Source organism: Aythya marila, assembly GCF_965140915.1.
Source record: "Aythya marila genome assembly, chromosome: 14".
NCBI classification, from domain to species: Eukaryota; Metazoa; Chordata; class Aves; order Anseriformes; family Anatidae; genus Aythya; species Aythya marila.
Genome location: NC_139055.1, coordinates 10776433 through 10908664, shown reverse-complemented (window position 1 = coordinate 10908664; position 132232 = coordinate 10776433). Strand labels below are relative to the sequence as shown.

Sequence of the window (132232 nt, the reverse complement as noted above, 5' to 3'; positions counted from 1 at the left end):
TCCCCCCTGCCAGGCAGAGGCAGGTCACAGCAACCTTGGATCCTCCAAAAGGAGGCAGCGAGCCTGTGGCTGCCTCCTCTGCACGCACAAAACTCACAGCGGGGCAAGCTGTGCAAGAGGGAGGGAGCAGAGGCTGCTTCTGCTTGCCCTGCCCAGGGCAAGGCCCAGGGTGGGACCAGAAGGGACTTTCTGGCTCCGGGTGCTGTCCTTAATGCAGCACCACACAACTGGTGAGAGCACTCAGCTTGTTCTCCCTCCTGCCCAGTGTCAGTTCTGTGGAGTTAAGCACCCCAGAGCTTAACCCAAGTGCCCTGAGGCACTCAGAATTCAGAGTCCTGCTCTGGGTGATCCTTTACCAGCACAAGGAAGCAAAACTGAATCTTCCTGCATCTCCCGTGAGATCAGCTTTCTGTTCCTGATCCCCTCTCACCCAGCTCTGTGCTGTTTTCAATCCTGAGCTTCTTTTCTTGAGCAGACAGTCCCGGCTGCCTGTGAGAGCAGCAGAAACCTTGCTGCTGCAGCCAGTACGCGGTCTCACAGCACGCACCTGTACACTATCCTCTCCTGGTGCAAGTCCTCGAGGCCACAGCAGATCTCAGCAGCATAGAAAGCTGCCCGGGGCTCCTCGAAGCCAGCCTCGCCCATGTGGTAGATATGGAACTTGAGGTCCCCTCCATTCATGAGGGTCAGCACTAGGCAGAGAGCATCTTTAGTTTCATATGCATAGGCTAAGCTCACCTGCAATTCAGGGCAGAAAGGCTGTTAGAAGACACAGCTGGAAGAGGGAGGCCCCCCACTGACGGCCACTTTGTCACCCAAGAAGCCAGGCATGGGCAGCAGGACGGGGCCTTTACAGAGGGGAGGAGGCAGCGGGTGAATTGTTTGAGCCCAGGGAGCATCTCTAAGTGCCCAGCAGCCCCTGCACGCCCTCAGCTTGCCTCAGACAGGGAGGATATTATCTCCCCGAGCCAGAACTGCTCCCTTCTGGGGGCAAACAGCACCCAGCAGCACCCCTGGGGCACCATCTCATCAATTCCCTGTAACGGGAGGTTTCAGGCTGCCCACGCCTCTGTACAGCCAGGCAGAGCTCCCCGCCATGCAGCTCAGGGATAGGCTTCTGCCCCTTTGGCTGCCTGGAGAGACAGTTTTCACTGCTTCCTTTTGCCCTAAAGGTAACAGGGTGCCCGTGAGACCGAATGGGACTTTGGGCCTGCCTTTGGAGGCATTCAGGTCATCCCATGGAGGCGGCAGGAGGTCCTGCCAAACCCCAGCCTTATGAGAGGTGTGCAGCCACCAGGACCCTGCCCTGTAGGCAGGGCCTGCTCCTGGGGAAAAGCTGAAGAGCACAGAAGTGCCCGGCCGGCTGGTTGTGGAAGGAATCAGCCACCACAGCAAAGTGAGAGCAATTCCCATGTACTTACTACAAACCTACTGTTCACTTTTTCCAGGATCTGTTTCTCATTCAGGGCCATGGCCTCTCCCTTCCGCTTTTTGATCCGTTTCTTCTCCAGCTTCTTGCAGGCGTACATCTTCCCCGTGGCACGCACTTGGCAGGCACAAACCTGGAGGGGGGGACAAGGCTCAGCGCTCTCCCGCTGCTGTCTCTGTCGTGGGGTTTAGGTTCTGCTCTTGAGAGGCACAGGAAGGCAAAGAAGGTCCTCGTTCCAGCCTCACCCCGAGGTCAGCACGGAGCGAGCTGCCACGGCGAGGACACGGGGAACAGAGACATCTCGGGATGTCACAGATGAGCAGCAGAGGGGTGCAGTGCCCCCGCCACCTGTAGCAGACACCACGGCTGGTGCCTGGGAGGACAGAAGGCCACTCCAGAAACAGAAGGAAAGCCTGACAGTGCCAGTTTTGGGGAGTGCAGTTTGCTGTGCCAAGACACTGGGAGAAGACCTGGTTCCCTAGCCAGCAGCGTGCACATGCTGCCTCTTCTGTGCAACCACCTCCTGCACCTCCCATGGCTGGCAAGAGGGGAGCTCCTGTCCATCAGAGAGGAGCTGACGGATAACGCGGTGCCCAGAGCACAGCGGTACCTGGCACGGAGCCCAAGGGAACAGCCCTGCAAAATCCCACAGCCCATGGAGCCAGCAGCTCCTTGCCCCAGGTGCTGGAGCAGCTTGCAGCAGGCTGCCTGCCCGCCCCGAATGCGGAGGCAACGCCGGTCACTCACCTCTCCAAAACCGCCCTTGCCTAGCACACGGTATTGGCGGAAAGTGTTTTTGGTCACCGGCTGCCTGCGAGGCAAAGGAAACCGGAGTGAGACGGGAGCAGGACGAGAGCAGGAGCTGAAGCCCAAACCACCCCCGTGCCCTGAGTCTGGGGGTCACCCCGAAGCCCCTGCTCCAGCAGACCTTGCTTCCCTGCGAGGCTGGGGCAGCCCGTGGAGGCTGTTTGTGCCAATACGGGCCCTGAAGGAGAGGGCCCAGCAGGGGAAGGAGCTCTAGGGACCCCTCGGGCAGCCCGTGTGCTGCAGGCGCAGGTCTCCCAGCGAGGCAACGTTACCGTTCCAGCCATTTCCACTGCAGGAAGCGGTTGAAGTACAAGCTGTCGAGGTAGTCAGCAAAGGGAGCCACACTCAGATAGTCGTGGATAAGCCTAGGAGAGAGCAGAGCCAGCGAGGTGAGAGCTGCTCAGGGCTGTGACAGACGGTGGCGCAAGGAGAGGATGCGAGGAGCCCCGAGAACCCGGTCACTTTGCCATCCCCTCACCCAGCCCAGGGCTGAATCGCCCTGCACAGCCCAGCCCAAAAGCCCACCGAGGTTTGGTGCAAAAAGAAGGTGTGTTGGAGACACCACTGTGACAGAGGTAGTGCCCTGGGCCTGGGCTGGCACTGGTAACTGTGGCCTCTCAGCACCAGCTCTGGCCGTGGGACTAAGGGGGACATCAGGGCTCTACAATCCCCCTGCTCACAGGGCGCACGCAGGGCTGTGATCAGCTGCCAAAACCTGCTAGCAACACCCAGCACTGGGCGCCGAGCCGTTCAGTTTCAGCTGAATTTCCAGCACAAAAGGCCACAGGGGATCCCTCTCCGGAGAGCTAACTGCCTGCCGGGCCGCTGCCAGGGCTGCCCGGCAGAGCAAAAAAGCCTTATAGACACAGTGTCTAGACTGGAGCCGTGCATCAAGGCGAAGCGGATGGGCTCTTCCCCTTTCAGAGCTTGCCAAGAGAAGGCAGGGCCCAGCCCGGAGGCTCTGCATTCAGACAGCGACAGCAGTTACCACACACGGAGCTCCCGCTCCCCGGCAGCCCGCGGCAGAGCCATTGCCACAGCCCTGGGTTAGGCAACGCGCTCCTGCCGCTGCTCGGGGAGGGGTTGGGGGCCCACAGCCCCGTTTCCCCAGCAGCTTCCTCTTCGCACCCGGAGCCAGGACCTCGGTCACCGCCTCTGCAATGAGTCGAGGGAGCAGAAGTGACCTTAGGTCCCCGGAGCGACGATGGCAGCTCAGCCCCACGGTGAACCGAGAGCAGTGCCAGAGGTTCCCGCAGCAGTTTGTGGCTCTCCGAGCCCACAAGAGCTCCTCGTGTTTGTTTTCCTGGAGCTGTGCTGCAAACCACTAGCCCTGAGCTCTGCCCACGCAGTCCCAGCCCTAACACCAGCCCTCGGGGGCCTGGAGGAAGGGAACGGGGTGGACGAGGTGGTCGGAGGTGCGAGCCCGGCCCCACAACGTACTTGGTGGATTCCTTGAAGAGCTCCTTGGAGGGTTCCTGCTCCAGCCGCTCACAGCAGGCATCCACCAGCTGGGGGGGGACTTCAGGCACGTGGTCCTCGCTCTGGGGACGAAGGGAGCGGGTCAGACCCAGTGAGCAGAGCCCAGGGGTCCTGCCGGGGAAGGAGAAACCCACAGAAACGGCCCCCAAGTGCCCACCTGCTTTGGGAGCAGTGGGAAAAGCAGCGCAGTCGCTCGTGGGGCGGACTTTGCCCTCTCCCTCCTGCCTGGCTGACGAGAGCTGCCAGCCTCGCAGCTGTTCCATCCACCCCGGCAGGCAGCAAACCCGCTCCTCTCACTCACCTTTGGCTTCAGGTACTTCTCGATCAGGTGCTGCCCGCATTCCTTCCGCTTCTCGTCCGGAGCCACCTCGTACCCGGCCTGCACAGAGCAAACACCGTCGGGGGCAGGCCCAGCAGGAACCCAGCCCCGCTGCCAGGAGACATCGAGGCCCAGCCCCAGCTGGGAGCCCCGGGAAAACCCTCCCGGCCCCATAGCCCCAGGGGGGGGACAGGGACGTCCCGGTGCTTACCACGGCGTCCAGGAAGCTGACGCAGCGTGCCAGCTCGGGGCGCGTCTCGCAGAACTGCCGGAACAGCGCGCGCCCGATGGGCTGCCTCTCGCACAGGCTGTGGTAGTCCCGCTCTGCAAACAGGGACAGACAGGGTCAGGGCGGGCTCGAGGGCCTCGTCAGCCCCAGAACCCCAAGAGAGGGGACCCAAGGACACAGGGCTGCCACGATTGAGCTTTCGCAGCCCCCTGCGGAAAGTGAGCCCTCAGAGAGGCTCCGGCTGCTCCTCTGTGCGGTCTCCCCGGCTTATTTTGAGGAAGGGATCTCAGCATCTCCCCTCCATCCCCTCCCCACAGAGAACTGGTAGAAACACAGCTTTTTGGGGCCCTGAGGGACGCCCTGAGCTTGTTTGGAGGCAGACCCACGCCTGGGCTCGCTCTGACGACTCCCGAACCTGCTCCGCTTCCCCAAGGCCCTGCTGAGAGCGGCGGGGCCAAAATGGGGGAACCACGTCCAGCGGTGTCCTGGTAGTGCTGCACCACGGCCCCACTGCTTGTACCCCAGGTCCCACCGCCCTCTGCAGCTGGGTTTCCCCTCCTGACTCCTCCGAGCCCTCTCCCTGGGGTATTTTGAGCCAGGCACCAACACCTTTGCCTATCCGCAGTGCTTCCAGTTCTGTTTTTTTTCCCCTTTCAGTTTAAATCCTGTTTAATCACGGACCACAACCGCTGCCCCAGAGGGCTGCCTGGGACTGGAGCTGCAGCCCCCCAGCACCCCAGGGTGCCCTGCACCCTCGCAGCTCCCCAAACACACCTCGGAGCTTCCACCCTCTTCCTCCCTCCCCCTGCCGAATTACCGCAGCGCTGCGGTCACCGAGCTTCCCTCCGGACCTGCCCCACGCTGCAGCACCCGGCCAGGGCTCAGCACCTTCCTCAGCACCCTGCAGCACCTCACCCTGCCCTGCTCGGCCCCGGGGGCCCCCTTCACGTCACCCGGTGCCGCCACCTTCCCCTGTCGGCGCTGCAGTTTGTCCCGAGGAAGCCGCGGCTTCCTGGCGGTGCTCGGCGTGCGGGGAGGCTGCCGTGGGGGCGGGGGCCGCTTCGCCAGCTCGGCCGCCCCGGCTGGTTCCCTTGTCTGCAGGGGAAGGAGTTCCCCTTGGGAGTTCGGGGCTGCCGGGATGGGTTTGGGGCTGCCCAGGCGCGCTGGCGGTGCAGCCGGCAGCCAGCCCCGCTGTGACCCCGCTGAGGGAAGCCAGCGTGTTTCTGGTGGGCTGAGGGGGGAAACAAAGGGAAAATGAAGGCACTGCAGCTGCTCAGAGAGCTGTGAGTAGGGATCCGGGTGTCTCTCAATGAGGAAACCGAAAGAGGCAAGGCAGAGAGCTTCTCTCGTGCCTCCGCAGGGGGAAGTGGGGGCACGGGTGGCGACGGCTGCAGGCTGGGAGGGATGGATGTGCCTGTGGAGCATCGGGAGGATCCCCGAGCTGGACAGTGGGATGGCAGAAACGGGCAGGGCACCGGCGCGCACCGCCAGCAGATGGGTGGCATGATGAAGGTGAACTTCTGCTGGAACAGATACAGCACCCACGGGATGCGTGCAGAGGAGGAAAGCTCTGCCGAGGGCACGGAGCGGCCAGAAATGCACAAAGAGCTCGGGGCGGCCAAGGAGAGAGCTGCAAGGACAGCAGGAGCTCAGGACCTGCTCCGAGAGGCAGCTGGCAGCAAACCAAGGCTGGAATCTCCGTCTGAGTGCAGTGGCTGCGGGCTGGGAGGTGCCAGCGTGCATGACGGAAGCCCTTCAGCCAGGTGCTGCAGTCCCACGTGCCTTCAAACGGAGCCACCCTCAGGGCTACCAGCTCCTGGGACACCCGGGCAGTGTGGAACCAGGGCCAGGAGCTGCGGGCGCGTCCCAAACCCAGGCAGCCCCGTGACACCCACCTTGAACCCACGCCAGCGCCGTGCCGCTCCGCAGCTGGCAGCCGAGGCTGGAGCGACAACTTAAACAAGCTCGCCCCTTCCCAGAAGGGAGAGCACTCCCACCCTCCAGCTCCCCAAACAATTCCACCTGATGCCGGGACCAAACCTGCTGCACAAACAACGTTAAACCCATGAGGAGTACAAAGTGCAAAATCAAACGGACAGGCCAGGCCCTGCCCAGCTGCACAATTCTTATCCCTACGGCGCAGCAAGAACCCGGTTCTGCCCGCGTGAAGCTGCTCTGCCAGAAGCTGAGGGCTCAGTCCCAGCCGGGCAGCACAGAGGATGCCAGCAGGACCTTTGTAACTCGTGGAAAGGCACCCGTGAGCCTTTGCACCAGAGCTCCAAAGCTCTGCAGCACCAAGTGTGTTTGCACCGAGAAGGGGGCAGACCTCTGCTGAAGGTTGTCACGGTCTGGAAGGTTTGTAGGCTCATAAACAGCAGCCAGGACTTACCTACTCGTTGTTTCTCCCCTGCACTCCAAACGATGTGGGAATCTGGCCGGGATTTGGCCCCCACACACCTCCCTGACCCATGAGCTGAGTGTGTTCAGGTGTGCCCAGCTCCGGCAGCGCGGTGCCCAAAGAGCCCCCCTGGCCACGGGTGCTCGCCCCCCATCCCGACCCCGCAGCCGCTGCTCACCGAGGGCTTGCCGGAGCTCCTCGCAGAGGCTGATGTGGGGGAACTGCAGCATCTGGCGCCATTTCTTGCTCTTGCCCTTCCTGTTTCCGCCGCCACCTGCAGGGGACACAAATTTGGGGCGATGAGGGACGAAGGAGGGGCGTCCTGCTGCAGGAGCAGCCACCCTGTGTCCATCCCGGGAATGAGCCCGGGTAGGGCCTGGTGGTTTTACCACCTCCTGGGGTCAGAACAGAGCTGGAGGGGCCGGGCAGACCGCCCGTTCTGGCTGCTCCGAAGGCAGAACCAAGTCTCAGGCGGTGCCACCGAGGCCTTTCCCTCGGATGCTTCAGCTACGTGTCTTTAAGATGGGAAAACGAAGGCGGAGGGAGGGGTGCCTCCAGCCCCAGGTCACCCCGTGCCTCGGGACCTGCGCATAACCGAGCACCTCTGGAGGCCAAGCCCTGCTCGGTGTGAAGCTCCCCGCCGCCGGTTTCCTGCCGTGGTTACGATGCTCCTGCCACCTACTCACTCCAGACTGATTGCTTACTCCAGGGAGGGGCTCGCGGAGAAAGGACCCGAAGAAGCTGGGAGACAGGAATTCCTGCTCTCATCCCGGCTCCGCAGACAGCTCGCTGCGTTGCCCCGGGGGCTCATCGCTTCGGTTTCCCATCTGTGAAGTGGGGACACTCCCTGCGCTCTCCCGAGATAAGCCAGCGAGATCCACCAGGCAGATATTCCCCCGGCTGCGGGTGCTGGGGTGAGTGCCCAGCGCTGTAGGACAGGGTGGGAAAGCTTCTGGAGAGACCGAAAGATTTACATCCCAGCCAGCACCAAGGAGTGAAACACGTCGGATCGCTCGCACCGGCCAACCTCTGGGGATCCCAAGTCCCCTCTTTGGAAAGGCACCAAACGGCCCCGCTGAGTGTGGCCAGAGGCAGGGCTTCCCGAAATCAGCGTTGACCATCGTTGACCGGCTCTTGAGAAACACTTTCACAAGACGTGCCTCTGCAATTCGGCCCTGGCCCCAAGGTCCGGGCTCGTGGCACCCGGTGAGGCCCGGGGGGCCATGGGGACGCCCCGTGGAGCTCGCTGCATCTGCCCCCAGCAGCAGCCGGGCTGCACGAGCGTACGCGCTCAGGAAGGAAGTGACTCAAGGGTATGCAGGGGTGGAAGAAACCAGCAGCGCAGACACCTTCTCGGCAGCCACAGCGGGTGGCCACAAAAAGGACAGGGATGGCTAGTGCGCGAGGGCACCCGCGGCCCCGTAAGCAGGGGAGGGAGGGCAGAGCTGTGCCCCGTAACGCCCCGGGGGATGCGGGTCTGCACCTCGCAGCCCGTTCTGGAGGGAAGGAGGCTCCGGTGCCCCCCGTGCACGGCTCCCCATGGCCCCACGGGCGATGCTGAGCGGGGAACTCACCCCCCTGAGCGCCTCCGTGCTGCTCAGCGCCCTCCTTTTGGGGACGGGGCCAGCCCGCGGCTCACCACAGAGGCGTTTCAGGGCTCGGTGACACCTCGCCGCCGGGCTGCCGAAACCAGCAGAGGGGGAGGACAACGGGGGAGGGCTCCTCCGCCTCCCCGGGGCCGAACTCTCCCGGGGCTCCTCTCCTGAGCCCCCCCACCTCACGGCAGCGCCTCTCGGGGTCGTGGCACCGCCGGGATGTCCCGGCACACCCATGGCACCACCGGAGACGGGTGCCGGCTGCCCGGTGTGAGGCTGTGTCTCACGTCCCGAGGTCCCGAGGCCGCCGTCGGGCTCCGTCTGCGTTCGGCGTCGCCTGCACCGGCGCTCAGGTCCCCGTGCTGGAACCGTCGCCCCGCAGTCCGGTGTTGGGGCAGCTCGGGGTCGTCTCCACCCCGGTGCCGGTGCCGTTAATCCCGGTGCTCAGGGCTCACCCCCAGCCCCTCTCACCACATTTTCGGGGGTCTCCCGGTACCGAGCACGGCTCCGCACCCCGGTGGGCTCAGCACCGTTCCCCCCGGTGCCCTCCGGGCCCTGCCCAGCTCCCCGGTGCCCGGCTGAACCGCGGCTCTGCCGACAGCCACGGAGCTCCCGGTGCCCCCGGTGCCCCCGGTAAGCCACGGGGGGTGCTCGGAGGCTGGGGACGGCCTCGGCCCCGGTACCGACGGCGGATCGGTGAGGCCCTCCCGTGCACCGGAGGGGCTGGGGACCCCCCGGAGGGCTGCACGCCCGGCACCGCTGAGCAGCGGGGCTTCGTGCAGGGCTGGGCCCGGTACCTCCCCGGTAACCCAACCCCCCCCGGTAACCGGGAGCGGCCCGGTACCGGCTCCGCTCACCTTCCCGGGCCTTCAGCAGCACGGTGTTGGCGACGATGTTCTCCAGCTCCATGGGCCCGGGCACCGCCGCCGCCTCCCGCCCGGCTCCGCGCCGACACCGATCGCGTCCCGGCCGCCGCCGCCTTCCCCCCCCCCCCCCGTCCCCTCCCGCCCGCCCCGGCCGCCGCCGCCGCCGCCGCCGGGCCCCGCCCCCCCGCGGCCCAACCCGCCAATCGCTGCCCACGCTCCTCCCGCGCCGCGTTCCGATTGGTCCGCCTCGTTCCTCCTCCCAGGAAGCCACGCCCCCCCTCCCGCCGCCGCGCCGCTGCCCTCCCGGCGGAGGTGTGAGGGGGCGGGGCGGAGAGGGGGAAGAGCGCGTCGCGCGGCGGCCATTGGTGGAGGCCGGCGAGGGGGCGGGGCCGGGTGATGATTGGAGGGGGAGCTGTCAGTCAGAGAGCGCAGCCGCAGCGCCGCGCGGGGATTGGGCAAGCGGCAAGGGAGCCCACCGCAGTGAGGTCCCGCCTACCGCGGGATTTGATTGGGCCGCGAGCTGCCACTCTGCGGAGAGAGGGGTCGTGATAGGGGCGTCGTGTAAGGGGCGGGGCTAAAAGGTGTTTATAAGGGGGTGTGGGCGCAGGGGGCTTGGCAGGCGGCGGTGGGTGGGCTGCCGTTGTGTTGGGCGCTGCTTTCGCTGTCGCTCTGCCCATGCAGGGCGGTGCCAGCTCCGGCTCTGTGCTCAGCCCCCCGACCATTGCTGTAGGAAGAGCCTTGGGTTTCTCTGCCGGTTGGCCTGGGTGCTGCTGTGCTGGTTTCTGCCCTGCTGGGGCTTGGTTCCGTGCCCTTTTCATGCCCGAGCTCCTTTAGGGCTGGGGGTGAATGCCATTTCTGGAGGCATGAACCTTCTCCTTACGCTGCCTCCAGTAGCAGGAGCTCTTCCCACCCAAGGAAAGGGGCAGCCTGGGATCCTTCCTGCCCACCACCATCAGTGCCCCCACAAGCACCCCCTGAGCTCCATCCCCATGTGCTCCCCATTCTCCTTCCCCCCAGGGCTGCCATGTCCAGTGCTAGCTCTCTCCTGCACTGCCTCTGCATCTAGGAGCCAGCCCAGGGCACCCCTGCTCTGCGCAGGAAGGAGAAGGTTCCTCTTCTTGTTATCTCTCCCGATAACGACACAAACTGCATGGGCAGCGAGTCCTTGCAAGGACCATGCCCGGGCGCTGCAGCTTGGCTGCGATCCCCAGCTGTGAGAGGAGCCCTGAGGTCACGCCGAGCGCGTCCTGCTTTCGGAGCCCTTTTCCTTTTAGAGGTGGCACACGCTTATTTTGAGCCGCGGATGCAGGGACTTTGTTTTCGTGCCTCTGCGCGCTCACCCCTGAAGCGCAGCTCTCAGTTTCCTCCCGGCTGCCGTTTTGCGGCACCGCGGGCGGGCGTCGCTGCCCCCAGCACGGTGTCAGAGCACACACGAGGCTCCCGGTTCCCCCCCACCCCTCCAAAACCCGGTAGCAGCCCGGCTGGAGGGGGAGGGAGGGCTGCAAACCCCCGCCTAGCACAGCGCAGGGTGATTGTTCGAAAATAATCTCGACAAATCGGAGAAACAGCACGAAAACACAGGATGCGGTTCAGCGCCGACAGGCGCAGGTACTGCACGGGGGCAGGAATAATCGGTGCTGGCGGGGGAATTGTTCTCCCGGCAGCGCCTGGAGCAGGGATAAGGGGTCGTGCTGTGTGGGATAAAGCAGCCCTCGAACACGCTCTGAATGGAAAGGGACACGGAGGGGATGGGGCAGCCTCCTTGGCCTGCCTCCTGCTGCATCTCTCCCTGGCTGTGCACCCTCACGTGCCCTCCCCTGGGTATTTTTAGCCGCAAAGTGCTGGTTAATTGTGAAAAGGCGAAAGGCCGGCCGCAGGAGGGGAAGCAGGCGGTGGCGATAGGGGCAGCTCCTTCCGTCCAAACCGTGCCAGCGCCATGCCCCGTCCCACAGCATCGCTGTGGGGAGCGGGGCCGTGCCGTGCCTGGCGCTGGTGCCACACGCCGACCCGACCGGGGCCACCTGCCCCTCACCGCTCGAGTGCCTGCGTCCCTTGCCGGTCCCCGGGGCTGGCCTGGGGCCGGCGTTCCTCGGGATCCGGCTCCCAGGCGCCGGTGGCTGTTTTTAGCCGAGTGAAAGTTTGATGTTTTGAGATTTTCTATTTTGAGCTGCAAAGCTGGAGAAGTCGAGGCGCCTCTGACCCCTGCGTGTCTGCGTGGAGCAGCGAGGCCGGGCTGGCCTGCCCGGCACGGGCACTGCCCCTGGGGGCTGTGGTTGCCCCTGGCCTTCACCCCACAATTCTCCCTCGTGCCCCGGGCCATGACACAGTGTGTTTCTGCCTGCAAGATCCCACTGAAGCCCTCGAGCAGGCAATAGGATGCTCATGGGTGCCCAGGCCAGCACCCATGGTATGGAGAGGACAGCCTGGGGAGCTCTGCTGGAGGCACTGGGCCGGTACTGGGATGCTGTGTGGCACGGCCAGCTCAGCCCAGCACCCGTGGTGCTGCTACGTGGGGTCTCGTGTCCCCCACGGCAGCCACAGGGTCTGTCCCCGTGCTTTGTGTGAGGATGCTCAGGGACAAATGCGAGCAGAGGAGCCGGTGTTTGCTTGGTCCATGAGGCTGTCCCTGTCCCGTGGGGGTGACAGGGAGCGCTGGCACTCACTGGAGGTGCCACACGAGTTGTCACCTCTGACAGGTCACGCACGCTGGAAGAAGTGCTGGGGTGGAATGGGACAACCTGGGAGAGGAACAGGGCTGGGTGCCCGCAGGGGCAGCTCACCAGGCTCCTGGGAGGCAGACACCAGCCCCAGCTGTGCAATTTGTCCCTTTTTATTCACCCTCCTGCAACATCCTGCGTTTCTGAAAGTACCTCGGGACCAGGACCAGCAGCACAGCCCTCCATGCCCCAGCTGTCCGTCCTGGGGGGCTCTAGGAGCCGTGCCGCCTGGGCGCCGCCAGGAGCCTGCGGAAAGCAGCACGGAAATCCCTGTTGAAGACGGTGTAGATGACGGGGTTGAGGCTGCTGTTGCAGTAGCCGATCCAGAAGAAGAAGCTGAAGAGGGGCTTGGAGACGCGGCAGCCCTCCCCGCACACGGCCTCCAGGCTGTAGGTGAAGAAGAAGGGGAACCAGCAGAGCACGAAGGCCCCGATGACCACGGCCAGCACGATGGTGAAGCGCCGCTCCCGCACCCTCACCAGCCGCCGGCGGCACAGCGACACGCTGTGGTGCTGGCTCCGGCGCCGCCGGCCCGGTGCCGCGGCCCAGGACGCCCTCCTGCTCGCCTCCCCGGGGCACGGCGCCGAGCCGCGGCGGGCGGCCAGGACCGCGGCGTTCCTGCGCGTGGTGAGGCGGTAGATGCGGCAGTAGACGGTGACCATGACGAGGCAGGGGGCGAAGAAGGAGGCGACGCAGGAGGCCAGCACGTACCACGTCTCGTCGCTCAGCTCGCACACCCGCGCCCGCGGCCGGGCCTTGAAGAGGGGCGGCAGGGCCACCAGGGCGGCCGTGGCCCACACGGCCCCGATCATCCCCTTGACGCGGCCGGGGCTGCGCCGCAGGTTGAGCCGTGCCGCCCGGGTGACGGCCCAGTAGCGGTCGAGGCTGATGGCGCAGAGGTGGCCGATGGAGGCCGTGCAGAGCAGCACGTCCAGCGCCAGGTAGAGGCTGCACCACAGGCTGCCGAAGTACCAGTAGCCCATCACCTCGTTGGCCAGCGAGAAGGGCAGGATGAGGACGGCCACCAGGATGTCCGCCGAAGCCAGGGACACCAGGAAGAGGTTCTGTGGGGCGCGCAGCGCCCGGCTGGTGGAGACGGCCGCCACCACCAGCGCGTTGCCCACCAGCGTGGCCAGCAGGACGGCGAGGACGGCCAGCAGGATGAGCCCCGTGGCCGCCGGGCCGTGCGGGGGGCTGCCGGCCTGGCTGCCGTTACCGGAGGCATTGGGGAGGGTGCCGGCGGCCTCCATGCTGGCCCGGCCCCGGCCCCTCCGGTGGCTGAATCCCCATGGGGCTGCCCCCCGCTGCGTGCACCCCGCTCACCGCAGCCTCTCGCCGCTCGGCCCCTCCATCGCTGACCGCCCCGGGCGTCCCGGCCACCGCGGCTCCCGAGCTGACCCAGTCCGGCGGGGCAGAAGCGGTGTCCCCCAGCCTGCTGCCTTCGTGCTGTCCCCACAACAGCCAGCAGCGGCTCGGCGGCAGCCCCGCTGGCTCGGGCGGCCCGTTTCGTCCCAGCCCTGGGGAGGAGGGAGGGCGGGAAGCGGGGAGGGAGGGCCGGCCGGCCGGCTGCTATCTCTGGCAGGAGCCCAAGCATCTGTGGGCAGTGGGAGAAGCAGTTCTTGCCCGTGCTTAAAGAGCTCCTGCCAGGGTCACCGGGAGGGTGGTGGGCTCGTGCTGTGGGGCTGGGGCACTGCGCTGCGGTGCTGAGCCAGCGTCCTGCTGAGCCCCAACCCGCAGCACCTCTCTGGCTGCCCCGTGCCGTGTCCAGCTCACCAACACGCTGCCGTGACACCAGGCGGTGTGGCACTGACCCTATCCCTCCAGCTCAGCCCTTTGGGGACGAGGGAGGTGGAGGAAGATGCTTGGTACTTCCCCAGTGCTAGGCACCCGTGTGGCCCCGGACAGGCTTCAGGGCTGTGGGTGGGTGATGTACGGACACGGGTGGGGACAGTGGGCGCCCAGCAGGACTTGTAGGGGCAGGAGCTGAAATCTCACACCCCTGGGTGCTTAGCCTTTATTAGTCACCAGCAGAATGGGGACGCTGGAAACCAGCACAGGGGCTGCGCACCCGGTACCAGCTAGAGCCGGGTGGCGCCGTGCGGGGTCAGGCGTGGGGAGCCCACCCGGACCGCGGCACCCGGCATCTCCTCGGGGTAGGAGAGCGCGGGGTTGTCCAGCCCCAGCCTGGCCTTGTCGCGGGCAGCGCCCTCGCGCTCGTCCCAGCCCTCGGGGCTGCGGCAGCGGTCGGTGCAGCACAGCGCGGCGCGCGTGATGAGGTTGTCGAGGGGCTGCAGCGAGTGCATCCAGGCCGGGAGGAAATCCCAGGTCTGCAGCCACTTGGGCAGGCGGCCGGGGCTGCGCGCCTGCAGCGCGTTCACCAGGCCCACGAAGAAGAGGAGGCCGAGGAAAGGGGCGCCCACCCCCACCAGCACCCGCCAGCCCGCCATGGAGATGCCGAAGATGAGGGAGGGCAGCAGGAGGAAGCAGACGATGAGGTACAGCACGGCGAACCAGCGGTACTTGGCCGTGCGCTCGCCCAGCGCCTTGGCCATGCGGATGGGCAGGCGGGTGAAGGGCAGCGGGTACCACAGCAGGATGCCGGAGATGTTAAAGAAGAAGTGGCAGAGGGCGATCTGCGGGGACGGCTGCCTCGTTAGCCTGGGCACACGGGGGTGTGCGGGCTTCCCCCCGTGGCACCCGGCTGCCCGTACCTGGAAGGAGCTGGCCAGCTTGTCCCCCGGGCTGGCCAGGGCGGCCAGGATGGCGGTGGTGGTGGTGCCGATGTTGGAGCCGAGGGTCAGCGGGTAGGCACGCTCAATGCTGATCACCCCCAAGCCTGTGGGACAGGCGCCCCGTGCCGTTGCATCGCCTGCCAGCACCCCGTGCTCTCCCTTGGGGGCACAAATCCGAGGACCCCAGCATCCGTGGGGACCGTCGGGTGGTGGGGAACCAGGCTCGGCTGGGACTCACCGATTAGAGGCGTGATGGCCGAGGTGAAGACAGAGCTGCTCTGCACGACAAAGGTCATCCCAGCGCCCACCACCATGGCAAAGTAGCCGGTGAGCCAGCTGAACGGGTGCGGGAGGTCTGCCGCGGCACAGGGACGGACACAGAGAGGGGAACATCAGCTGGGAGCAGCCCGGAGCTCCTACAGGGTGCTGGGGAGGGAGCTGGGGGGCCAGGTGCTGCATGTAGGGCCAGCTGCTGCATATAGGGCCAGGCTTGGGGCGGGCAGGAGGCTGGTGGCTAGGGTGGATGGGGAAGGGGGACGTGGACACCAGGAGGATGTGACAGCCATAAGCAGAGCAGGGAGCAGGTAGGGATGGGGCTAGGGGACACGGGGGCCAGGCAGGGCTGGGGGTTAGGGGCAGCCTAGGATGGGTCTTGGGGTGGCCGGGGGCAGGCAGGGAAGGCTGGAGCAGCCAGGGCCCCATCCCACTCATCCCACGGTGGTCCCCGTCCCACTCACCGGTGTTGATGACCTTCTGGATGGCTTTGGCCACCTGCCCCTTGAGCAGGGAGTTGAGCAGTTTGACCAGGAGGATGAGGCAGGTGCAGAGCACGACGAGGGACCCGGCCAGCAGCACCAGCCCCACGGCCAGGTCCGGCAGCGGCGTGTCCGTGAAGAGGTGCTCGCCTGCCCCACAGCACGGCTGGGCGAGGGCCTGGGGCCAGCCTGGCCCCGCTCACGGACCTCTCCCCACCGCGCACACATCTCCCCCAGCCCCAAAACCCCCAGCCCAGCATCTCCCAGCCCTGCCACGCGTCCTGACCCCAGCCCCACTCACACTTCTGCCTGGTGACGTTGTGGATGCTCTCCGTGCCGCTACCGCTGCAGTGGCCGGGGGACGTGCAGTTTGGGGGGACCCCAAGCGCCCCGGCAGCTGTCTGCAGGGTGAGATCAGGCTGCGGATGGCTCCACAGGGCCCACCCCACTCCTTGGGGTGGTTTTAGGGGGGCCATCCTGCACCCTCCCAGCTCTCCAACCCTTCCTAGCCCCGTGGCAAGGCCAGGGGCCCCTCACCTGGGGGGGCGCGGGGTCACACCACACGCGGATGAGGCTGCGGTTGCGCAGGCTCTCGTCCCCCGTGGCGATGCCCGTGATCACCGACTTGTCCAGCTGCAACAACACGGCGGAGAGGGCGGTTGGGGGCTGGCAGCACGCCCAGCCTGGGGGGACATCTTCGCCGTGACGGGGACACCGCTCCCAGGCTTTGAGGCCACCACCGCCAAAGGGGACAGCAGCTTTAAGGACACCACCCCTGGGGACAGCGCGGGCGGCCCGAGGAGACCTGGATGATGAGCTTGGTGAAGGGCTCCGTGATGATCTTCAGCAGGTCGGGGGCGTCCTTCCCGCTGCGGATGTTGAAGGTGGCCACCACCAGGCGGGTGACGTGGTGCAGGTACCCGCTCACCACCTCCAGCGGCAGCAGCACCAGCACGGACAGCCAGTTGAAGCAGTCGTGCACCGTGGCGCCGGCGAAAGCCCTGCGTGGAGGAGCCCACGTGTGGGCGGGGGGCAGCCCCCAGCCCCCCCAATACCCCCCCTGCCCTGAGCAGCGCTCACCGTTTGAACTCGCTGCGGTCACCGGCCTGCATGAGGGCCACGATGGTGTTGGTGACGGAGGTGCCGATGTTGGAGCCCATGATGATGGGGATGGCAGAGCGCACTTCCAGCACTGGGGACAGAGACACCCGCTGGCCCCACGCGTCCCAGCTCGGGGTGGCCCCCCTCCAGCCACCCCGTCCCTCAGCCTTAGCTCCCGGGGAGCGCACTCACGCCCCGAGGAGACCATGCTGACGATGATGGAGGTGGAGGTGGAGGAGCTCTGCACCAGCACGGTCACCAGGATGCCCACCACGAGCCCGGCCACGGGGTTGGAGAGGATGGCGTTGTCCTTGAAGATGTCCCCGGCCACCTTGCCTGTGAGAGAGCGCGAGCGGCAGGGTGCCGGAGCAGCGGTGCCGCCGGCCGCCCGCTGCCCCCGTGGCCGTACCTCCGGCCAGCTGGAAGGCAGAGCTGAGCACGTCCAGCGAGCAGACGAAGAGGTACAGGAAGCCGAACATCAGGGGCACCTTGAGAAGGGAGACACAGATGGACTGGACCCTCGCCCAGCACCCCAGCTCTGCGCAAGACAAGAGAGAGTGTTAAACACCGGCCACGCGTCCCCATGCCCGGCCGTGCCACCGGTCCCCAGGTCCCCTCCGCCTCCCTCTGCTCTGCCCGCGGCACCCCGGGGTGCCGAGCATCTTCCACGCTGGGTGCTCTGGTTGGGGTGCTCCGTGCCGGGACGCTGCGGGGACCTCACCTGGCTTCTGCAGCTCCTCCAAGCCCAGCCGGGGGCCCTGCCAGGGCAGCGCGTCCAGCTCGTAGCGCTCCATGCCCTCCACCAGCCGCCCCGGGGAGCTGGGGCAGAGGAAGCCATGGTCAGGGCAAGTCACCGTGCTCACGGCGAAGGGACAGGCGTGGGCACCCGGCAGCCTGTGCAGAGCTGGGGAGAGGTGGCACCCATGTTATGGCCCCGTCCCTGCAGGGTGCCAGGCAGGGACCCTGCCCGGCACGTGGAAGCGGAGCTGAGCTCTGCAGGGTGAGGAGGAGGAGGAGGAGGAAGGCTGGGGGACCTACCTGGGGGGCTGGGGCAGTAGGCGAACTGGGGCCCGTGCACCACCCTTCCTCCCCGCACCGGGCAGCGGGGCATGGCCGGGCTCTCCCTCCGGTAGGGCAGCATCGCTCTGGCTGGGTCTGAGCACAAGCAGCCACGCGTCACCACAGTCACCGCAGTCACCGCAGGCAGCCGTGGGTGGTGGCACCGCCAAGGAGCACCTTCCCCGTGGTGCCCTCGGCCACCAGCTGCCACCGTGTCACCCCCGGGGCTCCCGCAGGGAAGCAAAACACGGGATGGGGTCAGCTGGTGGGCACGGGGCAGGGAGCTGGGAACAGCTGGGTCGTGCCCTACTGGGGCCACCAGCAGCCGATCCTGTCCCACTGGGGCCACCAGCAGCCAGTTTTGCCCCGGGGCCCTGCTCACCTGGGGCTGGCCGAGCGGTCAGGGCAGTGCCATGTCCTCATGCCACATCCACGCGTCCCTCTGGCAGAGTGGCCCGCGGGGCACCAAGCCCTTTATATGCACGCCAAGAGCAAAGTCTAAGGAGCCCAGCGTTGCCCCTCGCCTCTGCTCGCCACTCACCTCCTCCCCAGAAATTCCTGCAGTTAATGGGTAACCCCGTGACAGCCCACGTCAGCCGCGGCCTGGGGCAGGATGGGGCACGCGCCCCCGGGGTCCGGTGCCCCCAGGACACCCCACGCATCCCACCTCGCCTGCTTGGGGCCGTGCCGGAGCCCTGATCCTGTGGGGTGGCCATCGATGTGGCCTCAGCACTGTGTGGAGAGGAGGAGAAGGAGGAGGAGGAGAAGGAGAAGGATGAGGAGGAGGTGTCGCTGCTGGAGGTGAGGCCATGCGCGCATCCTTGCAGCCACCCAAGCATCACCCACCAGGGGCCCGGCCCTGCTGTCCTGGCTGTGAGCGGTGGCAGCGGTCGCACCAGCATCGTGGCAGGGTCCTGCTGGTGGGCCAGGCACCCTGGTGGTCCCCATGTCACCAACGATGGTGGCACAGAGCTGCAGGGACCGCTGCTGCTCGGTGTGTGCGGTGCGGGGCAGGGAGCGGTGCCAGCGTTATCGTCACCGCAGCCCCGCTGCCGTTTATCATTACCCCGTGTGCGCACCTCCGGCCAAGTTTCCATCCACCCACGAGGTGCCCGGCCAGCTCATGCCCACGGCAGCCGAGGGGAGAGCTGGGGCCAAAGGTCCCTGGGGTGGCTGCGGGTGTCAGGAGGGGTGCGGAGAGGCCACGCGGCCGTGCCACCGCCGTTCTGCCGTGGCTGGGAGGTGGACGCCAGGAGCCGGCACCGCTGGGCCCTGCTGGTGCCCACGAGCGCGTCGTTGTGCCTCAAGCCGTGCCCACCGGGGCGTGGAGCACTGCGTGACCCTGGCCTGGGTCAGCCTGGCAGCACACGCTGCTCCCTGGGCGCTGCGGGGACCGAGGGACAAGTGTGATGCAGGACGAGGGTACCCCGGTCCTGCCGGGGTGTGTGGGCGCAGCAGGGCACCCAGCTGGGGGCAGCGCTTCGTCCCCAGCGCCTTGTGCCATGCAAGATCCGGAGGGGACAGTGCCATCCGTGTGCTGGGATTAGTGGGATGAGGACGTGCCCCTCGGCCGTGGCTCACAGAGTAATTTGTCAGCTCCGTACCCCAAAAAAGCCAGGCATGAAGGTTTTACAGACACAAGGGGAGACCCCGCAGGTACCCAGGGTGCTGGCGGTGCCTGGGGACAGTCCATGGCTAAGCCAGCCTGCTACCCCCTGCCCCATGCCGGGTTACACCCCCAGGAGCAGCCACTGCCTGGCCTCTGGGATAAAAGGGCCGTGGGGGTCCCTCCAGCTATGGGGTGCAGCCTGGGACCACCCCACAGCCCCCAAACCGGCCGGTGGCCGCGTGTGCCCTGTCCCTGGGGGCTGCGGTGGCCGCTGCCTGGTTGCCCCCGCAATCATTAACCCGCGAGGCCCTGGCAGCCCGGGCTGTCACTCATTGACAGGCTCGGGGCTGAAGTCCTACCAGTCCTGTGGTGTGCCCTACACCACCGGCGGGGCTGAGAAATGGGGCTGCTGGTGCTGCCCAGGGCAGAGCGGCACGGCTGGGGGCTGTACAGCCACCGGCAGGGCTGTGGGGGCTGGCCCCAAGGGGCTTTGTGGGGTATTTGGGGCGCAGGGAGGTGATGACACCAGAAGCATCCCTTGGCCACCCCCGGAGCCACCCCGGGCGCAGCCTGGCTCCCCAGCAGGGCAGGAAGGAAGGCGAGAGAAGTGCTTCCAGGCAATGCTCTTTATTTCCCCCGGTTTCACACCATGGACAGGACCGAGCAGCACCACGGAGACACACGAGGGCTCTGTGCCAGCCCTGGGGGCCGGCCTGGGGGCTGTGCTCCCCCCCAGGAGGCTGCCCTGGGCCACCCCTCTGCCTCTGGCCGGGCAGTGGGGACCGAGCGGTGGCCCAGGGCGCAGCCGGGTCTGGCCACGCGGGCAGGCTGGGAACGCCGGGCACCCAGCAGCACCCGGCAGCACCCAGGGCAGGCTGAGATGCTCAGCACAGGGCAAGCCTGGCCCCGAAGGCTGAGAGCCCACTGCCCCAGCAGAGACAGGGCAGGGGGCTGTTTCTGCAGCCCCCATCATGTAGGGTCTTGCCATGGGAACCCACTGCTGGGATGGGGCTAGGTCCATCCCCACCCGCTCTCCCGTCCCTGCCTGCCCATGGCACGGGGAATTAGGGCTGCCCTGCCCTGCCACCCCATCCACCCACATCCTCTCCATCCCGCACGCCCTTCGGCTGGCAGGCTGCTTCCCGTGGGGCCGTGCCAGCCTGGCGCAAGCAGGATTCACCCCGAGGCAGCCCTGCCCCAGGCAGGGGAGGCAGAAGCACCGGGCAGGGCAGCGCCAGGCGCACGCGGGACGCTGCCGAGTGCTTTGCAGCAGGGGGGGGCTCAAACTATGTACAGGACTCCCTGGACGTGCACCGGGATGTGGCCCCACCGAGGGGCACGGCAGCTGCTCGACCACTCACAGCAACACGACACGAGTTTGGGACGGGACGTGGACGAATCTGCGGTCCGGGCAGTGTCGGCGGCGCCAGGCGCTGGGTGCGGGCGTGGGGCAGGGCTCACCGGGGCTCCTGCTCGACCGCGGGCTGAGCCGGCGCGGGCTCCTTGGTGGGGCCGGGGTGGTTGCTCCCCTGGGATCCCGGGTGAGAGGCGTTGGGCTGATCGGAGCCCCCGCAGGCGCTGCCGTCCTGCCCCGGCAGCTGGAGGAAGTCAGGCAGCACCAGGTCCTCCTTGGAGAGCAGCCCCCGCTGGTCGTTGGCCCGGCAGCTCTGGGCACGGTTCAGCAGCTCCACCAGCCCTGGGGGAAAAGCAGGACACGCACCTCAGCCCGGCACCGCCACCCGCTCCTAAAAGCCTTGGCCTGATGTGACCCCAAAAGCAGCACCCGTAGCCTCTCCACGGGACCCCGCGCCCACGGGACCTCACGCAGCAGGGACCCTGCTCCCCTCACCGCCCCGTGTTTTGCCCCAATCCCGTGGGTTTGGGGTGCGCCGGCTCTCACCTTCCAAGTCGTAGGTGCGGCGGTTCAGGTTGGTGGCAGCCGAGGACCGGGGCCTGCAGGAGGAGGAGGGCAGCCCCCACGGCGCGTCGGCCTCTGCTCCCGTCGGGCTTCCCTCCTGCGGTGAGCGGCCCAGCTCAGCACGGGGCAGGGAGGCAGCGTTCCTCCACCCCACAGCAGCCTGCTCCTGCCCCTGCAGCGGGCACCCCTTCCCCACGGCACCCCCACAGCCCGGGGCATCTCCCCTCCTGACCAGGGCAGAGCCGGGACTCACCTCGCTGCGCAGCGGGGAGGGGGCGGCCGCAGCCTCGGCGCTCTCTGTCACTCTCATGTCTGCAAGGTGTAGGGTGGGGATCAAAATTTTGGGCCTGGCTGGTGATGCGACAGAGCCCACGCAGGGAGCAGGAGCCGTGGCCAGCAGAAAGCAGCCCGGCCCCGTGAGCAGGATGGGCCAGGGACACAGCTCAGGGTGCTGGCACAGCTCTGGGGAGTGACATGGCTCGGGAGGGGACACGGCTGTCCCCAGGCGTTACCTGACGGCGTTTCCAGGACGAGTTTCTGCGCAGCCACCGTGCTGACCAGCTTCTCTAGGTCCAGCGCTGCCGACTCACCTTGCTGCAACGGGGAACCCCAACATCACACCGCTGTGACATGGCGCGTGGCAAGGGTGCCCATGGCACCAATGTCACAGCTCGCCGGCCACAGCCCCTCCAGTTTGGGGGCTGCCCGGCACCCAGCGCACCCACCCGGTGCTGCCCAGCTCAGCACGGATCGCTGAGACCCCCCCGGACCCCCCAGCCCAGCGCTGTGGCTGCCCTCACCCGGCGCAGCAGCGCCAGCTCCACGTTGACGCCGTATTTGCCCAGCACGGGCTGCAGCGCTTCCCGGATGCGCTTGGTGGACTTGGCCGTGATGCGGATGGTCTTGCTGAGGGAGGAGATCTCCAGGCTGCGGGGAAGGAAGAAGACGTGAGAGGTGTCAGCGGCTCTGCAGGGAGGTTGGGGCGGGCAACGTGGCCTGGAAGGCATTCATCCCGAAAAGGACACTCACTCAAAGCTGATCCTGTTCTCCAGCTTCACCTCCTGGTCTGCCAGCACGCAGCACTCCTGGTCCAGCACCAACGCTTTCTGCAAGAGCCAACGCATCAGCAGCCTCCTGGCAACATCCCCGCTTTGCCATCCCCGCTGCCCGGAGCCCCCCCCTTGCCCCGTACCTGCTCGTTGCCCACCAGGTACACCTTGATGTCGGGGAGGTTGAAGCCTCGCTTCTCGCATATCCCGGCCAGCATGTCGCGGATGGAGAGGCCGGGCCGCACGGCGGCCAGCGAGGCCGTGCCGTCGGGCAGGTAAACGCAGCAGTACTTGGTGGGCTTGGCCTCGGCCTCGCTGCCCCCCAGGCTCTTGCGATGGCCCTGCGGGATGGGAGAGGCTCTGTCAGCAGGGCCAGTGATGGCACAGGGCTGGTGCGGCGAGGACTCACCTCCGTCCAGGGGCTGGCGGCCGTGCCGGCCGAGGAGAGAAAACCCAGGTCCAGGCTGGCGGAGGAGTTGAGGGAGCCCTGAGACTCTCGCCACAGCACGGCGCTTCCACCGCCTTCTCCCCCGTCTAGGACAAGCGGACACCCGTGGATGGGGACGGTGTGGGGATGGGGACGGCGTGGGGACGGGGCTGTCCCCCACTGCCCCGCGCGGCGCCTACCTGCCCAGGAGGGCTCCCGTCGCTCGCCCTTGCGGAAGGAGCGGCGGGGGCTGCGGGTGGCCCCGCTGCCGGCCGTCTCCACGCCGAGAGGCAGGGACTTCCCCAGCTTCAACTTCGACTTCTAGGGTGCGGAGAGGAAGCTCAGCCTCCGTTCCCCGCCACATCTCTGTCCTCAGCCCGTGGCCAGGCTTGTGACATGGTGGGGACAGTGCCCGGCCCCAGGATGGGATCGTGTCCCCCCCTTTGCATCCCGCTCACCTTGCTGAGGTCTGGGGGGGGGCTGCTGCTGCGGGAGTGGGGCCGCAGGTCCGGCAGGGGCTGCCCCTGGCTCTCGGCCCTCAGGCAGGCTTGGTAGAGGGGGGACTTCACGAAGCGCGTGTAGCTGTCGAACTTCATCAGGTTAAAGATCTGCGAGGGGAGGAGGTGCCCGCTCAGCGCCCCAGCCCATGGCTCCCTGGGGGGCTGCTGGAGTGGGGCTTGGGGGGAGAGATTGTCTCACCTGGAGCTGCTGGAGGCGGAACATGTCTGGGGAGGGGGTGGCCAGCATGTCCTCCCCGATCCAAGCCTGCCTGTCGATGTTGACGGGACTCACCGAGTGGCTGGAGAGGAACTCGTCGTAGATCCGCCGTGCCTCCTGCGCCAGCTGGGAGAGGGAGGTCAGGATGAGGCCAGGAGCCCCCTCCCCTCTCCTCCGAGCCCCTGAGCACTGGGCCAAGTCCCCACCAGGGCCACCTCACAGCTGGGGGACCGGCATCGGCCCCACATCCAGCACCGAGCTCTGGGCACAACGCGCTGCTCCATCCCCTTGTCCTGACCAGAAGAGACCCAACCTCCCGTGCCAGGGATTTGCAGCCTCAGCTGCGGGGCCGCTACCTGCTGCGTGTCGCTGGCCGGGATCTGCTGGAAGCGCTCGCATGCCTGCCAGAAGTAGACGTTCTCGGCGCTGAACTCCTTCTTGAGGAACTCCTGGGGGGGCAGAGAGCTGCGTGAGGGATGCTGGAGGCCAGGACGGCTGCAGGGCTGGCGTGGGGAGCGGGGTCTGGGCTGCAGCACTCACGGTGAAGTAGGTGACAGCCACGCGGTCCTGCAGCAGCGTCTCGAAGGACTCTGCCCAGCTGCTCACGGAGCCGTGCGCGGAGCTGCAGGTGCTCTGCGGGGCGGGCAGGCTGTTCACGCTGTGGTTGCTGCCCCGGGCCCTGGAGGCGTTTAATTCTGGGAGAGAGAAACGCTCAGGTCCGGTGGCTGAGCATCGTGGCCACCCTGTTTGGGGGCACGCGTGGCCAGGGCTAATTCAGCCCCGAGGTGCCCACAGCCCCCGGTGCCTGCCCCAGGTTCATCTGCCCCGTATGGGCTGCCCCGAGCCTGCGAGGTGTCGGGGTGGGAGCACGAGGAGCTGAGCTGCTGCTCTGTGCATCGTGGCATCGCCAGCAGACGAGTGCCGTGATGGCACAGCACCGTGATGGCACAGCGCCGTGGTGGCACAGCTGACACCTTCCGGCGTGACAGCAATCCCTCCCAGTGACAGCGCTCCCTCCCGGGGCTGTCACCGTCACTCCAAGTGTGACTCATCTCCCAGGGGAACAAAGCAGCGCGTGGGGAAGGCGCCCAGCGGGGAGGGGAAGCAGAAGGGCAGGGAGACGAGGGGCAGGCTGGCGGGGAGGGTGGGTGGGGGGCTCCTCTGGCACCGCGACCGCGCTGTGCCTCGATTTCCCTTCTCCGCTCCTCTGGCCCTGGCCGCTGTGGGCACAGAAATGGTCAGCCCAGGCCTTAGAGGACGCCGAGGGGAACAGAGATGAGTGCATTCAAACGCAGCCCTCCTCCTAAAAGAGGGAAGTCCCCACGGCCAGCCAGCTCCTGCTCGGGTCTGACTGGTGGCAACGGGGAGCAGGGGGTCGCTTGCCAGAGGAGCTCGGGGCGCACAGGAGGGGTCTCCTGGTAGAGCCAGCGGGAGGGGGGCAGCATCCCAGCGCCCCCCCAGCAGAGGAGGCAGCTCGCTGCTTTGCCAAGCTCTCTGCCCTTCTTGTTCTGCCCGAGGCCAGGCATGACTTGGCAAACAGACAGCCTCCCCCACAGCTACCGGGCTCTGCGTGCCCCAAGCCAACACCCAGAGCCCCATCCGAGCAGGGGGGAGACGGGCCCAGCGGGGCTCCCCCCTCCCCGGGTGAGGATGCGAGGAGCAGCCTTACCTCCATCCGACACGGCCGGGCCCTGTGGGGTGGAGAGGAGAGGTGTGAGGGAGGGCGAGGAGCTGGGGCCAGGGGCCGAGCCGCCGGCAAACACCGCCCCGTGCAATTTGGGGCTGCTGACCCGTGGTGTGGGAACAGGCCGTGGGGCTCCCCCCCAGCACGGCGAGCAGCCGCGGGGGGCTCCCGAGGAGCACGCAGCCTTTCTCCCCACCGGTGTGCGCCTGGGCTCAGCGATGGGGAAAGGGCAGATGCTATCGGCCACAACCCCGCAGCTACCCGGGGAGGAGAGAAGCAGCCTCCCCGGCACAGGAAGAGGAGGGGAGGAGGGGAGGGAAGGAAGGAGAACCACAGCCCCAGGCAGGCAAACTGCTCGCTGCTTCGGGGCCTGGGGCTACTGGAGAGCCAGCACCCAGGAGAGGGCACCTCCGGGTCCCGCAGCATCCCTTGGGCTGCCCCGGGCGCCTCCCTTGGGGACGTGGCACCCCGGGGAGATGAGTAGAGCCCGCATGGGGCGTGCCGGCTGCCCACCGCCCCCCTGAGCCACCCTGGAGCCGTGCCCTGGGCCTGGCCAGCCGGTGTCCCCCCAGCCCCATGCACCCCAGCCTGCCCTGCAGCCCCCAACCCAGCCCCACGCACCCCGGCCCCGCTACCTCCTACCCCAGCCCCATAACACGCCCCTTGCCCGCTGGTAGCCCACCCCCAGGCCCCTGCCGTGCCCCCTGTGGCAGCCCCGCACCTCCCAGACCCGTTCATCCATCTCCGGCCCCACAACCCCACCTCGCCCTATCCTTGCTCTTCCCCATCCCCATCCATCCCTGGTACACACCCCAAACTCCCTGGCCCTAAACCGCCCAGCCCTACACCGCCCAGCCCCAAACTCCCCAGCACCACAGTCACCAACCTCAAACTCCCCAGCCCCAAGCCCCCCAGCCCCAAACTCCCCCAGCCCCAAACCCCCCAGCCCCACACTCCCCATCCCCAAACCCCCCATCCCCAAACTCCCCATCCCCAAACTCCCCAGCACCAATTTCCCCATCCCCAAATTCCCCATCCCCAAACTCCCCAGCACCAAACTCTCCAACCCTAACTCCCCATCCCCAAACCCCCCATCCCCAAACCCCCAGCCCCACACTCCCCAGCCCCACACACCCATCCCCGCTCACCCAACCCCACACATCTCCACCCACCCACCCCAGCAGCGCCTCCTCACCCCATCCCCACACCCCCCATCCCCACAGCCCCCTCCTGCCCCATCCCCATCCCCATCCCCGCGCCCACCCCCGGTACCCCGTGAACTCCTCCCGGTGCGCTCCCGGTTCCCGGTGGCGCTCACCATGCGCCCGTTGTGGACCAGCAGCAGCTTGCCCTTGCCCTGCATCCCTGGCACGGCCCGGTGCCGGTGCCGGTCCCGGTAGCGGTCCCGGTGCCGGTGCCGGTGCCGGTCCCGGCGGGTTACCGGCTCGGCCCGGCGCCCCGCAGCATCCCCGCCCGGTGGCGCGGCGCGACCGGCCCGGCCCTCCCGGCACCCCCGGCACCGCCGGCACTGCCGCTTTCGGCTGCCACAGGAAATGTCGCTATGGGAACCCAGACCGCAGCCGAGGGGGGAGCGGAGCCGCCCTCCCGACGCCGCCACCGGGAACGGGACCGCCACCGGCACCGGCTCCGGGGACGGCTCCGGGAACGGCACCGGCGCCGCCGCCCTCTCGCTCCCCGCCCCGGGTTCCCCCGCAGGGCACCGGGCACCGGCTCCTGGTTCTGGGGGTGCCCCCGTGCCCCGTGGGGAGCCGCTGGTACCGGGGGTGCTGGGGGTGAGCCACGCTCAGCACGGAGCTGTGGCCGCGGTTCGGTGCCCGGCGGCAAGCGGGAGGGGATTTTGGGCAGGTTTTGTAGGGTTTTGTAGGGTTTGGTGGGAGATATGAGGAACCGGGTGAAGCGCGAGCACCGCGCTCACAGGGATGTGGGCGTTTGGGGTGCAAGGTGTGGGGTGAGCCCCCAGGCAGCTGGTGCCGGTGTGGGGACAGCCGAAGCGTTAACGCCAGCAGTACGCGCACGGTGGCGAGGCCGAGGCCGCTCGCGCCTCTCGCCGTCCCGTTGTTTGCCTTGGCTCCGTGACGGGAGTTATAAATAAAAATGTCTCACCCCGGGTGCGTGACTCACGGCCCTCCCCGCAAAGGGTAACCTCTGCTAGGAAACCTGAGCCGGGGACCGAGCCGCAGCAAGAGCGAATGCACCGCTGGATTCATGTATTTTCATGTTTTTATCCCAAATGGCGACTGGGTGAGACCCCTGCCCCATCGGGGTTAGGGTGGGCTGCTGGGGACAGCGGTGCCTGTGCCCCTCCACACCCCGTCCCCTGCTGGCTGCCAGCAGCCCGGTGGTTTCCCTCGGATGGGAGAAGCTGACGTGGCCCAGGGTGGCTTTGGCCAGCCGTGCCCCGGCATCGCCTCCTGTCACGCTCCGGGATGCAGGGAGTGGGATGCAGAGAGCGGGATTCTGGCCCCACAGGATGTGCCTGGGGTGAGGGGTGCAGTCCTGCTGCCCTCCTTCCATCCCCGTCCCCTGCCCGTGGCATCCCTGTGCCGGTGACTCCAGCAGGGCTTTGGGCTCTGGGCTGGCGCTCGTCCCTGCTGAGCTCTGCTCGGCGCCGTCTGGCGCCGCGGGGCCGAGGGGATGGGTTGTGGCTGCTGGTGTCACCTCATCCTGCTGATGCGAGTGGAATGTGGGGACCGGGATGTGCTGGAGGAGGCGTCGGCCCTTTCTGGGCCAGCTCCACACGCCGAGAGGCTCTGCCTGCCTCCTCCATCCCGGCTGGGGCCGCAGGGCCTCTCCTGGGGACAGCCGTGTCCTGGCTGTGCCACTCCGTGTCCATGGGCCATGCTCTGCCAGAGCATCGTGCCCACGATGCCCAGGTACCGCGTCCTCCTGCTGCACTCGTGCCGTGGGGAGAGGGGACGCTCGGTGCCCCCCCGGTTTATCCTCGGTGCCCCCCGGTTTATCCTGGGGGTAGGGAGCAGGGGGAGGTGACGGCTGGGTGACAGCTGGCTGGGGGATTTGCCGAGGGCATTATTCAATGCTGTGGGTAAATGGAGAAACAGCAGCTAATTCTGGAGCCCGTAATCCTCTTCCTCCCCCAGGGATGGGGAGCGTGCCAGTCACGCAGATGCCCCCGGCATCCCCTGAGGCGTGCCACGGGCTGTAGCCGCTCCCAGACCATGGGCGAGGTGCAGAAGGTGAGGGGGGGTCTGGCTACACCCCGCCTGCCCCAGGGCGGCTGCGCTGGCACCAGCTCCTGGCTGGCAGAGCAGGGCCAGGACTCGGCCCCCAGCCTGCCAGGAGCTGGCCAGGCTCCCAAGGGACAGGGACAGCCCACCCAGGGGAGGGGGACAGGCTGGGTTTATCTGAGGTGGGGTAACCTCAAGCTTGGGCACCTCGGGACTAAGTCCTGGAGCTCACTCGGGCTGTAGACACGGGGAAAATGACCAACAGAGCACCCAGATCCCCCCACCGAAACGAGGGTGCTCTGCAGCGACCCGGCACCCCGCAGGGCTCCCCCAGCCCCCCGCGCCCCCAGGGGCTGCTCTCCGTCATCCAGAGGCTGCGGGGCTCCCCGGGGCAGGAGCTCCGCATCGTCCTGCTGGGGCTGGACAATGCGGGCAAGACCACGCTGCTGAAACGCCTGGCGTCCGAGGAGGTCACCACCATCACCCCCACCCAGGTAGGGGCTGCTGCGGACCACGCGAGGCAGGGCCACGCGAGGCAGGTCCTTGGGTGACGCCGGGGTTTGGTTCCCCACGCAGGGGTTCAACATCAAGAGCATCCACTCGCACGGCTTCAAGCTGAACGTCTGGGACATCGGGGGGCAGCGCTCCGTCCGCCCCTACTGGAGGAAGTACCTGGGCAGCACCGACCTGCTGGTGAGTGCTGGAGCTGTGCTGCAGCGAAGCCCCTGCAGCAGGCAGAGGCAAGGAGGGGCTGCCCACTGTCCCTTTTGTCCCCCCCGGCAGATTTATGTCATTGACAGCGCAGACCAGAAGCGCTTTGAGGAGACAGGGCAGGTATGAGGGGAGCTGGTGGTGGTGGGGTCGGGGGCTCGGACGTGGCACTGCCAGCTGCTGGAGGCTGAAGCGGGGAGCGAGGATGTTCCCTGGGCCAAGCTGTCCCCAAAGGTGCACAGGAAGGGCACGCAGCTCTGCCCCAGCCAGCTCTCCCCATTTTACTGGAGCTGGGGGTGATGCCTCAGGAGTGCCCAACATGGGGGTGGGTGACTGCCTCTCGTGGGAATCCTCCCAGCGCCAGGGGAGCCATACGACAAAGCAAAGCTTTCCTCCTTGAAGCTCAAGTAGTGAACTCAGAATTACAAAACCTGGAAAGTAAAACCGAAGGTGAGACTCCCAGTGCCAGTCAAGGCTGTGCTGACACCAAACGCCGCCTGGAACAGAGGCGTGGGTGCGCCAGACAGCCGGGGCTGACAGCAGCCTCCTGCCGCTGCCCTTTGCCCAAGGCGCACTCGGTGCCGGGTGTGTTTATCCCCCAGGTGATGCTGAGAGCGGCTCCAGATTCTCTGTGGGGCAGATGTAGCTTCAGGGGTGCACATCTGCCCCTTGGGATATGGAGATCTCACGGCATCTTTGGATTTGGGTTGTGGGGAGCGAGCTGCCCCAGCCTGCTGGGGGGCAGCGCTCCTGGGACAGGGTTATCTCTTGGCAGGAGCTGGCCGAGCTCACCGAGGACGAGTCTCTCACGGGGGTCCCGCTGCTGGTGTTTGCCAACAAGCAGGACCTGGTGACGGCAGCACCTGCGGCCGAAATCGCCGAAGGGCTGAGCCTCCACACCTACCGGGACCGGGAATGGCAGATCCAGGCCTGCTCAGCCCTGTCCGGGGAAGGAGTGCAGGTAGAGAGGCGAGGGCACGGCGGGGTGGGAGAGGACCTAAGGGCCTGCCGTGCTCTGGGGCTGTGCTCACGTCTCTCTTCCTTCCAGGATGGGATGAACTGGATTTCCAGCCAGATCATGAGCAGGAAGAAGTGAGAGCTGGGAAGTGCCAGACTGGACTGAGCTGCGGGTCCCTAAGCCATGGCCAACCGCCCTGGTCCCCATATTCCACCCAAAGGCTTGACGGGGCCCTGAGCCTCAAACTCTTGCTCAGATGGGTTTTTCACCTTTTTTTTTCATGGGTTTTTCACATGGGTTTCTCACATGGGTTTTTTCACCTAGTCTTTCACTGCTCGTCTGCCCACGTCACTCTGCACACCCCAGATAAAGATGCAGCCAAACCCCTCCATTCCTGCAGGAGGTGGCTGCTGCCTCCCCAAAAGAGCAGTCAGACATTGGGACGGGTTGCCCAGGGAGGTGGTGGTGTCACCAACCCTGGGGGTGTTCACAGAGAGACTGGACGTGGTGCTTGGGGACACGGTTTGGTGACAGTGGTGGCAGGGGGTGGTTGGACTACACGGTCTTGGAGGGCTTTTCCAACCCTAATGGTTCGATGAGAAGGATTTTGTGATTCTACGAGACAAGCTGTGGAGCTTAACGGCCGTGGGTGGCTCTCAATAAAGCCCGTGACCCCACACCGCCTCAGCCATCCCTTCCTATGGCGAAGGCTGCAGGCCCCGAGGCCCGCCGCCATCTTGTGAGGCGTTGCCATGGCAACAGCGCTGCCGGCAGGGGAGGAGGCGGCACCAACACGAGGCGCAGTCCGAGCGGACTACATCTCCCGGCATCCCTCGCTCTCACCGCAGCGCACTGCACGCCGGGAGGCGCCCCTCCCTCCGCCCATAGGCGGCACCCCCCGAGGGGGGCGGGCTCTCGGCGGTGTAGCGCTCGCTGATTGGCCGCGCGGCCCGCCGCTCAGCGGGAGGGCGGGGCGGGGCGGAAGGCGGAAGCGGAGCATGGCGGCGGCGGCAGGAGCGGGTGCAGGTGCGCGGCTGTGGGCGGCCGCGGTGCTGCTGCTGGCGGGGGCCGGGCCCGCGCCCGCCGAGCTGACGGACGGCAACAGCGAGCACCTGAAGCGCGAGCACTCGCTGATGAAGCCGTACCAGGGTGAGCGGGGACCGGGGGGAGGACGGGGGACGACACCGGGGGTGGAACCGGGCCCGGTGCTGAGGCGCGCTCCCTGTGCCCGCTGCAGGCGCGGGCTCGGCCGCCATGCCGCTGTGGGACTTCCAGGGCAGCACCATGGTCACCAGCCAGTACGTGCGCCTCACGCCCGACGAGCGCAGCCGGGAGGGCTCCATCTGGAACCGAGTGGTGAGCACCGGGATGGGGGTGGAGGGGTAGGAGGCACGGGGTGCTCCCCGTTAGCGCTGTCCTGACCCTGTCCTGCTGTCTGTCCGCACAGCCCTGCTTCCTCAAGGACTGGGAGCTCCACGTCCACTTCAAGATCCACGGGGCCGGCAAGAAGAACCTGCATGGGGACGGGCTCGCCCTGTGGTACACGCAGGAGCGCCTGGTGCCAGGTGGGTGTCTGGTGAGTGGCTGCCCTGCAGCTGATCTAGGCTTTGCAATGGCCGTGGGGCTGCTCCTGTGCTGGAGGGGCTCCAGAGCAAGGGGTTGAGCTCTCCTTGGCTGTGCTTCATCTCCCTGCTGTTGAGTGCCCGCAGCCATGCACCTGCTAACCAGTGCTTCTGCAGCTCTTCCCAGTGGGCATCTCACCCCTGTCTCTGTGATGGCTCCTGGGAAGAGCAGCTGTCTGCATGCAGCAGTGCAGGTGTTGTATCTGCTGGTCTCATGCAGTTAAGCTTTGCTGAGCCACTCATGCTGGCTTCAAGGCACCTCAAAGCCCTCCTAACTTGGGATTTCAGGACGTGGGCACAGAATTGCACAGCTCTTCTGCTCACACAGGAAGGCTTAACTTCCTCTGGGCTCCTTGAGAAGTGACAGAAGGCTTCTTTGTTTCTGGGCACAAATTTCTTCTGTTGGTTCACTTTGTTCTGCCCTGTTCTAGGTCCTGTCTTTGGCAGCAAGGATAACTTTCACGGGCTGGCTATTTTCCTTGATACCTATCCCAACGATGAAGCAACAGAGGTGAGTAGTTCAGGGAGCTCGCTCAGTGCCATTTCCTCGTGGTTTCATGTTCCGAGTGCTTCATGACTGGGGCAAGGAAAACTCCCTGTGTGAGAACAGGTGGTTCTTCCTGCTCTGGGAGCTAGCAGAGGGCAGAGGATTTATGTGCGTTAACGGAGACAAGAAGGTGCTTGCTCCATCTCCTGATGTTGACTGCTCAGATGGTTCCAAGGCCTTTTCCCTGCTGGCTGTGAGGACAACAGGGATCAAGCATGAACTCTGCACCAATAAGTCGGGTTAGAGGAATCCATCTGAAAGGGTACTCATCCTGAGCGTCACTTCTTGAACCTCTCTGATCATCCCACGCTGTTTCCGTTTCCAACGCAGGTGTCTCTAAATGAGAAGCTCCTGTGCTGGCTTTCTGCTCCAGAAATACTTGTGGTTGAAATACAGCTCGGTCCCAGGGGGGCAGTGGTCCTTTTCTTCTGCCCTGTTTTGCATTTGTGGATCTGGTTACAGCACAGTCAGACAATGTGAGGGTGTTAGGGAGATTTATCATACCAAAACCCCAATACTTATGTCACAAACACCTGGAAGCAGCCCTGTCCCCTTGTCTTTGTGCTCAGTGAGTCGTTGACTTGCCTCCAGTCAGTCCTTTCCAGTGTATGCCACTCACTGACTGAAAAAGCGTGGCTGTGGTTTTGCTGGTAATGAGCAATTGCTGCCTGTTATAGTTCTGTGCTCTGTTTGTAGGCTTTTTACCCGGTTTTGTCTTTTCTCTGCAAGTCACTCGCCTTGTCATGAGCCCGTGAGGGGCCTCGACGCAGGAGATGAGAAAAAGCCACTGCTTTAGAGCAGAACAAGCTCTCACTCATTTTAGAAACAGCTTTACGTAGAACGGGAGCCTTGATCCAATTGTTCTGCTCTCCGTGCCGGCTCCGCAGCCGTGCAGCTCCCTTGCTGGGCTAACTTCTTGCCGAGGTTTCAGAGCAGGCAGGGGGAGGCTCCCGCGGGCTCTGTGCAGCGACGTTCTGCTCCCCGCAGCGCGTCTTCCCCTACATCTCCGCCATGGTGAACAACGGCTCCCTGACCTACGACCACAGCAAGGACGGGCGCTGGACGGAGCTGGCGGGCTGCACCGCCGACCTCCGCAACCAGAACCACGACACCTTCCTGGCCATCCGCTACTCCCGGGGCCGCCTGACGGTGAGCTGCGGGGGGAGCCTCCTGCCCGTTCGGCGGGGCAGTGCTGGGTGTTGCTGGTGGGGGCGGTTTTCCAGGCTCAGCCTCCTGCTCTCCAGCACCTCTGGCTCTAAGATTGCTGTCGGTTGGGCGGGAGGACAGCTGGTCCTCTTGGTGAGCCCCCTTGTCTCGCAGGTGATGACAGACGTGGAGGATAAGAACGAGTGGAAGAACTGCATTGACATCGCGGGGGTCCAGCTGCCCACTGGCTACTTCTTTGGTGCTTCTGCGGGCACTGGAGACCTGTCTGGTGAGTGGGCTTGGCTCGCTGCTTGCTGCCACATCACACTGTGGATGCCTTCCTTTCCTTGTTGTGGTTCTTGAAACCATGCTGGGTAGGGACCAACCTGGGAAAGGAGGCATCTGAAAGCTGAGGAACATCCGAAATGACAGCCCGATAGCTGGGCTGTGAGGGTGGCTGCGGAGGGAAGGAGACCTGCGCCTGGCAGAGCACAGATCCGGGCGTGCTCCGGAGGCGTGGGCGCTTCTCCAGGCTTCTGGCAGTCCCCAGTGCTGATGGTTGTTCCCTAGACAATCACGACATCATCTCCATGAAGCTGTTCCAGCTCATGGTGGAGCACCCTCTAGAAGACGAGACCGTTGACTGGACGAAAATTGAGCCGAGCGTCAGCCTCCTCAAATCACCCAAAGGTGAGGCTCTGTTGCTTCCCAGACCTCCGCTGGAGGATTGGGGCGTCCCTGTAACTTTTCTCTCCTTGCAGACAACGTGGATGACCCGACGGGGAATTTCCGAAGCGGGCCCTTGACCGGGTGGAAGGTGTTCCTGCTCCTGCTCTGCGCCCTGCTGGGCATCATCGTCTGCGCTGTGGTGGGAGCTGTGGTCTTCCAGAAGCGCCAGGAGCGGAACAAGCGTTTCTACTAGAGGAAGAACGGGGCTGTGGTTGTGCCCAAACCCTTCTTTTCTATGGGGAGCTGTAGAAAAAACAAACAAACAAACAAACTGTGGTTTCTAAAAGCTGTTTCTGAGAAATACAAGAAGTATTTTCTTACCTGTCCGTGTGACCGTAACTCCTGCCGGACACCTGGCCTCCAGCGGGCCGGACCCAGGGGGGGCGATTCTTGTGGGGCCCCCATCTCCTGCAGCCCGGGCCGGGTGCCTCCCGCTGCCTTTCCGGGCCCCCCCTTTTGCCCCCCAGGACCTGCTGAGCTGCCCGGGGTGGGGTTTGGGGGGTGGGCTGGTGGCGGCGGGCGTGAATGTAGGGGGTGTGTGGGGTCGGGGCTGTGAGGGCATTAAAGGACTGACACCACCTGCGGCTCTGCCTGTGTCTGGGGGGGGTGGGAAATGAATTTTGGGGGGGAAATGAATGGGGACCAGATGATCTTGGAGGTGTTTTCTGACCTTAATGATTCTGTGATTGTAAGTAAGCACCTCGAAGCAGAAGGAACTCTTAGTTCCCGGGGGGGAAGGAATTTGGGGGAGGGAAGTGAATTGGGGGGAGTGAATGGGGAAGGAGTAGGGGTGAATTTGGGGGAAGGGGTGTAGGGGATGAACTGGGGAAAGGGGGGAGGAATTTGGTGGAAGGGGGAGATGAATAAGGGGGAATGGGTTGGGGAGGGGTGAATTTGGGGGGAAGGGAGGATGGATTTGGGGGAAGAGGGAGTGAACTGGGGGAAAGGGAGAGGAAAGAATTGGGGGGGGATGAATTGAGGAGGGGGTGAATTGGGGATGGATTTTGGGGAAGGGGTGGGGGTGAATGGGGAGTACGGGGGGGAGGGGATGAATTGGGGGAAGGGAGGAAGAGAATTGGGGGAATGGGGAAAATAAACGGGGAGGAATTGTGGAAGGGGGGTCCCCAACGATGCTGGGGGGGTGTGGGGTGGGGATGTCCCCGCCGTGCCCCCGGGCCCGCCCCCGTCCCCGTCCCGCCCCCGGCGGGCGGAAGGCAGCGGGGTGGCGGGGCCGGGCCTTGTTTCCGGGGGAGCGGCGGGGCTCAGCCAGCGTGGCCCGGCACCGGGACCGGCACCGGGACCCGCACCGGGACCGGGACCTCCGGGTACCGCTATGGGGCCGGGCCGCCGCAGGGCTGCGCTCCGCCTGCGCGGCGGCGGGTGAGAGGGGACGGGGACGGGGGGGACACCGGGAATATGGGGGGGACACCGGGAGGATGGGGGGTGACACCGGGATGGGGGGGACACCGGGGGGTCCCCTCTGACCGCCTGCCGTGCCCCCAGGTCCCTGGGGCTCCTGCCCGGCAAGGTGTCCGTCTTCCAGCTCTTCTTCGCCGCGCTGCTGCTGGGTTTCGCCTCCCTGCTCTGGCTGCAGCTCAGCTGCTCGGGCGAGGGGGCACCCCCCGGGAGAGGGGTCCCCCGCCGCCCCTGCCCTCCCGAGCCCCGAGCCCCCCCGGTTACCGACGACGACCCGTCGTGGGGTCCCCACCGCCTGGCCCTGCTCGTCCCTTTCCGCGAGCGCTTCGAGGAGCTGCTGGCCTTCGTGCCCTACATGCACCGCTTCCTGAGCGAGAAGAGGATCCGCCACCACATCCTGGTGCTCAACCAGGTGGATCACTTCAGGTACCCCCCAGCACGAAGCTCGGGAGTGGGGGAGCCCCCTCTCCAAACCATTCCCGAGCACCGAGGGGTTCCCACTGGCCTCTCGGGGCATGCACAGCGAGGAGTTGGGGCCGTGGCACGGTGCTCTGCCCGCTGCTGCTCGCTCTGAAGCTTACAGAAGGACAAAGCAGCGCCTCGTTTCCTTCCCTGCCGCCCTTCCTAAGCGAGAAGGGAATTCAGTCCCCAATTCAGTACCCCCAGATGTTGCAGCTTTCTTCCTGGTGCCACTCAGCCCCCAACCTCTGGGGACGCTGAGTTCTTTGAGGTGTCTGGAAGTGCTGTAGCTTGCCCCGTGCTGCTCCCAGCCTTTGACCCCTTCGTGCTGGAAGGGGCTGAACCTCCGTATGTTGCTCTTAGGCTGAGCGTGCACAGCCCTGCACAAGGGCACAGCCTCAGGACAGGCAGCTGGGGCACCCGGGGCTGTGCAGCCAGGGGACACCGTGTTTGTGTGTGCACACAGAGGGGCTTTGTGGTGACAGCCCCTGTTTTTGGGGACCAGGTTGGGGCCGTGGGGCACAGGAGGTGGGTGTGCGTGGTGCTGAGAACCCCTGGTCCCTTGGCAGGTTTAACAGAGCGTCCCTGATCAACGTGGGCTTCCTGGAGAGCGGCAACGACACCGACTACATCGCGATGCACGACGTCGACCTCCTGCCCCTCAACGAGCAGCTGGATTACGGCTACCCTGAGGCAGGGCCTTTCCACGTGGCGTCCCCGGAGCTGCACCCGCTGTACCACTATAAAACCTACGTGGGTGGCATCCTGCTGCTCACCAAGCAGCACTACGAGATGGTGAGCGCGTGGGTGGGATGCCATGGCCGGTTTGGGGTACAACGTGGTCTTGGCACGCAGTCAGGTTGTGCTCTGTGCTCGGGAAGGGGAAAAAGGAGTCAAAATGCTACGGGGACAGGAGGGGGAAAGCTGAAGGTGTCCCTGGTGCTGGTGTCTGCTCCCTGCGCCACGAGGAGTTGTGCTGTGGCTGCAGGAGGAGAGCAGGACCCCGGCCTGTACAATGCCCCTCTCGTTTCAGTGCAATGGCATGTCCAACCGCTTCTGGGGCTGGGGCCGGGAGGACGATGAGTTTTACCGACGTATCAAAGGAGCTGGTCTCCAGGTAAGCTGTGCTCCGTGGCCTCCTCAGTTGGAATTCTTCTCCTCGTCTCCCCACCAGACCCCTGCTGCAGCTATCGAGGCTGGGACAGGGGCAGGGCCCCTCCACGTGCCCTGCCGCGGCAGCAGGCACGGGCAGGCTTGCAGTGGCTTTACAAAAGCTTTCCTCTGCTCCCAGGTTCGCCGCCCCACTGGAATCACGACTGGGTACGAGACCTTCCAGCACCTGCATGACCCAGCCTGGAGAAAGAGAGACCAGAAGCGCATCGCTGCACAGAAGCAGGTGAGGCCTGATTGAGGAGCACCAGGGGAGACACGGGTTGTTACCACCACGTGCTCGGAGCCCTCCCTGCCAGCTCCCTGCTCCTCGCCCAGGCACCGGGTGCTTTCTCCTGAGCGGTTTCATGTTTTTCTCTCCCTCAGGAACAGTTTAAGGTGGACCGGGAGGGAGGCCTGAACAACGTGCGGTACCGAATCGAGTCACGGACGGCTCTGAGCGTGGCAGGAGCCCCCTGCACCGTCCTTAATATCTTGCTGGACTGTGACACAAACGAGACCCCCTGGTGCACGTTTGGCTGAGCCCGTCCCCATCACTGTGCTCGTGCCGAGGCGCCGGGGCTGCCGCCGAGCTGCTTGGAGCAGGCAGGATTTGCGCAGCAGACGAGCGTGGCGGTGCTGGCAAGACGCAGAGGAACAGAAAGGGCTGAGGACTTGTCTTTGCTGGGACCAGCAGAAGAGGCCAAGAGCAGGACTCCGTGGCATTGCTGCAAACGCCGGTGCTGCCTCCCAGGGCAGGTGCAGGAGGCGTTTTATTCTGTGCTGGACGTGGCGGAGCTGCCACCCGGTTCAGAGGACAATAAAGAACTGTCAGGGCATCTGTCAGTAAATGCCCTGCAACACGCAGCACTGCTAGTTTTTTCCTGTTGCCTTCCCCTGAGTGGTTTCAGTGCAGCCATTTCTAGCTCAGCCTCTGGACAGGCAATCTGCTCTGCTTCAGAGGGGTGTGAGGGCCGTGGTGCGGGCTCAGGACTTGTCTGGATCAGTGGGAGGCTTGGGGAAGGTGCCTGGGCCAAGTAGCCACGCCAGCCCCAGGGTGCTGGACACGAGATAAGGAGGAGGAGGGAAATATCCCTGTCTGGCTGCCGGGAAGGTGCCTGGGGGCACTGCAGCAGGGATCCAGGGCTGGAGAAGCAGGGAAGGTCCCTCTGGCCTGGCTGGTGATCCTCACCTGATCCCGGTGATCCTGGCTGAGGCTCTGGGAGCTGCCAGTGGTTTGGGTTTGGTGGAAATCAGCCCCACCTGCACCGTTTGCTGGGAAGTGTGATCCTGCAGAGCAGCACAGGAGGGGCAGGGCAAGGGCCTGAGCCCCACGATGGTCCTGGTCACCATCCCCGGAGCCAATGGCCGTGCTGCCAATGCTTGTGCCAGGAGTGAGCAGGCTCTGTGACCTCTAGGATGTTTCTGCTCACCCTGACCCACCAGCTCTGGGCTCCTTTCTTCCTGCAGCCTTGCCTGGCCACTTGCTGGAGCTGCTGGCTGAATCCATGCCATGCTGCTCCAAAGCACAGGGGGCTCGGGCTGGCTCACAGACACTGCCATGTGTAGGGTGCATGATGCTGCCTCCGGGACCCTGGCACCCGTTCCTGGTGCTGCTGCCTCCTCAAGCTGGGCAGCGCCTCCCAGCCAAGCGTTTGGCCCCGTCACCAGCGCCGCGCTGGGCTGGCACCCGGCCTGCCGCCTTGCCTGGTCCCCTTCTGTCCTTGTCCCTTCTGCCTGGCACTTCCTGAAGCAGTTGCCTTGCCGGGTGCCGACAGAAGCTGTCACCATCCCGAGAAGCCAAGGAGCTTCCTGTCCCGCAGGGACACGGCACCTCCGGGGAGGAGCCCTGAGATGAGGGAGCCAAAAGCGTCAGAGCCGTGTGAGGGTCTCAAACCACATGGGGGGAGCGGGTCCTGGTGGATCTGCTGCCACCTGCCTTCTGTGCTGCTCCGGAGCTGGGTGAGGAGTGCAGGGCCCTGAGTACCGGGGTGCTGCCTTCAAGGAGGGGTCAAGGTGTCGGCGAGGCTCAGCCCGAGCTCCTTGCATCATCCAACACGCAGCCTGTGCTCCTCCCCAGCTCGGGGCCTGTCCTTGCCCCGGGGCAGGGGGGAACGCGCTGCCCAGGAGCTCCCCAGGGCCTCTCCACCCTGCTGGCCCTACCGCAGGGTGTGGGCTCACCCGGCCAGCGCCGCCTTGGCTCTTCATGTCCTTGTCCCCAGCCTGGCGCTGATATCCTGCATGAAGATTGCAGGCTGCTTTGGTCCCGTGCATGGAGGCATCTCCTAGACCCATTTTGTCCTTGGCTGTGGGGTGATGTCGGCCCAGCATCACCACTGCAAAGGCCCACGGTGTGCCACGGGGCGTGCGAGCACCGACCCCAGTCCCTTTTCCATCCCTTAGGTTTTGGGATTGGCCATCTGTACGTCAGCCACCTATCTGTGCCCGAGCCGCAGCCTGGGCTGGTGGAGGCAGATCAAAGGATCCAAAATAGATGACACAGTTTCGTCAGGTTTCACGAAGCCGGAGCTGTGCAGAAGCAGAGAGCATATGTGCACCTCGCACTTCGCTCAGCGCTAAAGGCTCCTCTCCCGCTGCCTGGCAGCTATTTCTCAGCTCCGCTCGCAGCCCCCTCATCCTCCGGGTGCTTTTGTGGAAGAGGCGCCTTGCTGGAGACCCGGCTTCCTTTTATAGCCCTCAATGTGCCTCGGAGGTCGCTCAGCTCCGCTCCCCCCCCACGCACTTTGTTATTAGCAATGGCCCAGCGGGAGGGGCTGAGGCTTTTCCCCACCGCGTTTTTGCAGATGGTAACACCCTGCCTCCCAGCCGCCCGTGTCCCGGGAGCCCCGCGGAGCCGAGCCGGAGGCCTCCTGCCATTTCTATGCTTGGCTGGGTTCTCAGCAGCCCTTAGGAGGGGTCACGGCTCCATCTCACCCCAGGACACTCGGAGGCAGCGAGGGCTCCTGCAGTCCCAGCCCTGCCCCTCTGCCTCTCCCCCCTTCTGGGGCCCGAATTGCTGCAGCGAGCTGTGCGGGGGCTGCTGCAGGCACACGGGTGCCTTCTATTGCCAGGCTGCTTCAGACCAGGCACTTCCCAGAGTGCTGGTGGCCGACCGAGCTGCGGCAGCATCGTGACGGTGCGGGGAGAGGCAGGGAGCTGCCATCATCCCGTGGGGACGTGCTGGAGGGAGCACAGCCCGTGATGGGGCTGGGATGTGGTGGCAGGAAGCGGGGCAGACGGGAAGGGATGCGATGAGTGCCCGTCACGAGTCAGCCCAGCATCTCCACAACCTGCCCTGACCGAGGCCCAGACAGGACGCTGTCATCTATCACCGCCTGCCCCTGCAGCAAGGAAATGGGGACAAACGTGTGCGTGGCCATGGGCTGCTAGGTTTGGGGCAGAAGGCTGGGGTTTGTGTGGGAGGTGATGGATGAAGGGGCTGCGAAGGAGGGCAGGGCATGGCACTGCTGCCCCTTAGGGCCAACACCTTTCAAATCTTCCTCTCATCGCCTCCTTGCCCCAAGCCCAGGCTCGGGGGGCACCACCACAGACACGCGGTGCTCCGAGGCCGCCTGTGCCGTAGCGAGGAGCGCCGGGGAACACGGGGCTGGCGGGCGCGGTGGCGGCGTGCCTTGGCAGCAGGCCGAGGATAAGGCGAGTGTGCGAGCCCGGGGACGGGGACGGGGACAGCGTGTGCGTGTGGGTGAGCACTGGCAGCACAGCTTGAGGACTGCGGCGGGGGGGAGCTGGCAGCCACCGGGACCCAGGCCGGAGGAGGACGGGAGCTGCGTGCGGGCGGGCGAGCTGCCACCGGTGTCCCGCTCCCCGGGGTGACCTCAAGCAGCGGGTGCCCATGCGGATGGCCGGACGAAGCCCACCGCCCGCCACCGAGGGACACCCGGTGCTGCTCCCCCCGGAGCCCACCGTGGGGCTTACAGCGGGCACACGGAGCCTCTCCCCCGCTGCTCCACCACCCTCCACTGGAAGGCCCGAACCGTGCGGCCTCCCCCGGTGCTCAGGGGGGGAAAACAGGGACCGGGATCCCGGTACCCCCGCCCCTCCCCGGGGCCGCCCCGCCCGGGCGCCGCCCGCCTCCGCTCCGCGATTTGCCGCTGCCGGCTCCGCCCGCTCCCCGCGCGGCCGCGGCCGAGGGGCGCGTTCAAACGCGGCGAGGGAAGGAGCTGGAGCGGAGCGGAGCGGAGCCGAGCTGGGCAGCGCCGGGACCCGCAGCGCCGCCGGCATGGTGAGTGCAGCCCCGGTAACGCCGGGCTCCGGTAACGCCGCCGGTTCGGCCCCCCGCCAACCTTCCCTAATTTCCCTCCTCGCCCTCCAGCCTCGGTGCTTTGTCCTCCGCCCTCCGGGGCCTCGCTTCGTGCCCCCCCATCCCCGGTTCGCCGCGAGCATCCCCCCCGGTTGTGCCTCTCCCCCCTCTCCCCCGCAACCGGGGAGCAGCCCCCGCCGTGCCCACGGGGGACGGGGAGAGGCCGCAGCGAGCGGGGCCCCACCGGGGAGCAGCCCCCGAGCCGGGCACGGGGCCGGTGCTGCGGAGCCAGCCCCCCCCCTCCCGGTGCCTCCCGTCCCACCGGAGCTCTCCCGAGGCCTGACCTACTTCCCCGGCCGCTCCCCGGGGAGCAGCAGCAGCCTCGCCCGGTGGGGAGCTGCTCCGTGCCCCACCGGAGCTACCGACCCCCGAGCCCCCCAGGGCACCCCTCGAGGGTCTCTCCCTCGCCCCGGGTCCTCACCGCGGGGGTGCCGGTGCCCGGAGCAGGTGCCGTGCTCCCGGAGGGAGGTGACAGCGCAGGCCGGGAGCTGTCAGACAGGTTTGTGCGTGGCACCAATTATCCCGGCTGTTTGTTTACCCGCCGTGGGGAGCCCAGAACCAGGGCAGCTTCCTGGGTGTAGCCCTCCACCGGCCTCAATGGGGGGGCTCCGCGGCCTCACGCCAAGCCCCGGCGTCACCGCGAGCCTCTACGGGAGGCTGCGGGTCCCCGAGGGTCCCCAGCATTGGGGCTGTGTGTGCCTGGTTTGGCCGGGGGCCGCGTTGGCCTCTCCCGGTCTGTGGGGAGCAGGCGGCGAGGCCGAAGACGTGCCGGCGGCCTTCCGGCCCCGCGGGGCGCAGGGAGGCCCGGCCACCTGCGCAGGAAGCTGCATTGTCCTGGCGGCCTCCTTCCCCTTCCTCCCGCCTCCGTCCCACGGCCGCGTCCGGCCTCCGCTGGGCTCGGGGCCGCAGGGTGGGAGCCCCAGACCCAAGGGCGGAGGAGCCGGGGCCGAGCAGGAGCCTCGCCGTGGAGCGGGAGACGCGTTTGCTTGGCGAGGAGGCCGAGCCGAGAGGCCAAACGGGGCTGCGGCATTTTGGGGGGTGTCTGGGGGCTGTCCCCAGCCACGTCGCCGTAGCCCTGGCGGGATGGGACGGGCTCGTGGGGTCGTGCAGCTCCGAGCTCGGTGCCAGCCGCCGGTAATAACCGTGGCCCCACGGAGGGGGCAGGGAAAAGGGGAGGCCGGCGTGGGGAGGCCGCGCGGAGGTTCCTGGGGAGGGGGCGGCTGGGTGCTGGGTGCCGCCGGGCCGGGGCTGGCGCCAGGCCCAGGCAGGTGCTGCCGGCTCCCGAACTCGCCCGCCTGGCTGGGCGGCAGGTGCCTGTTCTGGTGGCGGCCCCGGCCGCGGGCGGGAGGTGGGGCTGGGTGTGGGAGGGAGGCGCTGCGCCACCGGGGGGGGGGTGGCGAAGGGGGAGCCCCCACCGCCGTGCTCAAGGATCCCGGGGGAACTGCCGGGGGTCCCCCCCAAACCCGGTGCTGGAAGCTTTTAGGGTCACTGGGACAGGGGATGCAGGAGGTGGGGGGGGGATGAAGGGACAGCAGTGGGCATCGCCGCACCCCTCATGCAAGCAGGGGGTCCCCGAGGGTGGGATGGGTTTTGGGAGCGGGGCAGTCCCGGCCTTGCTGACTCTGTCTCTCCTTTGACAGTGCTGGTCCCGGGTTTTTCTCTAATTCTCCATGGCAGCAGCACAGGGCCCTGTGACCTGTGAGCCCGACACCCGCGTCCTCGGCACCTACCTCTCCTCTGTGCCCGTCGGCAGCATGGGCAGCGTGGGCAGCCTGGTGGAGAAGCAGGACCTGTCCCCCCTGGAGCTGCGGGCCCCGCTGGGGGGCTCGCGGGGGCTCCGGCAGCCCGACGGCTTGCTCCGCAAGGGGCCGAGCCAGCGGGAGCTCTTCGGCTACCTGCACGGGGCCAAAAAAGAGACGCGGTCCGAGCGGAAGCACCAGACTTCAGGCGCCTGCTACAAGCGGGACTACGAGAGCGACCGCGAGAACCGGTCCCCCGAGCGCTGCTCCCGGGAGCATCACCGCGGGTCCGACTTCTCCAAGAGCTCGCTGCCTGAGCGGGGCCGCTTCGACAAGGTGAAATAGGAAATTTGTCCCCGAAAACGTGCCCTGCTCTGGGGTGGCTGGGGCTGGAGCAGAATGTGCTGGGAGTGGGAGGTGGGGTGGAGGGGGTTTGGGTATGTCCAGGTGCGGTGGTGGGGCTGGGAGCGAATGGATTTTCTCTGGCTGGAGCTCAGGGGAGGCTCAGCCTGACCCCACTCATGTTTTGCAGTGCCGTATCAGGCCCTCGGCCTTCAAGGCGGTGGCCGGGAAGGGGCTGGTCTCCATGCAGGGCCTCTCCTCGTCCAAGGGGCAGAAGCTGTCCAAGAGCAATGGCAGCCTGCACACGCTGCTGTCGCAGAGCAGCACGGCGCCCTCGCAGCACGGCCCGCTCCGCACCCACCTGCTCCACGCCATCAGCTTGGATGAGGCCTCTGACTCCAGCCACAACTCCATCCAGAGCTTCCCCTCCTACGGCTCCCGCCTCAAGCCCGCCCAGAGCCAGTTCAGCGCCTCCATGGGCCACATCAACCACATCGGGGGGTCCCTGGACAGGGTGTCCCGGAACCCCAGGGATCCCCTGGCTCCCGAAAAGGCCCCCCTGTCCTGCAAAAGCATGGCCACGCTGAGCCGGCTGCAGAGCCCCGGGGAGCCCCCGCCGCCCTACGAGTTCACCTACTCCCTGGAAGACGCGGTGAAGCAGCTGGAGGATCGGCTGCAGGAGAGTGGGGGAGAGCTGAGGCAGCTCAAGAGGAGCCTCAGTGAGACTGAGGACCCCTTCACGCAGGTGAGACATGGGGCTGGGGTGGTACTGGGTGTCCCTGGGCAGTGGTGATGGGGTGGAAGGAGCTGTGAAGGTGCTGGTGTCCTGCCACGGTGGCTGGGAGTGCCCAAACATGGGGGGACCCATGTCATGTTGTGGGGCAGGAGCGGCTGGGGAGCTGCTGTTAAAGCTCTGCTCCTCAGCTAGAGCTGGGCGGGCATGGCCTGGCTGAGCTGCTGGGTTTCTGAGAGGTCTCTGGGACCTCTGGGGATCCTTCCTGGGCGCTGACCTGCACGGGGACAGGATGCAGTGTCCCCAATGCCTCTCTCTGCTGGCAGGTGTTTGAGGACAAGCAGCGGCTGTGGCTGGATGAGCTGGAGGACCTGAAGCAGATGTACATGGCCAGGCTGCAGCAGGTGACGCAGCAGGCACAGCGCGGGCAGCGGGCGCTGCAGCTGCAGCTCTACAAGGCGCAGCAGGAGAAGAAGCGGCTGCAGGAGGAGCTGAACATGCAGCAGTGCCAGTGCGAGGAGGCCAAGCTGCGGCAGTCCCAGGGCGAGCGTGTCAGCCCCAAGCTGGAGGAGACCAAGTGGGAGGTGAGTCCCCTTCCTTCCTTCCCTCCTGGCTATGCAGCCACGACGGGGGCCGTGGTTCTGTGCTCTGGTGTCACTCATGGCCACGGGATGGGAGAAAAAAGCCAGGCACGGTGCTTGTGCTCTCCCAGGGATGCCGTGGCGATTAAAATGGGGTGCTGGCTCCTTGCTCACTGTGTGCCTGTGCCCTGCAGGTGTGTCAGAAGGCAGCCGAAATCTCCCTGCTGAAGCAGCAGCTCCGGGACACCCAGGAGGAGATGGCTCAGAAGCTGGGCGAGATCTTCAGCCTGAAGACGCAGCTGCGAGAGGCCAAGGCTGAGGTCCAAGCCCGGGACTCGCAGCTGGCGCAGCTGGCGGACTCCTTCCAGAGCCCCCCGGAGCCTGGCGCCTCGCTGCCGCTGGGCGACGACCCCATGCCAGCGTGCCAGGACTTCCCTGGCTGTGAGACGGATGACTCCAAGTGCCGGGGCCTCCACAGCGACTCCGCGGAGCCCCTGGAGCGCCAGGTGGAGTGGCTGTGGGCCGAGCTGCTGCGGGAGCGGCGCCAGGGCCAGCTGCAGGCCGTGAACTTTGAGCTGGAGAGGAAAACCTGGCAGGAGGAGAAGGAGAAGGTGCTGCGGTACCAGCGGGAGCTCCAGGCCAGCTACATGGAGATGTATCACCGCAGCCAGGCGCTGGAGCGCGAGCTGCGCCAGCTGCGCTCGGAGCCCAGGGACGTCGGGGCCGACTCGCCCTGGATCGAGCGAGTGGAGTCCTCCAAGATCTGAGTGGCAGGGCGCCCGCGGGACCGCCGAGGGGGAAGGGCTCTCGCTGCTGCAGTGGGACGAGCGCGGGGCCACGAGGCTCAGCCGCTCGGCCCTGCCCTGGGGAGAAGGACCCGTGGCCACGAGGGAACTTGTCCTTCTTGCAGCGCTTCAGGCCCGTGGGGGGTGGTCTCCGGAGAGGGGATCGCCCGTGCCAGGGCAGGGGTCTTGCATGTGCCCCGTGCTCTGCCGCCAGGAGCGCTTGCCCTGCGATCCCCTCAGTCGTGGGGGCAGAGACCAGAAGCCCTGTGAGACATTCCCCGTCCCTCCTGCTCTGCCTCCCCTTTTCCCTTCACCCCAGTAACTTAATATCTTGCTAAGGAGAGGCTCAAGCCCTGTCCTCCTGTTCCAGCTCCTGTGGCCCAGCTGCTGCTGCCACAGCTGGGAAGGTGAAGGAGGAAAATCTGGGCAAGAGGGAGCTGCCCCCTTTGCGTCCCCAATGCTGTGGCTGTTCTGCAGCAGAGGGGGGTTACCGCAGCTTCCCCGCACCGAGGCTGGGCAAGGAGAGGAGGGGAGGGCCTCGTGCAACGACGACGGGTGGGAGCCCCCCGGGCCGCGCCCTGAGAAGCTGAAGCATCCCCGCATCTCTCCCTGCAGGGGGAGAGGTGCTGGAAGGAGCCGGCGCTGTGCTTGTAACGTGGAGCCTCCGGAAGGCCAGGTGGGGCCCCCTCTCCTTGGCCTTTCCTGCAATAAACCCGGATTTTGTTCTTCTGCCCTCAGCCTCTGCTTTCTCTCTCCTGGGGGTTGCCTGGCGGGGGGGGATGAGCTGCCAGCCGGGCGAGCCGCCGCGTCGGGGAGGGGAAGGAGGCGGCGCGGGGCTGGCGGCACAACCGGCTGGGGCTGAGTCACGGCAGGGCAGGGCCGGGCGGGTTGGGGCAGCCCCGGGGCGCTGCCACGGGGATGGGGCCTCCCTCACCACCCCAAATAGAATGGTCTGACACCTCCCCCCAAGCGGGGTGACTCTGCCCCCCCCAAAAAAAGCAGTCAGACAGCTGGTACAAACCCCCCACACCTTTATTCACCCCGTGTCCCATCCCGTTCCCCCACCCCCCAGCTGCTGTGGGTCACAGCGGCAGGGGCAGCGCCTCCACGTCCTCCAGGCACTCATCGTAGGCCTCCTGGTACTCCTCGTGGGGCTTGATCAGGATGACACAGGTGGGGCGCTTCGAGCCGGCCGCAGCTCCCAGGTCCTGTAGGGGCAGAGTGGGGCAGTGGGGAGGAGGGCAGCCTGCTGGGGGGGAGCCCCAACACCCCCCATGCCCAGTGAGGCACAGGGAAGGCGTCCCTGCCACCCCCCAAACATCCAAGCACTCTTTGCGTGGGCTGGGCATGGGAACCCTTCTCCCAGCTCATCTCTTCTAGCCCAAATGCTGCAGGGATGCGTGCTGTGAATGCCTGGCAGCTCTCACATACACTGCTCCTTGCCCACAGCAGGGAAACCCCAAAGCCCCTGCCCACCCCTAAGTTCTAGTCTGAGCAGGGACGGACATCTCTTCGCTGCCACATCTTGGCCACCAACTCATTTCCAGGAGCATCCAGTTCCCAGCTCAGAACTAAAAGGAAGAAATCTGTCCCAGCCCTGTTCTGGAGAGCTCTGGTGCTGCTGCAAGAGCTCTACCAGGACAAACGCTCCTGCAGCGAGCCCCTCCTACACCTGAGCTGTCACCGTCTGTTCCTCTTGTGTCCCAGCACGGCACAAGCACTGGGTGCTTCACTCAGACACCACCGTGGAGCCTCCCCAGGATGGCTCCTGCTGGCTGCAGCCCACCAGGCTTGGTGTCACAGCGGTTGGCGCCTCCGGGCTGCGCAGCCACCTGTCCTTACCGATTTGGAGGGGACGTACGCATACGGGAGGTTCCTGTCCTCGCACATGATGGGGATGTGGCAGTACACATCGATGGGCTGCGTGTCGCCGGCCAGCACCGCGATCCTGAAGGGGAAAACACGCGTCAGGGGCCGGGGCCGCGCCTGGGCAGCGGGGCCGGGGCTCCTCCACTTACCCCTTCTCGCCCTTGTTGATGAATTTCTGCACCTCCTTCACGCCGCGGCGGATCTGCTTCTGCTTGGCCGCTGCAAGAGAGGCAACGCCTCAGGGGGCTGCGCCAACCGGCCCGGCCCCAGGCCCTAGGCCACAGCCCGAGGCCCCCCCGGTTCCCCCGGTGCCTGCCCCCCAGCCCCAGCCCGACCTTTCCTAATGCACTTGTAGAGCTTCCGCGTCAGCTTGCGGGAGGCGAGCGGCTGCGCGATGGGGTTGAGGTGCCCGAGCTGCTCCCGGTACGACAGCTCCGGGGCCGCCTCCGCCGCCTCCACCTCCTTCTCCCGCGCCATGGCCGCGCGCTGCCGCCGGCCGCTTCCGCTTCCGGGGCACGCGCGGCCCGGCCGCCGCGGGCTGAGCGGCAGCCAATGGGAGCCCGCCCTGCCTGAGCCCGCCCACCGTCCCGGCCAATGGCGAGCCACGCTCGGTCCCCCGTCAGACCAGTGCTCCCCCAGTGCTCCCAGTGCCCCCAGTACTGCTACAGCTCCCAGTGCCTCCAGTGCTCCCAGTGCTCCTCGGGGCAGGGCCCCCAAGGAGTCCCAGTGCTCCCCCAGTGCTCACAGTACCCACAAAGTTCCCCCAGTGCCCCCAGTGCTGCCCCAGTGCCCCCAGTACTCCAGAACTCTCAGTGCTCCCAGCACTCTTCGGGGCAGGGCCCTCAGTGCTCCCAGTGCCCCCCAGTCCCCACAGTGCTCCCCCAGTGCTCCCAGTACCCCCCAAGTTCTCCCAGTGCTGCCCCAGTGCTCCTAATACCCCCCAAGTTCCCTCAGTGCTCCCAGTGTCCCCACTACTAGTAGAGCTCCCAGTGCTCCCAGTGCCTCCAGTACTCTTTGGGGCAGGGCCCCCAGTGCTCCCAGTGCCCCCCAGTGCTCCCAGTACCCCCCCCCAGAACTCCCAGTGCTCCTCAGGGCATGGCCCCCAGTGCCTCCAGTACTCCCAGTGTCCCCAGTGCTCCCAGCACTCTCACAGTGCCCCCAGTGCTCCCAGCACCTCCAGTGTTCCTAGTGCTCCCTGAGTGCTCCCAACACCCTCAGTGCGCCCAGCAACCCCAGTGCTCCCAGTGTCCCCAGTGCTCCCAGTGCCCCCAGTGCCCCGTCACCTCCGGCCCAGCCGCAGCCTGTCCTCCGAGCACAGGAGGGCTTCACCCAGCATCTGCATCTGCTCCAGCACCTCCCGCTGCATCTCCAGGGCCATGCGGTGCACGTGGTGGTTGCAGCTGTTGTACATCACCGCGTTCTGGAACATGAGCATCAGGCTGCACTGGAACTGGGCCATGGACTGGATGTGCCCCTTGGACAGGTTTCGCTTTATGCTGGTTAAATCCATGGGCCTGTAGAGGACACACAGCAGGGAAATTAAACGGAAGCCAGAGCCAGGCTCTGCACGAACGTGCTTGTCCTCATTTCGGCGTGGCCCTGAAAGCACGGCTATTTTCAATCAATATTATTGCTCGGGACAAAGAGGGGGAGCGAGAAATGTTCTTCTAAGGCAGACAAAAGTAAGTTCAGCCAATCTGACGCTTGCCACCCAACCAAATTGGCAGGCCATTAGCAGTCGCTTCTAAAAAAAATATGAAGTTGAGCTCCAGAGAAGGCAAGCAGAGCGGTTCTAGTAATTAGTCTTGGTGGAGTCAGCCCAGGTCTGAGTGGAGAAAGAAAAGTTACTAAAATAGGTATCTATTAAAGCCCCTTAAAATCAAATGGTGCCACTAGCAAAAATAGCAGTGCTGATAAGGGGAACATGAAGGAGAATAAATATTACTTCCCTTATTTTGACAGAATGAGAAAATGAATGGCTGCAGAGAGGACAACTGTGACCAGAATAGAATATGATTCAGCTCTGAAAAATGCCCTTAATCTATCTGGGAAATATTCTTATGACCCACTTCTCCACTGAGAGTAAAACATCTGGGGAATGAACACTGGAAGAAGGGAGAACATTGACAGAGGCACACGTCTCCAGCGTGGGGATAACAGACTGCTGGGCTGCAGAGGCTGAATCCCCCAAGCTCAGGCAGGGGTTACAGCTGCAGACTGTCTGTGCAAGGCCAGCAAAGGGCAGGCACAACGCGTGTCAGCCCCACGGGCGCTGCCACCTCCAGGTCCTGATCACCCGGAGGGAGTTTTAATAAAATAAGTCAGTGGGAGAAGGCGATGACAGCTGAACTCTGTGGAACAGGAGGAAGGAGACGGTCCCAGTGGTGCTTTGGAAACCAGAGGCTGACCTTAACCTGTCTTTCCTGTTCCGAGTGCTGGGTGCCAGAGAAGACAGAAACAGAGAGAAATGAAGCAGTGAATGGCTCTTCCGCAAACTCACCTCTTCACCACATCCCTGTATCCCGGGGCTTGTTTCTCTGACACTGCTTTCAGGAATGGGCCGCTGTACCTACAAGGACAAGCACAAAGATCTCTGTCTGCTTCTGAGCAGAGGGCCAAAGACAACACCGCAGCACGGGCTAGTGCTGGCCTCTCCCTGCTTGCCACAAGGGGCACAGCCTGTTGGCAACTCCCCGTGCCGGGTGGCTGGCACAGCCAGGCAGGGGAGGAGGCTGAGCCCTTGCTGAAGCTGGCCCTGCCAGCTGTGTAGGAAGCACCATTTGGGCTTTGGCACGTTCTGCAGAGGAAATAAATATGCAGTGTTCTCTCTGATTTTACAGCACCCAGCTGTTCCTCCTGAGAGGACAGCCAGAAGCAAAGCCACGGAGAGCCATGCCTGCCTGGGGTGGGCGTCGTGGAGGGAAGCACAAGGCCTGGTGACACGGGAGGTGGCACTCAGGACAATGCTAATCCAACCCCGTGCCCCACGTACCTGTGACTGGCTATCATCTTCCAGATGGACAGGACGGTCCTTTTGAAGTGTGAATGCTGCACGGGGTTATCCCAGCTCAGCTGCATCCTGCAGAAGGAATGTAGTGCCACATCGTCATGCTCGAGCCAAAGGAGGAGGGAGCACTTCTGTAGGCACCTACCACATCCAGGTGGGTACAGCCCTGAGATCCTTTTCGGGATCCCAAAATGCTGGCAGACCCACCGAGATAGCACAAGTTACCTCCCTCCCTCCTGTTCTCTTTGGACATATCACCTTCCTGGAGCTGACCTGTGCTATAAACTTGTGAGACACGGAAAACAACAGTTCTGCGCTTGACAGAGAGCAGACTGAACCACTTACAGCTGCATGTTGGCAGGACTTGTGGTGCCCGGCACAGGGTCTGCAGAGGTGCCATCACTATCATCTGGGTCCTGGGCCTGATGACCCTCCTGTGCACGTGGCTCACCTAAAGCTTGATCTCCAGGTGCCTCTTGAGTCTTGGCCTGAAGAACAGAGAGGAAAATGGAGATATGGCTAAAATGGCAGCCTGTCACCTCAGTCCTACACACAGAAACCAGCCTGCTGCACGTCCCCTGACTGCATCCAGTCCCAAATGGGAGCTAGTTCTTTCTATTACTCTGGAGGATGATGCTTGACCTTATTCAGATCTTTCTTGTGCTGGCCAGGGCTCCAGTACCAGCTGGGTTTGATCTCCTGGCTCACAACCACCTCTGGCAAACACAAACATTGCGGAGCTGACTGGTGCCCAGAGGTGTGTCTGGTTTCTTTTCTGGGAAGAGTCATGGATGTACAGAGGGCAATCAGGATCTGAGGTAAGACTGCCTCAGGCTTGTTAAACCTCAAGACACAGAAAACAGGATCCCCAAGAGTACAACAGGACTGTTTCCTCAAAAACTCCCACATGAATATGACAGAGAATAGACTCAACCAGGAAGGAGAGTGGTGCTGTTGGTGCAGTGATTTACTAACAAAACGGAGGGGGAGGTGCAGGGAGAGAAGCATTCTGGAGGTCAGAAGTGGGATTATGTACAGGGACATCTGAGAATTCCTCAGCAGATCTGAAGCATGGAGCAGACTCTCCAGCAGGATCACAGACACTGCGCTGGGTATGGCTTTGACCACTTGGCAGACCACGAGGGAACTGCTGGGAATAACCCTGCTGCGAGAACCCTGAAAGTCATTTCTGTCTCCAGTGTCTAAGTTTGCAAAGCAACAAATGTGAGTGCAGGACTGAAAAACTGGGCGCTGTCCTTCCACTGCTGTGGTGTTACAGCCCCTCCCAGCACCACCTCGCAGGCTGGTGGGAGCCCAGCACCCCCCAGACACAGGACTAGCACAATCCCAGGCTAAACAGCGCCTGCTTCCAAGACATGACGGTCTCCAGGGGCAGATGGTTACTGCTATTGCATCCACGTGGGCCTGAAACCAGCCAAGCTGCGTGCTGCATAACACAGCAATTAGAACAAACCAAGTATTCCAGTCTTGCCTTAAACCTGAGAGCAGGCTGCCAGCTCTCATGAGTCACCTTTGTGCTGCCAAGGAGCAATGCCTCCAACTCACATCTGAGGGTTTGATCTGTAACGAGCTTCCTGTTCATAAAGATTCATATCCATACATAACAAACATCCATCCTTCCCCTCATGTACTTCTTTTGCATTCCCCTCCCTGATGTCTCCTCCCCTGTGTCCCCATCTCCCCAGCTGCAACGTGGGACTTCCCCATCTCGTCTAGAGCTGATTTCCTTTACTGCCTCTCATCTCTCACCGGAGGCTCTCCTAGGACCACCTCTCCCCTACCTCTTTTCCCAGGAGGTGTTCTTCCTCGTCTTCTGCCAGGCCATGCAGATGACTTTCCTCTGCTCTTGAGACTACTGCCCCTGCGGTCTTTTCCTGGCATCTTACATCTTCCCCATCACCCTGCTTTCCAGAGCCAGAATAATCCCATGGAGTCTGAGCTGAATCTGTGCAGCTAATGCGGAGAGGTTCCATCAACTGGGTTACCTGCGACACAGAGATACACTGCTTCGAATTGTGAAGGCAAAAGAAAGAATAAATAAGCAGCACAAGTGCTATTTTTGCTTTCACTCACGAACGCCTTTCCATTTTTAGGAATCCTTGCAAAATCTTCTGATGAAGCCCTGTGTTGTTATTACAAGTGTCAGTTCGCTGACATCTCTGTGCTTTAGGGTGAGCCGTGTTTTGGCAAAGCAGCTGCCTGGCTGCAGTGCCAGCTTTAAATGGGAGCAAGGGCTAGGCTTGGAACAGAGAGCAAGTTAACTCAGGGCATCTACACCTCCCCCAGAATATTTCTGTGTGTCAGGATGGTGGAGGCACTGAAACTAGTATTTCAGGAAGGCCTAAGCTATGCAGCCCACTTTCCTGTCATCCACGCAGCCCTACCTCTGAGAAGAACTGGAGAAGACTTTCATCTTCGCATTGCCTCTCTCCTTTTGGGTAGTCTTCGCTATCATCCTCCCAGAGAGGATCACTGAACTTCAGCCTGTAGTCTGCCTCTTGGCTGCTCTCCTCCAGCTTCCCCAAGGCGGCCTCTTCGGTGTTCCTCCAGCTCCCCAGTTCCAGATCCAAGCTGGAATCCCAGCTGAGAACTGACTGGAAGTCGCTGTTCTTCTCTGAGTCGCTGGGAGACTCCGTCTCAGACCCGCACCACAGCCAGGAACGGCCCATCTGCAAACAAACACAGAGACACAGCAATTTCTTCGTACCCTGCTCCAGAACCGCAAAGCCCAGTTCATCTCCTGACCTGCTCAGAGAGCCAAAACACAGCAAGAGCTCTGTGAGGCGAGCAGCCTGCTCCTGAGCCCAAAATTCACAGCACAGGGCAGAGCTGTAGCTGTGCAGCCACACCAACTCCCATTTCAGGGCAACCAAATTTCCATTTTCCAGTGCTTTCCCCTTGCTCACCCCTTGCCTGGCAGCACAGTGGGTTCCCCGCTCAGGGGATACTGTGCTGGTTTGGAGCCTGTGTCTGTGTCTGATGGCACCGTTAGGTGCTGAAGGCAGCGAGCAGCAAGCTCGAAACCACATCATGCTGGGGCCAGGAGCTGCTGACAGCTGTGGATAACCTGTGACACCAAGGGCAGCTCACTGAGATTCCCTTTGCTGTCCCTATTGCTGGTACATTGGAAACAACTTCTTACAGACACTACAGAAACCTGGTTTGGAAGCGACAGAGGTAATTTAACTGGGTGGTGGTGCCTTGTGTGCCTGAGCCAGGAGCACTGCAGTGATGCCCAGACACAGGCTCACAGGGGACAGCTCTGCACACACCTCAGAAAATAAGAGTTGGCGTTCTCTTAAGATGGAAGAAGCCACTCCTTTCACCTCTGCTTGTCAGCCTAAGTCTCTTCGGCTGCACGAGTCCCCTACAATTCCTCTAAAGTCTGGGGAATTGCTTGCAGGATCACCATAACAACAGCAAAAGGCTGTTAGAAAAATCTGCATCTTGCTACTGAGCTGCCTGCTGCACCTACAGAGAGTTCTGTGCATTCATTAAAAATGACTTTCGAGTTTTCAGTTAATTACGTACAACCTCATTTTTCCAGGGCTTTGAACAAACGCATTTCTCACTGACTTCCCTTTGCCTTCTCAGGACTGCCACCACGGCAGCAAACACAGCCTGCGGTGCCTACCTGGGAGTAATAAAGAATCGGCCGGCGTTGGGATGGGAAAACTCGTTTGCTTCTTTTATAAACATCCAAGGAGAGCCAGGACCTCGCAGGCCTCCCTTCTACAGCCTCTTCCAAAGTTAACTTTAGCGGAAGCGAGTGAAATTTGATGAGGCAGGAGATAAAGCTGCCTGCTCTGGGCTTCCAGCTAAAGGAGTCGGGCAGACTGATCCCATCGGAGGAGTAACCGTGCCTAGAGCACTCGCTGCACAATCAGCAGAGCTGGTTGCACACGCACAACCGGTCACCGCAGCTCAGCGGAGGAGCAAAAGCCTTAGGCTAGGGTAATCCCATCGCCTGTGATCATCTTTCTGTACTCCAGCGCAGAGGGATCAGCATTTTCAAGTCAGGAGGCCTACTAACGTGGGCATAAGCACCGATTAAAAGGGGCTTTGACCTCACGTTCGGTTTTACTAAGTCCTGGAAGGCTCGAGATGTCAGAGAGCAGAGCAGCAGAAATACTGTAAGACAAGTGGGCTGGGTGAAGTAATTACAGCCTGCTTCGTTCCACATTGATTCTGTACGAAAAATAAGGGATGAGAAGGGACTCAATTTAACTTTTAATTAAGATCTTCCTTGCAGACTTTACGTAAGTTGCCAACAGGGAATCATTATCAAATGGGAAAGTTTTAGTTCACTTTGCAGAGATCAGATACCGCACCACTCCTGCTGATACAAGAAAAAGCTGTTAGAAAGAAAGGCGACAGCCTTTAAAAGGAATTTACATGTCAAAACAAGGAAAATGATAAAAGCCCGAACTTCGGCAAATGAAATGTAGAATCCACAATGAAGTAGGCAAAAAAAAAAAAAGAAAAAAAAAAGATCAATTTGCTAAAGACATAAAAGCAAGTAACAACAACAAACCTCGTCAAAAACATCAGAAGCAGCGAGCTGCCAGCTGATCAGTGGGGATGACGCACCACCAGTGCCAAACATCTCAGGGGAAAACAGGGCCAGTTGGAAAAACCAAATTAATCATCATTACCAGCAGCTGCCACAGAGGAGGACAGCAAAGTCGGAGAGACTTTCTCTTGGGACGGGTCCGAGGGACTGTCTGCAATTAAAGTGTCAACAGGGGAGGTTTTAGAGCAGTTTAAGGGAGGCAGTAAGCCTTGGAACTACTTGGCATTCACTCATGAGTCCCTAAGAGGCTTAAACATAACATGACCAAACCTCTGCTGTGTAACCTGTCATTTACATCAGCCACAGCACAAGAAGCACAGAGGGGCAATTGTTATTTCTGTCTGTGAAAAGGTGTACGGTGGGAGATGCAGCACAGTAAGCCCGAGCTCTGAACTAGACAGATTAGTACAAAATATCACAAAGAATGGAATTAGGAGCTGGAGAAGTGAGATGGTGAGTTTGGAAAGAGGCAACAGGGCTCTGAAGAGGAAAGCAGTACCTTATATTTTTGAAGATCTTAAATAACATTATTACAGGCTAGTGACATGTCACGGGGCAAGAGAAAAGGCTCTTTGAGGGAAAAAATACCTTGTTCAGAGAAGAAACCAAGGGCAGGAACGAACAGCAATACTTTCCATAAGAAAACAATCTACTAGGGGAGCACGATAGAGGTCCTCCCACATGATGCAACTTCAATTGTTCAACACAAACACACAGAGGTGTTACACCAAGGCTCTTAGTGGCCAGCAGTGAAAGGAGGTGGTGGTGACAAGTTGCACCGAAGGAAATTCAGACTGGCTATAACGTAAATGTTTACCCTGTGAGGGTGGTAAGCACTGAAAGAAGTTGTCCAGAAAGGTTATGAAATCTCCATCCCTGCAGATTTTCAAAACTTGACTAGACAAGACCCTAAGCAAGCTGATCTGCCTTCCAAGCTGGCCACGCGTAGGGCAGCAGGTTGGACGAGCTGATTCTCAGAGATCCTTTCCAACTTCAACGAGTCCACAAAATACCAGAAAGCAAAGAACCCTGGAAATTTTTGTGCCATGAGCTTAACAACCTGTAATTTCTGTAGACTGAGGCCCATAAAAATTCAAATCAGAAATTTGTTTCCAAGTTCAGCAGCGAAAGACATTTGAACAGTAAGCAAACCCAAAGACTCCACATTTCTAGCATTAAATACAAAGTGATTCTTGGTGGAAATACACCTTACCTTTACCAAACATAGAATGCAACGCAGTGGGCACCACAACCTTCAACACTAAACTTATGAAAACCAACAGCTCTTACTAGATAAGGTAACAATCCCTCTGTAGTAATTGCAATGACTGTTTCTTGCAACTGGTGTGACAGAACACTGAGCCCTGTGCATGCTGCACAAGAAAAGGTGTAGACAACTCCCAGCTGCTTCAGGTATCATGAAAGACTGTGCTTTTTTGTTCTTTTCTCATGGAAGGGTACACAGGCAGAAAATGCACAAGTTCACAGGTCATATTAGCAGGAAAAAAAATAGGTAACTTGGAAGTTTTCAGAGGAATTTAGTCATCCAGGTTGCTGAGGAAATGAACTGTTAACATCCATCCAAGAGAGCCGGTTCAAAACTTCTGCTGTAAAACCAGATATGATCATTCCTACAGCAGCTGGAATCAGATTTTCACCCTAATTCACTTACCCCTTTCAAATCTCTGGGGAATGTGGTACATTCAGTACAATGGTCTCTTAAGGAAAGCTCCAGCGAGACTGTAGGACTTTCCGTGGTTAGGATGTCCTGTTTCATAACAGCACTGCCGTATCCTTACACACACACTCAGAGAGGGAGCCTTCCCCTCCATCCAAGCACTGTGCAGCACCCTAATGATTCATGCACTGTCTCTGATGTCAAAGACCTGCAGTGCTTGTGTGCTCCAGCGGGTAACTGGAAGCGAGTTGAATTTGTGGGTGTTCAAGGCGTGTATGCACACTTGTACACGAGTAGGGTTCCTCCCCGCAGAGAGCTGTGGTGCTCAGTACACTGCACACCGTACACCGGGTTCGTTTTTCCCCAGACTTTAATATACATACACATTTACACATCACTAGTAAAAATCTGTACACTTCACATTACAGTACATACGAGCCACCAGTTGCTAGCTAACACCAGAACACTGATGAAGCCCAAGACGACTGCCCTAGAACAGGCAGGGGGGCTAGTCTTCCCCTCCGAGGAAGTTTCTTTGGGTTACACATTCTGATGAGAAATTGCTTCCCAGAGTGTCAAGCCAAGAAGGTGGAACAGGTCCCAGAAATAGACCTGCAGCTTTTCTTCCTCCTCCAACAGCTTTAACAGCATCTTGCTTGCACTCCAGCTCCGGATGCCAGGTGCTGGGTTTTCTTATCTGTCTGCAGCGTCATTTCTTCATCTTCATGTCTGCCTCGATGGCACAGCGACGCCCTCTGGTGCCTCCATCCTAGTCACAAGGCAAACAAAAGGACTGGCATTAACAGAAATGAGTTATGCAACCCTAAACACAAAACACTTCCTCCAGCACAGTGGTAAGGAATTGTGCATCTAATGATAATACTTTTCATGCCTTCTGAACAGAAGAAAGGGAAGCTCTGACAGGAAGGCCTGGGGAGGCCTGTCTGCAGACCTACCTAAAGTTCACTCTGGACACAGCACAGGTGCTGGGATTTGCAGCATCTCTGTGCATTGCTGGCAGTCAGGAGAGACAGGCAACAAGGCTCTCACCCAGACAGGTGCTTTTGGAGCCTGCACACGGCAGGCTTTCTCCTAAGTGACAATTTCTAGCTTGGCTCTTAAGATGGAAAGAGGAAACTGCTGACTAACCTACCTTATTAGCTGCTGATCCCTACGGGAAGTGCTCCTCCAGTTGAGTGACCCTGGCACTAGCTCCCTAGCTTCTCCGCACAGCTCCTTTCCATGAGTAGAAGGCGAGCTGAGAGCTTCCTTTGATCCGCTGCCCTCTCCCTCTGGCTGACATGCTGACTCTCCCGGAGTACTCCTCTGTCTTTAGATATATGCGAGAGAAAAAAAAAAACTCTCCATCTTCCTCCCCTCTCTCCTCCCCGCAACTCAACGACTTGGGGTTTCCCAGAGGGAATACTTTCCAAACACTTCCAGATTACCAGAGGCACAGAGCAAGGTATTTCTGCGGAGTATCTTATTTGCTTTCTGGACCATGAATGATAAAGGAGTACACAGCTGATTCCTCACTTTCCCCAGACCCTTTGCACTGTCTTGAATGTGAAGAAGGGGCAGCTGTGTAAGCATGAGAGATGTCAGAACTACAGCACTGCACCACTCGGCGTGTCTTCCCACTTACATGGAAAGAAAGCAGGAGAGCAGTTGTGGAAAAAAGCACAGGCAGATGACAAAACAAGAACGCTTGGAACCAGAAGAAAGACTGAAGCCCCACCCACTCACCCACGCTGAGAGGAAGGGACTAAGATGTTTCTTCTCTAGTGATCATGGTTGTACAGCCCCTATGTTAAACACACACTGCTGCGACGCTAAGGATGCTGTGACAGTGCAGTGATCACCCAGACAAGGAGCAGAGCACGCTGCCAGCAGTACTTGCTAGCGCCTTTCAATACTTACAAAGAGAGAGAGAAGGAAGGCAGGAGAGCCCATTGGGACACTGTCCTGTTAAAAGGCCAAAACAGAAGCACTCATCAGATAGGGAAATGCACACACCACATAGAAGCAATAAGCCCACACACGAGCATAGCGAAACATCTGCCCCATTCCCCTTCCTGCACGGCTTCAGTTTTATGCAGCAGGAACATATAAATGCACAAAAGAGGGATATGGCGAGAGTAAGAATGCTAGGAAAGGGATATTCCCTCCTCAACCATAGCAATGCCTGGACTACCAAACAATTGCTGCGCTGTGCAATCAGCCATGCTCGCCACTAGAAAGAAGCAGGCAGCCCTTGCTGTTACAATGTTATGTATGCCAGCTGAGAGCATGTGAGGTCATGTAATCATGGATGCATCTTTACAGAAGAAAAAAAAAAATCTATACTGCTATGAGTTCAGATCAGTGTGGAAGTCAAAGGTTCCATGGTGTGTTTTAAACAGCAAACCAGACTGGAGTAATTCCCTGGTTCTAGGAACTTGACTTGGAAGTGAAGAACACGGCAGAGGCTGGTCTTCCAGACCTCTACATTTTCACCTTCCTGCCATATCCCACTTCTTCTGATAGTCTACTCATTTCCCTACAGTTTTGATATACTTGTTTTTAAAATCAGGGAACAAACATAGGGGTTACAGGAGTAACTCATGATTATTAACCTGCCTCTGGGATGACACACAGCTCCAGAGCTGAAATCTAGTCAGTGGACACATTTAAAGAAAAATACTGTTTGTTCACATGAAGATGTTGAAGCTATTTTCATCTCAAAAAAACCATTCTGCACATCTTTTTTTATGGGAACTTCATGCAGTATCTCAAAACTCTCCAAAAGATACCAACTGCCCTTCTGCAGGGTGCAGCTTTCTCACCTTCTCCGAAGCATCTTGCTTGCGAGTGGAGTCTCGCCCACGCAGGCTCTTTGCACTGATCCCTGACTCTGATGTTTGCATGATCAGTTGCGTGGCCAGAAATTGCTGCAGGAAAACCACACTCTGTTAAGATTCTCAAGCAAAACAAGCTCAGTTAGTGCTTGTCACTTAACTATCAAAAACCACAGGGCTGGGAATGATTGGGTCAGAGGCAGTTTCAGTTCCTTGTTTGCTGCTCAGAGTAAGTTCCCCCATTTACCTCAGAAGCCACAAGTCTGGAGGGACTATAAAAATCCACTGCAAACTGTGTTAGCCCTGGCTGTTGGGACATTCCACTCCGTAAGAAATTTTAAATCATATTCACAGGCTAGTTTCATATACACTTTAAGCCAGCAGAGCCACCAAAAGAAGCAATCGCGTCCCCTGTCATTCACTGATCTTGTTGCTTGTTTCTGTTCCTGAACCACGCCCTGCTTCTTGCTGGCCTAAGCATATCTACATCCCCTGAAGGAAATTAGATTTGAAATTGGTCTGGGCTGAACCTAACTGACATTTTACTGTGTAATTTTAACCTATCCACAATCAGCTCACCACAAACACCTAGCACAAGAGAGATGCAGGAGAAATGGGACTACTTCATTCAAAGACCCTGTGAGTGAAAGTGTGGTCTTATATCCAGAAGTGTTTCCTACACCTGCGGACCAAGGCAGATGCTCTGTTCTGTACTGCTCCTGTCTCAGCTCAGTACTTTACCTGGATCTGCTCCAGGACATCTCGCTGCATCTCCACAGCCATGTGGTACACATCATGGTCTGAGCTGTTGTACATAACTGCATTTTGAAACATCAGCATAATATCACGCTGGAACTCAGCTGTGGTTCGTATCAGCCCATTCTCAATGTTCTTTTTGATTGTAGATAAATCCATTGGCCTACGAAAGAAATGCATTCAGCATAGCAACAGACATACCTACCTCCTTCCCCTGTCATTTGCAAGCAGCCTTGGGTCTGTGACAGGTCTAATTAGACAATCTATTTAATTGGCAGAATATCTTCTCCCCCACATAGGCTGTGTTCCTGAGTTCCAAGGCCTTATATCAGGAGACACAAGCTGTCCAGCAGTTACCATAAATGGTGACAGTACATAACAGATGCCTTGAGAGACATTTGTCTTCTCCAGGCGTCACTGAGGGAGATAACAGAGAACTAGAGCTGCAGCCATTGAATTGTTTACAGAGATTTCTGAGGCTACCAGTGGGTTCTGTTAGCTCTCCCAGAAAAGTCCACTGTCTGAGACAGTAAAAGAGCTCATCAAAGTTTTTGGAGTCTCAAAGATTAAACTCTACTCCCAGACAAAAACTGAGAACCTGATGATAGTCACATACTACCTTACTGACAAAAAATGTTCTGTGCAAGTCAGCTTACTTCATCCAAGGACAGGGCTGGGTAAAGACTTGTGTCTATTACTGAAGATCTGAAGATGACTCTTTTCTTAGGGAAATCTGTTTCTGACTGCAAGATGCCAGAAGAAAAGTATTTTCCAAGTCTTGCAGTTTGAATTACAGATGAAGACTGGACCTTCCTGCCAGAAATTCCTACACAAACATACCAGAGATCTAATGACACGAGACTGCTGAGACTCACCTTTGCACAATACTGTGGTAGCCTGGTGCTATATCATCAGTCACAGGCTGGAGGAAGACATTAGCATACCTGCAGAGAGAAAGAATCTACTGAATGCCCTATCCTTGCTGATAAAGGAACAATCCTCAAATATTTGTCTCATGCTGTCATGTTTGTCCGCTATCAGTAACAATTTGATTCGTCATCTCCCCGTAACAAGCCAGGTAAGCCTCAGAGATGGGAGAGTACAGGCTTGTCTGGGATTATTTACTTCCTTCTGCCAATTCTCAAGACATCAAACTCACCTGTGATTAGCTGCTGCTCTCCAAACTAGCATGATAGCTTTCTTCCAGATCTTCTGGGCCTGTATTGCTTCCTGATCCTCACTGCACACTGAGCTGAGAAAAAAGACATCAATCGTAAGTCTCCATACTTACTGCCTTGAAGCAGAAAAACCTTAGTTTATTTTGCCTTTGCTGTACCTACACTAACCCCTGCCAGAGACAGAAATAAAAAAAGGAATCTTACTCACGAGTGCACTGTCTGCACACTGCACTTGTGAGTAAGGAGAATCTAGTGCCAGACAAATCAAATTCCCTCTGTGGACCCACTCAGTCAGCAAAACAGAAATGAGAATCCTATGTTCCCTCCACAAAGCAGCCTGGGATTTGCATCTGCATGACAGAGTTTCATGGATACTCACAATTGCGAGGAGGCCGGGCTGCTGGGGATGGAGTCGGCTAGCGTGTGCGACTGTAAAGGTGCGTTATGGACACTGAAGCCATCGTCGCTCTCACTCACAGGGGGTTCGTTATCCATCTCTGACAGGTATCCCTCACCCTGATCTTCTTCTTTGGGCTCCTCCAGACTGGCAGCCTCACTGGCACCATCCTCATCATCCTCTTCACCCTGCCCATCCTGAAACAAAGAGTTCATGAGTCTATGCAGCCGACTACAGCAGCAACTCAGAGTGTCCAGAGAAATTAGAGTTCAGAAAGAAAAGTAACTTTTTTACTACAGCTACTGACAACCTCATCTATAGGCACGTGCAGAAAATTCTGGTCACTATCCTGCCCTGCCTCCCACCACCCTAACATAAACACAGAAACACTGACACCCAGCTGAACAGGGCCTGAAGCAATCTCCCCTTTAGCTCCCGACCTCACACTGACGACTTCCCATTGCAGAAAGCTGAAGCAGGCTTTGATTTTCAGTGGATAGGAGCCAGAAAGCAAGAATGAACCCCAAAGTACACAGGATGAGTACAGCCAATTCAGAATTACCTTCATCTGGCTCCTAAACAGGGCTCGGGCTTCCTCCTTCATTGAGTCTGTGGAAGGAAGAAAAGCAAAAAGGTTATGATTCTCCAAAGCAGTCTTTCCTACAAAAGCTCCTGTACCAAAGCCTACTGTCCTGCAGTAATTACCACTATTCCTACACATATCTTGTTTTCTCCCTCCTCCCCAAAACACCTGAACCAGATCACTGACATCTATCCAGCTAATAATGTTGCATGTAAAAGATTTCCTAGCTGAATTAAGTTACCTGACAGCTCAAATTTGTGCTGAACATCAGCCTGTGAGGAGTCTTCACTCACATTTGGGACTTGTGGAGGGGATGAATCATCATCAGGTGGGGTCTGGAGGGAAGAGAAATGCACAAATCTAGATGTTTGTGTCAGCTTACTTCAGTGAAGGTGTGGGCACATCTCACTCACCCTAACCTAACTCAAGGCAATGAAGCTCACTGAGCACCTTCCCAACAGCAATTCTGCACATGGGTGGTGGGAGATACAGAAAGGCACTGCCTGAAGCAGAGAGCTTCCCTGCAGATCGAACAGATCAGCAGCATGACTCCCAAGGAAACAGCCAGCCACATTCATGGAAGGGTCACCTTCAGCCCAGCAGTCACCCTTTCTCTAAACTTTCCTGCCTGCCACAACTGCTCCTTTCCTTCCCCACACCAGTTCCAGGCAGCCTCTGCTCACATACCTCTGTCTTCACCGTGCTGTGCATCGCGTCTTCTCCCTTGGTCGATTCTATCTCAATTTCAGCACTCTCTCCTGCTGCCACAGCTGCTCTTTGATCCTCTTCTATCTCTTGACTCCTAAGCTCTGGTGTTTCTGTCACTCTTGCAGTTGCCGGTATGGTTTCCTCAGCGCCCAGCTGATTCTGCTCCTGCTCTGCAGGTTCTGTCTTTATTTCTGATCCCAGCTCTCCAATGCCCATTAGCTCTCGAATTCCCTTTGCCTCTGGCTCCTCACATTCCAGTCTTTCCTGCTTCACAGTCACAGACACTTGGGGTATCTGGGCCTGTTTCTCGTGCTCCTGACGAATTGGGTGTTCCCATGGGCCAGGCAGGGCCTGTGGGTCATCAGTATCTTCGCAAAAAGAAGACAGAGCAGCTTCAACAACCGCTGCATCCAGGACTTCGGGGTTGTCGTCTACCTTTATTGTCAAAACAAACAGAAGTGCAGGCCAAGGTCAGAAAGAGGGATTAAAAAAGAATCAGTGTTATTTAGTAACAAGTCAACTGTAGAAAACTTGGTGTACTGGCTTTACAAAATCACCTTTAGCAGCCAGACTCCCATCACTCCCTGTGGAGTTTCAGTTTTAGAAACTTGGCACTCATGGAAAGCACGCTGCAAGCAGCGCTCACTTGTCTGCCAGGTCTGTGACCCAAACCCTACCCAACATGAGGAAGGAATTTCTTTCTGTATTGTGAGTGAAGCACCAGGCTAGTCACGGCAGACTACCAGCGGGGGTGTCATATAGTCATTTCCTATTGACCTGGGCAAGGATTGTGAAAATGAGCAATTTGCAATAGTTATTTCTTCCTCGTTTAAACTTACTACATTGGCAAGCAGTAATCACTTGAGAATAATCTAACTTGATGAGGAGCAAAAGCTACTGGCCCTCTATTTTGCCTTTTTACCTTGTCCTCAATGATGGCTATGATATTTCCAACAGTATCAAAGTCCAGCTCTTCCCCTGTATAGGACACTGCAATATCCATCTTCTCAGCCAAATCCAGGTCTTCTTTCCCATCCATGCAGTGATCTTTGGAAGAGCCTGCAGTGCTGCCGGCTGCAGAACCCAGGCACTCTTTCTTGATGGAGTCAATGATCATGGATATTTCGCTGCTGTCCATGGACACCGTCACTGTATGGGAATCAGACACTGCCTCCATGGAAACACAGGCTTCGGGCTGGCTCACTGCGCAAGGATGAGCACGACAATCATAAGCAAATACCACAGTGGTTAAGACCAAGCACCAACTGCAGGCATCCCAGCTCCACCCACAACAGCATGACTTAGAAAAATGAAAGACAACTATGGGTGACGTGTTTGCTTTCCCACGGTAGAGACAAAGTGAGACTCCAGGCCTTGAATCAGCCCTTGAATCACAATCCAGCAAACACACCACTAGCACCCCCACCCAGCAAATCCCATTTAAATCCCATCTTCACCATCTGTTTACTCGAGAACTCAGCTGTAAATGTTCTTTCAGAAAGGATGGTGAGTCTGAGGTGATAAAACGCCAGCTTAGAGCTTCCTGGGTGCTGAGCCCAAGGGAAGTTCTGTTTTCCAGCAGTGCATGACCTGTGAGTGCGTAGTTCAGGAACGCACCTGTGGCTACGCTTTCTGGAGCTGCAGCTGGTGGCACAACGGATGGTGCTGACAGCGTGGGCATCATGACAATTGTTGCCTGCGACACAGGCTCTACTGGGGGTGGCAGGAGCTTAGCTGGAGGTTCGCTGGCAACAGCGGAGAAGGAAGCAAGAGGTGAGGTGAACTGCGCAGGACCAGCTTCTAAAAGCCGGGAAAGCGTAGGAGCACCTAACAGAGAGTAGAAGGGAAAAGCACATGAGCAAGAAGCAGCCAACACCGACGTCCACAAAGCCAGCGCTGGGCTCTTCAATGTCTGTTGGCTTCCTCTGGGAAAGGTACCTAGAAACGTTCCCAAAAGCTATACGGAGAACCTGCACCAAAAATGCGTGACTCTTTGGGGTGTGCAGTCTCAGACAGGATCATGCAGGCTCTGGGACAGTGCCCAACGTAAGGGCCAGACAGGCTAAGCCACACATGCAGAGAGATACCCTCCCAAAGGCTCATTCCAATGTAATTACAGGAAATCTGGAAACCAGTGCTGAGAGAGCCACACAAAGTAAGCCAAGACAAACAATCATGACAGGGGTGGAAGGGAGCAGAAGGAATCTCTTTGCAGGTCTTTCCTGGAGACTGCCTTTTCTATCAGAGGTTGCCACCCAGCCGTACCTTCCAGTCTGAATTTACTGAACCATCTGGACCAAAATAACTGGTCTTAAAGAACAGAGATGCGTAAGGAAGGTGAGATTATTCATTTAGAATTATATGTGAATGAATAGTGTAAAACCTCCTTTGGAGACAACATGACTAACCCCTTTTTATTGTGAGCTGAGGAGAAACTTCATCTTAGGCAGGATGTTCAGAGAAGGTTCAGTGCAGAGACTCCTGCATTGTTCCTCTCACCCCACCTAGGGAACTTGCCCCAAAACTCACAACCTACTGCAGTCTAATCCTCAACACACCCCTGAGCTAAAGTGGAGGTAAAACAAATGAGGTCTTCAGGTTCACAGGGAACTGAAATTTAGGCAGATTAAGAATTAGACAGTAGACCCAATTTGCTCCAGCTCCCTGTCAACTAGGCACCGAAATGCCTGGTATTAGCCAGTGTCAAACCCAGAAAACTGGACTGGATGGACCAGGGCCAAATCCAATCTGTTTCAGTCATTTTAGATCAAGGCACTTTTCTTTCTCCTGTGAGAATTAGAGTCTTCTTAGGAAAAAGAAAGGGAAAAGGGACAGGGGTACAGAAATAGCAATAGAATTCATAAAGAAGCCCCCAAACTAGCCAGGGTAGATATCCTTCATCTCTCTCCAAAGAGAATTCATACAGCAGTCTGTGAAATTATGGCACATAAGTGTAAAATTGCTAAAGCCTCGAGTACTTCTGAGGGGAGAACTGTACAGGGAGAGTCCTTGGGAGTTACCTGAAGCAGCAGGAGATGCAGGGACAGCACCAGGTGCCGACTGCATTTCCCCACTGTGCAGCACTGGGAGGACGCTTCCTACCTCCAGCAGGACTCCCGAGCTGTTCATGTGACCAGAAGCCACTGCCATTTCGTTTTCACCAACCTGCCAAAGGAAGACACAACTGAAGTTCCTGGAGATACAACCACATCAGTGATTCTCTGCCAGATATGCTCCTTCATGGATTTGTCCATCACTCACTGTCTCAGCATTTCTTCTGTGCTTTTAGTCCCTGCCTGAGGCCCCTTATGCAAGTGGACAACAGTCTGAAACTTCTCAGGCCACAATTCAGCTATGGTGCAAACTTCCTTTAAGTTAAGCCCAATGGAAAATTTGTTCTACCTTAGTTTCTCTGTTCAAAGACATTACAACCTGTGACAGATACCAGTAGTGTTAGTGTCTCTATGCCTAAAATAGCAAAGAATTTTCCTTTATTTTTAGCTGAGGGAAACCGAAGCAGCAAGACGGAGAGTAACTCTGTCAAGGTCACAATGTACACCCGTGACAGACCCTGAAGCAGATACAAAACAGCCCTGTCGATACAAAGAAAGCCCAAAGTCTTCCACGGCCATTTTCTTGTTATGTCATATCTCACATTGCAGCCTGCAAACACAGAACCCATGGAGCATTTACGCAAACTAACAGAGAAGACCCCAAATATGAGTTATTAAAAGAAGGTCAACAGCAATACACCTATTCCATCAGATGAACACTAACACAGGGAACCAATGTGCACAGGCTGATGGCTGCAGTTTTCAGAACGGGGCTCTGAACAACGTCAGTGATGGTTGCCCTTCTCAGACTTCCACAGTCACTAACACCAGAAGGGCCAAAATGACTCGTCATCACAGCCATTTTGCAATGAGGAGAAGACTGAAGCACTTCAATATTGCTCACAAACTTTATTAAAGGACTCCCTATCCCTATCCTAAGATACACTACAAATACTGAAACACAACTCCCTGCCAGGATGTAAACAAGAACTGTGAGCCCAAAGGAGAACTCAGCAAGAACACCTCCACAGAGGCCAATTGGGATGATGCCTACTAACATGCACCTGCAGTGAGAGCCATTTCCTCTAGCAAAGCCTGCAATTCCAACTCCTTGTGACTGGAGAGAGCCAGTCCTATGTGCTGACTGACACCTGCAGCCCTGCACCCACACTACTGTCAGGAAAGAGTCCCAACTCTGTGGCTTCACAAGGGTTACTAAATCTCTCATATTTCTCTTCTGTTGAGATTCTCACAGAACTGTGTATTTAAGAAGCCTTTGCGGCTCCCCCTTTTTTAGTGGGAGAGTCTGGAGCAGATTGTTTGTGTGCTTGCATACATGAGCAGAGAGCTCCATACCAGCCTGGGGCTTGTGGGCAGGAGACTGCCCTTCTTCAGCAGCTCTGAGAGCAGAGGGGAAGGAGGCGGAGTTGCTTTTTGTCCTAGCATCTTTTTCTGGGGTGAATCATCAGTGACTGGGGTCATGGGGGCATCCAGGGGAGCAGAGCCTGGAGGGGTGTCAGGGATTCCAATGAAGGAGGCAACTGGGGTGCTGGGCAATGTCCCTGGAGTGACCTGAGAAAGAGAAAAACCACACTGTTCAAAGCCACACTCCAACACACGGACTAGTCCCACTTGCTCCTTCCCCCAAGAGCATTGAGCCAGCACACCACAGCCACCTTCTCCATTCACTCGCTACACCTACTCCAGGCATTTGCTTTTACCCTTTCCCTGCCCTTCAGTGCCACTTCCCGGGCACACACAGACTTCCTGGCCAACCCACTGATGCCCCTACACAGCCTTTGATCCAGGCACCTGATGGTCACAGACAGGGAAGGGGACACGTATCTCGAGCAGCACTGTACATCAGCCACACTACAGCACTGCCACAACAAAAGGTCTGCAAAACAAGGCAGGGGCTTCTCCCCAGGCTGCTGTTCCATGATGAATGCAGAGCTCGTGTCCCCAGCTGCTCTTCCCCTCTTACCATGGGAAGTATTCTTACCCCCGGGCTGGCCTCATCCACAGCAGGCTGAGACAGATCTCCCAGAGCATAGTCTCCCCCTGGAGAGGTTGAACCTGCAGGGGAGCGAACCATCACACCCGTTAATCTTCGTGGCGGATTCTTAATGGCCTGACGAGCTGGAAGAGAACAGAAAAAAAAGTGGGATTCCACGACTCCATCCACCTTGGACAGTCCCTGAGACCTCTGACTTTGTCCTAAAGAACACTAAGAAAACAATTTATATTGTAGGAATTTCCCACATCACACTACACTCAGCTCACAGATAGTACTAGTAAGGTGTAACACACTTTAATTTCACATCTTCCTAGCAGTTGGGTATTCACCACATCCCATCACTGGTAAGTTAGCTCACCAAGTCACTCCAGAAACAATAAATGGATGAAGCATTCAGAACAAATCCTTCTTCCTCTTACAGACACCTTTTCTACAGAATTTGTTTCCTTATCAGAAGCCCCTGTATTTTGCTCTAAAGAGAACACGATCTTTCATTCCAGCCCCCAGGGTAAAGGGATTCCTTCTGAACAGGTCTTAACAAGACGCAGTATTTCCCAAGTGATCTTACAAACATATGCACCTCTCTTTGAGGAGGACTAAGCACATTTCCAGCTTACCCTGATAAGCAGCATCTGTAGCCTTCCTCTTGACTTCTGCCTCCTCCTCCTCCATCTTTTTCTTTCTGTAAACAGAACCAACTGTCACACAGTGTCCCATTGTCCCTTAGCTTCTCCCCCACAATCAGCTTACTGGCCCCTACCCCTTAATCTCCAAACAATGAACTGCCTCTGCGGACCCAGGCTCCATTTCTTTGAAGAGGAAAGCAGAGTCAGAGGCCAATCAGGGAATAATGCACTTTGCAGGAAGTTTCAGTTCCAGATGATTATCAAAATGGAGGAGGCAAGCACAATGTTGCAAGCCATCACCAAGCTCTTTCTAAGAGCTGCAAAAGATGTTCCACATAAGCTGGTGTCCCCCAGTCTAACTAGGACAACCCTCAGAGGCCAAAGCATCTGCCCAGCTGCCCTATCTCTCTCAGCTCAAAATGCATTGAGCAAAAGTAACACAAACACAAAGCCTAACACAAAGCATCAGAGAACTACAAACTCGGAAGAAAACGTAACGTGGAAATAAGTAAATAACCCACATCATAATCTCATTGCACAGCTCCTCCAGTCTGTTATCCATGTGTCCAGCCTGGATCAGCTCTGCATCCTTCTTGAGTTGCCTGTAAGCAGAAAATCTTCTTATCTACTTATCACTGAACAGCATGCACTGAGAAGCTCTTGTTCCATGCATTTTTACCCCAAACATTGCTCCACTTATGCCACTTTTTCAAGACAGGACTCTCAGGTACGCCACAGCTAATGCCTCTGCCACACACCTGTATTTCTCCTGTGTTTCTTTAATAATTTTCTTCAACTCCTCAACTCGTTCCGCAGTCAGTTTCCGCACAATAACATCTTCCACAGTTTCCACCACCTCTCCTTTCTCACCACGTTTTCTCCTATAGAACACGAGAAAAACAAAACAGTCATTAAACAGAAATCCCAAGTTCTCCTTCCATAGCTGGCTGCTGCCTGTCATTCATACCACACACACACACAAAATCAACCCCCCTCTTCCAATTTCCCTTAAATAATACTGGAAAGCACAGTGTTCCAACAATCTGATCTGAAAAGTGTATCTAAATGTTAAAGACTTCAGGAATAGATCAAAGATGGAAGCCCACTACAACTCTCAACCTGAAAAACCCATCATTCAGCTTCAGAGCCACAATAAAACCTGTATTTTTCACAGTAACTCTACGATGTCCTTTGTCCTGCACCTATACTGTTAAAGATCGTTCAGCACTAACATAAATAAACACTACTTTTAAATACCCTGCCTTTAATTTCATTTGACGTAAAGTTCCAAAACAAGAGACAAGATAAAGAAATATGGAAAGTGTGGTCTAAGAAATACTTTGAGCTTGCTTGCTAGCTGCTTTTCCCATCGAGCCAGCCTTCCACATCTGCCATACCCCAATCTCATTGTCCACCCCAATCCCATTGTCCACCCAAGCCAGTTATCACAATTAAATTTCATCATTCCTGTTCACTCCTCTTGGGGAAGAGCACTATCAAGTGATTTGCTGTAGAAACTGACAGGTCCACTCAAAACTACTGCAGACCACACTTGCTTCAGACTTCGTACTTACTTAGGGGTCTCTGTAGTCTCCAACAGCTCTGAATACTGAGATGCACAATGCTAAGAAGAAACAAAAAAAAAGTCAGAGGATACCAAAGAATTAGAATCAGCAAATGCCGATCAACAAAACCTACAGGGCACCTCCTCTTTCAAAAGTCTAACGCTGTATGAACATATCAGACAGTCTTCTCCACAGTTTTCCCCAAAGCTATAACTTAGTGTATGTCAAAATGAGGAGACACATTCACTCTTTTACTCTAGCACTGTCCAAGCTGATCTTCAAAACAAAGATAAAGAACAGACATTCCCAAGCAACAATTCAGAAATCAAAGAAAGCAAACATGATTAGGAAAACTGTAGCTGTCTGTGAACATGAACCAAAAGTATTTCAGTGGAGAAGGTAGCATTATGTCAAGACTATGTTCATAGCTTAAGAGAACTAAAAAAAACAGTAAGCAACATTTAAAATAATAATAATAGTTACACATATATATCTACACACACGCACATATAAAGAGATATATAGATTCTGTTTATTTCTTCCTGGTCACTATGTAACAAAAATCCCAGATGCTTGACCAAACGGCTGGACGCACCAAAATACAAGGGCATCCACAAATCCCCATGACAAAGAATTCCACAACTTGATTATGTGCCTAGTGCAGAACAGCCTCTTCTGTTTTGCTTTGAACCTGCCTCCTGTTAAGTCTTACTTAATAGCCTCTACATCTTGTATTGGACATGGCACTGAACAATGAAGACTCATTCATCCTTGCCATGCCACTCCTGACTGTACAGACATCTGTTGTTTCTCTTATTAGTCATCTCTTTCTTTTGTTGAAAGGTTCCACCTTACCTACTGCTCCCTTACAAGGAAGCTTTCAAGTCTTTGATCATCCTTGTCTTTTTCTTTAACTTATCCAACCTTATCCACAGCCCACTTAATCTGATTTGAACATTTTCTTTAAAAATTGATTTTGCTATTTCTTCAAACTTTTTTTTTTTTTTTTAACACCAACAAAAAACTTCAACATCATCTTATGCAGCTGTCTTACACATCCCATCTAGAATTCATTTTCTCCAAGATTCACTTGCCATTATCTTACCTTTTGGGAAAACCAGTCAGGTGGGCGGCCTGGCTCTGCAAAAGGCTTGATGGCTCTGCTGACTGAGACCCTGCAGGAGAGTCACACACGTGATGCAAGAGAGTCATGCATGGCAAGTCATTAACCCAACCAACCTAACCCAACCAACATGCTGTGCAAATACGCTGACCTGCCCTGACGTTCATCACAGAATAATCCCCATAAACACAGTGGAGTTGCCGTGATGGAGTTTTTTTTTTTTAAAGGATCGTTCAAATATAGCCCTTGGGCTCAAAAATATCTGCCTGCTCCTAAACCAACAGCTTCCCTCTATTGCTTTGAAAAGCAACTTTCCAGCTTCTGGTGATGTGGTTACATGTCCACAAACAGAAACTTTTGTTTGGTGAGGCAACAAAACAAAGCTACGAGTGTGGCAGCGATGCAAAGTGATGCTTTGATAAATGGACTTCTGGACCACAACCTTCCCGATTTATGCACACACTCTTTGCTCTAACTAATGCAGTTCTGTGCAGCAGTTACAAAAGAAACAGGCAGATTTCCAAGCCACGTGTCTGACTCCTCCACCGTTAACACCTCCGCCTGTGCTGCTAACAAGAACACGGGGAGGCCGAGCTGCCGTACCCGGACCCTTACCAGTTCTGGTCGCCGCTGCGCATGACGGAGGAGGCCAGGCAGAGCTTCTCGCGGATGGACCAGGGCTCGGTGGGGCCGGCGCCCAGCAGCTTGTGCTCTGCGGGGAGACAGCCCAGCTCCGCACCCCGCCGGCGGGGCGGAGGCCACGCCCACCCCGTTACCACGCCCACATCTAGCCCCGCCCCTCACTTTAGGCCCCGCCCCTATCCGTTAGCCCCGCCCCCGCCCCTCAGCTCCCCTCAGCTCCCCTCAGCGACCCCCGCGCCGCCCTCCCGCCCCCTCCCAGCCCCCTCCCGCCGCCCCCCCGTTCCCTCCGCCGCCGCCGCCCGCTCCCCGCCGCCCCTCTCGCCGCCCCCCCGCACTCACTGCCCGTCCCCGCCGCCATCTTCTCCGCCCGGCCCCAACGCGCCGCAGGGCGGAGCCGCGCGCACAGCTCGCCGGGAGGTGCGCGCATGCGCACGGCCTTCCCCGTCCCTCGGCGCGAGGAGCGGCCGCGCGGGCCTAAGCCCCGCCCCTTCCCCCTCAACCGCCGGCTCTCATTGGTTGCCTCGAGGGCGCGGGCTCCCATTGGTGGAGCGGGCGGGCGGCGAGGTTTGAAACCGCAGCAGCGGACACCGCGCGGCTCAGAGGAGGGCGGCGGGGCTGGAGCGGTGGGGGTCAGTGCTGCGGCTGTGGGGCCGGGCACGAAGCTGGGTCCTCCCGAGGCGGGCATCGGCGGTAGTAACGTGCGTGCGGAGAAGCCCCCTCGGTAGGGCCCGTGTGAGGGGAGCCGGCGGCGGTCCCCTCGGCACATCCCCGCTCCGCAGCGGCCGCCCGAGCCGCCATGGCGCAAGCCCTCGCCTCCCCCGGGCTCTTCTCCGACGACGAGGCCGCTCCCTCGCCCGTTCTCGAGTCCACCGCAGCGGGGTTCGGGGCCGACGTGCGCAAGGCGCTGCTGTCCGAGTTCTCCGCCATCTCGCCCAACCTCGAGGGCTCGCAGCAGGTGAGGCTGGAGCTCCCTCGGCACACACACAGGGCCCTGCCCTAACGTGTGGGTGCAGGATCTTACAGTGCAGGGCCTGCGGGGACGCTTCGAAAGAGCCAGGGATGAAATGTTGGCCTGGGGGGAGCTGCTTCTGTTATGAGCAGTGTGCCTGTGGAAGCTGTGGTTAGCGTGGTGCATCCTCGTGAGGTGCTTATCTATGGGGCTGGACTTGGTGTCAGGTCTTTGGGTTCTTTGTCTGATTCACTACATAAACAAAAGGGGAAGTTGGTGCATGTGGAAACGTGTAAGAAGGCTTATCTTATGCTGTTGCTTCACTGGTGTCAAGATCAGCATCCATTAGCTACTGATCAGTACATCAGGGTAGCTGAGTGTCTTCCACGCAGCTGTGTACTACCTCTCTGGCTAGCGTGCTTAATCTGTGCTGATTTTGCAGGCTGCTGCTGAAGATGTTAATGGGAAATTAAAGGTGTATCTGAGAGTTCGACCTCTGAAATCTACAGAGCTGGAGAAAGGAGAAGACCAGGTGAGATGCTGAATGGAGCAGTCTCTGAGCTATGTGCCTGTGTGCCTGCTGGGACACCTATCTTCCTTTGCTGTCTATGCCATGGCATCTTGTGAGCCACTGAAATGATGGATTTTATTTGTTCTTTCAGGGTTGTGTCTGCATTGAGAATTCAGAGACTCTTCTTCTAAGAGCCCCCAAGGACTCCTTCACCATGCGGAGCACAGAACGTGGAGTGGGACAAGCAGCACATAGGTTCTCTTTCACTCAAGTAGGTAACTGGGACAAGATTTTTGGAAGATTTTTGAGCTTAAACCAGTAGTGCAGCTTGAAAAGTTGGCTTACATAGTAATACCTTCATGAGCCGTGCTCTCCTATACAGTTTACCTGTTTTTGTAGCTGTTTTATTTTCTTTTTTTAATCTGATCCTGCCAACCCTTTCAGAAGCAAATGCCAAACTCTTATTTTGCTTATGAAACTCTAAACATGCTAAAAGCTGTACTAATACTGCATATTACTACGTTAAGCAGGGGAAAAGTATGTTTGTAGAGAGAGCTTGGACTGGAATTACTAGCGGGCTTGTTCATAATGTAGGGGACATGGAAGGGGAACTAAGAACTAACTGTTATTTCTTGAGCGATCACGTGCATTCAAAAGGTAGGAAATACCTACATGAGGCTATTTTTCATGTGTTTTGTTTCAGATTTTTGGACCAGATGTGGGGCAGAAATTGTTCTTTGATGAGACGATGAAACAGGTGGTAAAGGATGTACTGGATGGGCAGAACTGGCTGGTTTACACCTATGGGATCACCAATTCAGGGAAGACTCACACCATTCAGGGTAAGGAGAGTGTGAGGTTACTAGCCTGTTGAGGTAGTTCTGTGCTTCTACATTCATGTTTAATCCTCAGCTTGCTGCTGTTGTTGCTTCAGGTAGCATCAAGGATGGTGGGATTCTGCCTCGCTCCTTAGCAGTCATCTTCAATAGCGTGGGGGACCGGCTGTACCAAGCCATGGACCTGAAGCCTTCGCTCTCCAATGAGGTGATCTGGCTGGACAGCAGGCAGGTTCGGCAGGAAGAGACCAAGAAACAAACCATGCTGCGGGGAGGTCCGTGGGAGGTAAGCATGTCGCTTCTAGGAGGCTTAATAATTGTCAGGAAAGGATGGTGTCATACTACGTGGTCATGTTCTTTGTTTCCTTGCAGGAGGAGCTGTTAACACCACTGAAAAGGAGTCACAGTGCTGAATCTCAGCTCCAGGCCACCACCAGTGGCAGCTTTGACAGTGGAGTTGCCGGCCTCTCTTCATCTAGCCACCTCACCAGCCATTCAGACATCAGCCAGACAGACGGTATGTACTACCTGCTGCTTGTTGTTGGAGGATGGGGGAAGAAAAGGCAATAGCTACTTGGATGCTGTGTTGTGGGGTAAGGGAGAAAAGGTGCTGTAGTCCCTCAGATTTTACCTTTGAAAGATAAGGATCTGTGGGCTGTGGAACTTTGTATGTGTCTTATCAACATATGAAGAATTCACCACTAATTAATGATTAGATGTGAAATGAAAAATTACTTGACACCCACTTGATTCATGAGAAGTGGTTATGGAGCACCTGACTGCCATGCTGTGGAGGTTGCTGGAAAGCACAGTGCCAAAGCGACATGTTGCACTGAGCACTGGTGCCAGATTGTCAAATACAGAAATAGGAACTACAAGCTGATGAGACATCCAGAAGCAGGGAGTGATTGAGGTGACAAGCACTAAGACTCCATTTATCCCGGGAAGAGTTCTGTGTGCAGTATCCTGTGCTTCCCGAGTTCAGACCAAGTACTTACATCCTTACAAAGGAAAATACTGTTAAAGGGAACCTTAGGCTATCTGACTGGACATAGACATTAATGTAGCACTAAATGGGAGGATGCACATAGATGTCAGTCTGGGATTGTGTTCCTGCTGAAGAAAGACACCTCAGCCTTGACCTGAACCATGCAGGTTGAACCAGTGAAAGGCTGCAATCATTTTTTTTTCCTTCCCTCCTGCTCAGAACTGGGCCCTCGCTGGGCTGACTTAGATCGTGTTTCGCTCTCCACCACCACGGGAGATGTGCAGTTTTCCATCTGGGTCTCCTTCTTTGAGATTTACAATGAGCTAATCTACGACTTGTTAGAACCAACTCCACCTGGCCAGAACCGCAAGAGGCAGACACTGCGGCTCTGTGAAGACCAGACTGGCAATCCCTATGTGAAAGGTAGATTTGACTGGAAGATATTTAGAGTAGCCCACTATGTGGGCCCTGGTGGCACCAGGAAACTGCTGCAGTCTCTTAACTGCCTTGCTCAATGCATGCCTGCTTTTCCAGATCTAAACTGGATCAATGTCCGTGATGCTGATGAGGCCTGGAAGCTCCTGAAACTGGGTCGGAAAAACCAGAGTTTTGCTAGCACCCACATGAACCAGAACTCCAGTCGCAGGTCTGGGATGGGAAGTTTTTAACAGACATACAGTTCTGAGGAACTTACAAATATTGCATTTCCTTTTCTAATATCTGAATTTTTCTTAACAGTCACAGTGTCTTCTCCATTCGGATTCTGCACTTGCAAAGAGGTGGCAGTGAAATTGTTCCCAAAATCAGCGAGTGAGTTTCATGCTTGCTAGGATTTCTTTTTTTCCTTTCTTAACTGTTATGGATCTGGGATATCAGAAGTATTTTAAGGAAGGTCTTGTTGGAAGCACTTGGGAGGAGCAAATATTTCCGCTCCTAAGGCCTGCAGCTGATAGTGTGGAGGAATTTGTGAGGAGTGCTGCCAAGTGCAACTTGAGATTTCCCAGCCTCTTTGAAGGTAAACATGAGTAACCTTGCCCTTGTGGTGGGGCTGATCTGACTGCTGCTGCCTGTTCCTCAGATGTAGTTATATGGAAATGAATTGGATCAGTGCCTGGGAAAGTGGCTGTTGTGGGGATGGGCAGAGGATTTTTGAATGTGTCACAGCTAAGCCTGTATTAGTGTTATCTTGTTTAACCCTCATACTTGGGGTAGGTCCTTCTATCCAGGAATAGCCTAAATTTTCCCTAAAGGAGCCTTTTCTGCCCTCCTGAGGGAGCTGGGAGGGTGAGCAGGGTAGGTGATTGCAAGGTGTCTGAATTGTAAATCTGGTGAGAACAGAACAAACCTAGCAGCTCAGGTGATACCATCTGTGTTTTCTTCAGGCTCTCCCTGTGTGACCTCGCGGGGTCAGAGCGCTGCAAAGACCAGAAAAGCGGGGACCGAATGAAGGAAGCGAACAACATTAATACTTCCCTCCATACCCTGGGGCGCTGCATTGCTGCCCTCCGTCAGAACCAGCAGTCCAAGTGAGCCTCTGGAATTTCACAGGGAGGGTGTGAGGAGGCTGTTTTAGCTTTCCCATGGGCTCACTCTTGTCTCTCCCCATAGATTGAAGCAGATTGTGGTTCCCTTCCGGGACAGCAAGCTAACCCGTGTGTTCCAGGGTTTTTTCACTGGACGTGGGCGCTCTTGCATGATTGTCAACATTAATCAGTGTGCATCTACATATGATGAAACCCTGTATGTAGCCAAGTTCTCAGCCATTGCCAGCCAGGTAAGTAAAACAAATGAGCTTTGTGACATGCTCAGGATACCTCCTGCTTCTGTGGGAACGGGTCCCTTCCCATCACAAGGTGGGGAAGATGCTTGCACTTCTTCCCTGTGCTTTTATAGTGGATCGTTATCTCTACAGTCACTAAAGCTTCTCCTGTGTTGAAAAGTTTTACAAGTTGTAGAGAAGTACCATGTTAAAAGACTACATGACTTCTAGGATTTGTGGACTAGTAATAATATCCTTTTCCCTTTCAGCTTGTTCAGGCTCCTCCTACAAAGGTGGGACTGCCATCCATACAATCAATCATCAAAGAGCACAGCAGGAGAACCAGCCAGGGTCTGGAGGCAGTGGCAAAGGAAGAAGTTGAATCAGAGGACAGTGAGGATGAAGCAGATGTCTCCATGTATGAGAAGGAGGTGGGTTGTGATTTATTCGTCAGCTTTTATAGATGCAAGAACATAGCTTTGGTCCGGACACATACCTACAGAGACTTAAGTTGTAATGTGTCAAGGCAGCAAAAGCAGGTGCAGCCTTGGGCAGTGCAGTAGAGGAAGCTGCTAAAGAGATAGCTCAGTGTTGTTTAAAGCATCTCATGGGAAATGAATTAAGAGCAAGCCTGGCAACTTTTTTTCCCAAGTGACTAAAAGCATTTGAAACCTAGATCACCCCAGCCTACGGGTATGGGACCAGCTAGTTTCTTCTAGGTCTTAGTTCTGTTGTGCGGTATGAGCAAGAGTGCTTTTTCTTCTTACAGGACTTGTTGCGTGTGGTAGAAGCTGCACGAGAACTGCTGGTGCAAGAGCGGCAGGAGAAGCTGCAACTAGAAATGCGTCTCCGTGAGGAGATCTGCAACGAGATGATGGAGCACATAAAACAGAAGGAGCAGTGGTGCAGGTACAGCTTATGTGGATCAGCCTCCCTTTGTTCAGGGTGTGCTGCAGCACCAAGGACTGCCAGATCGAGATGCATATAGGTGCTCGTTCTCTTTGTAGCCAACATGTTGATGCCCAGAAGGAGCTGCTGGAGGAACTGTACGAGGATAAGCTGAATAACCTGAAGGAGTCGCTGACTGACTACTATCAGGAGGAGATCCAGGTTTGTTCACAGGAATGGAATGACATCAGGAAACTGGCAGTGGCCTGAGAGAGGACTTGAGTACTTGAGTCCAAGAAGGTGACTGTTATGCAGGCTGAGAGGAAGGATTTTGGTTTCTGTTGTGCCTATTACTTGATAACTTGATCCACAACTTTCAATTTCTTACCAATGTAGTTCATTGTGTTTTCAGATTTTTGGCCCTTAATCTGGAAGCTACCGTGTAATCATTTTTATTCCCTGATTTGTTCAACATAATACTTTCCCCCTTCACTCTTTTTGCTAGTGGCTTGCTTTGCAATTTTCAGATAATTTCTACGAATTTCTCTTAACTGTAGTTGTGATGATGAGTATGAGCCTGTCCCTATTTTTCATAGTATGAGAGGCCTCTGGGACTTGCTGCAGACCTATCTGAAGATGCCAACTCTCCAAAATGTGCTAACAGGCTGGAAAAGGTGGCTTAGGATCTCAGGAAAAATAGATTCAACATCTTCACTTAAAGGACATTAATTGCTGGGTTCAATGTGGGAAGTGAATTATTGAGAATGTCTCCTGGAAAAAAGACCCTGAAAAATTCAGGGAGCAAAAGCTGTATTAAGAAGATCTTCTTTAACCTTTCCTTAAATTTGCTTTAAGGAGCGTGATGAGAAGATTGAGGAGCTCCAAACTGCTCTGCAGGCAGCAAAACAAAAATTGGAGAACTTGGATGCTATGCAAAAGGACTCAGAGCAGCAAGGCTTGCGTCGATCAAAGCGAGTGGCTGCCTCATGTGCTCTGCAACAGGAGCTGCTAGATACTAAAGCCAAACTGGAGCAATGTCAAATGGAGCTGAATACAGCAACAGCAGGTAAAGTGGTGATGCTGCACTTGCTCTGAATTATGCTCAAACAATCCTTACAGAGGGTTAGAGATGCTTTTTCAGTAAGGTACATTGGATTCAGACATCTTATAACTACTGTTTGTAGTTGTAGAATATAGGAATACCTTGATGGATGGACAGGAAGGGCCTCTTTTTTTTATGATGCACTTCAGGGCAGGATCATTTCCCTGCTCAAAATGTTGAGTCCCTTTGCTTAACTGAAAGGGAAAAGCCTGGAATGTTTGTGCATGTCTGCACAAACTGAAAGCTCATCTTGCCTGTGGCAGCTTGTCTGAAGGGGAGTCTAGACTTAAGAAAAATCTAAACCTTATGAATGAACTGTTGCTCACTACATCTTCTGTATTCCTAGAGCTGCGCAAGTACCAGAAATTACTGGAGCCACCTCCCTCTGCCAAACCCTTTACTGTGGATGTAGACAGGAAGCTGGAGGATGGACAGAAGGTAATTCCGTCTCTGTTACAGAAGGGAACTCTCGCAGGGCAAAGAGGTTGCCAATTTAAAGCCATTTGGAGCTGCTGTCTCCAGGTTTTTAAATGAGTGGTTGATAGCAAGGGGTCTGTGAAAACAAACCTTTACCATAGATGTAGAAGGTGTTTGTGTTTGTGATCCCAGTGCACAGATGAATCTCCTTAGATATCGCATGTCTGGATTACCCTCAGAGTGGCTCTGTTTCTAGAATGATGTTAAAGCTAACTGTTATTATTTTTTTCCTTCCTGTAGAATGTGAGACTGCTGCGTTCGGAATTACAGAAACTTGGGGAGTCTCTTCAGTCTGCAGAGAGGGCATGCTGTCACAGCACAAGTGCTGGGAAACTTCGAGAAACTCTCTGTACATGTGATGACATTCTGGCTAGACAGGTAATGTTCTGTTTTGTTGCAGGTGCAAGGGGGCTTAATTTATGCACTTTGACATAATCAGCAGATAAATCTAAGTTCTTGTAGCTGAAAATATAAATGACTTGTCCTCTAGCCACATACTGCCTATTGTATTAGGGGAGCTATACTGCTAGCTTTCCAGTGGCTGAGTCAGGCAGCATATTTAACTCTCTAAAGGAGACCCAAACTGTTCCTGTTCAGTCACTTGTCTGTGTGCACCAGGTCTGCATCAGTAGGAGAATTCAGTTCTCATTCCTTTATCTACTGCACTCCATCATAGTTGCTATGGCAACATGTTTGCAGCAGGATGGATTTCTTTCTTAGCCTTACTGTTTCTATTTTATTATTGTACTGCTATACTAGTGACAGAAAAAGCCTTTATGTATGGCCACACTGGTTAGTGAACTTCAGCAAAGGCAGTTTATCCTCTTCAGTTCATAGTAACTAAGCAGTTAGGCTTGTCACATCTCTAAATATATAAATATAAGTATCTTTCCTTTTGCAGGACCAAACACTGGCAGAACTGCAGAACAACATGATGCTGGTAAAATTGGATCTGCGGAAGAAAGCAGCTTGTATTGCTGAGCAGTACCACACTGTGCAGAAGCTCCAGGCTCCTCCAATGTCTACCTTAAAGAAAAGGTTCTGTGCCAACAGGGAAAACCTGCAACCTAACCAGCCTCCTGGTAAAAAGCCCTTCCTGCACAACCTCCTGACACGTTCAGCTACCCGTCCTGTTGCTGCCAGAGGATGGCAACTTCGTTCAGTTGCTCTATGACTTTTCAGAAAGAGATCCCTGCCCCATTGTTACTGGAACAGGTGGCAAATCCAATGTAATAGTATTCTCCTTTATGTGCTTGTTTATTATTGTAGCTGCTTGAGAGCTTATGTAAACATTTTTTGGATATGTATGGTTAAACTTTTAATCAATACCAAAGTGGACAAAATGACCTTTTGTAATTTAAACACTACAACAAGGAAAGTTTTAAAATGTAAAATAATGCAGATGATCAAATTTGTTTAACAAAAGGATCAGTTAAAAGTGAATTTTCCTTTTCAACTATGTTGGCACACAATTCAAAAATAAGTTCACAAGGTCCTCCTTGACAGGTATTCTCCCCTCCTTGAATTATAGTCCTTTATTAAAGTATACACGTTCTAGTTCAGGGCAGTTCTCTTGGATCTTGGCTTGCAATTCTGGTTCCAAGCGTGTTACAGACATAGAACTGAGCAAAAGAAACAGTAAGATGGTTATATATAACAAGCACTTGAATCTAAAATAAGATAGATGATGCATCTGTGTTTTAAAATTCCTGGATTGTGAAAAAGTTTTCAGATTTTTTGAACTTTTTATGAGAAACCACTTCACAGAACAGGGGCAAATGAACCTGCAGTTAAAACGCAATAGAGATATTCTATCAAGAAACAGCGAATTTCCTACTATCATGAGGGTAGGAATCTTCTTAGTTGCTTAAGGTTGTTGCTGGCAATAGAAACTTTCTTTCCTAAAGATGTTTTTTCTTAAATATAATGTATTTACCTATTTAACTTACTACCTTTCAGTTCAATAAAATGTTTATTTTTATAAAAGCCATCTCATAGTCAAGTGAATTCAGCTGCCAGGTCATGTAAATAGCTGCAATTTCCTAAGCACAGTTTGAGATCTAATCTTCCTGTAAAACTGAGAGCCCTGGTTAGATTCAAGAACTGTACCACAGTACTGTGTTACTGTGACAGTTCTATGCTAGTTGACAATCTAGTGAACCAAGTCATCTCCAGGTAGCCTTTTTTTTTAACCACAGTTTTTTTGCTATGCCAGGCAAGGAAACAGATGATATGTGCTTTTTGCTACTCAGTTAAATCAGATGACAATTAAGTGTTTTTTTTTGTTTTGTTTGGAAGTCAAAAACTACAAATGTTCACTATTTTAACCAATTCAGCTCCAGCTGGTATCTTTTAAGCTAAATTTAGCAGCTTGTCAACTTACTGTAGTAATTGTGACAACCACTAATAATGAGAGGGGGACAGGTTAGTTGAATTTAAGACTGTGTTTATAGTACATCCTGCAATTTGAGTTAATTTCAGTTGAAGGTAACTCATCCAGGTTTCATTCTGAAATATTTTCTCTAAGAGTTTTGAGTACTGAGCTCTTTCTGTATTGAAGAAGAATTCTTTCTGGAGAAACATTAATCAAATTGCAAATAAGCACATATAGTCAAGTGCTGTTCTCTATAACCAGGGAAGTTTCCAGCTTGAAATGCTATGGTTAAACTACTCACCCAATCCTCTCTTGCTCTGTATCCCTACTTCACTGCATCTCTGAAGCTGCTAGCAGTTTGTAAATGAGTTAGCCCAATTCAACTATGTATTACTGATGAGTAATGTAACTATTACTTTTATGAATATTCTCATTTTTTATCACATTTGTTATATGGGAATTGAGACTGTATGCTCTGGAAAGCAATGACAATTTGTTTGTGTCTCTTTGCAGTATCTTGCATGCATCTGGGAGTGTAACATTAAAGAAAAAATAACCTAAGAGGAATACGTACCTTTTTTGAGGAAACAGCGCACAACACAGGGGTGTTGCAAACACAAGACTAGAGAAAACAAAAATAGGTTTACTATATTTAGAGTGCTAAAAGGAAATTTGTAACTCTTTAGGCAAAAAAAAAAAGTGTGGACAGTGAGCTAAAGTTCCATTAAATATTATGTAAGCTATTTCTCACTGCATTACATCTTATGAAATCATTTAGCTACAATCTAGTACTTAAATGCATCAATACCAGCCTTCAAATGTGTGTAAAACTCATTTGTCCTTTCAGTGCTTTGTACTGATGTACATAGCAACATAAAATGCTAGACAACAGCAAATGAAACCTTCCATTAACCAGACATTTTAAGGATTCAAATGACAAGATTAGATTCCAATTATTGTTTATGAAGATGGCAGGCAAAGCATCTTTTCTAATCAAACTACTACATGCCTTTTCTTGTCACTCCCTTTCTTTCCCCCTGCCCCTTCTTTTCTTGGCAGCTTCTTCATTACTAACTGCTTGCTTTTTTTAAATGGTATTATCAGTTACATATGTGGAAATGAAGCAACTGCTGTAGTCTTATTCTCAGCTCACTGGAGCAATATATCATTTGTGCAGCTTGTCTTTACTGCCTTATAATACATAGCTTTTTTTTTTTTTTAAACAAAGTGAAAATATTGCTACTATTTCCCAAAAACCTGCAGTTACACCTTAAAATAGCAGAAACAACCAGAAGAAATCACTCACCAGAATCCAACTAATCCAACTTGAATGGGAGCGCTCATCCATGGAAATCTCTGTTTAAAATAAAAGGTACACAGTGAGTATGAGCATCTTTTCTTCTTCCCACCTTCTTGGAAACCTCTTTCTTGAATTGTAGGGACAGGTTGCACTTGAAGGACTTTTACATGATGATAGTAACACAATTACCAGCATTCCTTAAGCCTGAGCTCTGGTGTGAGAGCCTGATCCCAGCCCTTTGTAAGCAATGAGAAAATTCCCAGTGATACACGTGTTATTCAGAGTGTCACTTAAACTGCTTTTAAAGGTGGTTGGCTTTATTTATGAACTGGTCCTGATCTGAGTACGTGGGAAATTTCTTTCTGAGTCATGTAAGCCTGCACTAGCTAGCAGCACAGTCAGTCTGTAGTGGTGCTGCTGGTGCAATGTGCTGCCACGCCTCTTGAGGGCACAGTGAATTTGGGCTAGGTATTCCTTTGCAGAGCCAGGTCTGGCTACAGCTCTCTTTGGTGACATCAAATGATTTTAACACAGGAGATTTGTTTTGTGCACCATAGCAACTGCCAACCAAAAATAAGGAAGGTGCCAATGGAAAAAAAAAAAGTCTACTCCTCTTAACCCTTCCTCCTGTCCTATGATTTGCTGTGGTGTGTAGGAACTCGCCCCTTTACCACACAGTCTAATACACTCCAGTTCTACAAGAGAACACCTCAACACCTTTTATTAAAGGAAAAATGTGGAAGAAGGGGGGAGGCTATGCAGAGAAAGCAACCCACAATGCAGATTTTTTTTTTTACTACATTCCTTAACATTGAACACATGCCAAGAAATATAGTTTTCCTGCAGGTCTCTAAATGATTGAGGAATCCCCTCCCCTAACCCATGTTAGATTTCTAGTTGAAATTACTAATGAAATAAAACCAGAACTACTCAAATAACTCTGCTGTACTGGGCTTTTTTGTTACAATAAAAACAGTGCCTTCAGTAAGTAGGACGTATAACTGCTACGATAATAAGAAACTGATTTTTAAATAAAACAGATGAGTAAAAATGTGTTATAGTGGATGATGTTCTCAACAAATGTGATGTTTTTTTTTCTGCAAGAGGCATTAGTTTTCAAGATATGGAAGTCAGAGGGAAAACTGGTGAAGGTGAACAAAAAGCCAAGCAGTACTTGAGATGTGAAATAGAAAAAAGACATTTAGAAAGCACAGTAGGAGAAAGATGGTGCTGAGTAAGTAAGGCCACAGCAGTGTAAGAGGCATGGTAAACAATCGTGTATTAAAATTTCTCCAGAGCCTGAGATAAGAAATGATGTAGAAGATTGTTCTTTTTTTTCCTCCCTTGAGTCAATCTGTAATCCAGAAATAAGTGCAGGAAGAGCTGTGCAATTCAGCAGTAACCTGTAACAATAGATAATAAATGGAAAAAGACAAGCAAGCAAGAAGGATAAAGACTGAATTCAGCTGTGCTCCGCTGTTCTAGCATTCCACTAACCATACCTTCAATTGATAATCATTGGGGATAAATTTACTCAAAAGGCTTTAGATTTTATATATTGAGGGAGTTCAAATGGTAAGAGACTGACAGACAGGAAGTCAAACTCGGTACTCTGAATGGCTGCAGACTACGAGGAGAATTAAGGGAGAGGGGTGATAAATATTGCAGTATGAGATACGTAACAGAAGAGCCCCAAATATCTTGTAACAGCTAAAAAGACTAGAAGAGTATCATGATAGTAAATGCTGGTTTTTAGCTTTCAACTAAGTTGGTCATTAATCTGATAGGTGTCTAGTGTAGACAATATAAATAACATCTATTTCCTTTGGTGGAACAATTTTGCCAAGGTGCCCGATCTGATTTATAGCCTTTATTTTTCAAGAATTGCCTTTATTTTTCAAGAATTGTACCAGACTGCACTAATTAAGAGAGATGGTAAAGTAAAATCACTGACCGTAAAAGGTCAATAGATGCCCAGGGAACAATTTAAAAACAGTAAAGCAAGTCCCAAACAGAGGCTACACATCCTTCCAAAGAGATAAAATAGAGAAGTACAAGAGGACAGAAGAATTTAGTCTGTTAAAGATCTATCATTTAACTACAGAAGAAGGCAGTTTCAAATTAGGATTTCACTTCCAGATGACTTTGTGGCATCTTTAGCAGTTAGTACAAACAGAAAATGGAGAAATGATAATTAAACCAACAAAACCCATATGGGGAATCAGATTTTTTTTCCCTAACTGCTTCCTTTTACTGTTAGATCCCCAAATCTATCAGTTTTCTCAGTCTAGCTAAGTCTGTTTTCAAGAAAATGAATTAATGAAAGGATGGCTAAATTAGGAATGCATAGAATAATCTAAGGCATAAGGCATTCAAGAAAGATGCTTTTTTTTTTTTAAAAAAAAAAAAAGCTTTCTGGTTTTGTAGCAGCTTTGAATACATATTTTAGTTGCACACTAGGAGAACCCGAAGTAGCTTGTTTTAAGGACCTTAAAGGAAGTTTCTGGAATCAAGCTGAATATTAACGCAGTATGCAGAACACAAGAGAAACAGTAGCTGAAGATACAAGAGCGGTAATATAAATCAAACACTTCAGTTTCAACTGTGATTTTCAGAAGTTTCTATGGAAGAAGTGAAGTGTTGCCTTAGGAGAAATGTTATCTGCAACTAAAACCCTGTGCCTCAGGGCACAGTCATTTATGGATCCTTCAGCTGCAGCAAATAAATTTGGTTCTGCACACAGCTAGTCAAGTGCTTGTCAGTAGGGAAAAATAATACAGCCAGTATACATCATCAAGAATCACCAGGCTGCTTAACTGCATAAAAGGCAGCCAAGCCAATGCTGAAACCTATGGCAAAAACACACACACACACATATGTATATAAAAATAATTTTCAGAGCTTTCTGAGGAAGTAATAAGATTCTTTTTGAACCAGCAAGTATGTGCTTGTGTTCTAAAACCATTTTTGAATCATTTTCTAGTAATAACTTTTGGGAACAGTGTAATTTATACTAACGTTATAATCAAAATGTCCTCATGCAAAACACTATCAGAATATGGGATGAATAGAACTATATGATCTCTATCTTATTTGAAGTGTCAGAGGATGATAGCTTGCTATCACTGAGACGAGCATTCCAGAAGTACTTGTTTCTTTCTGTCTTACTGCAGAACATCATTCTATTTTTTTTCTTCATTATTTAAAAAACATTTAACTGTTGTCTGGCCTTGCATATTGCTTAGTATGCTTTGGCAAGCTTACCAGATTTTTTTTTAAAGAGTGGTGATGTCGTGCAAAGCAGACTAAAGAAATGAGTTAGTAAAGCGTTCTGTGGATGGTGCCGGAGAACTGCGAAGGGGATGGTGCGACTGAAACCTCAAAAGAACATGCAGAAGCTGCTTGTTAGAAATGCAGCTCATTCCTTAATGGTTTTAATACTAATCTCTACCAAGTGTTACAACTGACTACCTGCAGAGCAGTGTTTCACCTCTGCTCAGTCTTTGAGGCTGAGGGGGAGGAACAGGTGAGCATAAACGGTCATGATGGTACCAAAGACCACTGAGTAGTCACTGAAGAAATCGCTCATTTTTGCTGATCTGAAAAATTCACAACACCTTTATATTGATTATACTGCACAAAAACAATAGATCTGTCTGCAAACCCTGAGAATTTTCACAATTTCTTCACAAATGCCATGTATTTGCCAGTTGAATTCACTGCATTTTTGACATTTCTCTCATGTTGAAAACATGTAAAATCATCTTTGCTCTCAAATAACTTTTTTTTTTTTTTTTGAAAACAAAGGCTAATGTTCTGAGTATTACATTCTCAAGAACAAAACAGCTGCTTAAAGTTATTCAAACAGGACGTGTGTCAAAAGCCATCAGCAAGTAAGTCAAATCAGTACAGGGCTCTTTAAATTGCAAGCAAGTAGTATATTTGGATGCACTGCAGTTTCACTTTTTTTGAGAGACAAAAGCAGCAGGGACAGACTTTTACTCTAAAACTCATCCACCACGTTTCCTGTTTCAAAATTCTGAGTAATAGTGTTTCCTGTTAATGGGGGGCAAGGGTAATCAAGCTATGCACAAGTGTGAAGAACAGAAACAATAGGAAATGAAATATTTTAGCAACTTATATCCTAGAAAAAGAAATAGAAATAGGCAACTTCCCATGCTTCTTCATCTTGGAAAAAAAAAAAAGCATTATACAAAGTTTTGCTGTTTTTTGCATAAGCTACATTCTAAGTCTTGATAAAAGGAAGATTTCTTTATTAGGAGAAACTCTGCATTTTAAGGATGATTACTAGAGTAACAAAAAAGTTCACAATATTTTAATTTTACAGAATGATAAAAAGAACCAAGCTATCTCTGTCTACGAAAGCCATAAAGAAAGCAACAGCTGTAAAGCATACTCTACAACGATGTCCTCCAGGACTGGTTGGGAAGAAAATATCAAGACTCAAAGTATTTTAAATACACGAAAATATTAACTCAGTATGCAAAGTACGTATACATAGAATATCGAAGACTAACCTTCAAAAATGCTCTCTTTTCCAATGTGTTCATTATAAAGGGAGGAATTGCTGCAAATTAAGATTAAAAAATAAACAAACGTCAACCTTGGAGAAAAAGGCACTTTGCTTTAATTTTCTGTTTAGATGAACTAATACGGTAACTCAGTTTTCACAATTGTTTGTGAAACTGAGCTTTCATTTCACATATCCAGATAATGGATTGCTATCTAGAAAGGCAGACTATCCCAGTAAGTGGAACTTCTAATTTTGCACATAACTAAACCTGAGTTCAGTAACTTGGCACAGGTCAAAGCATCTACTTTTCAATAAACTACTTCCAGTCAAGCAGAATTTGCTACCATTCCTTTGCTATCTGTATCATTTCTGCAAATGCGTCCCAGTAACTGATCTGTCGCACTTCAGTGTAGCATATCGTGAATGTTTTTACAGTAAGAAATGTAGGTTTAAAATTCAACAAATATAAATACTGCATGCATAATTGTAAGATAATTCGATTTTGAGAAAATCACTTATATAGAATTTCAGGTGTCACTCACATTAGGAAATCATAATAATTTTTCTGTAAGTGCTGTATTTGACTGAAGTTACTCTTACCCATGCCAGGAGCAGCCATAAGAATCCTTGATATAACCACCTGAGTAATTGCCTGCTGAGCTGCTTTTGTTGATTCACCCAGTCTGTTTCCATTCTCATCTGTGATGGGGATTCCAAACTTTAGTTCCCTGTTGAATAAGATGGAAAAACGTAATGGAGACTGACATACATGTATCCACTTTTTTGTCATAATATCTCTCCTTTTTAAATTTGTCAAATATAACAATTATATTCTTTATTTTTATTTTCCATCTTTGGCATAAATATTTCAAAAGACAGAGAAAGATCTGGGGGAAAATATGCTAAGAAGTGAACAACTGAGTATTTGTAACATCAATCTGACACTTGAACCTGGTCATATGTATTCCAAGATCAATTACTTCTGTAGTACACAGAAGGGAGAAGTTTCTTTGAAATAATTCAGAAGAGTAAAATTTTCTGGATTGGTCTCAGAGTAGTCTGTCCTTTTCCACAGACACCAAGGGAAATACAGGAAGATTAGTTTAACTAAACTAAAACATTAAGGCTTTGTGAAAATCCTTCTCTGGCATGCTAGTCTGGGTTTACATTTTAACTAACAAGAGCATATTTAAAAGTATACAAGTACATGTATGCACAAAGCTAACTACATTTCTATAACTGTATTATTCTCTACCCTTTGCTTACGCACAGGATTAGCTATTAAACTTGCGTACTGGGGAGAACCTTTTGGAGAATGAGAAGCAGACAGAAGGGCATATAGACTGAGGACTGCCTTAATTCTTCTCCCCATCTTCTATAAGAAGTAAAATACCATGCACTGAACTTTGCTATGAATATAAACTTCAAAGACTCCCTTTTTTGATCATAACTTTGTGTTTATAAGAGGATGCTTTTAATTTGTTTTTCCTTATTTCTACTCTTAGTCCTGGTCAAATTAGAATATATATGTAAAACTTTGCTGCTGAGAAAGTGCATATTTTTGTAATCTCAGATAATTAAATAGAATTCCAAAGCCTGACTTCTATGACTAACTTCTGTATGTGGGATTTGAAGCACCATTTTTGAGATGATTATATTTTTCCAAAGTGCAGTTTGTATCTAAAGGGCCCATGTGATCATGTCTTGAAGGACAGGTACTTGGTTTCTGAGATCTAAGACTGAAGAACTAAATGGATATTTATCTGAAGAGAATGAGGATGTTCTATTTTATACGTGTCACAATCAATCAATCAAAACAAGATCATGCACGAGGTCTTTGCAAGGTTCAGAAACAGGTTAAAGATACATAATGTTCTTTATTTAGTACCTTGCTGATCTAAAAACTCAATAACATCCTTTCTTCTAGAATGAGTGATCTTCATTCTTTTCCCTACCTTTGTCTCATTAGTGGAATATTAATGCAGTTAGCAGCAGCAACAGCAGCAAAAGGAACAAACCGTCCTATAAGAGGTGAGACATGCTGTGAAAAGGACAGAGGGAAAAGAAAAAAAAAGTAAAATTATTACATAATAATTTTTTCAAAAGGTCATATTCAGATGCTTTATGTGTTCATGATAGACCAGATTAATTTCCTTTAAATTAAAATTCAGCAAAAACATCACTGGTGGGACGAAGGAGAAAAAAAGAAATGAGACCTAAGTTATAAGTACTTCTGTCAGGTGAGTGCTGTCAGGAGACTGGCAAAAATTATCTTAATTTAATAGCATCACTGCAGACAAGTGTCAGCTTCTGAGCACGCCTATCAGCCCAACGGGAACACTAAATAGACCTTAACTTCACTGCCTCCACTGGCAAGATTACAGCCAGCAGCATTTGTAATAGGTTCTTCACATCTACAGGCACTCACTGTGCAAAGCTATTCATCTAGTCTATGTCTTGTATAATTGGAATTGCATTGGTTGTCGATGCTGTACCACTCCTGGTATATTACAGCAGAAACAGAGAGGTATAAAATAGATTTTTTTTTTTGTAAAAAATCTTCCTTCTTGAACATGCTGTGCATTTCTTGAAAGAATTTGAGTTTTCTGCATTTAAGAGAAGCACCTCTTCACATGTTCTTCAGCCAGCCTAGAGCAGGCTTTCATGTTTGCAGAAGGGATACTGTACCTCAAAAACACAAACATACAGTTCATGGTTTAACAGTTCCACATCATTGTAATTACACATCCACTCCAATTAACTTTCAATACTACCTTGTCATGTTAAAAAGAAACTGGAAAAAATGCACTTATATTTGATACACTTTGTGTTGTGAAAACAGCAAGTATAGGACATTTAAAAAAATTATATAAAAGCATCTATTTGGGGGAAAAATAAGATTGGGATCTAAAGAAGGCAATTCAACTCCATAATGGGAGCTGTGCACAACATATATGTCATATATGCACAGGAGGAGAAATGAGACATTTCACAGAACACCAAAAATCTCATTAAGAATGGAAAAAAAGCATTGACAATACCTTTGTTAGTGCGTTCAGTCCTAAAGCTGTTGCAACAGCACCTGTGGTAGCAGAAACATAGGCTGTTCCCAGCTGGCTAAAACAAAAATAAAGATGTTTGTACACGGACAACAATTATATTTATTACATTTTCAAAAATGACTGCCTTTTACACATGCAGTTAGCCCCCTCCACCTATGAAATTTAAAAAGTAGACCTTTCTGTGACACTGCAGTAAGAAAAGGATGGAACAGTCAAATGGGACAATAAATTAACCACTTTTCTTTCACCATCGGTAGTAACAACATGCAGGCAACATTTTAACTTTGAATCAGGTTCTACTGATTCTGCACTGCTATCTGTTCAGCATTTTCTCTTGCCTCTGAATGCACATTTTCAAAAATTTAGTTCTGTGTTTAATTTCCTAACTGCTTAAACTGATAAAATCAGTTTAGATTTCTAAGGTCATGTCTGCAAGAGCAATTGAAACCAACTGTACAAAAAAAAAAACATACATGTAGCTATGCTGTAAACACCCAAATCCTACTCAATATGCCCTAATTTTATATAATGCCCTAACTTTATATAATTCCCAGCTCAGAGGTGTCTGTACATTCTTTAATCCACTGCTTCCTACCAGACATCTACAAGAAAGCCAGTCTCAAAACCAGGAAGCTAAGCACTGCAATTCCACAGTCTCCTACTCATGATTTCTGGCTCTCTGCACCTATTTAATCCCTCTCTTTGCCTTCAATTAAAGTACTATGCAGACCTATACCAGGAAAGGTCCTCTTTGCAAGTAAGCACAGAGTATGGTGTGCGCTACATTGCAGGACACAGAGAGGAAGGTGACACAGAAAGACACCTGGAGATCTACACAACTCATCAACTTAGAAATACCTTAGCATAACACCAAAGTGAGAGCATTTTCAACTGGGTGACTGATCAATGCAACACAGACTGCTCTTAAATCCTGTGCTGTTGGTAAACTGCTTATGAGTGAGGCACTTAGTCTTATCTTTAAGGGCAGAAACAGAGGTCTCACCTCCATCATCAGAATGATAATAAACACTGATAAACTTATCTATCATCTCAAACTGTAAAGACCAACCTTGTTCCAGTACATCAGAGAGCAACTTATAAACATATCGGAAGTATCTGGTTCAGTGTCTGACCTGACAGTAATTGGGGCATCACCACTCCTGTTCGTGTAGTTTACTATAGCATTGAAGGACTGGTTAATCCACTGCCAGAAAACCACTGCTGGTGTTGTTCTTGAAAAGAGAAACAATTATTAGCATTTTTGAAAACACAGATGAATCAACAGCACAGAAAAATGATGGCAAATCAAGAAAAGCCTGTGCAAGCAGCAATCATGCAGTTTCTTGTTCATCTGAATAAAACAATTCAGTCAATGAGATACTGTCTTAATAATGAAACTACAAGCTACTCCTAGGAATAGATTTTAGAAGCATTGAAAATAAATAGAAAGGTTCACTTGGGACAATGGTTTGTAGTAATAACAAAACCATTACAGCAAACTTCTCTATAAAAAAGAAAACGTAGAAAAAAATTAATGTCTGTTAGGAACTAGAACACTTTTCTAGTCTTATTATTCCTTTACAGTTGACTTGTTCTCATTAGAAGCTCCATAAGTGACTGAGAATTGGGTTTTAAGAGATATGGTTTATCTTCTCAGTCTTCAAAAATCTAGTATGACCTCATTGTTTCATATATCTCCAAGACACTAAAACATTCAGATACATGGAGAACCAAAGACAACATTCCAAAATGACAAACAATTTTCATGCAAATATCTGTATGTTTAAGGAGTACAGGTACAGCACAGAAATTAACCTGGTTCAGTACAGCATTAATGGTGGGTGAAAATGACCAAGCACAAAAATCTCCAAGGAGTTCTCATAAATGGTGCCACTGCCAGTATGAAGATGTCTTAAGACTCAAAGGTGCTGGCTTGTGAATGTGCATGAGGGGGCAACAAAACAAACAAACGAACAAACATATTCTTCACAAGTCTCAGAGTCCCCATTTGACAAGCTAACGTGGCAGTGACAATAAAGACGTGGTTCTCATTGAAAGGCTAAAATGGACATTAAGAGCACAAAAAAAAAAACAAAACAGTAGTTGTACGGATTATTCTGTAACAAGCAGGAAAGCAAGGAGGAGATGCTAGCGTAAGAAGGTGTGTGTCTATCATGAGGCTTTGATTCTGAAATTGGAAGATAAGCTATTTTGTAATACTGCAAAAAAAGAAAAATAAAGGAAATTTGAAATTGTATTCTTACTCCCTCTAGTTTCTGGTATCTGAATGAGAAACCAAAGTAACAGCAGTAAACTAGCTGGATTTTCTCCATCACTACTTCTGTTCTTCCTCTGTTCTTCTTACGCATGAGCAACTCTCTTTCCTGACTCATCTGTTCCTGTTTCCTTGCTACTGTGGTGGTAGAGGATGTTAGGCCCGCTGCAAAGGTCAGGCATGACTCACATTGCTTTACTGTGTGCCTAAAAGTCCTCATAGGTATAATGAGGAATTTGCTTCTCCCAGTGACCAGCAGTAACCAGAACACATCAGCACACAGTAAGACAGAGCCTGAACCACATCATCTAACACTTCTACAAAATCCTCTGCTACGGGTTTGGTCCTAATAAACCAACATCTTCCAGGCTAAAACAACCTAGTTTTGAATCTGAGCGACTATGTGAATAATGTAAAAAAAAAAAAAAAAAAAAAAAAGTATAGAGCTGCTGTAATTATAATTATATTATGTGTAAGTATTGTAGATGATAATAGAACATGCATAAAAGAATAACCACTTAACAGAAAGCAGTGCTCATGAATGGGCAATTAGACTGATTGTTTTATTCATTATCTTGGCTATTTTTTAAAAACACAGCAGAGCGCTTTCCAAAATGACTGTGCCTTTCTGGAATGGGTGAGTCAAGAATTTGTAAAATCTCAGCTTCAAACATACAATTACTATTTCCTCTGAAATTGCCATTAATTCTTGCTAACAAAGCATTGTTTCACAAAAATATTTCTAACACAAAGTCTATGAACAGAAGTCCACTGACTTTGGGGGACTTCACTGTATCAGTGATTCAAGAACTATAAGGAAATAGAAGGATCAAACAGGAGCTGGAGAACTTGATTAATGATGGACAGAAGCATAGTTAGTACTTACTTGGCAGACAGTTTGTCCTACATGCCAAATCTCTAAGCTTAGAGATTCTCAGGTATCTCCTCCTCTTTGTCCTTCACACAACTCTCCTACAAGGATGGGGTTTTGGAACATTCAACTTTCCCAGTTTGGAGAGGAAAAGAGGGATATTTGGTGAAGGAGTAGAAGGGGCCAAGGACTTATCTCACAGCTACTTCTAGAGGAAACCACTAATCAGTGTGGGTGTGAGGGAAAGCAGAGAGAGAAGAGAAAAAGAAGCAAAATTTTATATTTTCAAATATTTATTACACATCTACTAAAATAACACTGATTTTTACTTATCTAATTTGTAGGCAAATGGTTATGTGTAATGCTGCCACTACTTACCTATAAAAGGTCATCATACAACCTGTGATAGTCATGTTCATGGGTACCTGAGCTGACATCCGGCCAATCAAGACCATCTTTTCACCAGTGTCTGGATGAAAGGCTGAATCATAGATATATTTTGCTCTCCACAATTCATTTTCAGTCAAGCCAGGTGCCACGATACCTTGTCTGGGGACAAATTAAAAAAACAATAACAAAAAGAACAATAGCAAAAAGTACAACTGTTACAAAATGCTGCAACTTCCAGTGACAAATGTAGTATCAGAGGATTTGGGGATGTTCATACTAAGTTCATCTGCTCCCATAGCTAGCTTGTAGGTCTTCAGCTTTTAAATGAATTGGAGAAATAAGAAGAATCAAAACTCCTAGCAGCGGTTATGTTGGCTGAGTTAATATATCCAGCATCAAACTTCTATTTACTCAAACCATATTAGGATATTAGTGCTAAAATCTCTGGAGTCATTAGTTTGAAACTTTGAAAATTTACCTGGATTTACCTGGGAACTACGTGCCCCACCAATATAACACGTAAGAAGCAGTTTTAAACACTGTTGTCATATTAACCATTTTCAGATTTAGACACTTTTGTATTTTCAAATACTTAACAGAGTTTCTCAGATGACATAATTTCCCCATTCATTAGCAAATCTGATAGTGTTTCAAGCCCTGAAATAAGACGACAGGGCAATACAGTGTCTTAAGTATTTCCTTTAAAATATATAACCATATGCTTATACCTGTAATCATGAACAATTTGTCTTGCATTTTCCAGCTGGGCATCAGATAACAAAATGTTCCGGGGGTCTGTTACAGTAAAGAAGTGACTGGCTCGTCCAACGAAAGTGCTTTGATCCCATCGGGGCTCCTTGATATTAATATTTAATGGTATATCTGCAGACATCTTTGAAAACTCTGTGATGAAAACAGGAAAAATTGCAATTCAGAATTATCCTTACTTCATAACGTGTCTATAACCTGTGAGAATTTAGACTGAGAAATGATTATGCTTACAGCAAATGAAGAGATGCACATCTTGCAGAACTGAGTTTACAAGGGTATGTATATACAGAAAGCACACGGTGTCAGACATCATCATAATTTTAATGAGGTCGCTATTCATGTAAGTAAAAAACTTAAAGAAAACCTTAAAGAACTTAAACATGTACAAAAACACTTCTGTGCCTGTTTCCCCAAGACATTTATGCGTTGCATGTTTTACTGTAAGAGTATGATTGTCTGAGCACAAGGATGAAAAGTATTGTACTAAGAAGAAGCTGTACTAAATAACATGATACTAAACAGAAATTTGGGTTATTTGAATGATGAATTAGTGTTAGATGAAAATGTTGTCTTAAAGGGTAAGAGAAATTAAATGCTTCAAGAGATCCCTGAAGAACTGTTACAAAGTGCAGGAGCAGAAGAAATATTTTACAAAATCCAGCTAACATCTCTGGCATTGCAAAACAAAACAAAGTTAAGATCACAAACCCCAACGATTTCTTTTAGTCAATGTTGTTTCTCTATATCCACATTCTAACAAAAAAAAAGATTATATAATGCAACAGTTTACCACATTATGAATGCATGACCAATTCTCCTAATGATATGTCAAAGATGCTAAAAACTACCATGAAGGGCACTGCTAACTCACCGGTACGTTTCTTGGATTTAGAGGCCAGAAAATTAAAATTTGTTTTAGTATGACTAAAATTACTTTATGGAAGTAGTGGAGGAAGGGCGGTCTCTGCAAAATACAAGTTATATGAGCTTGAACTTTCTTCAAAGAAATTTCTGCAACATATTCAACAGCCAGTTTAAAAAAAATCCTCCAAATAATGTTTGTAATTCAAACGGCTGAATTAAATTGGATCTGTAACAACACAGATGTTGTCACATTGCATTTTATCTGTTTTAGTAGGAAAAAGATCATTATTCTGAGGACAACTGACATACGTAAGCTGCCACTGCAGTGTTTTCATCTTAACTCAGATTTTTGCAGGGATGTTCTTTACCTCCTGCTGTCAAACATTAGGAATGCTGTGAAGCTGTCTGAGCCATTTTTGTCAATAATGAAACTTGTATGATGGAGAAGTGAAAAAAGAAATCACCAACAGAAAGTAACTATGGATACAGACTGTCTTCATCATAAAAAAAATGGGAAAAAAAGGAGTGACAGTCATGAAACCTGAAGAAGCAAGGGTCCATCCCTCGAACGTAATTATTATCCCTCTCTTCTACTGCAAGTGGAAAAACCTGGAAGGCACTGGAAAAGTAAATTCGACAGAAATAAAGGCCTACAGCTCTTTGTCTATCAAAACCAGACCTAAATTATCAGTGTTAAGGGACAGGGAGGAAAAGGAGACTAACACATATTAAGATGACACTATACAGCAATATTTCTAGCAAAAAAAGAAAATAACAGTCTGCTCTTGACAGAGAGCAAAAACAGATCACAAGACCACAGCCACAGAAAAAAGGAGATCATTCAGCTTTGTAACATCCTCATAGGAACCAGGAAATCCACCTTGTAAGCAGACGAGGACCGAGTAAAAATTATTCTGCCTTGAACCCTGTATCAGTCAGAAGGGCTTTTACGAGTGTGAAGTATCCAGGGAGAAGTATCCGATCTTCCCTCCTTTTGCCCACGTTTTTATGCTTATGTAATAGCACAAGCACGAGCCTCATTTAGGATTTTGGTGGTTACTATCATTGAGATTTAATTACAGTGAAAACCTAGTTAGTGGTCACCTACTGTTTTATGGTTCACCATAGGTATATTACAGGGAGAAGTTGGTTTCCCAACACATCAGCTGCCAGAAAGAACTGCCAATGACATTCAGATTGCTCAAACCCTTCCCAACATTACACATGCTCGTGAAGTCAATAAAAGCCGTGTATGCATAAGCACAATTTCACCAAACACCAGACACCATTGTAAGGCTGTAAAGATAAGGCAGCAAGAATGCAGAATAATTGCATTATAAATGAAGATAAGCAATGTTCAAAGCGGAATTAGCCAGTACGTTCTACTCAGCATCGCCAAGTATTCAAGGCAACGTCCCACACACGTTTAATTAAAAAAGCAAAGTAACCTATTGCTCATATACCAAAATTTTAGAACCTGGGATAGATTAAATAAACAATAACGAAGGGTTGTCCTTCTGCATGGTCACAATCACAGCATAGCTAATAGCTGAATGATGAAGTGTTATAACTTAGCCAGTATCACTAAAAAAGTTTCTTAAAAAATATTAGAAAATCCTAATTTGGTGCTATTAAATAAAATGTCCTTCCATTCTTACATTTACTGCTAATTACTCAACGTTTCCTTGTCTAATTCATCAAATTAAAAAACAAACCAAAACATTTAGGGTATTTATGTATTATTTTTATGCTTAGCTTGTATTGTCTACAATAGAAGAGTAAAAAGAAGTTAAAATTATTTTCCCTGTTAAGCTCATTATTGGCTGGCAGCTTTTATTAGCACCTTTACTATGCACAGAGACAGGACTTCCCTACAGTGATGGCACGGATCATGGAAATGAGGATTTGGGATAGGTTTGGAGAGCAGAGTTCTCACGCAGAACATCTGAATGGGAGATGCTGCTCAGGTTTCTTTTCCCTCTCTTATTACTGTACCATCACAGGTGCCTTCCCACAAAGAGTGCTGTGTGAAAGAATAGACCATCTTCTGGTCTAAAATGGTGATACCTGGTTTTGCAAAGCAGTACCCTAGGAAAGCAGGGTGAACTCATTAACTCAAAAACTCTTTTCCACTAAAGAAAATTAATAATCTGCACATTGGGGCTGGGAAATCATTCTATGAATACTTCCTGATTGATTTAGTAATTATGGGAAAGTCTAAGTTTCAATATTTTTGTAATTTAATTATCAGTTTCATTAGGAAAGATTAAAAACTACTTAGGATAACTTATGTTAATCTGTTTAAAGCTGTCTAATGAACACTTAAGAAAGCAGTCCATAAATAGAAGCTCTTTGCTTTCTTTTCACTGTGATCAGCCAGTGCTGAAAAATTGCTTTATATATTCTACTGGGTTGTCTGTGAATTGCTTTTATTGCACAGGACACTTCTGTCCACAAAAACAAGCCCTTGAATATTAAGAAAACTAAACAATAAGGATCATCTTAGCATCATTTCACTCCATGGCTCACTTTGTGCTGGTTCTGATGTTCCTCGAGCCGTGTCCCGTGTGCTGATTTAGCTTCACTCAACTCACATCAAAATGATTTAGTAATGGCCATCAGTGGCCCCACATAAACTGATACGAGCATGTATATCCTTGCTAAAACATGCTTTCATCTCCCTGTACGGCCATACCTTAAGAAAAAGGCTGGATTTTCAGATAGCTGCATGAGAAGCCTGCACTGGTCAAGTGAATGGTTAGCAGCTGATGCCTTGTAATCAGAGCTGCTGGCCCCGTGTCACCAGTGGGAATCAAGGTCTGTACTGTGATGCTCCAGCACCCACATCAGCTTACTGCTTTGCTCAAGTTGGAGATTTGCAGCTCCTGGAGGAGCCAGGCATAGCACCTAACCCTAAACCTGCAGGGAAGATCATCAACAAGAAACATAAAGCATAGACAGTTCTAAATGTTTCAGCTCGCCAGAGTCAAGAGATTGAAAGCCTACGGTACAGGCTAGGCAAATGGGTGTGAGAGAGACCCCACTAGCTGTAAATTGGGAAAACTCCCACTTCCTGCACGTCTACACAGGGAAAATAAAAATAGAAGGCATGATGGTAAAAAGAGTTAATGTGACTGAGACAGCAAGGGTTAACAGTCATCAGGCTGTCCATAAGGCATGCTAACAGAGTAAAAACACCCCAAAGACAACGTCAGCACCACCAGGTAGAGCTCCTGCACCTTCTTAGGCAGACTAAGCAGCAGCAGCTTGTCAGCACATGCTTCAATTTCTTTTCCCTTGTAAAGAAGGGTTAGCATGGCAGCAGCAAAGAGCAAACCAGCTGGAAAATGGGAAACATACAGTAAAGGACGATTCCTTGGCATGTGCTACAACAAAAAGTCATGCTTGAAATCACTGCATTTGTTTAAAGAGATGTCAGCAGCAACAGGAAACATTGACTTTAACATCGCCAGTCTTTACAAACATATATGGGCTCCAGTTTTGCTGGTGTTCACCCTGCATAAGTTTAGATCTTTGCAAAAAGGGATAAAAACTTTACATGACTGCTATTTAAGCACTCAGAAACGTTTTCTTCTAAATGATGTGAACGACATAGTTGCCTTGCACTTTAATAACCTAACTAGGAACAATGCTTTTCTAATTAAGTTTAAGATACAAATCATAAAGGCTGTGGCCATGGACAGACCACCAATGCACACAAAAGAGGAAAAGATGCATCATACAAGGGAGTGTAACAGTTCAGGCACTGGAAAAATACAATGTGGTGACACATAAAGCTTGCAGTGAAGTAGAAAGGCTGCTAAGGTTGCCGGTCTCGGGACTCTGAGTCACAGATCTGCTACAATGCTGCTTGGCTAAGGCAGCGAGGGAACTTCTGTCCTGAAAACTTGCACATTTTCGGGCAAAATATTTTTAGAAGAAAAGCACCATTGCATATATTAAACAGACTGCATGATGCTCCTCACGATTTATCACCCTTATTAGTAAATGTTAAAGAGGGAAGTAAATCCCATAAAGCAAAACTATAAGCCAGTAAAATGCCTGTGTGCTCCGAAGGGATGCTCTTGTAAAGTAAAATGTCCAACCAGAAAGTACAAATGGTGACTGTACACAAATAGGGTTTCATCATTATAGTATCCAGTAGACATGAAGTCATCATCATAAACTGAAAGGCGGGATTTAAAAAAAAATATTTATTTTTTACAAGTGAGATCACAAGACTGCAGTAAATACAAAATTCTCAATTTAAGTTGCTGCAACAGTATTTCACCTAGCTGTCACCTTAATTTCCAGATATAATTTTAGAGATGTGCTGCTGTTTGCAAATGCATTCAAATACTCAATAACAAAAGCATTATAACAAAACTATTTACCATGTAATTATTATTTTAGAAACAAGGCTTTGTCAAAGGTGTAACCCTTTTATCTTCAGTGATACAATTCTCAACATACACGCCGAAGATTTAAGCTGTAATTATCCAAATATCCACGAAGGAATTGTGTGAAGGAAAAATAGAGGACACTTAGGTTAAATTAAAGTAAAATAAACCTATCTGCACCCTGAGATAAGTGGAAAGTTTGCAAAGGGATTGCGAAGTAAATGTACAAATCTTCTAGAACAAAGGTAAAAATGTTTACTTTGTTACTGCCAGCTAATAAAGGCAAGCTCGGACAACTACCTAACACTTAACTGTGCATATAAACCCACCTGAATTTATTGTTCCTACAGCTACTGCTACTCAGTAAGCACCAACAGAGGGGAGACTACCTCCATAGCAGGACAAAACTGTGAATTAACAGCGCCTTAAAATTTAAGGTGGAAAAGTAAACAGTAAAATTACCCGATCTGATCTTGAAAACACCCTTCTTTCCCAAGCGGAGGATTTGGGAAATAACGTTTATTTCACAGTTGCTTAAATTATTAAAATAATTCATAATCAAATGGCACTTTGAAGTCATGCTCTGCACTGGTGGAAAGGATAAATAACAAATACGACAGCGTAACAGCCAAACACTTCACATCTGTCATGGAAAATACACTGTAAGGAAAGAAATAATGCACATCTGTTTCAAACAACTGAATAATTAGAGAAGTATTTAATACTTGCATACCCTGAAGTTAGTAATGGTCCAGCCTAGTAAATTAGACCAGTAATAGAGAACTGAATGTCCTCTGGCACATTCATATTACTGAACTCTCTGGTTTCCAAAATGCCTGTGGAGAACGGCTGCTAAATCCTCTCTGTGCAACGGGACTGTTTGGGTGAGCATCAGCTGCTGGGGGCAAAAGTGCTCTGAAGCTGCCATAAAACTGCTCTGCATGGCACTCCTGCAGCCCGACAGCATGGGGACTGCAACCCCATGCCAGTGAGGGTTTTGGCACGGTTTGGCTCCCCAGTGCTAACACAGGCTTTGACTATTCATGTTCCTCGCTGTGGCTGTTCCTGTGTTTCAAGGCATGTTTTCCGAAGCCTAACTGAGATCACGTGTTCATAAACTTTCTACATCTGACACGAGTGCCAAGCCAGACATGGGGCTGTGCCAAAACCCACTGCCAGGAGCTCAGCTGCAGGACCAGGGCGCGGTGGTTCCGCAGACCACAGGCAGATAGAGGCAACGATGAAGCCTGCGGATCACAGGGAGGAAACCACATTTGCTCTCTGAATCTCTCTGCTGCCTCCTCATCTTTTCCCTGACCCAGTTCAGGAGAAGGAAAACCCAGAGGGATGGTAAAACTTCCTGACCATCATTTTGTGCTGTGCTTGGGAGCCAGCATTTGTGATTACAGACGCTTCAGAATAAGGAGGTTTTACCAAGAAATGAAGTGTCATGCCCCAAAATAAGGTCTTTTTTTTATCTTAAGTGAAACTTTCAACTCCGTATTTTTAGTAACCTTCTACAAAAATTCTTTAGTTTAAAATCAATAACTTTTTGATTATGTCTTCCAACCCCTACTGCCAATCAGGGGACCTTGAAATGCCCCAGTACTGAGCACACTCCCATTTCTTGTCCTCTGTGATCAGATGGAGTCATCTGCAAATTCATGTTGTAATGCTTAATTTGAACACTAACTGGAGAGAAAAAGAGGTTTTAGAAATAACTGAGTGTCCTCTCTTAAAAAATAATTACATAAAAGCCAGCACAAAGTCTAATCAAGAATGTTAGTACGACGACTGCGTTTAGATGTGCTGCAGAATCAGCAATAGCAGAAGACTTTAAACCTCGTTTAAAGGTCAACAATAGCAGTTGCGACAATCCTCCAAAATGCAGATTCAGGAGTTGTCAGGAGTTCAGGAGTTCAGCTCTCCCCTGTTCTTTTTCCAAGTTCGCATTTCAAACCTCACGCTGAACGTCATGTCACCGCTTCTCAAACTGAAGCAGCAGCCCAAAGAGTAGCAATGCCTATTTATTTCCGACAGCAACATGCTGCTCAATTTTAAACAACCCAGACATTTGATAATTTATCTCAACGTGAACAAGAAGAAATGTGGTTGAAAACAACAAGTGAGGTTTTACAGAAGTTTAAACTGCATTTGCTACCAGTACTGCACTTAAAAGACTCATAAACAAGGGGCTAGGCTCCGTTGCATGACTGGATAATCCAGGCGGGTATGTGATTTGGGAAATTCTGGGCAACCTAAGCTCACACAGCACTGCGTGGATGATGAAAAGCAGATTTGCTCCTTTCCCTGGAATCATTTATATATTCATATGTTTTTTACCATGTATTTTAACCCATCTTGAAAAAAATCAACCCATAAATAAAAAAACTCCAAGTCTTTATTTTTTCCAGTCTCTAAGCTAAAACTGGGAATAGAGCAACAGCAAAGGAAATGTCTTGATGACACAACTGCACATCCAATTCTCCATGTCTGATTTAAGTACAGCTTTTTAAAGCAGTAGACTGTTATAAAGCTGACTGTTTGGAGCCAGGAAGCATCCCTAATGTCAAAATGTCCATTCCTTGAGAGTCAGAAAGTTTTCGCCACTATTTTGCAGAGCAGAGAGGCATTTCTGACAATGGCTAAAGGACAAGAACTACTTATAGGTTCCTAGGGAGTGTGATACTGTCAGAGAGAATATTTCTGAGAGAAGCAAGGCTGAGAAGTACCCCAGAAGTTGGCTTTCCTGAACAGGTACAAAGCACTAAATTCCCTTGAGGAGGGATCCTTTAGCAAACATCCTTAGAGAGGATACTGGTTCGGGTACTGCTTCACTCTCTGTTCAGAATTTTCTGTTCCTTTTTGCCTTTATGGGGGACGGAGTCCAGATTAAAGCCTCCTGCACCTTCCCCTACAGGAGATTCTGTTAATGAGAGTGGCCTTTTACCTCTCTTGCATGCAGTTTCAGAAAGTCAGCAAACACAGAGCTGGGGAGGGAGAACACCTGGCCTCAAGAAGAGAAGTCTCTGTTCAAAGTAGTGTGGATGTGATAATGAACATTGCAACATCTCACTCCTGGGTGCCCAACTCCCAAAACCAAACATGAAACCCTCCCTTACCAAGCACTGGACACATGGATACCTCTAGCTTAAAAGACAATTCAACTCAGCCTGCACGGAGGAGGTGAAGAGGGTAAATTAGCCAATACAAATGTTGAAAGAAAGGTGCAACTTGCACAGCGTCCTTTACAAGGACTTAGACCCCTCACTTGAGGTGGTATTTCAGAGGTATTTAGGTCAGATCACAATTCACAAAATCTCCTAGGAGGTCCTTGAAACAGGAGAATAAAGTCACTTTTCCCCCTGAAAACCCATTAAAAATAGAAGGTAAGAGCAGTATCTCTTTCACACCAGAATCCCACTGTTACAGTTCAAAAGTTAGAGCCATGTGCTGCTGAAAACATTTCATGTGCAAATTCACTGGGATAGAGGAAAAAAAAAAAGGTTTGACATACTTAGGCCCCTAGATCTCCGTTCTCCAAAGCAGTCCCCTAACATCTGGAGGTGCAGTTGTCAGGAGCCTGTTCTAGGCAATGAGACATGTCGGCTGGAAAATCTTTTTGTTGAGAAAAGTATTTGCTGCTATAAAATGGGAAGAGAAACAGCTTCTCTTTTTCCTCTGCCATATTTATAGACCAAACCAACCATAGCCTCTTGCTTGTTTCTGCAGAGCTCAGTTCTTTTGAAGCACCTCTCACGGTGCTTTGATAGAAAAATATGTAAGGATCCTGTTAGGCCTTTTTATTCCTCTGATAATACACTGGCCCTTTTTAGGCCTCTTTTGCCCAAACACAGTGCTTTCATTTTCCAGGAGAAATGCCACGAGAACAGCTGCTATGTTGGCTTAGGAGAAAAGGCAGGAAATTAACGACCTTCTGACTAGCAGAAGGTCGCCCATTCTATTTTAAAACTACAACACACTGACAAAGCAACAGCAGAAATGCAAACTGAGCTACCACCCATATTTCAATTCCTCTGACAAAGAAAAGAACACAATGCTTTCTCCAGGGATGTCGGTCAAGGTAGTATCATTAGTTCAAATGAGAAGTACTAACAGATTTCCAGGGGAAAAAAAAAGCACTTTTGCAAAAACAACACGTATCAGATTTATTAAGCAATGGTATTCCTCTGTTTGCACTGCACCTGCTACCACAGTCTGACAGAGGCAGCACAGCTGATGATGCAATGCACTTACGCCAAATGTTAACAAATCCACTTGCCAAGTTTTCCTCTCCCAAATATGCTTCTACCAGTAAATAGATGCTTAAATCACACACACACACACAAAAGAATATCTTTGCACTATGATTTTACCTATTGCAAGCATAAAACCAAATTGAATGCTGGAGAAGGCAAACCGTGGCAACGCTACAAGACACTTTTTTTGCTTATAAATGTACATCCTGCTTGTAGCCTAGCAACAAAAGCAGCAGTCTGTGTGAAATGGACATAGTGCCTGCTGCTGGGGCTCTCTCCTCAACCCAGCAGCCATCTTTGGTGAGTAACTTGCCGAGAGATTTCATCATTCTGCATTAAAGACGCATCCAGATGTTAGCAGCTGCAGCAGCCAACTCGGCGGCGTGTGCTTTCCGTGTGCCATCCCTCCTCTCGTCGCTCTCACCGCAGGAGGGATGTCGCAGGGACACGTCACACCCTTACCTCTCCTCTTCACTACGGAAGAAAAAGCTTCTTTGCTAAGAAGGGTTAACCCAAGGTCTTATTCCATTCCTGACTGCTGCAAGCTTGTCTCTGCTCCTTATTTCTAAAGCCCTGTGGTAAAATGAGGCAGGATTCTCTGGCTGCACCCAGCTGTGTTTATGACCTTCTTCTGCAGGTTTTGCACTATAAGTCTTTTTTTTTTTTTTTTTTTTCCTGGTAGGATTTATACAGGTGATTTTTTAATTGCACTTTGGCACAAGGCCTGTCTTCTTTCCCTGCTATCTCAGTACCCATTACAACACCAAATTATTTGTAATTCAGTTGATTAAGAGATTGATGCTCAGCATTAGAACCCCTGGCTACCAGGCGGCCAGCCTCGAAACCACACGACACGTTCATCCCTGGAGAAGCCGATCACCTTGACATGAAGGCTACCTTCACCTGCCCGCACCGGTGCCCAGCTGCGATGCAGCACCCTGCGACACCGACACCAGAGGCTTATTTCGGGAGGGATTTTTGAGCTGGGGAAGCAGGGAGCCGATATTCGTGCAGAGCGGATGGCGCAGGGAGGGAGGCAGGCCTGGAGGCTCCCCCAGGCAGCTGCTTGCTGAGCCTGCAGCCAACAAAGGGCTCACAGGGAGCAGGGGCTGGGCAAGGGACGGGTGCCCCTGGGGACAGCGGGGACACACAGGGCTTGGTGACAGCTGGCTGCGGGCCTCCGCAGAGGGGCCACGCGTGCCCGCTGACACCGGGCTGGGCCTCCCTGGAGGCCTTGAGCCCCTGCGGAGGGCACTGGGCTGATGGGGGACCGCGCCGTTCCCCCCCACCCACAGCCCACTTCCCTCACGGGGCCGGTACCGGTACTCACCGCGGCCGCCGCCGGCTCCGCGCCGCCCGGAAGAGGCTCTCGTGGGCCCGGGGCCGGGGGAAGGCGAGCGGCCGCCCCGCTCCGCCCCGCTCCGCCTCCCGGGGCAGGGCAGCGCCGGGCGTCGGTACCACGGCCGGGGCGAGCGGGCCTCGGCGCCTCACTGCCCAACGTTGCCTCAGGGCCCGCCGGTGTTCCCCCCCTCGGGTCGCTCCCCTCTCGTGTTTGATCGTCCCTCGAGCCTAGGAGCAGCTCCGGCCCTGAAATTGCTTCCGAAATTAAAGCAGGAAAAGCTGACAGAAGAGTTGCCTGAAATGTTATTTTTCCTCCCCAAAAGGACGGCGGTGCTCGGCTGGTGAACCGATCGGGTCATCGGGCAATCTAACGGGGACAACTTCTGAAGCAAAAGTACTACTGGCCCGAACCCAGCTTTGACAACAAAGATTTTATCTATCTATCTATCTATCTATCTATCTATCTATCTATCTATCTATTTTACATACTTTCTCGATTTTGTCACGCCTGCTTTAATAAGCATTGCAGGAAAACTGCCAGCAGCTGGGATACGTTCATAGGAAACCACAATAAATGAACCCTTAAAATAGAAAAATAAGTTACTCTCAGGTCCGAGTCCTTAAAAAAAATGTTGATTCATAAGAAATTGATTCCAGCTGATGAGAGCTTTCTTGCATATGGTGATTTAAAATTTCAGATAAACGTGGATCTTTGATTTTGTTAGAAAGCTGGGGAATAGCTCACAGCATTTCACTCTTTTTGGGAATTCTCACTCCACATTTATCTTTGTAGCATCTGATAGCTCCCCGGTTTGAGATGAGATGTGCAGTCGTGTGATATTTAAAAAATACAACAGGGATACTCAGTTACACAGTTCCTGTGCTTCCTCCACTCCAGCTTCCAGATGAACATGGCGATAGATGCACAAACTACATTGCTAACACACGTCTCAAGTGTCAGTTATGTTCATTAATGTCTCAGACTGATGGTGTTAATTTGATAAGTCAGAAACACATGAGCTGGTCTCATCCCATAATTTATGTGGAACCTTTGGGGAATGGGAAAAAACGTGCTGTGATACAGCTGTATTGCATCCCATTTTTATCCCATTTTATCCCATTTATATTCTGCAAACAGTGCTGGTTTAACTCTTGTGTACCAGAACAGCATACCAACATAGAGAGGCCAATTTATGGTTTTCAATGAAAAACTAATCACAGAATGGCAGAATCATCTAGGTTGGAAGAGCCCTCCAAGATCACCTAGTCCAACCTCTAAATTTTGGCTTTAATCTCCAGATTACAAATTAATCTTCAGAGGGGATAACTGATCCTCTGTTACATGGTTTACATTCTGAGGACTGATGTCTTCTGCCTCCAACAGTTCTCATCTCTGCCAAAGATACTGACTTGTTAATCTGCATTAAAGCCACGTATACCCTTCTGAGCATGTCACAACAGACATTCTGCTCGCAGACTCTTGGGTATAAATTATATTAGTACCTCAACTTCTACGAGGTGCTAAATGAAAAGCAATGGATAAATTCATTGCTGGAGTTAATCGTTTGCTCTATATTTAGTGCAGATGGTGTTGAACAGCTGCATAACTTCTCTTTCACTAGACTAGTTATTTCTCTCATCACTGAGAAAGCAATCTGTTTTTTTTTTTTTTTTTTTTTTTTTTTTTGCCATGAATCCTGAGAAGTCTTGAAATGGCTCTGACCAACCAGCCACAACTGCTCATGAACCAGAAAACTGGAAGGCAAATGAATGAATATAGGTATTCACGTGGAATGGCTAACCTCTGGCTACAGGTATTTTCTACTAATCTTCATGCTAACAGTGCTTTTGGCTGCATTTAAAAATGCAGAATTCAGGAGGATGTGCCAGCTCCAGCAGTGTGTTTTGGCCTCATCCTGCTTCCATTCTGAGGTGAAACAGTGGAGTTAAATTACTGTGTGAGCATTAATAGTACTTACAGAAAGCACACACCTAGAGACTACAAGGGGATTCATCAAAGAAGCCTCACCTTAGCTCCACCTGAAGCATTCCTTTCAGTTATCTTATTTCCTAGGGATCCTGCTAATAAGACTCCTGCAACCCCCAAGGTGTGCATTCAGTCCTTTGTCTTTGCTAAATTAGGGATGAATTTAGCCATCTGCGTGTTTTCTCCTGAAAGAATTCCCAGACTGCTCTAGAGCAAACTCTTCCCCACGCTACCCAGAGCAGGAGGATTTCTGTTCTTTCACAGTTCCTGCCTCATCTAAGAAATGAGCTTTACTGTATTTACTTTCCACAAGCTTCACTCTATTCATAATATTTACATCGGACATTAATGCTTTTCATGTTTTTTTGCCATTTCAAATTGGCACCGGGAATCAGCCGACAAAACCGAAGAGCTGCTGTGCCTTGCAACTCTTAGCATAGCTGCCCAGCAAGCGGCACTACAGGACTAGCTTTCCCAAACCCTGTGTCACAAACAGCAGTCAGAGGAAAGGCAAGCGTGGGCTATGTCAAGACTTTTCAGCTCGGTGAGAAAGGCAGTAAGTTGTGCAGCAGGTGGGAGGTGATGTGTGGTGACGGCCGGGGAGGTACGCAGCAAGGAGCCGGAGCGTGTTCAGCTGCTGGCTCTCGAGGACAGTGTTAGGAACTGGCCTTGGCACCGAGCTGACTGCTATCAGAGGTTTTGCCAGAAGAAACCAGCCACATTTCTGGGAACTATTCATTAGCACTCACTTGATGGGAGGTGCCTGTGAAGGCTTGGTGCTGTGTTTTACTATCAGCAGCAGAATATTGGGCTAGGTCAACCATGAATATATATAGCATTTGTTTTGGCCTGCTGACTTCCTGTGTGTTTTTTTCCCAGAAAATCCAAGCCCCAGACTGGAAGGGACGTTAGTACAGTCTGAGGAGTGCTCATAAAGTCAAAGTTTGTTTCTGTAAATGAGCTAGGGATTTCCGTGTCTGTATATCAAAATAACATCACACTGTTTTCCCATAGTCTGAACTGCTAATGAATAAACTATTAACTAGGGAATTTTGGTCCAACAAACAAACAACACAACACTTTTTGGTAATATAAATTATAATGAAGCCTTATGTAAGCTGATTGAGGACGAGTTACAAAATCACTTAAAGATTTTGGCTCCGTCTGCAGTATTTGAACCTGATTTTAGGTTACTCATGCTATATTGTGCCAAGCTAAATTGATGCATACCAAATTTTCCTATCTATCTAGATGAAAACATGCATAGTTACATCAGATAAGACTGGAAGCAAAAGAACATGAAAAGCCAGTCTACATTTTAAAGGGACATAGCACTACATTTAAAGGCATAAACCAGCCCTTCAAGGGGATTAGGAAGCCATTTCTTCTATGATGTGGCTATTCCATAAATATCTCCTGTGGGGTTGTTCATACACCGAAGCACCTTTACCAGGTGCTGTTGGCAGTCTGGTGACTAGGCAGACTGATGGCAGCTGTGGAAGGAGCATGGGGCAGGAGGAGAGATAGTTCCTTCCTACTTTAGCACCATCCCATAGGGTCTCACAGCAGCTTCAACTGGGCTGGGCAAATTATTTCATCATCCTCTTGGGACCATATGTTGGTAACTCATGACACTTTCACCTGCTGGCTCTTTCCAATGGATTTGGAAAATGGTCATTAAAACTATGAACCCTCAAATGTTTATTGCTGCAGCTATGCAGGACGGCACTTGAGAACCTCTGACAGCATGTGGCAACAGCAGATGACATGCACAAGGGCATGCCACAACATGGGAAGGCTTGCAGCAACGTGAGCGATCTAGTAAGAGCAGCAAGTGACAACACAATGTGGGGCAAAACAAGACACCACCACATGCAACAGGATTAACAGCATGGAACAGCACATGACACCATGCCACAGTGTGATGGATATACCTAGAAAGCTGGTAGAAATACCTAGACAGTGGTGAGAAATTCATAGCAGCAGGAAATTCCTGGAAACAATTCCTGGAGCACAATTACTAGAAAGCATTTGGATATTTCTAGAAAAGCATTAATGATTTCTTGAAAGCAACTGTAAATTCCAGGAAAGCAAATGTAAAATCCTAGTAAGGTGAAATAAATTCTTAGGAAGCAATGGCAACATTTCCTAGAAAGCAAAACAAAATGCCCTGAAAGCTGGGTGGAAATTCCTAAAGGAATTTCTGGAAAGAATCTCTCTTGAGATCACCAGGAAAATCCTAGAAAGTCATGTGAGATTCCTAAAAAGATAAGGAAAAATGCAAGAAAGCAATGGGAAGTCCCTGGTGGAGTTTTGTATCCTGTAGTTCCTAAAGACCTGGAGGAAGTTCTTAGAAGGCAGTGCTGAGAAAACCACAAGAGGAAATAAGCCACTGTAAACAGCGAGGGAAAAAGTGAAACCTGAAAGTAGATAGGATCAGATCCAAGAGTCTTCCCTAAATGCAACTTTTAGCTAGACCCTAATTTGAACCTCTCCTAAAGGGAGAGGACCAGCTCTAGGGACTCCGAGTGTCAGTGCTGGCACAGCCAAACCCTGATGTGCACCCAGCCCAGCACCGCTGAGCCTCGCAGGATGGGAGCATGGGCATGGGCTTCCAGGCCCCTGACCTTGAGATAAGTTTTGACAAATCAGTGATGAAACACAGGAAATATTTCCAGCTTTTAAAAGTACTGCCTGTTAGAGACTGCTCTGGGAGCTGCTGTTGCAGTGGCAGGGCAGGAAAAAGCCAAGGGCATTGAGGCAGGCTGCAAAGATGTTCCTGATGTTACGGGGATGAACCAGTCCTGCCTGGTTTGGTGGGGCTGGCACAGAGGCTGGAATTGGAAAACACGTGCAGATGAGGTGAGGTGAAAGTGCATTCAGGATTATGTCATGGTTTGGGGTCAGATCCTTGGGTTTTTCAAAAGCTCAGATGGAAGTTGTGGCAGGCGGAATGAGGCAGACCAAAGCTGGGACCCTGGTTTGGGTTCTTACTGGGAATGTTGTTCTGTCGCTTCTGGTTTTTAATTTAACTTACTGGAATATTTCTGACTGCCTTCAAGCCAAGACTGTGTGACTTGTAAGGAGCTTGGCAACCAGCACCTTGCCTCCAGGAACAGTTTAATCCCTGTAGCTGAATACGAAACCCCGGGCTGGCCCAGCTGGTGCACCCCAAAGGCAGCAGGGCTGTCTGGGACTTGCAGCGGGCGACAGGATGTGTGGGAAGGGCACGGAGCTGCATCAGGGATGATCAGGGTGGGCATTAGGAAACAGTTCTTTACTGTGAGGGCAGCCAGACACGGGAACAGGCTTCCCAGCCCTTGCTTCCCAGCAAGGTGGTGATACCCTGTGCCTGTCAGTGTTCAAGAGGCATTTGGGTAATGCCCTTCATACTGCACTCTAACTTCTGGTTAGCCCTGAAGTGGTCAGGGAATTGGACCTGATGAGCTTTGGGGTCCCTTCCAACTAAGCTATTCCATTCCATTCCATTCCATTCCATTCCATTCCATTCCATTCCATTCCATTTATTTATTTATTGTTTGGTGTTTCGTTCAATTCTCTTTAACTCAAGGTCCTTTAGTAGCTTGCCTATGGAAGGGCTGTGGAGCGTGACCATCCTGGATGTGCAGTGATGTGTACTTATAAATCATCAGCTGTGATTTTTTTCTCACCTGCCCCACCAACCTTTAAGGGCAATGGGTTTAGGTCAGTACCAAGCACACTTTTCATCGTCACACATCTTGCATCGGAAAAAAATAAAGTCTGCTGGTAGAAGTGAAACCACCATCCGCTAGTCAGGGGCTGGGCTGGAATATGAGAGAAGGATCCATTTTGTGCTGCTGGTTGGCACACAGCTCAGGAGTGAATCCGTAACACCAGTTTAGGAGTGGAGAGTGCCACCTACCAAGTCATCTGCTAAGAAAATTGTATTATCTGTAGTTTTATCCACTGCTGCTAGAAATCACTAACACTCAGCTGTGAAGAGCTTTGCTGCTAATATATCTATTTGTATTCTTTTTATCTATCCACTCAGAATTAATTATTTCTCAGATTAATTTCATTCTAATGAATCATTCTGTAACACAGGCTTTATTGCATTTCTGAGGTACTAATTAATATGTCAAAGCCATCTTTAACTTTAAAAGTGCTGTCATTTTTTTCCGTGACTTCTCTTTTGATTCATATATCCAATTTATCTGAGGGCCTAAAATGTCCATGCAGTATGGAGCGAAAGAAAAAAAAATGCAAGCCATACAGGATGAAAAAATTATGCAAATGCAAATAAAGCATAACTCAGCAGTGAGGGGGCAGTCCGTATTTTTGTGTCGACACTCTGGTTTATGTTCTGTTTCATGGAGTAGATCCTCAGCAATTGACTGTGGAGGGATTTTTATATGTATGGAGTAGGATATAAAAATCAGCAGCACAGGGAGTGCCTGCATTTGTCAGAGAGGCGATTGGGAAGACCGAGCTATGTTGTTTCAGTGGAGGCTTCGTGTTGGCTTGCTGTGGGTTTCTTGGCAGGGTTCTGCTGTGTGGCAGGGATGAGGCTGTTGGGGGAAGCGTTATTCCTTCCCCTGAGCTCTCCTCTCTTCACAGCAACATTTTATTCTCATCATCCTCTGCAGCTTGGCTCTCGACCCACTCTGGAGGAAAGCGTTGGCAGGGCTGTGATCCCTCTCCTACCCTGTGTCTGCAGCAGGTGGGAATCCCAGGAGAGAAGGGGGGAAATTTAGGGTCCCCTGCCCGAGTGATTCGAGGGGGAGCCGCAGGAGGAAGGGTCGCTCTGTGTGTTTGTTGTGCAGAACTTGTCTTTCTCTGGGCCTGTGGGAGGGAGTGGTTGGAACTGGAAAACCCCCATAGTAAGTCACAGTGTGAGATTTGCTGATTAGATAATGGAGTTATTGGCAACATCATGCAGAGCCTCAATCACCCGTGGCTCCTGCCTGGCAGAAGATATGGTTGTTCAGGTGACAGCTTCTGCTCCGGTACCTAGCTACAAGCTGGATATTTCCCTCTCATTCCTGACTTACACTTCTATCCAAAAGGAGCCAGTGTCTTGTAAAATCTCAGGGGTTATAGCTGAAAGCAACCTTTTTTTTTTTTTTTTTTTTTAGGGGGGGGGATGGGTTTGCACTGAAAACATAAAGAAGGATTGATGGCAAGGCTTCTGCTTGAACAGTGTGGGTTTACAATCAGGTTATGGTCTTCCACACCTCCTAAAGCTTGTGCATGCAGACTGCTACAGGCAAGCGGCTGCTTTTTGTGCATCTGCTGCCTAAGTTCCCACAGAGAGCAAAAATCCTTTCTGCACACTTCCTCTGTTACCTTTCCAACCCCAGGGTTAGAGGGTACACATCCATGAGCTACACTCAAAAAAAGGAAAAAAAAAAAAAGGAAAAAACGTCCACACTCAATACTGACTATTTGAGCCTCTTGTTAGCAGTGTTTGGAGACTAACTATCACTTCTCTCACTGACCCTTTCTCCCTGCTGGTGGGTCTTTATCATACAAACATGAGCTTGAGATCCTTGGAGATTTTTATTTTATTTTATTTTATTAGCAGGAAAGTAATAGTTCTTTCTGCTTCTACTCTTCACTCTGTGTTTTGTACTCACTACTGCATTTTTCCCTGTGGAATGCCCAAACATGATATTATAAATTTAACCAGTGTGCTTCATTGATCTTTAAGGGAGTTCACAGCTGTTGCTCGATTTCCAGAAACCTTTGATTTTTCCGAGAAGGTTAAGCTGAGGCTAAAGTTATCTTGGCTTATTAGTATAACCAGTTATTTAGAAGCTTGACAGCTCTTTCAGACATTATTTCTGCTAACATGCCTCAGCTGATTTCATGTTTAATACATCCCTTGCATGCAGACTCAAAAAGTCATCCTGAGAGTGACGTGAGTACAATTTGTATCCCCACATACTGTAATATTATTTTGTAAATTAAGCTGCCTTTCTCCAGCTTTAGTACATTTTTTTTTTTTTTTTTTGATTAAAGTGTGTTTATCTCTGAATGCAAGAGATTTGGACTTCTTTCAACTCTGGCTTGGTATTCCAGTAGCAAATTACTGTTTGGATTAAGATCATTTGGATCAAGGTGCTACTCAGTATTTATATTTTTAAATCTTTATGTCAACTAAATAGGCATTTCTCCAGACAGAGTCTCCAGGGAGGAGCAGGTATCTCACAGGGTGGTAATAGAGACACAAAAGATTTCCTTTCCCGGGCATTGCTTTGATTCCAGCATCAGACAGTAGTGGTTGGAAAACATTAAATAAAATTAAGCTGCTGTTTTATGTTGGGGCCTAGGGAAAATTAAACAAGATCTATACTTGTTTTGGGATGTCAAAGAAACACCTGCACTGTTGCTGGCAGTTTTAGGCAAGCCCTGACCTGGACAAGAGCTGATCCTTCAGCACTGGCTGACGGCATGTTAACAGGAGAGCAGCAAAAGGAAAATCCAGCCCATGCTTTGCATAAACGGCAGCCAGAGCTCTGTCAATCGACTGCCTAATCCCAACACTGGCTTTTCCTAAACAATAGGGTTTTAATGGATTTCACTTCTGCTCCTCACCTGGGTATGACTATTAAGTCACGAAAGTTTTAAAAGCTTACAAAGGACCTGATGTGACAAATGAGGACAGCAGGGAGCCCTCCATGAAGTGTGAGTGTTTGAAAGCTGCACTGCTGTTTAAGGGGCTTTGCTGCACTGGTATGGTCTCAGCTGAGCCACACCCAATTTTCATCCACAAAATGATCACAGAAACTTAGGGATAAGATAGGAGAGATGCTCTGGCATCTGAAACAGATTCTGAACTGCCAGACAAATGAAGAAAGTGAGATTCTTATGGGAAGCTCATAGATATTTTTTTTTATGTCATCAGATGAAATCTTTAACCCTCACACATATCAACAGCATTAGACCTCCCGATGCTGAATTCAGCTTTTTCCCCAGGAAAATCAATTCCCTAGCAAAAGCCAACAGAAGAGTTCACTTGACTCAATAAACAGATTACTGAGAAGGAACTTCTCCCTTCTCTGCAATATGCACCTCAGCGTTCCCCTCCTGCATGCCTGGAAGATTGTGCTGTTTGGGTGCTCTGCAGTTTCTGTGATTCCTCTTGGAATAATCTAAGGTGGCTGTGGTAGAAAGCCGCTCTGGGGGAGCCTCTTGAAGTTCTTACAAATAGAAGCAGATGTGCTCAGCAACTTCTTATGCAAGCAATGTTCCCCTCAGCCTAGGGTTTCTATTGAGAGGCAGGAGTGTGCTATGTTTTCAAAAGACAAGAATCGTTCAGTAAATCTCACCTGTGTTGTGCTTCAAGGAGAAAAAGAAAAAAAAGAAAGAAAAGTCCTGAAAATATAAAAACAAAATTCAGAATGAGTTTCATTAGAGATCTCGATTACCAAACAGCACATATTTCATTCCTTGTCTATTTTCACTTTCCTCTGGGGATCAATGATGATTAAAGGATAGGATAATAAGATGGGGGAATGAGAACTTGCTGAGAAGCAATTAAAAATGAGCGAAAGAGAGAGGGGAAGGGAAAACAAGTATTTTAGCTAGCTAGTCAAGGTTAGTTTAGCACTGTATATGCTTTAACTGACATCATGGAAAATTATAGATGGCACATAAGCAACTTCAGTAATGCTGAACCCCAGGAAATGTGTCTTGACAACTTAGCGAGCTTATTTTTGTTCTTCCAGGAGAATTTAACCCCCCCATGATGCCTTTTATCTTCATTTTCTGATTTTTCATTTGGAAGTGAGATTATTATACCAAGGCAGGAACTTCTAAATCAACACATTCATCTTCCTTCGTTGGCTGTTGTGGCTAAGGTAAGAAAGAAAAACACCTTTTGTATTAGGAAGGGTTTGGGATGGAACTGCTCTGTTTCCAGGGCTTGCTACAGGACCTGAATGATATTTTTTTGCATAGAAGCAAACACTGCCCGAAGAGAGTGGTCTGAGATTTCTGTGGGCAAAGAGTGCAGTTGCTTGACCCGAGTTTTCTCCCTCAGCCAGAGGCCGGGACTCAGCCCCTGCCCGTGGGGTGCCAGCCCTGGGGCTCCCGGCAGGTCCCAAGGGCCGGAGCCACTGGTCCCTCTGCTGTCCCCTCGCCTGACCCAGGACAAATCGCTCAGGGTACGGGTCCTCAGGCACCTGAGCACCCTCGGGCAACTGAGCTTGAGGTTTTTCTCCTTGTTCCCTCCCTGCAGGGAAGATTTTATCCCGTATGCAAGGACAGGGATGCCCCTAGGAACTGAAGTTTGTTGCCTCCTTCTCAGCCCCTCCAGCGGTGCTCACAGCGCCGGCTTCACCGCACCCGCTCCCTGCCCGACGGCGGCCTCGGGGTTCCCGTCTAGCGGCTGCCCCGGGCTAGCCAAGCCGATTTTTTGGCTCAGAGCCTCGGCCCTACAGGAGAAGCTCTACCGGGAGTCCCCAGGGGGTCGCTCTCCATCCCTGGGCGCTGTGCCCCGGTCCCCGCATCCCCCGGGGTCCCTCTCCCTGCGGAACCGGGGCGTCTTTGGGGGCTTTTTGGGGGGCAAGGGGGCACATAGAGAGCATCCCGGCGGCGGTGCCCCCGTCCTGGGGCTGCCCGGCGGTGGGGCGCGGGGCCACGGTCGCCCAGGAGAGGGAGCCCGGTGGCCGCGGCTGCGCCGGGAGCCGCGGGGGCGCGGGGCTGCGGCGGGCGGCGGGGAGGCGGCGCGGAGCGGAGCGGAGCGGAGGGGAGCGGAGGGGAGCGCAGGGGGAGCGCTGCCCCGGCTGCTGCCCGCCCGCTGCCAGCTTGGCCAGACCCTACCCGACCTCCCCCCGCCGGTGAGTACCGACCCCGACCCTGTTTGTCCCGGGGAAAAGGTCCCGAGCGTGCCCCGGGGGTGCCGGTGTCGGTCGGGAAAGCAGTGGGTGCCCCAGGCTGCAGCCGGCATCCTGAGCCGCTGCGAGCATCCCCCGGGCAGAAGTTGGGTGCCGGTCCTGACTTTTCGCATCAATGACTTGAACGCGGCCGGCTCGGGGCAGCACGCAACACCCCGTGGATGCCGGGGCTCGGCGGAGCTCAGGACAGGGCAAAGTTGTCCCCGTGTGCCTTAAACTCCCGGGCATCCTCTCTCGTAGCCCAGCTTTGCTTGGTTATGCCCCGGGAAGGCAGAAAATTCGGGGAGAGGCAGCCCAGGGGGGAAGCTGCGGCCGGCCGAAGATGTGAGAGGAGGAGAAGGGGGGGGTTGCTTTTTGCCCTCTGCATGCCTCCATGCCTGTCTTTCCCTTGTCTTAATCCTTCAGGAAGGAGACGCCGGGAGGACAGAGCTTTCCCGGAGGGGCGATGCTGCCGAGCCCTGCTCCCGGCAGAAGAAAGCCTTTGCCGCCGGGACCCCCCTCGCAGCGGGACGGAGGAGAAGTCCCCGGCCCCGGAGATGCGCGGCCCGGGGCAGGCTGCGGGAGAGCATGAAGAGCTGCCTTCACCTGCCCTCTTACTAAAAGGAAGAGCATGCTGAAGCCGGCCCCGGCCCCTGGAGCGCAGCCCCTCTGAGCAGGAGGTGGGATTATTCCGTGGTGGCTATGGAGAGCTGTAACCTGGCAGTGAAGTGCTAAAGCCACTTTTCCCTGCTTCAAGAGGAACCCACATCGGGCACCACCGGCTTCACACCCCGCGTTGTGGCACAGAGGAGCTCACTCAGGTCCTTCCTCCTCCTCTCGCCCTTCTTTCTCCCTCCAGGGAACGACAGAAGAGAGAACTGCTACTCGGCTCTTGCCAGTGCTGGGAATACCGTGCCTTTTGCCTGGGATGAATCGCCCCAATGCGCCACTTCTGCGGGATGTACAAAGTGTGACGGGGACTGACCCAGCCACCCACGTTTGCCAAGTGATCAGCAGTGGCCATGGGCTGGAGGTAGCTGGACACACGCTCGTGGGGTCCGTCACACACTGCCCGACAGCGCAGACCTGCTGCTGGCTGGAAAACTAACTTCTGGTGGTCCCACTTCGGCAGCTCCTGGTTTTACTTCTCCCCTGCCAATTTGCACTTTCAGGGAAAAACGCGCGCAGGCACCTGATGCGATGCAGCGTTACTGGGTTGGTTTTGTGTGTCAGATTTGCTATGCAATTCCAAAACTAAATGAGGAGGAGAGACGGCCTTGCATCCCAGAGCAAACAGAGAATCAGAGGTGAAAGGTAGGAGCCAGAATTTCTCATTTAAATAAAACTAAATAACCTGAGCTGCTTCTTACTGAAAATCTTTAAAACACACCAACTGTATGTTTATTTTCTTTGTCTCTGGAAGTGTAAAACTTGACCGGTTTGGAACAAAGTGAAGAATTGCTCGCTGACGCTGCCCAGAGACAGAGGACTGATGGATTTTGTAACAGGAGCATGCTGAGGAGGAAGGAATGGAGTGTTTCAGCAGTGAGAAATTCAGGGGACCAAAGTAGAGAACAAGCACCTTGTATAGTACGCATCAGTAAATATGAAGGGCTAGTGCAATGGACGCTGGAAACACTCGATCAATAGCCTATTTAAGTGGCATATGTGCAAGCATGGAAAAGTGATTGCTTTCCTGTCTGTGGGGTATATTTGTAGAGGACAGCAGCAGAACATTTGCAGGTGATCAGTCTGAATTAGGCTACTTCATGCTGGGGTGGTGCAACGTGTTTCTGAAAGGATTGCTTAAAAACTGGTCTGTGGAGCTGACTGTACTTGTGCATTTTCAGTTCTTGCTCGTAGAGCTTTCAATGTCATTCAGGGAGATTCAAAGTGGATGAAGCCCATCCGGGGGTGTGGGGACCATAAGAAAGGATCTTTGGTCCGTTTGGTGACGAGTAATTAGTGGACGTCTGATGTCTTTGCAAGGAAAGGAGCTGATGTCGTCATCAAAGTCATGATATGATTTCCCCTCAGGAGAAACTATGACTTGGAACGACACCACTATGGACGGGGAAGGGTTGCTTGTGGAAAGGGACTCTTCCTTTCGGATTCTCACGGGCTGCTTCCTCTCGCTGCTGATCCTCTCCACGCTGCTGGGAAACACGCTGGTCTGTGCAGCCGTCATTAGGTTTCGCCACCTGAGGTCCAAGGTGACCAACTTCTTTGTCATTTCCTTGGCTGTGTCAGATCTCTTAGTGGCGGTTTTGGTCATGCCTTGGAAAGCTGTGGCCGAGATTGCTGGTTTCTGGCCTTTTGGTTCATTTTGCAACATCTGGGTGGCCTTTGACATTATGTGCTCGACAGCCTCCATCTTAAATCTGTGTGTCATTAGTGTGGACAGATACTGGGCCATCTCCAGCCCATTTAGGTACGAGAGGAAAATGACCCCCAAGGCAGCCTTCATCTTGATCAGTGTGGCGTGGACTTTGTCTGTGCTGATTTCCTTCATCCCCGTGCAGCTAAACTGGCATAAGGCTACCACCACAAGTGTTTTGGACCTAAACGCCAGTTTACAAGGTGTAAGCATGGACAACTGTGATTCTAGCCTAAATAGGATGTATGCCATCTCCTCTTCTCTAATTAGCTTCTACATACCTGTTGCCATCATGATAGTAACTTACACGAGGATATACCGGATTGCCCAGAAGCAAATACGACGAATCTCAGCTTTGGAGAGGGCAGCAGTGCATGCCAAGAACTGCCAGACCACGAGTGGCAATAGGAGCAGCATGGACTGCCAGCAACCTGAGAGCAACTTCAAAATGTCCTTCAAGAGGGAAACAAAGGTTTTAAAGACTTTGTCGGTGATCATGGGGGTATTTGTGTGCTGCTGGTTGCCATTTTTCGTGTTGAACTGCATGATTCCCTTCTGCGAGCCTACTGAACCATCCAAGGGAGCAGAAGCTTTCTGCATTAACTCCACCACCTTTGATGTTTTTGTTTGGTTTGGATGGGCTAATTCTTCCCTCAACCCCATCATTTATGCCTTCAATGCTGATTTCCGCAAGGCATTTTCAACCCTGCTAGGATGCTACAGGCTCTGCCCTATGTCCAGCAATGCTATAGAGACTGTTAGTATTAACAATAATGGAGCAGTTGTTTTTTCAAGCCAACATGAGCCCAAAGGATCCAGCCCCAAAGAGTCTAATCTGGTTTATCTGATTCCACATGCAATCATCTGTCCAGAAGAAGAACCTCTAAAAAAGGAAGAAGAGGGTGAACTATCTAAGACCTTGGAGAAAATGTCTCCAGCACTGTCGGGTATCTTGGATTATGAAGCTGATGTTTCTTTGGAAAAGATCAATCCCATTACACAAAATGGGCAGCATAAAACCTGAGCAGTAAGGTTAACCCAGCAAGACCCAATAGTGTGCATTGTAATAATCTTTTTTTTTTAAAAAAAAAAAAAAACACTAAGCTCTAGGGAGAAATACACATTTACACAAAGCCCAAAATTATTTTTCCTGGCATTGAAAGCAAATTTAATATTTAAAACACTAAACAGCAAAAGATAATGAAAATTGGTTAAAAAAAAGGATGTTCATCTGTACTCTTCATGCTGAGGAATATATAGGAATTTGGATACAGGGCAGTAATAAAGAATATATTTCTCCTCTACACCTAGAGAAGCCAATTTCTAGTTTGAAATGAGGCAAAAGATAAATGTTAAGTATTTAAAGATTAATGTTTACTAGAAGTTAAAAGATTGCTGTGTTTTGTGATAGTGGGTGTTAACAGGTCCTAATTTAAGGCTGAGGGATTGTAAAGGTAGGTAGAGGCCTTCTTAAAATTATTTCTAAAAAATAATTGAGCCTTATAATGAGAATGGTTATTTTTAAAGCTTTGGGAGGTAATATGTTGATACCAGTTTTATTTATTTATTGTTTTAAATTGATATTTTTCATATGTTATAAGAGATCTAGCTTTATTTATGTTATTTAAGATGTCTAAATAATGGGATATTTTTGGAGTGTCATAACTGCATTTTGGCCAGTCAACCAGTCAGCACTTTATTAAAAGCTCCAGTAGCCTGGAGAGCCAGTTAGGGTATGAAGGAAGGCTGAGAAGCTCAGCAAGAGATGAAGGAATCAACAAAACTGATGTGGTGTGGAGTTTGTTTGTTTATGGCCTTTTGTTTTTAAGTGGGATTTCTTTCAAAAGATAGGACCAGCGTTGACTGAGTTGTGAATTCTCTTCCCTTATAGAAATAAAAGAAATTGCTGCTATTTATTTTTAAAAAAGTTTCATGTTACAAAGACTTTGCTAGAATGTCAAGTTTGTGGATCTGTAAATACCTTAAATATGACTACAACCTTAAGAAGAATCCAATTTGAGAAGAAAAGCTTCTTAGATAACAATTCTTAGTATATAATGTTTTGTATTTATGTAATATAAACAGCTTTCTCAGACTTTTCTTATTTCAAGTCTTGGATATCTTTTCTGAACAAACACGGTTGGTTACAATGGTAGGAAACATGCCAAACCTCATTATCATCTGTATTACTGCAGCAACACCAGGATCATGCTGTCTGTCTGCTCCTGTATCAGTCAGAGTTAAAAAGTGAGGTACCTAGTGCTTTACTTTGGAAGCTGGGAGGACATTACATTTTAGTAATTACCATGCCAACAGTCTGTTCAATAAGGAATAGTGCCTCATTTCCATTTGGGATTAAGACGTTTCTAACTATGGATGGAACTGCAGTCCCCACCTCAAAAACGTCCTGTGAGCTCCAAACCAGAGTTGCCAGTGTTCAGTTCAAAAACTGCTACTTTTCCATTGTCCTACCCCTGCTGCTTTCCCTTGTAATGCCAAAAGCAATCAGTGAACATTAGCAACAGGACTGCTGGGTGTTAATATTCAGCAGCATTCAAAGAGAGCGATTTGTTTTCTGAATGGGCGCAAATACCCTCCGAAGAAACTTTTCGTAACATATATCAAAAAATGTGTTGTCAGGAAAAGAGAACTAAGAGGAAAAAAAAAATAATTCTAATGAACTCTATACATCCTGCATCAGGTCTGTGTATTTATGTATTGTGAATGTTTTCATAATTTTATTGCCTGTATGCTGCTTTCATACATATAATAAAATTATTTTGTGAAGAGAAGGTCAAATAAAACAATCCACATTGCATTTATTAAATACATGCTGGTTTTTGGCAGTTGTATTGATTGTGTTAAAGGCAAGGATGGTTCCTGTTTTTCCATTTGCCCTTATTTAGGAACACACCAGTGAGGCAGATGGGATTTTTTATTAGAAGCAGGAAAAAGTCCCCTCTGCTGAGAGACCTCTCAGCCCTTGCTCTCAGCTCGGGTTTGAAAGCAGTGCATGTAGTTTGAAAAAAACTCGTCCTGTTTTAATGCGACTGGTTTGAATGTGTAATGTTTGGTTTACTGGTAACTCTTATCTCAGTGATTCTGCCTTTGATTAACAGAATAGCGAACTTGGGTTATAGCATACTTTTAATGTTGCTTTTTAAAAGAAATTTCTTTCTTTTGAAGCTGTGCAGTACTTTTCAAAGCCTAATACAATCTTACCACTGGTGCCTGTTTTTTTTTGGAGCAAATGACTCATTTCAGAAGTGATGAGATGGGGAGGGCTCAGCTGAAGTGCAGAAATGTCACTCTGTTAACAGTGACTGGTACTTTGCTTTTGTCTTTGTCAGCCAATTCAGTTTGAAATGAAGAAAAAAAGAAAAAATGTAGTCACTTCTGCCTCGGGCATTACCAACATGACTGGTTCAGCACCAGGGACCTGAGCTGGTGCAGGGGCAGCAGCGATGCCCAGCTCTTCCTCCCCAGCACTGATGCCAGGGAGTTGTGTGCTGTCCCTGGTCAGTAAATGCAGCCTTTCTTAGCTTCCTGGGGAAAATTCCCCCACATGGTCCAGATCCCTGATTTCTTTACGTGACTTTGAGGAATTATTTTAGTTCTTTAAAAATCCACAGGCCAAAGATGAAGTTTTGTGGTTGCTTTGTTAATTGCATCTGCCTTCAGGAGCTTTTATTCTCAAAGCTCTGAGCACTTTGATATAATAGCAAAAATATGGTTTAAGGGGAGCATGTAAAGCAAGATGCTGGTTTTGTACTAGCCGATACAGGGTGGTTTTATGTCCCAACACAAGTGGCTGCTGTGGTGTGATCAGGGGCTGTCCCAGGACTGCCCTGGCTTCAGAGGGGAGGTTGTGGGGAAGCGCTCCTGCTCCTGAGAGCTTCCCTTCGAAATGACGGGCTCCCTGCTAAAGACAGGGCAGGAGGGACTGACTCTCTTCTGAGTTGGTTATATTGTTTTCTCTCTCCTTGTATTTGTTTTTTTTCTTTGAACTCCTTTCCTCTAGATACATTTTAGAGTACCACAAATTCACCTGGATCTCCCTTTACCACCATACTCCCATTTACCTGTTCCTTTTCCAGCCTTTCCCACTCATCACCCTTTACCTATCCTCTCCTTTCTTCCCACCGCTGCCAGAGCCCTTCTTCCACCCTGTTTGGCTCCACTGGCCTCCATAACTCTTTGCAGGGAAGAAAGCTCAAGCAAAAATCATCTCCCAGCTTTCTTCCCACAGCCTGCACCCAAAAACGCTTCCCTTACCTGCTGCAGAGCCTGGAGATCCGTGCCAGTGGTGGCTAGAAGGACCAACAGCACATACCTGCCAATTGCTGCTCTATTTATGTGCCTCTAACCTGACTTAATTACCCAGAAGTTATTACCTGCTCTGTGCCTGCTCCCCAGCTGCTTGAAACCAGTGCTCTGCTGGACATCAAGGTCAGGGCGCACCTTGGGGCTGGAGAGGTCCAGCCCCATGCCAGGCTTGGGGCAGCCCAGGGTTCCTTACTGGGGTCTGCCCAATTTTTGGGGCTAGGGCTCTCCCTGCCCAGTGTCAGCAGGCAGCAGCAGCCTTGCTGGTGTTTTGGCAGATCAGAGGAATGAGCCTGGCTGTGGGTGTTTCATACACATACCCGGTGTAACCTTCTCCTTCTGCATTGATTCCTCGTGACTGGAGGTATTTTTCTATTTGTAGATGGGAGAGGTTAATAATTAACCTGATGGCCTTGATGAAGGAGCTGTTTGCAACGAGTGAACCATAATCACTAGATTAAATCTGAATACATTTCTCCGTTCCCTTGGCAAGCATTTCATGCTGATTTGGGTCTCTGACTTAACAAAGCGTACAAAAGAGGATGGAAGAGTAAATGCCTTTGCTGATGTACAGTTCTAATAATGTAGTTATGGGGGTCCAGTCTGGGATTTTTTCAAATGAATAATTTTCAGAAGCACCCATCTGACTGAAATTTCAAATAACTTCTTTGATTAGTATCTCGAGAGACAGATGATTCTAGTAAATATTTTGTTGGTTAGTATAATGATAGCGCAAGTGTTCCCGGTGATATCACTCATGGCCACACAACAAATATAACCTAAAGAAGAAGGAAAACAATGCTGGCTATTCCATAACTTCCAAAAGATGAAAGCACATCACTTAATATATTCTTGCCTATTATGCTACACTACAGCAAATACAGCAAAATACTGCGACTGGAGTCAACTGCGTTGCTTCCGTGCTGCCCCTCACGTCGGGGTGTCTGTCTGGTTCTACACAGGAAGACAACGTGGGGATCAAAGAGATTTGACCTGGAAAGAAATGAAATTGGCAATAATAGGAGTGGTAGGGGACTTGTATAGCTTGCTTACACTTTGCTTTGTGCCAGATAACTCAAATATTTATTTCTCTCAGATCTCCTCTATTTATCATGTCAGCATGTGCCCCTTTAAACCAGTTAGATTTTTTTTCCTGTTTGAATATCTCCAGTCCAACAAAACTGGAACTGTTACTGGGTGTTGGCTGAAAATATTATTAGAGGATATTTTGACTTTTTCAAAACAATTTTTTAATTTACTTAACTTTTCAGATTACAGTTTTAGAACTTGAATTAGATCTTTAATTTGAAAATAATGACAAAGAAGATAACTACTGAAAATAAAATGAAATCATTTAATATGACTCGCATTAAATGATTAGATTGTTCAAACCTTTTTCCTGCTCCCACCCCTTGATTTTCAGATCATTGAATTCCTATTCATTTCACACTTTCCTTAGAAAAGGAAACACTCTGAAATCTTGCATAAAGACACAGAATGAAAGAAGAATTTGCTTCCTGTGTTATTCCACTGATGTGAGCAGAGAAATCAAACATTTCACTGTGCTAAAGTAACATTGCAAAACTTCCCTCAGTTTCAGAGGGAGACAATTATGGCTTCAGACACCAAAACATTTTTGCCTGTTTTTAATGTTCTTTTCTTTGTTAATAAAGGAGTTTCTGATGGTACCCTTTTCTAATTCATTTGTATGCCACTCTGTATTGCTACTAACAATTTTACTTTCAGATGTACACACACACACACCATATTCTCATTTAGTAGATTCAGAGGATATATGGAAAAAGAAAGCTCAAGTGAAAAGAAATGAACTTACATTGCCATCACTCTCTGCTATGTAATCAGACCACAGAAAATGATTTGGGGCTGCATTCCATGCATTAAATGGACAAACCCATCGGACTGGTAGGTCCTTAATGTTAGCAGTCCTTCGGATGTGACCTCGAGCTGAGGAGCGCAGCTGACGACAGCCTGTTGGAAATGCAGGTGGGCCCCTGCATTGTGCTGAGTGCTGGTTGGGGTGGAGAATGGGTATGCCCGAGAAAGGCATTCAGAAGGCTATTAAAATATAATGTGTTTTGAAGTTGCTCAGCAAAAAGTGTTCTAAATTAAAAAAAAAAAAAAAAAAAAAAGACTTGAAAGTGCTATTATTTATTTATTTTTCACTTTCTAGTTTTCTAAGTCTTTTGTAACGATTTCTGTGATGATTTCCAAGACGTAAATTTTACCATTTGGTTTTGGTTCTCTTTGCTTTTCTAGGGTTGTGTTAGGTTCTCTTTGCTGTCCTGAAGCTCTGTTAGACTTTGCTGTGGATTTGTGTCTTCTGCTGAGCAGATCATGCTCCAGCAGCCCCTCAACCTGCTGGCATTGTGCTCACTCCACTGGGGTGGGAAGGGACAGAGATAAGAGGAGCCCCCAGGAAAAAGCCACACCTGAAGAGGGGGAAATTACTGTTGAGCAAAAAGTTCAAATTTCAAGATCATATCTATTTTGTAGGAACTAAAACTAACCCGTTTTCATATTTTTTCCAATTTACTTGCAACAGTTTAAGGTAGTTTCTTTGAAATTAACACATACAACTTAAAGAATACCAGCATTTTCTAAGTAAGAAAGATACTTATAATAATGAACATTTCAGAAATATTTTAATTAAATATCCTTACAACCCTTAGAAAATAGAACACTTTCAATGCATTTTGTTCATGTAAAAAATTATTCAAAATAAGAGGACAAATTCTGACGAGAAAGACATCATGCAGAAACTTTCAGTCATATTTTTTTCTTGTTCGAAGGGAGAAAATATAATGATAGATAGCCTTGTGGTAAAATGTAGTACTAGTAAAAGCGTTTCCTGGCGACCAGCAGAAAATAGTCATGGGATGTGCACTTAAAAAGCTTAAAACTTTAGCATGGAACTTTTAAAGCACAATAAATAGAGCCAGCATCATGCCTAAAATTTGCCTTGCATAAATTTTATAAACATTGATTTGGATGAATTGGCTGAGAAGGTGCCTGCATTTTTTCCCTTATATGAAGGAAATATATTTCGGTCAGTGCTTTGGAAAATACAGCCTTTTGCATAGTACTGGTTGTCAGAATTTCCTGGGATTTAAACCTGACTTTTTCACTAAAGTGGCTTAGTTTTCTGCATCCACATTTGGAGGTCTGAACTCAGAGGTATTTTGCACAGATTAAACTCACCTTTACCAAGTGACACAAGGAAACAAATGCAGGTGCTAACCTAATTCCTGCAGGACAACACATACTGTCTTGCTATTTTTTGAGGGTCCTGTGGAAGCTCTTTACCAGACATTTAGTAATTCCACTTGTGTTCTTTACTCTGTACCATTGTAAAGTGCCAGTTAATTTTTTAAAATATATTCAATAAGTTCCTGAAGTTAGCTTCCGTCCCTCTAAGTGGCATTTTCGTATGCCTGCCACAGGACATCAGTTCCTGCCTGCTGATTCTTGCTGTCTTTCAGCAGGAGCAGGTTCCTTCTTCCTCCTTCCATGACTTTTATGCATGTTCTCTCCGTTCTGCCCCCTTTTCCCCAAATAACATAGGATAACACAAATGGTAGGAAGGTGATTTGATCTGAACTGGCAATTTTTACTCTCTGGGCAGCACCAGGTCCTGTCTCCACCCCAGCTGCTCTGGTGCAGGCAGACTTTTCAGCATTGGTCCTGACTAGGCCCTTGCATATGTTTGCTGGGCCCTCAAAGCTCACAGGCTGCAGGTGGGTGATGCTTGTTTGAAGCTGGATGGGGAGAGCCACAGGGAATGTATTGGTTGAGACATTTTCAAGGCTGGGCTAAAAAGCTGTCCAAATCTTTTGGACAGTTGTGGCATGCTTGCCGCTTGAAATAGTGCTCCTCAAGCCCTGCCAAGCATCAGTCCTTCCCATATCAAAAAAATTATTTTCAGCAATTTATTTGATTTTGTGGCTCAGCTCTAATATGCAACCATGCATATCTCCTGCACCTAACTGAAGCGAAGAGCCAGTTGTGTGATAAGAGCAAATAGAATATAAACTCAAGTTATCAGTCTTTGCATTCTGGAAAAAAAATACACCATTGAGGGGCCAGACTCCCACTCTTTACGCAGGGTGTAAACCAGGGTGGAGGCGGCAGAGTGGTGCTGAGCCCCACACTCTGCAGCATGCCTGCGCTTATGCTGCGCCACCAAGGCAATGAAAGAAAGGCTTTGCATGCCACAGGCGCTAATCAATGGAGCGTTCAATATTTCAGTCACTTTCTTTTTCAAAACGACTGGTGATCTCTTCCCATCCCTGTGTGCTTGCAGTGCTCAAAATTAAATACAGGGAACGGTCACCAGTAACAGCCCCTGGGGTCTGCAGCAGCCGAGCGTTTGTGGAGAGGGGTGGGATGGGTGGGGTGGCTGAGGGCTTCGGCACATATTTTATGGCTTTCCCCTGCTCACGGCCAACAGATAATCATTTCTGAGCACTACTTCCCTATGTGCTATCTTTTAAAACAGATCAGCAGCTGCAGGTAGTGGGCAGCTGCAGAAGTGGTGCCCCAGAACCACAGTGACAAACCTGGGGGTGCTGGGCTGAGGAGGAAGGAGGGCTGTCACTTTGGAGAAGCTCTTTCTGGGCTCTGAATGGACAATTTAAGTTCTGAGGCCAAATGCTTCATTTATTATGAAGGGCTCCCTTATTTTGTATGCGTCTTTTCCCCCTCAGCAGGCTGCAACTGGTGAAATTTGGCATCCTCTTGCTATGCTGCTGCTTCTGATAGCAGCAAATAAACATTTAGTTGGATCCATAACTCCTGAACAAACTGGTTGTTTCAACTACAATTAGTCAAAATGACCCTTTTACTTTTATTCTTTAAGGAAAATAAAGCAATTATATGTAATGCTGCAGAGAAACTTTCTCAGTCTTGAAGTTATCTCAGGCAGATATGAGCTCCAGCCTGCAGTCTGGAGTGATGCACGGTTACAGCGTGGCTTGTGGCTTGTGCATGCAGTTCATGGAAATGCTGTGCAAGGAATATAAACTAATGAATAGGTCTCACGGTGTGCGGCCTGCTCACCATGGACAGATCTGGGTTAGCTGCTGCAAACAGCCATTGAGCCCTTGGGTTGCTCAGCAAGGCTGACAGAAGGGACACCGAGGGTCTCAGGTCCTCAAGTGCTGCCCAAATTTCCTCCCTGTGTAACCTTCCTGGATAACAGGGGCTACAGCAGGAGCAGATGCTGGAATTTCAGTGCAAGCCCTGATTTTATTCATTCTACAGCCAAAATGAGGCCACGAAGGCTGCCAAGAGGCATGCTTTTTTTGGTTTGACACACAGAGAATGCATTTTTAATGCTATAAGTGCTGTTCTCCACCATTGGACTCCCCAGTGATGGATAACTGCAGTCAGAGCCTTGCAGTAAAACATTTGCTTTCAAAGAGGATAGACAAAAATACAACAAACAGCATTTTTCATTAAAACAGAAAAATATTCCCTTTAATAGGCCGCTCTCTGACTTTTCTCCAATCTGAGCTGACAAGCAGTAATTCTGCCTTGTGAGGCTAGAACTGAAGAAAGAATAATTTTCTAATCAAAACCAGTGTTTACCACTTCAGGACAAGTTGTGCGTCTGGGCATGGACACCAGCCTTCAGCTAGAGCTGAGGAATGTTTGGTAGAAAATAAGATCATTTTTTTTTTCTGTTATCTTGGTCATCCCATGGACTACCTGCTGATTATAAAAGAGAGTTATTAACTGTGTGGGCTTCGTGAATCTGAGTTCTGAGCTGGGCAGGATAAGGTGAGCAGCTACTTCACTCCTGATGCATCTTAAAGCATGGAGGATGCTTGCAAGCAATTGGACAAAGAATCTCTTTCTGGAGACAGAGAGGTGTTTTAATATGGCAAGGTATTTTAGGGTGAGAAATACAGAGGTACGAGTCCTCTTGAGTTTCAGTTTCAGATTCTCAATTCAAATTTATCACTTCTTTCCATATGGGAGCATGGTTACATATCTACATTCAAGACAGGAGGCACTATCTTAGAGCATCTGTACACTTCAAGTGCTTGAAATTCTCCTATCAAGCAAAAGCCAATTGGTAGCTCCCCCCATTTCCTGCTTAGCAGAAGCGGTGTTCCCTCCCATGGGGGCACATTAGCAGGGAAGAGGCTGTGCACATAGGAAAGAAAATTTGGAGTCACTCAGGGACAAATGTTGATCTATTACAGCTGAATAAATCTGCAGTGAGGTAATTTATTCCCTGGGATATGCATTAGATTTATCCTGGCGTACATGAGACCACAAACTTCTGCATGCATGGCGCTCCAGCTGATTAACACAATGTGATTCCAGACTACCTTAAGACTGTCTGATGTTTCCCTTAGAAAACCCTTTTTTTTCAGTTGCTTATCTCTTTGCTGAACCTCAACCGTTTTGATAGAGTTTTTTTCTATGCTGGATACATGCCTCAGGCAAATCTACAAACTTTTAAAGTGTCAGTCAGAACAGTTCAGTGTGAGAGAACATGAGAACCAGAAAGTTGGGTTTCCCACTTGAAAATGTATGGCTGTTTTGGGGAGAAGCTCCAAAGCTGCTGAGCTTTGGGGCAGAGTTGGCTGACCCTTCTGTGCAGAGGGACAGTGGGACACAAGGCAGAGTAGCATGTGAGCAGGCATCAAGAATACATCATTAACACACATTATTTAACAGAAAAGTTACATGCAAGTGGGGAACAAAACTGGGGATGGGAGCCGAGAGCCCAGCATCTTCCATTCCCAGACCCACTGGCCATGAAGTTGTCCAATGTCAAGCATTTATTATGGAACAATAACAAGGATAAGATTAAACTGGATTATTATTATTATTATTATTTGGTAATAAGTGGAAACCCCAGTGTCAGAAGGGGAAGATGCTGCTAATCGCTGGTTTCCATGCATGAGTTTGTGTTAATTCCAGCAATGCCATCCAGGAAACAAAGTCAGCAGAAGCCTTTCCTTTTAAAACTGTCACAGCTTGATAGGACTCATTCAACAAAACTAAAAGGGAAACAGCCAGCTCAAGCTGCTGTTCACTGTGAGGCAAGAGATGGGGGGGAGGCAGGAGGGGGTTTTGCAAATCTGAAAACAAGAGGAGTTGGTAGTCCACCCGTGACATGGAGCCAGCAGCAAAGATCAACACTGGTGAGTTGGTGCCTGGGGCTGCGATACACAAACCTAACTCAGGAACGCCTCCTTGCACAGAAGGCTGGGGGAATTCACACCAGTTTTGTCTCACACCAAGAACACACAGAACACATCAAATTGTGTTCCCAACCCACTGTGTAGAGGGTTTCTGGAGTCTAGCTTCAGGCATCATATCTGCCTGCTTTGAAGCAGGAATTGCCTGCAGCAACTCTGCAGAACTGGGTTTTCTCGCAAAATGTTGTACATTTAAAATTATCTGTGATATTAGAAAAAAAAATCTTTGTGTTTCTAGTTTCTCTGAGTGGGAGTTTTGCTGTACAAGATGGCCTGAAATGAAAATGAGCTGCATTCCATCTCTGTGGTCCAGCTATATGTGGCCTTTTTGAAATATTGAAATGAGTGTGTGGTGAGGGAGAATTGTTTAAATTAATTTTAGTCTGAATTTGTCAGAACAAATCAAAAAATGGATCAAGGTACAGTTTTCATTTTCTGGAGCATTTCAGAACAGAAACCTGAGCCGTTCTGTCTTCAACTCCTAAAAGTATTTATTTTATTTTACTGATATCCTCACTTTCTTCATGGCCAATTTCTCCAGAATTTGAAGCTTTCTGCAGAGAAGAAAGCCTGTAGGATCTCCTGCACTGCCACACGTCACAGGGTGACCTCACATTATGGCTGGACCACCCCATACATGGTTTATTCTTCAGATGTTTTTAATTTAGATATTTTTTCTCCTTGCATAGCCAGAGATGTCTTCAGTCTCAGGGGCTGCTCTGCCTGTGTTGGCACACGAGGCTGTCGGTGGGGCTGCGTGCATTGGGCAGAACCAGCAGGCTCCGGATGGTCAGCACGGTACCTCGCAGCCAAATCAAATCACAATTTAAAAAAAAGCTACGTGAGTGATTTCAAGAGTAATAAGATAATGTTTCTGTACCACGAGGGACCTGGGATGGGAAAAGCAATCACCTTTGGATAAGCTGTTCAGCCATTTAATGTTCTTAGCATCTCAGAAATCCCCTGTAATGGTTCCGCAGCACTGCCCCACCTGTGAAGCAGACACCCATAATGTCATCGCTTCACCTCGCCTCATGCTGTGGCCAGTTAAACACTGTCTTCTCTCAGTAATAAAGTTGAAGTGCATTTTACTGTGTTCAGTTAGATTGCTCTCTGAATGAGACGGAATAATTTCAGTTCAATGTCAGGCTCTGGTGAAGGAACAAATGAACATGGAAAGCAAGTATCCCCTTGAAGTACTTATTCCAAAAGCAAAATTTATTAGTGCATGCTGCTTGTCTGTTTTTTACCAGTGTTTTGTGCAGTCATGGTGAATTACATATGAATTGTCCTGGCTCCATTGGCTTTTATAGCACTGCGCTTACAACTGGTGCCTGATGCTGAAACGATTAGAAATTAATAACATTTAAATACAGACATGAACACTGAGATCTGGCAAAATTGAATTTTTTTGCTGGAGCCCATTAATATTGGCTCACTACTTCGTTTCTTGTCACTTTTCACCTATTTTCCTAAACAAGGGAAGGCTGTGGAGAGCTCCCTTCATTGCCAAACCACCCGCACAGGCAGT

At 52.1% G+C, this 132232-nt stretch overlaps 14 protein-coding genes and 1 long non-coding RNA gene across 23 annotated transcripts in view; 7 read left to right on the top strand and 8 right to left on the bottom strand.

The window, feature by feature from the left end:
• Positions 1 to 9229, bottom strand: part of GRK6 (G protein-coupled receptor kinase 6) — a 12812-nt gene extending 3583 nt beyond the window's left edge. For 2 of the 3 annotated variants that reach the window (XM_082771777.1, XM_082771776.1), the window contains exons 1-9: positions 9114 to 9229; positions 6840 to 6935; positions 4246 to 4358; positions 4017 to 4094; positions 3677 to 3777; positions 2509 to 2601; positions 2177 to 2240; positions 1422 to 1562; positions 548 to 738 (exon numbers count right to left, since the gene is read on the bottom strand). In XM_082771777.1, the coding sequence (XP_082627903.1) occupies positions 548 to 738; positions 1422 to 1562; positions 2177 to 2240; positions 2509 to 2601; positions 3677 to 3777; positions 4017 to 4094; positions 4246 to 4358; positions 6840 to 6935; positions 9114 to 9165 (929 nt within the window). In that variant the 5' untranslated portion in view covers positions 9166 to 9229. The remainder of the gene's footprint in view (positions 1 to 547; positions 739 to 1421; positions 1563 to 2176; positions 2241 to 2508; positions 2602 to 3676; positions 3778 to 4016; positions 4095 to 4245; positions 4359 to 6839; positions 6936 to 9113) is intronic. The other variant, XM_082771778.1, reaches the window with a different exon arrangement.
• Positions 9230 to 11973: 2744 nt separating this feature from the next.
• On the bottom strand, positions 11974 to 13691 carry LOC309883572 (alpha-2Db adrenergic receptor-like). The gene has a single exon (XM_082771788.1). It carries the CDS (start codon positions 13087 to 13089, stop codon positions 12052 to 12054), a length of 1038 nt encoding a protein of 345 aa, XP_082627914.1. The 5' UTR covers positions 13090 to 13691; the 3' UTR covers positions 11974 to 12051.
• Positions 13692 to 13803: 112 nt separating this feature from the next.
• SLC34A1 (solute carrier family 34 member 1) lies at positions 13804 to 18016 on the bottom strand. The gene is made up of 13 exons (XM_082771770.1): positions 17869 to 18016; positions 17466 to 17582; positions 17149 to 17331; positions 16837 to 16965; positions 16620 to 16763; positions 16407 to 16518; positions 16132 to 16327; positions 15864 to 15959; positions 15628 to 15727; positions 15309 to 15476; positions 14810 to 14926; positions 14551 to 14675; positions 13804 to 14472 (listed from the first exon to the last, which is right to left on the bottom strand). Exons 2-13 carry the CDS (start codon positions 17566 to 17568, stop codon positions 13918 to 13920), a joined length of 2028 nt encoding a protein of 675 aa, XP_082627896.1. The 5' UTR covers positions 17569 to 17582; positions 17869 to 18016; the 3' UTR covers positions 13804 to 13917.
• A 1700-nt stretch (positions 18017 to 19716) lies between these two features.
• Positions 19717 to 26384, bottom strand: RGS14 (regulator of G protein signaling 14). Its single transcript, XM_082771775.1, has 15 exons — positions 26209 to 26384; positions 24876 to 24897; positions 23747 to 23901; positions 23563 to 23655; positions 23189 to 23332; positions 22948 to 23097; positions 22690 to 22810; positions 22472 to 22596; positions 22206 to 22403; positions 22043 to 22119; positions 21814 to 21940; positions 21526 to 21607; positions 21267 to 21325; positions 20996 to 21110; positions 19717 to 20791 (listed from the first exon to the last, which is right to left on the bottom strand). Exons 1-15 carry the CDS (start codon positions 26251 to 26253, stop codon positions 20553 to 20555), a joined length of 1752 nt encoding a protein of 583 aa, XP_082627901.1. The 5' UTR covers positions 26254 to 26384; the 3' UTR covers positions 19717 to 20552.
• Positions 26385 to 27106: 722 nt separating this feature from the next.
• On the top strand, positions 27107 to 30184 carry LOC309883579 (ADP-ribosylation factor-like protein 3; the record flags this gene model as incomplete). 2 transcript variants are annotated; one of them, XM_082771799.1, is made up of 6 exons in its annotated part: positions 27107 to 27152; positions 28420 to 28590; positions 28673 to 28789; positions 28880 to 28930; positions 29583 to 29768; positions 29856 to 30184. In XM_082771799.1, 6 exons carry the CDS (start codon positions 27117 to 27119, stop codon positions 29901 to 29903), a joined length of 609 nt encoding a protein of 202 aa, XP_082627925.1. In that variant the 3' UTR covers positions 29904 to 30184. The 2 variants fall into 2 exon arrangements, with proteins under 2 accessions (XP_082627925.1, XP_082627924.1); XM_082771798.1 differs by lacking the exon at positions 27107 to 27152 and having other exon boundaries at positions 28351 to 28590.
• Positions 30185 to 30748: 564 nt separating this feature from the next.
• Positions 30749 to 34295, top strand: LMAN2 (lectin, mannose binding 2). The gene is made up of 8 exons (XM_082771789.1): positions 30749 to 30914; positions 31003 to 31121; positions 31213 to 31330; positions 31819 to 31898; positions 32922 to 33083; positions 33255 to 33369; positions 33651 to 33770; positions 33842 to 34295. Exons 1-8 carry the CDS (start codon positions 30764 to 30766, stop codon positions 34000 to 34002), a joined length of 1026 nt encoding a protein of 341 aa, XP_082627915.1. The 5' UTR covers positions 30749 to 30763; the 3' UTR covers positions 34003 to 34295.
• A 757-nt stretch (positions 34296 to 35052) lies between these two features.
• B4GALT7 (beta-1,4-galactosyltransferase 7) lies at positions 35053 to 37793 on the top strand. Its single transcript, XM_082771418.1, has 6 exons — positions 35053 to 35189; positions 35313 to 35651; positions 36254 to 36479; positions 36718 to 36801; positions 36976 to 37080; positions 37221 to 37793. Exons 1-6 carry the CDS (start codon positions 35143 to 35145, stop codon positions 37374 to 37376), a joined length of 957 nt encoding a protein of 318 aa, XP_082627544.1. The 5' UTR covers positions 35053 to 35142; the 3' UTR covers positions 37377 to 37793.
• Positions 37794 to 40623: 2830 nt separating this feature from the next.
• Positions 40624 to 46066, top strand: N4BP3 (NEDD4 binding protein 3). 2 transcript variants are annotated; one of them, XM_082771307.1, is made up of 5 exons: positions 40624 to 41076; positions 42795 to 43229; positions 43426 to 43980; positions 44295 to 44552; positions 44744 to 46066. In XM_082771307.1, the coding sequence occupies exons 2-5, from the start codon at positions 42825 to 42827 to the stop codon at positions 45314 to 45316; spliced, it is 1791 nt and encodes a 596-aa protein (XP_082627433.1). In that variant the 5' UTR covers positions 40624 to 41076; positions 42795 to 42824; the 3' UTR covers positions 45317 to 46066. The 2 variants fall into 2 exon arrangements, with proteins under 2 accessions (XP_082627433.1, XP_082627434.1); XM_082771308.1 differs by lacking the exon at positions 40624 to 41076 and adding an exon at positions 41717 to 42288.
• Positions 46067 to 46384: 318 nt separating this feature from the next.
• NHP2 (NHP2 ribonucleoprotein) lies at positions 46385 to 47704 on the bottom strand. Its single transcript, XM_082771271.1, has 4 exons — positions 47539 to 47704; positions 47353 to 47422; positions 47177 to 47282; positions 46385 to 46542 (listed from the first exon to the last, which is right to left on the bottom strand). The coding sequence occupies exons 1-4, from the start codon at positions 47678 to 47680 to the stop codon at positions 46417 to 46419; spliced, it is 444 nt and encodes a 147-aa protein (XP_082627397.1). The 5' UTR covers positions 47681 to 47704; the 3' UTR covers positions 46385 to 46416.
• Positions 47705 to 48435: 731 nt separating this feature from the next.
• Positions 48436 to 52900, bottom strand: LOC309883707 (bromodomain-containing protein 8-like; the record flags this gene model as incomplete). Its single annotated transcript, XM_082771996.1, has 6 exons — positions 48436 to 48717; positions 49704 to 49772; positions 50196 to 50282; positions 50556 to 50698; positions 52013 to 52216; positions 52616 to 52900. The coding sequence occupies 6 exons, from the start codon at positions 52898 to 52900 to the stop codon at positions 48483 to 48485; spliced, it is 1023 nt and encodes a 340-aa protein (XP_082628122.1). The 3' UTR covers positions 48436 to 48482.
• A 3940-nt stretch (positions 52901 to 56840) lies between these two features.
• BRD8 (bromodomain containing 8) lies at positions 56841 to 72367 on the bottom strand. 4 transcript variants are annotated; one of them, XR_014318457.1, is made up of 23 exons: positions 72307 to 72367; positions 71941 to 72037; positions 71308 to 71377; positions 70212 to 70261; positions 69396 to 69518; positions 69159 to 69239; positions 68629 to 68693; positions 67997 to 68133; positions 67351 to 67566; positions 65962 to 66106; positions 64559 to 64768; positions 63864 to 64144; positions 62921 to 63376; positions 62475 to 62568; positions 62213 to 62259; positions 61633 to 61847; positions 61235 to 61327; positions 60951 to 61019; positions 60061 to 60238; positions 59308 to 59412; positions 58403 to 58447; positions 57636 to 57812; positions 56841 to 57251 (listed from the first exon to the last, which is right to left on the bottom strand). XR_014318457.1 is itself a non-coding variant. In XM_082771490.1 (22 exons), the coding sequence occupies exons 1-22, from the start codon at positions 72323 to 72325 to the stop codon at positions 57192 to 57194; spliced, it is 2856 nt and encodes a 951-aa protein (XP_082627616.1). In that variant the 5' UTR covers positions 72326 to 72367; the 3' UTR covers positions 56841 to 57191. The 4 variants fall into 4 exon arrangements, 2 of the variants coding, with proteins under 2 accessions (XP_082627616.1, XP_082627617.1); XR_014318458.1 differs by lacking the exon at positions 64559 to 64768; XM_082771490.1 differs by lacking the exon at positions 57636 to 57812.
• A 246-nt stretch (positions 72368 to 72613) lies between these two features.
• KIF20A (kinesin family member 20A) lies at positions 72614 to 80663 on the top strand. The gene is made up of 18 exons (XM_082771702.1): positions 72614 to 72922; positions 73359 to 73448; positions 73579 to 73698; positions 74131 to 74269; positions 74362 to 74549; positions 74636 to 74780; positions 75471 to 75674; positions 75786 to 75897; positions 75990 to 76061; positions 76634 to 76777; positions 76860 to 77025; positions 77280 to 77441; positions 77780 to 77919; positions 78018 to 78120; positions 78754 to 78964; positions 79347 to 79438; positions 79718 to 79855; positions 80379 to 80663. The coding sequence occupies exons 1-18, from the start codon at positions 72764 to 72766 to the stop codon at positions 80649 to 80651; spliced, it is 2658 nt and encodes an 885-aa protein (XP_082627828.1). The 5' UTR covers positions 72614 to 72763; the 3' UTR covers positions 80652 to 80663.
• Positions 80664 to 80782: 119 nt separating this feature from the next.
• On the bottom strand, positions 80783 to 123437 carry SFXN1 (sideroflexin 1). 2 transcript variants are annotated; one of them, XM_082771705.1, is made up of 11 exons: positions 123419 to 123437; positions 95012 to 95186; positions 94272 to 94442; positions 91881 to 91979; positions 90727 to 90802; positions 89641 to 89726; positions 88286 to 88413; positions 87690 to 87739; positions 83158 to 83207; positions 82426 to 82473; positions 80783 to 81099 (listed from the first exon to the last, which is right to left on the bottom strand). In XM_082771705.1, the coding sequence occupies exons 2-11, from the start codon at positions 95173 to 95175 to the stop codon at positions 81003 to 81005; spliced, it is 969 nt and encodes a 322-aa protein (XP_082627831.1). In that variant the 5' UTR covers positions 95176 to 95186; positions 123419 to 123437; the 3' UTR covers positions 80783 to 81002. The 2 variants fall into 2 exon arrangements, with proteins under 2 accessions (XP_082627831.1, XP_082627830.1); XM_082771704.1 differs by lacking the exon at positions 123419 to 123437 and adding an exon at positions 105908 to 105968.
• LOC309883548 lies at positions 110663 to 117955 on the top strand. Its single transcript, XR_014318475.1, has 3 exons — positions 110663 to 110767; positions 115618 to 115749; positions 117193 to 117955. It is a non-coding gene; the product is annotated as an uncharacterized lncRNA (long non-coding RNA).
• On the top strand, positions 118074 to 121930 carry DRD1 (dopamine receptor D1). Its single transcript, XM_082771703.1, has one exon. It carries the CDS (start codon positions 118812 to 118814, stop codon positions 120165 to 120167), a length of 1356 nt encoding a protein of 451 aa, XP_082627829.1. The 5' UTR covers positions 118074 to 118811; the 3' UTR covers positions 120168 to 121930.
• Positions 123438 to 132232: the final 8795 nt, after the last annotated feature.

What these genes read in the sequence shown, in the direction of transcription:
- RGS14 (XM_082771775.1), bottom strand. Translation starts at nt 26,253, where the DNA reads ATGCAGGGCAAGGGCAAGCTGCTGCTGGTCCACAACGGGCGCATG. An exon ending in CCGCCAGCCCCTGGACGGAG is followed by an intron (nt 22,404 to 22,471) that starts GTGAGTCCTCGC and finishes CCCATCCCGCAG; the next exon opens with GGCCATCGCAAGAGCCTGGG. An exon ending in CCGCACCTACGACTTGGAAG is followed by an intron (nt 20,792 to 20,995) that starts GTGAGAGCCGGC and finishes CTTTTCCCCCAG; the next exon opens with GGCTGGTGGAGCTGCTGAAC.
- N4BP3 (XM_082771307.1), top strand. Translation starts at nt 42,825, where the DNA reads ATGGCAGCAGCACAGGGCCCTGTGACCTGTGAGCCCGACACCCGCGTC. An exon ending in AGCGGGGCCGCTTCGACAAG is followed by an intron (nt 43,230 to 43,425) that starts GTGAAATAGGAA and finishes CATGTTTTGCAG; the next exon opens with TGCCGTATCAGGCCCTCGGC. An exon ending in TGGAGGAGACCAAGTGGGAG is followed by an intron (nt 44,553 to 44,743) that starts GTGAGTCCCCTT and finishes TGTGCCCTGCAG; the next exon opens with GTGTGTCAGAAGGCAGCCGA.
- DRD1 (XM_082771703.1), top strand. Translation starts at nt 118,812, where the DNA reads ATGACTTGGAACGACACCACTATGGACGGGGAAGGGTTGCTTGTGGAA.
- KIF20A (XM_082771702.1), top strand. Translation starts at nt 72,764, where the DNA reads ATGGCGCAAGCCCTCGCCTCCCCCGGGCTCTTCTCCGACGACGAGGCC. An exon ending in ATAGGTTCTCTTTCACTCAA is followed by an intron (nt 73,699 to 74,130) that starts GTAGGTAACTGG and finishes GTTTTGTTTCAG; the next exon opens with ATTTTTGGACCAGATGTGGG. An exon ending in TGGCAATCCCTATGTGAAAG is followed by an intron (nt 75,675 to 75,785) that starts GTAGATTTGACT and finishes CTGCTTTTCCAG; the next exon opens with ATCTAAACTGGATCAATGTC.
- LMAN2 (XM_082771789.1), top strand. Translation starts at nt 30,764, where the DNA reads ATGGCGGCGGCGGCAGGAGCGGGTGCAGGTGCGCGGCTGTGGGCGGCC. An exon ending in GCTGATGAAGCCGTACCAGG is followed by an intron (nt 30,915 to 31,002) that starts GTGAGCGGGGAC and finishes TGCCCGCTGCAG; the next exon opens with GCGCGGGCTCGGCCGCCATG. An exon ending in GCTCCATCTGGAACCGAGTG is followed by an intron (nt 31,122 to 31,212) that starts GTGAGCACCGGG and finishes CTGTCCGCACAG; the next exon opens with CCCTGCTTCCTCAAGGACTG.
- SLC34A1 (XM_082771770.1), bottom strand. Translation starts at nt 17,568, where the DNA reads ATGCTGCCCTACCGGAGGGAGAGCCCGGCCATGCCCCGCTGCCCGGTG. An exon ending in CAACGTCACCAGGCAGAAGT is followed by an intron (nt 15,477 to 15,627) that starts GTGAGTGGGGCT and finishes GCTGTGGGGCAG; the next exon opens with GCGAGCACCTCTTCACGGAC. An exon ending in AGCTGGCCAGCTCCTTCCAG is followed by an intron (nt 14,473 to 14,550) that starts GTACGGGCAGCC and finishes CCGTCCCCGCAG; the next exon opens with ATCGCCCTCTGCCACTTCTT.
- NHP2 (XM_082771271.1), bottom strand. Translation starts at nt 47,680, where the DNA reads ATGGCGCGGGAGAAGGAGGTGGAGGCGGCGGAGGCGGCCCCGGAGCTG. An exon ending in ATCAACAAGGGCGAGAAGGG is followed by an intron (nt 47,283 to 47,352) that starts GTAAGTGGAGGA and finishes TTTCCCCTTCAG; the next exon opens with GATCGCGGTGCTGGCCGGCG. An exon ending in CGTACGTCCCCTCCAAATCG is followed by an intron (nt 46,543 to 47,176) that starts GTAAGGACAGGT and finishes CTGCCCCTACAG; the next exon opens with GACCTGGGAGCTGCGGCCGG.
- BRD8 (XM_082771490.1), bottom strand. An exon ending in ACAGCACGGTGAAGACAGAG is followed by an intron (nt 62,569 to 62,920) that starts GTATGTGAGCAG and finishes TCTTCCCTCCAG; the next exon opens with ACCCCACCTGATGATGATTC. An exon ending in TGTTTAGGAGCCAGATGAAG is followed by an intron (nt 61,848 to 62,212) that starts GTAATTCTGAAT and finishes TCTTTGTTTCAG; the next exon opens with GATGGGCAGGGTGAAGAGGA.
- B4GALT7 (XM_082771418.1), top strand. Translation starts at nt 35,143, where the DNA reads ATGGGGCCGGGCCGCCGCAGGGCTGCGCTCCGCCTGCGCGGCGGCGG. An exon ending in CCAAGCAGCACTACGAGATG is followed by an intron (nt 36,480 to 36,717) that starts GTGAGCGCGTGG and finishes CTCTCGTTTCAG; the next exon opens with TGCAATGGCATGTCCAACCG. An exon ending in TCAAAGGAGCTGGTCTCCAG is followed by an intron (nt 36,802 to 36,975) that starts GTAAGCTGTGCT and finishes CTCTGCTCCCAG; the next exon opens with GTTCGCCGCCCCACTGGAAT.
- SFXN1 (XM_082771705.1), bottom strand. Translation starts at nt 95,175, where the DNA reads ATGTCTGCAGATATACCATTAAATATTAATATCAAGGAGCCCCGATGG. An exon ending in GATGCCCCAATTACTGTCAG is followed by an intron (nt 90,803 to 91,880) that starts GTCAGACACTGA and finishes TTTTTGTTTTAG; the next exon opens with CCAGCTGGGAACAGCCTATG. An exon ending in TATGGCTGCTCCTGGCATGG is followed by an intron (nt 87,740 to 88,285) that starts GTAAGAGTAACT and finishes CTTAATTTGCAG; the next exon opens with CAATTCCTCCCTTTATAATG.
- LOC309883572 (XM_082771788.1), bottom strand. Translation starts at nt 13,089, where the DNA reads ATGGAGGCCGCCGGCACCCTCCCCAATGCCTCCGGTAACGGCAGCCAG.